Here is a 144,179-nt window from a genome sequence, read left to right on the forward strand (position 1 = left end):
GGGCATATTGTTTATTTATAAAAAATTCACTGTGGGGGTTGGACTTCCCTTGCCCATCATTATCTGCTGTTTGGAGAGATGTAGGTCTTGTAGGAAGTAATAATATGGGGCAAACATGTTGCATAACCTAATGTTCAGCTCTGTACTCTGGCCCTTTGTCTGCACTTAACCTGTTGTTCTGTTAAGTGGTTTTCCATGTCACTCCCATTTCCTTAAACTATTGTACCCACTTTGATACCAATTTAAGTAATTAGTTATATCCCCCCCACTTTCTGGTACTCTTTTTGAATTTCACATGATTTTGAATGTCATTTCTGTTGCATTGTTCTTTGGGACCCACCCCCTTATAATATTGTACTGCATTTTCCATAACAATTATGTAAATTAACCTAGTGTTCTGCACTTAACCTGCTGTTGTGCTTCATATCACCCACCCACGCACACCCTTCTTTAATTTTTGTACCACAAACACCATAGTAATATAAAAAATAATGCAAATTCATGAAATCGATTTTCTTCACATGTATGGAGTAGTTTTGTTTTAAATTCACAGAGTCCTATTCATTGGGCTCATCGACGAAATATAGTTTAAGCAAAAGATCACTAATAGAAAACACATCCCTCCACCCAACGCCCGATGCCGATACTGCCAACTCTGCACACGCCTCCAGGAGTTGGGTGCACCGGTGGCCCCTGCAAAGTGATGATGCGGCCATCAGCTGCTGAGCCACTCTCAGGTGTCTATTCGGGTCCTGCAAGTATGAAGCAGCAGCATCCCTTTCATATTTCACACCTGATAAATTCCTGTCAAGATAGGTGTACACCTAGGCATCGTTGTTGGTGCGCTGATGCGTAACTGCGGTGGGGGTCCAGCACCAAGAGAGATGTTTACTTAGCAGCTAAATGGCTGTCTTATGTGCCTGCTGCTGCTGCCAGTGTGGAAACACCGTCCACATTGTTTTCTGCAGACAAGTCTTTCAGTGGCAAAACTATATTGTACAGATTACCACATTACACTGGCAGTTGAACCCCGCAAATGTGGTTCAGATGGTTCAAATGGCTCTGAGCACTATGGGACTTAACTGCCAAGGTCATCAGTCCCCCAGAACTTAGAACTAATTAAACATAACTAACCTAAGGACTTCGCTCACATCCATGCCCGAGGCAGGATTCGAACCTGCGACCATAGCGGTCGCGTGATTCCAGACTGTAGCGCCTAGAACTGCTCGCCCACTCTGCCCAGCTGCAAAAGTGGCATGCAGATCGTCAAATACAGAAAGACCCTTATTCAACTACACTCCTCTGTCACTGAAGACAGAAGCTTGAATATTAGAGTGTGAACCCGATCTCCAACCTGGTGATATATCACTGCCTACTCTATCGATGTAGTAAACATACAATTCGTATCCTGCACCATACAAAATCGCACCTTTTGCATCATTCAAATAGCTACCGAGTGCCATATCCTTGTACATATACCACGAAGACAGACAACACCATTCATACTCCTCACAACACCATACATTTTCCAGCAGCCAACAGTCACACGTCACCTGCTTCTGACACGTGACCAGAGTGCCCTCAGAGGACCACAGTCACTCTCCCAACTGTTGTACATAGACGGACTTGTTTCTACACCAATCTCCAGACTCTGGGATTGCAAGAACACATGTGATTTTACATGATTTGGCAGAATATTATACCATTCACACGATACTTCTCGAAATCAAGCACATGGCAATATCGTTTGCATAGCAGTATCGCTTGCGTAACATAATTCCGAAGATATAGACGGGAAATTATTTCTCTAGAAACTCGGAACTTTAGCGAGGTTCACCATGCTACAAACCACTGAGTAACTATAAACTTACTCTGTCAGTAAAGACCTTTACGTGAAAACTCAAAAAAATAGAGAAAACCGATATTTCCACTAACGTATACTGATGTCGGTGATGTAACAGATTCCAAATCATACCCATAATTTACAAAGTCAACTAAGGTGTTTCTCATGTCTAAAAAACCAGCAAACGTGTCTTCCACCTGTTTTCCACCTGCTAGATGCGCACACCACAATCGATATTCTCTCAACTAAAAAAGAGACGGTAAATTTGAACAAGCAGTTCGGACAGTTTACATGGGAGGGAATAATGGTCCAGTGCAAACACACGTCCGTATTGAATCTTCTCAAATTTCCACGCGATCACGAAAGCTGTCCAAAACATAGTAAGTATTTCACTATTCGGCCGTCTAGAGGACGAAACGGTTAAGTCAGCTACATTCCCGCATCCCAACAGCTCTCTCCATTCAGACAGCTGCAACCATTAGCCAGAAACGTGAATCATGCCCGCCACAGGCCACTGCCGCTGTGAGGCATGCACCCCCAGTCAGAGAATCATTCTAGGAAACTGGTCACATATATATTTTATCACTGTATTTGGAGTCAAATAGTACGATCACGGTCTCAATTGCACGACATTCGACAGTGAGTGAAGTATCGGAAATATACCCTGCTGATGGCTGTGGCTCTGGAAAAAGAAATATGTGGACCATTCTTATGACTTCTCGTACTCCCCCCTTTGCTGTCACAGTATTCCTCGTCAAATCCATACCTTTCTTACGACAGCACATAGTCACTTCCTTTGCACATGTCGGAAGACACACACATACTTTATAAGCCTGAAACTCAAGGGGAACCTATCACGCTTTCACTGCTACTAAGTATAAATACTTGCCAATAACTGATTACTGGTGATACGAAATAACAATGACCAAACATCATCATAGGGTGGACATGTCTGATAAGTTTTTCTTGCGAGTGGTAGCACTGTGTCTTAGAAATAGAGGCGTAATCGTCTAACAAACCATCATATGTTTAAAAAAACACGATCACAACGACCGTAGTACTATCACAACCGGTCTTGGTTCTACAAGTGCACATAAGTATCCCTGTTAATAGTTATACTGGCTTTATAAATCGAGGTATGGCATTACCTCCGAATGAAATGGTTTTTCCAGGTCAATACTGCGACACTGAATATAGACGGTCGTCGCTGGAGTGTATATAATAAGACCAACAATGTGGTTACACGTAGCCGACGATCCAACCTCGTGATAAAATCACTGAATTTAGAAAGTGATTCGGCTAAGGAACGTAGTATGAAATGGGTATTTGCGATCTCATCATGCCGTCACTAAATATTTCTCCAGTATTTGTAATGTATTCTGTCTCAACACATGTCAGAGGTTCTGCGATATATCCACTGGGTTATAGGCGAAGGTTTATTGAGAAGGATCACAAACAGTAGATAGTGTGCTGATTGACGCCATACGCAATGTACACAGGCTTTTCAGATCTCTAGTGTTACACTCTCCAGTGTAAATGATGTCTATGATTTGGAATCAAGTCTTTTCATTCAAGCATATACCTACGTTGTATCCGATGGAGACGTCCTTTAATGATTACATCCACTAATGAATAAAATTTCTGGCACTCTCATACCACGAAACGAGTCACCTGTTTTGAACCGGTCTGCTATAGTAAAATTTTAGATAGTCCGTATGCCTCATACAACTGTTGCCATTTGTGCAGCTTTGCACATGTGATGTTTCCAATTTAAGTAGGAATTGACCAGAAGTCTGAGCGAGCTGTATCCACTATCCTTTGCACCTGTGTAGTATCATAGTGACCTGAGGTAGTGCGACAAGACCGTTTTTGACCGTTCTATAGAATTGGGAACATTTTGTCATAGCTTTGCCAACATTTTACAATGTGTAAGGTCAGCACGAAACGAAGCGTTCTCCTCCAACACGAGATAGTATAAAAGACAGTATGGGAACTGGGGGAAGGACGAGAATTTTGATACTGCATTGCGGTGCGTCCATAACCACATACAAGTACTGCTGTCTGAGGCAGATGGGCACCACTCAGGGCCCATTAACTTTATCACCCCAACATGCTATCTTCCTTATTCAATACCATTCAACAGAGAAAAATTACGAACTATAAAAGCTCCACTAACTTCATCCGATAGAGAACTCGATAAGATTTTTACCGCATCTCTCTCCTCCCATGTATATAAAACAAATACTGTCTGTGTGCAGGCGTATACCATATGTGACGATCCTATTAAATACACAGCTATTGATCCACTTCACGGACCAGTGTAAGTTTACATCCCCTGTACTGTATGAGGACGATCATATCCCACAAACTATACTATACGTCGAATAGGCCCTCCCTGTGACCCTGTGTCATTGTTTGAAACATTGTTTTTTCTGCTGTAACACGCTTTGTACACTGCCATACATTTTGTTTATTCCTGCATAACTTCGAGGTCTGCGTCAGGTTCTAAACTGATATTAGCGCGTTCTGATCCATTGCTTCTCACAGAAAACTAGACGTCGCATGGTATAAGTCTTGTTGTTACTGCTGCTACCATCACACACCACATGTAACCTCCCCCTCACTTATCGACCTTAATGACAGTGAAAAATTAAACAGCGTATACCTAATGGAAAGATAAAGAGGGAGGAAAGGGTTACATCTAAATGAAAGGAAAAATGCAAATGAAATTGGTGGAAATTAATTTTGAGAAAAGGGTAAAATTAATAAAGAAAGTAAATGTGCGGTCGTCACGTTAAAAATTAATTGGCGTTAATTAGATATTTGAGACTTGGGGAAAATTAGGGTCGCCAGTCCTAAGGACAACTACTGTAATAACTGAAAAAGAAAGGTTATTGCACATATAATCAGCACTAAAAGAGTGGCAACTTAAGGTTGACACGTGTTGTGTGAAAACTGCGAGTTTGTCAGAAGTAATAAATTTCGCTACGCTCTGACTTAATTTAGCAAAAGAATTAATAAAACCGGAAAATTGAAAGTTAATTTAGTGACTGAAATTAATAGTGAGATTTGTTTCAGAAGTACTACGAAATTCAGTAAAATAAGGTTAGTCTTGGGCTACCTCAACAATCGTTTCAAAAGCTACTTGAATCTACGCAATTTAGAAATACGAGATTTAACTTTGAACTTGAATTAAATGATTCTGGACAATTAACAATAGTAACATTTAGTACGTACCAAGCTGAGCTGCAGTCGCAGGTAAGCTAAAATATGCTAACAAAACTCGCACTCTTAATTTGTGCTTGTGTAATCTAAATATTGTAGCCAGTTATGAATATCTTAACTGAACTTTGAAATTAAAGCAGTGAAATGGAATGATGTTACTTTAATGCTGGCGTTTGAATTCCAACGACACTCGGGTTCATTCCGGAAAAGGAAGGGACCCTGCTTGGTAATGCAATTGGGACAATGAGCAACAAAGGTTCATGCTACGTTGCTGTAATTTGGTGACACAAATTGACCAGTTTGAAAAGCTGAGGTCTGCCATACAGTTCTAAAACTTTACGTGCTTTTAGTCTTCCTTTTTGGTTGCTTGAAGGTTTGCAGTCGTCGATCGGGGAGGTGGCGACAGTCACTCATCGTCGGCCGTCGCTGTTGCAGAAGCTGGATGTTGGCGCGCCTTCTTCTCGACACGGTCACCAGGCGAAACGCGCTCTTGATGTGTGCCAGCTAATGCTTCCCGTCCGCGACACCGTGTCAGAAACTATCATAGCAAGTCGAGCGCAATTACATGCTGTCAAACCCCGAAAGCGGGGCAACTCGCGGGAGCGTCACACAACACACCTGCTCAACTGCACTACTCCAGCCCGACTCTTCCTGCTCTGCCCGCGCTCCACGCGGCAGAGTTAACACTACCAAAGATCCTAAACACTTTGGTTCTCCATACGACCTATCGATGTATTCGTTCGATAGCATAGCTTTCCCTAGGCCAGACCCAGCGTATAAATACAAATAATATTCACAAAACAAACCAATTATACATCGACATAAATGCATATATATACAAATAGTAAAACAATTACAATATACAAAGACACAGAAATGTTATATCTTCAGGTAACAAAATAAGGAAAAAAATTTGCAGTTCAATTGATGGAAATAGGATGATATGCATTTCCGGCATTACACGCACTAAATGGATGATTTTAAATAAAAGACAGTTACAATATAAGGAAACTGGAAGAATTTGGTGTTATTGTGGAGAGTTTCCAAACTGCTGTACATAGGTGATTGACGACCTCTACATCTAAACTCATCTGTCACAGTGACGGAATAGCTGATGGCTCTGCATTCCATTTCGAGTGATTCCTCATATTGCAGTCATGTACACGATCACTGTTTCGGTGCTAGTCATCCTCAGAAGGTGTTGCTTCTCCACACAAAACCCTTTCTCCAACTCAAACAAGCGATGTCAAGCAATCATTATGTGGTAACCAACAGCGTACCAGTGAATCAATTGGACGGAAAAGACACCATCGATATATTGTAATAATAAGCATCACAGTTGATCGTGTGAACAATTTTACAGTAATTTCAACACTGACCAATGATGCGACAGCGTGTTTCCCAATTTCGGTATCATAACTAAACAGCCCATTCTCTATCTTGCGAGTATCATTGCAAATGTAGATAGTTGACTGTGCAGTACAGCCATTTATTGTTCATTCTCGAACATATACATCATCAAATTATACCAGACAGCACTCTACATATTTCTAGCACCTCGAGCATAGTGATTAATTTACAATCTACCTCTATGCAGATGTGAGTCACAGAGCATTCTCGCAGTCTTAGGATAAAATTAGACACTGAAAGACCCCCTCGCACTGCCATTGACCAAACCGCCCTGTAGCACCATTACCGATTTAATCTGCAGCTGACGGAAGTAGACAGCTACATTCCGTGTCTCGTGAACGAATTGAGCATGCCAAGTCCTCATCCATCCAAGTGCACAAGATCTCTCCAGATGCACTCATGTCGGGGAGGTTAGCACTCCTTATCGATTTATAGTAACAGACTTGAAAGTGTTGTGATGTAATAGCAAATGGTTACCAAGAACAAGAAACGGGTGATTTTTATGTATGACGGAGCCCCAGACGGATGGAGTTCGAAGCATTTTATGTAAATGAACTATGCTATCAACTTTAAAGTATTGTTCTAGTGTCTGGGATCAGTACCAAGAGGGTATTGGTAAGAGAGAACATAAACACACGCACTCCTACGGTTACACAGTTCTGCACTTAAAGCAGGCTATAATGTTAGATCGCTTGAGTTTCCGACATATCAGTCATGTGGAGTGCAGCTCTGTTAATATTCCAATGTAAGAAATATATTTCCAGCTCATGAAATACATCATTCTTGGAGGTTTCTCTACGATAAACAATGGTAACAAATTGTAAAACAAAAAACTACTTCCTTGAAACAGTGGCTCTGTGTGACACATGCACAATATAGCTTTCCAGGGGTTTATAGCGTCCACTGTCCACATCCGATCACGGTTCAGAAATTATACTATGCCCACATCAGGACTATATGAAATGATCATTAGTAACGGAGAATACCTCTTACAAGGAAACAGATAAATGCATGGAAGCAGCGTCCGACATGTGAAATTACAAATCATGCCTCCAATACCTCTGTAAAAATTTATCTGTCTAGCAGATGTATACATAGGGAAAGCAGTGTCTCACAAGACCTATCGCTAACTTAGTTACGAAACTGAAGAATCTACGTTACACTCAAGATGCGACAGGGGAATGGAGTACATTGCATAAACCTTCGTATGTTTAGAGGAATGTGTCACGTTTCATCACACATGAGATAGAATTCCTCTGATGACCGAGAGGTTTACTGTTAACGATCGTAAGTAGACACTGCTCTAAGACCCACACAGAACATGCGCTTGTATACGGGTTGAACGCAGGCAATGTCCCGCGACTGTTGCATCCTGGCAGAACAGCGAAAAAATTGACATGCAGTAATTTCTTCCTCTCTCTCTCTCTCTAGAATGCATCATCAGTCTACCATTAAATCGTACCTCATTACAACTCCATCTCAACCGACGACTCCATCCACTCTGTCAGCCTTTAACGCAGGTACAAATAAGTTTAGAGGCAGATGTCTCTCCGTCTTTTTTAAAAGCGTCAAATACGGTAGTCTACTCTCGTGTATCACTGTTACCTCACCAGACTTGCAGTAGAATGCTGCCACGACGGAAAAAGTGACTGTTTCCCTGGTTCCCTTCGCTTCTATGTCGACTTTTTCTCGGATTCCTCTTGCTGTCGCATACTTGTTCCCATGTACAAACTGTTCTGCGCCAACCACAAGACGCAAGTACTTCCACAATTCCCCCCCCCCCCCCCCATTTCGGTGTATTTTCTATCAACTTATACGTATTTTCCGCAATTATATCGATTGTTTATGTCAGTTCTTCCCGCGCGATCATGACATAACCTCTCGTCCTGCGCTCTAAAATTCCATGTAAATGTAGTACAGCTGCCAACATCTAGCGCAAATGCACTGATCGGGAGGCGTAGTATAGCACTGTACTCGATTGCATTCAGCGCTGTACCCGGACACAGTTTCAAGTTTCAGGAGTGGCGGTAAAGTGCAATAGATACACATAATAGCATAGCGCTATACCCAACCATGATAGCCAGATTATCCGGTTTAGGACAGGGTGATATTTACAAGGGGTAGTGTCACTCGCTGCCACGGACACCTCCCATACAAAATAGCGCAACTGGGCTAGGAATTAAGCAGATTGTATGACCGGGAATCAAGTGACCGGAAGTGCAATCATCTTGGATATTTAGAGTATAAAAAAAAACTTGACGGCCGCAACTGATCAGTCTTCCGCGGTAGTTGAAAGTGTACACATGGATTCCTCCAAAACATCGCCCAGCTATTACGGAGTAAGGCAAGACCAATGGACGAACGCTTCGGTCTGTGGTTATTACAGTAGAAACTGGATAATCTGGCTACTGACATTGGCAACATAAACTACAAAGAAAATATAAACTACTGAGCGAAAAGAATGTATAAGTGCTCACTCCTATTACAGAACCGTTTTGCGATAGTATTATGGTGATTAAATTCTATCAGCAAGTGGATTGTCGAGAACACTTAGAGAGAGGTCGACCTATAATGTTAAAGAAGGAGATTAACTATGTTAAAAAAGGAGATTAACTATTACCTACGTAGTAAATTCTCCAATTTCGTCACTGCAAGACACGGTGTCAGGGTGAAGCTGCCTTTTCTCCTACACGGGAACGACGATGTCACAGCAAGAGGGACACTGGCGGAAATCGGCAAGGAAGCAACGGAAACTATTTCGAAGAAATATAAAAATCCTGTAGTTATACCATATAAAGTGGAATTATATGACGATAAGTGGATGATTAAATGGAGGAGCTCCCTGGAATATTACAACAGCTACGTGTTGACGACTATTACCTTTTGGATTTGGACATAACATAAGACTTCGTCGAAATTTTTGACAAATTGGAGATGCGCGACTATGTAATATCAACCGAGGACTTCTGCATGGATGGAGATTGTCAGGGAAATAGCAGTGTGATTGTGGACAACGATAAGACAGTTGGAATGGTCTGTACAACATGGTTAAGCTCGAACTGTTGAGTAAAGATATATAATAAATTTATATATCAGATCGCAAGTCCAGGAGTGAACAAAGATATTAGCAACCACATTATAAATTTTATAAAGTGTCCAGACATGCGACTACAAGAATCTTTTAGGTCTTCCTTGGCTAAACAGCATGGCATTACCAGGATGGAGGCTACAATATACAACTACAGAATGGATCATGTATTCGACACTGTGCACGAGTGTTTACGTGTATTAGACACCAATATACAGTATTTGCAATGTGCTCCACTTTACTCTGGGCCAAGTGCTTTCATGTGGCTTCAGTTAACGGATAACGTACAGAATAACTGTTGTGTTGTGTTTAATAACGTTCCGAAGTTTTTGTACTAGGGTAACAAGAATACCTGAAAATTGACAGGTGTACAAATTAGTCTTTCAAATATTGCAGACAGAGAAAAGCTTATCAGCTATGTTCGGTCTGCATACCGTTTTAATTGTCTACCTATAAACTATGTGGAAGTTCTTAACTCTGACTCGAATAAAGACAGTATAATTATTTTACAGAACTGTTATGTTAGAGCAGGAGAAACTTTTTTTCTCAATTTAGACACTGTTCTCCACAATACCGTCCGATATAGATATTGCGGAATTGGGACTGGTTGACACGAGCAACGTTATTCCACAAGTCCAAAGAAAATGAGTATATGTATCACACAGACTTAAACCATTTCCCATTAAAGAAATTACACCTTTAAGTACAGTTAAAGTGTTATGTGCACGGAAAAGGAAACTGGAAATGAAAGATATCGAAGTAAAGAAAACAAAAGTAGAGTATACAGAGAAGACAACTGCTACAAACGAAGAATATAAGCTGCAGATTGAAAATGAAGAGGCTATTGTGGATGTGCAGGCCAGGTTTACGTATGGCTTTACACAATGTATGGAGAGATCTAGCTACGACAGTGGAATACAAGATACTAACGTTTACTGTAAAGAGCAGTGGTAGGTGGCCATATGTTGCAATACTGTCCGAAAGCGACGGACTGGAGCATGCTTTCTATGTTAAAGCACACACGAAAAATCCATTTATCAAACTCCATTCCTCCTTAGAGCTGCTTGGAAAGGATGGGTACATTATATCGAAATGTGGTGGTCTTACGTCACACACTTAGCAACAGAACGGCAGTTTGCGGAGCTTAAAACCAACTGAATAACAACCTTTAATGGCAATTCGTTAGCAAAAGTTGTAAACATAAACTTCTGTACCGAAATACCGGAAGAATGTGCAGCAGAAGAACTTGCAGCTTACACCCAGGAGGGTGTGGCGTGTTATAACAACGTCATGTAGGAAATAAGAGGAAAAATTAAAGTCCCCGAATGACCTCGTCTAGAAGAACTGCCAGAAGGAACAGAACTAATTGTTAAAGCCATAAAAGAGGTAGTTCACAGGAAAAAATTAGATATATATACCGAAATTAAAAAAAACATGCCTTCTCTGTATTTGTCAATTTTTAACTGGAGAAAGAAACAAAGGATGCAGATGTGGATTTAAGTTATAAGTTAAAAATTAAACTGGATATTATTAAAGGTACACCTACCACAAATAAGGAAAGAGTTGTTTTCTGTATGTAAATCTATATGGAAAAGTTAATGCAGATTTGGTACTAGAATATTTGCTTGTCTTAGTCGATAATGTACTAAAATTACGAAACATTTCCTATACACAATGATCGATTGGTATGTACTTCAGTTGTGGAAAGTGGGTAGTCAGATGACCTTATAAAGTAATTGAAACTAGGTAGTTGAGAGTACAGTGGCCCCCTTTCACACCTATATGAGGAGGTTGCATCCTTTCCATGTAGGTATGAAAAGGGGGTTGCTATACTTTTAAATACCTAGTGTCAACTACTTTTCAAGGTCACCCATCTACCCACTTGCCCCATCCGAAATACATTCACATGGGTGACCTTGAAAAGAAGGGGAAATTAGGTAGTTGAAAGTATAGCAACCTCTTTTTGTACCTATATGAAAGTGATACAGCTGCCTCATCCTTGTGGGACCCAGACGGAAGCATGTGTGTGGCTCGGCAGCTGACATCCGTGTCATAACTTTGTGGGGACCGCTGGTGCACTCCAACTCCTGGGGTGTGGGGGGCGGGGGGGGGGGGGGGGTGCATAGTCGGCAGCATCGGCGTCGGGCATCAGGTGGTGGGATGTGTTTTTTATTAGTGATCTTTTGTTTAAACTATATTTCATCGATGTCACCGTCCAATAGGATGGTACAAATTAAGAAAAACTACCCCATACATGTGAAGAATATCGATTTAATTAACCTGCATATATTTTTTATATCAATGTGGTGTTAGCGGTACAAAAATTAAAAGGAGGGTGTGTGAGGTGGATGACATGGAGCAGAATAGCAGGTTAAAGGAATAACACTAGTTTAATTTGCACGATTTTTGAATAAAATGCAGTACAGTTGCTTAAGGGGGTGGGTGACAAAGAAGAATGCGCCAGAAATGGCGTTCAAAATCATGTGGAATTCAAAAAGTGCACCATAAAATGGAGGAAGGACATAACTAATTACCTAATTTGGTATTAAACGTGGTAAAACAATATAAGAAAATGGGAGTGACATGGAAAACCACTTATCATAACAACAGTTTAAGTGTCGACAAAGAGCCAAACATTAGGTCAATACTCCCAGAGTAGAGCGCCAAACACTAGGTTATGCAACATGTTTGCACCATATAATTAGTTCTTACAAGGCCTATATCTTTCCCAACAGCTGAGAAATCCAAATCTAAACCCCACAAATTGATTTTTTTTTTATAAATAAACAATATACCCTTCAGTTTCCTGTTATGAGATCCTTCCTCTCCTCTAAGGAGCCACCAATTTCCATATATTCTATAAACTGCCTTAAAGCCCCTAAATTTTTTAAATAAACAATATTCCACACATTCGTAAATAATAGACTTCAGCTATCAGTTGTCCTTTTTAAATTTTAATTGCAGATCTAGATTTCAGCTAGAAACTAGCCATTCTCAATGCACTATAATTTTTTATCAATTCATGTAATGCCTGTTTGTTGGGTTTCATCCACAGTTCATTGTCTAAGTTGTTTAAACAATATTCTGTACACAGCAATCGATTTTTGGACAAATTTTCACTAAATAAATAAACTATATTCCATACACTGCCATAAATAATTAAATAATATTCTATACAGTTTCTAAAGCGTTTAGACAATATTCCACACACTGCAGCGGAAATCCCTCCAAATGACCAGTTAACTGAGTCTTTTTCCTATCAATTTCTGTGAGGAAGGGAGGGAGGTGGGGGTTTACCAGATGGGGAGAGGTTAATTAGTTGATCAATTTAATTAAGTAGTCAATCACACTGATAAGAGTGAGAGGGGCTATTTCAATAACACAGACTTGGAAGTGTACCTGTAGCAGCAAGTGGGGGGTGGTTTCCTAAAGGGATGGGGGGAGAGGGAGGGTGTGGTGGAACAATAGGTTAAGTGCCTGCCAATCGAAAGAAGGATCCTTTTTTCAGAACAATAAGTTAAGTACATGTCAATCAAAGGAGAACCATAGGTTAAGCACCCATGTATCATAGGAGAACAACAGTTTTGCCCCTGAGTGCATACCTGCCCCTGACATAGGCAACCTGCACTAACAAATTGCGCTAGTACCACTACTATTCGGTGTGTGAACAAAGAAGAGAAAGTGTAACATCATGTCCCTAGAAAATTTCATATATACAGCGTTGGTGGAGGCGGCACGGAGGGCAGGCGATGGCTTATGGTACAGGATAGTAGCTGGTAACGTGCCGTAGAAACAGGAAGATGATCTCAGGAACAGATGGTCAGGGACGTGAACATGAAACAGGTTTAAAGTGGAATAAGAAAAGGTTCTGACTGAATAAATCCCTGGAAGCGAGTGGATTAAGGCAACGAAGTCCATATTTCATCGTTGAACTCAATATCGGAGTGGATTCTTATATTCTTCCATCTCTACTAGACTGGAACATTCATCAGTCCTGACAATCGCGAATTTTTTTGTAGTCCTCAATACCAAAGTTGTTTTGCATTACAACTGCTGATTGACCAAAACATTGCCAAATAGACTGCGGGCATTTGTACTCAGGTGAGTCGTGTGAAAAGTTTTCGACATGATTATGGCGGCACGACGGGTATTAAGAGACTTTGAAAAAATGGTTCAAATGTCCCTGAGCACTATGGGCTTAACATCTGAGGTCATCAGTCCCCTAGAACTTAGAACTACTTAAACCTAACGAACCTAAGGACATCATACACATCCATGCCCGAGGCAGGATCCGAACCTGCGACCGTAGTGGTCGCGTGGTTCCATACTGAAGCGCCTAGAACAGACTCTGAACGCAGAATCTTATGTGGAGCTAGACGCATGGGACATCCATTTCCGAAATCGTTGTAGCGAATACCAAATTTCAGGCATTACCTCTCACAACGAACAACGCTGTGGGCAACGGCCTTCACGTAACGACCAAGAGCAGCAGCGTTTTCGTAGAGTTATTAGTGCTAACAGGCAAGCAACAATGCGTGAAATGACCACAGAAATCTATGTGAGACGTGGGATGAACCTATCCTTTAGGATACTGAGGGGAAATTCGGAGTTAATAGGCTATGCAGCAGAAGACGAACTGTAATGGCTTTGTTATCAGCACGACATCATATCCAGCTCTTCTCCTGGGCTCGTGTTCATATCGATTGGACCATAAAGGACTGGGAAATTGTTGCCCACTCAGATGAGTCAATTGGAAAAGCTGATGGTAGGATTGGAGTGTGACGCAGACAGGCACTATTTAAGATGGCGGCTGCTCCATAGCGATGTCAGCTGTTTTTACATGGAATGGATTGGGTCCTCTGGTCCAGTTGAACCGATAATTGACTGGAAATGGTTATGTACGGCTAGTTGGAGACTGTTTGCAACCATTCATGGAACTCATGTTCCCCAACAACGATCGAATTTTGACGGATGACAATGTGCCATGACACCGGGCCACAGTTATTAGCTATTGGTTTGAAGAAGATTCTGGACAATTCGAGCGAATGATTTGGCCACCCACATCGCTCGACATGAATCACATCAACGATTTATGGGACGTAACCGAGAGGTCAGTACGTGGACAAAATTCAGCACCAGCAACACTTTAGCAATCATGAACGGCTACAGAGGCAGAATGGCTCAATATCTCTGTTGGGCACTTCCAACGAGTGGTTCAGTCCATGCCACGTCTAATTGCTGCACTACGCCGGGAAAAGAACATCCGACACTGTATTAGGCGGTATCCCATGAATTTTGTCACCTCATTGTGCCAGCAATAAGTAGAGTCAGTTTACTATACAAAACCACAACAGTTGTTCTGTCACAATACAAACTGGACCTGCATTCGGGACAAAGAGAGATCAAACGGCTCCTTTCAGGCATACCAATTGAAGTTTACTGTGGTTTCCCTAAATATCTCAGATCAAATTTTGGAATGATTCCCTGACAAGAACACGGACAATTTTCTTTCAGATCCTTCCCCATACTCAGCTTGTGTTATGTTTTTAATGACCTCGTCATCGAAGGGACGCTAAACTCTAAGCTTCCTTCCTTCTTTTCCTTTGATTTCCTTTGGTAGACTGTTTTCAGCTACGTTCTGTTTTACTAAAGAATTTAAAACTGTGGGTGTTGTCGTGAAAATTGACGAGCCATTCGAAAAATGAATTACAACTGTTGTTATTAACAGGGTTATGCTTTCTATAATGAAAAGCTAGCCAAGGTGTAATTTTAGTACTATTGCTCCGCAGATTACAAGTTACGTCTGGGACTGTGATGTTCACAGTGAACGTATGCCGAGAATGTTGATTCCACCGTAAAATTGAGGAACTTGCGCTAGTAATTCGAAGCGTAATATTGCAGTGGGAGTCAAGGTTCACCGTCCAAATTGTAAGACCACAATCTCCTGTTTAGTCACATTATTAAAACAGAAATTTTTTACTAATATTTTATGCAAGCAGACGTAGAATAGAAATAGTGTATTTCTGTTCAAGTGGCTAACACTGATTCCAGCTTAACAATCGTAAGTTTGTTTGTTTTATGTGAAAAAAACTGAACAATAATGTGTTTACCTTTCAAAAGCTTCATGTTCTCTTTCACTGAAATGTTTTCGTCAGATGTCTACAAATCACTCTACCACAAGTTGACATCGATACACACGTATTATGTAAGTGGCTGTATGTATGTATCTGTTTCACATCTCAAAAACTACTGGACAGATTTCAACGAATAGTAGCACACATACCACTCGCCACCTGGAAATCATTGCTGTGGGGGTAAGAACCTACCTATCGCAGGGATGGGGGTGTGGGTGAAAAATCAGTATGGTCCACGGCACGTGAATACCCATAATTTAGACATTCAGTATTTGAGAATGAGAGCACTTACACCCAAATCCCCAGATGTCAAACACTCAGAACGGTACCAAACGTTGCTTGTCGATACAGTATCAACCATAACACCGAATTAGTTACCGCTGTGTGTTGTCGTCCAGTGCAAAACGCGTAAACGGTAATTAAAAGTAACACCAGAATTACGGAGCACAGGAAAAGCTATCTGAGAGTATTTGTTTGTTGATTTCGTGGGGGTCAGTTGCCAGAGCGTGAGCTCGTCGTTCCAAAGGTTCCGCGCTCAAACACACCGATGATAACATTTTAAAAATTTATTTTATTTCTTTTTTTTTATTTACTCGTCAAACTGTTATATCTCATTTCCTTCGCACACTTCTTCGTATGCAACCATTACTGTGAAGCCTTTGTTCCTGAATGAATTACACAGCGTGTGTTTGTATGTGTGTGTGTGTGTGTGTGTGCGTGTGTGTGTGTGTGTGTGTGTGTGTGTGTGTGTGTGGGTAGCTGGGTGGGTGGCTGGGTGGTCGGGTGGGTGGTTGAGTGTGTATATGCGTGTGTGTGTGTGTGTGTGTGTGTGTGTGTGTGTGGTCGTGTTTCCATTGATTTCTTAAAGTTACATACTTATTATTGATCTTATTATTTTGTTTATTAATACTAATGTTAGTTTTATTAAGAGAATTATTATTATTATTATTATTATTATTATTATTATTATTGTCACTATTACTTCCGCACGTGTGATAGTATTGTTGATTTATTTTTCTGTTCTGTGTATTCTTGAAACAGCAAATGTATTTTATGGGTTTACTACTTTCAAACAAAAGAAGCGAAAGCAGACTGCCAAGAGAACATTGCTGTTAACTCCAAACAGTCCTTTTACATGTCATAAACATGTCCATATAACACTTTCGCACATAATACTGTTAAAGAAACTGTCGTTATTGAGGTTTGAACATATGACTCGTTCTAACGCTCACCAACTTCCGCACTGAAGCTGCACGTGTTGATTACTAAAGTTATCTTTTTCTGTGCCCCGTTATTCTGGTGTCTCTTTTAATTAACTTTTACGCCAGTTCTGTTGGACGACAGCAATTAGTACGAACTAAATCGGTGTTTGGTTGATATTCTATCGACGTACAAGATTTGGTACCGATCTGCGTGTCTGACGTCTGGAGCTTTGGGTGTTAGAGACTTGCAGAAAACTTGACACGTAATTTCAAACCAACATGAAAGTTTTCCTCACTGACGTCTCCTGAAAAAATGATGAAAGGAAAGAAACTGCTGCATGAAACATAACGTTTTAATTATCACTCGTTTACTAATAATTGTATTCAGGTATACCATGTATCTGACAAATTATATTATTGTAGAGCAAACAGTTCAGGACATATGACGCCAAAACACTGAGCTGCCTGAAAACGAAACTGCAGGGCGAAAGTCGCTAGAGATACAGCTGAAACATGAGCACGAATACTTGTAAAACATGTTAAATGTATGTGAAATATTTTTGACGTATGGGTACGCGGGAAAACAACGAGTGAAAACCTCATCCTGAATCCGTTCAAAAAATTCAACTAAATTTGGTATACATATTAATTATAATTTGAAAAGAAATACAGTGGAGGAAAGAACTAGAGGGCTCCTATTGCAGTGAGCGTGATATTGTGGAGAGAGAATGGGGAGGAGATAGAAATACAACGAGAGGGAAGAAGGAGATGGGCACAGAGAGGGGGTAGGAGGAGATGGACAGAGAGTGGGGCAAATGAGCAGCGAGAATGGATAGGAGGACAGAGAAAGAAAAGACGAGGAGATGGACAAAGACAGGGAGAAGAGATAAGCAGAGAGAGAGAGAGTGGAAGAGGAGATGAACGAGGAAATAGACAGAGAAATGGAAGAGAAGGAGATGGACAGAAAGAAAGGGGAGAATAGATGGACAAAGAAGGGTAGAAAGAGCAAAGTGTTGGAGATAACACAGCCGCGCGGTTAGGAGGAGAAGATGGACAGAGTGAGTGAGGAAGAGGAGGAGATGGCCAGAGAGATGTGAAGGAGGAAGTGGAATTAGAGGGGGGAGGAGAAGATGGACAGAGGAGGAACCAGCATATGGACAGAGGGGTAAGGAACACATGGACGGAGACTGGGGAGGAGGAGATGGACAGGCAGAGGGGCAGAAGGAGTTGTAAGTCGTGGATTTGGTGGACAGAGAGAGAGAAAGAGAGAGAGAGAGAGAGAGAGAGAGAGAGAGAGAGAGAGAGAGGTTGGAGGAGATGGACAGAGAGAGTTTGAATGAAGAATTGGACAGCGAGAGGGGTAAGGAGTAGATGGACTAATAGAAGATTGTAATAAATACATATGCATTCAATCCTTGGTACTCAGCTTACTTTGAATAATTGTTTGCACTTTATATAACCGTTTGTTATAATTCACAAGATTATTAGCATTGTCAACAAAGTACAATACTTTTATTAGAGCTACTGGTCTACTGTATGGCGTTAATCCGCAAATTCCTGCAGTCTAAAATATTTTATTTTTGGAATAATAATCATTAAGCTCAGGTTTCCATTAAATACCGTGGACCAATAACACAGCAGTGAAGGATATGTATACACTTTTTGGAGCTGCACGGAGGTCATCAAGATACACCCACTTTATGTTTCGGACGTCCTGCGGATAAGACAATGTAGATTATTCACCTTGAATTTCGAGCTCGCAGTCCTCTGTGCCATTTACGATGCTCTGCTGTTTGTCTCACCATTATCATTGGCTGTTTCACTGTATTCCTCATAACTTCACTCTAATAGCCCCGAAAGAATCTGACAGTCGTGCGGAGTAGCCGCGCGATTAGAGGCGCCATGTCACGGATTACGCGTCCCTCCGGCAGGAGGTTCGAGTCCTCCCTCGGGCATGGCTGTGTGTTGTTCCTAGCATCAGTTACTTTAAATTAAAGTATACAAGCACATCACTTATATGGCTCAGCAATGTTTGCAAACGCACATCTAGCAGCTGCCAATTCACTGTATTGTAAATAGTCGTTATGTCTGTATGGAAGTGTTTGGTTTGGCAAATGGCTGCGGAACGCTGCGTGCCATCTTGTGTAGTGTAACAGAAGGTTGTGTCACGGTATGTGACTGATTTTCATGTTTGAAGTATGGTCCTCTTTTTGGGCTTCAGAAGACGTGAAATGCGGAAGGATATGCACACATTTTGTAACATTGGGTACTGCGTAAGTTAGAGGAACAGTTCAGAGCATGAAAATGCACCCTGTCATAATAAAGACATGTGAGGCAATGGTATCAAGGCAATAACTTTCTTGACCCGTGACCTAGAAGTAGCGTCTTCCATTAGTAACGTAAATGTCCTCTATCCAGGGTTCGAGCCCCGCCACTGCTTAAATTTTCAATAAAAATTATCAACAATAGCGGTCCAAGACTTCCAACATAAGAAATCCTCATTCAGCCATCAACCTTGTCAAAGAAGGTGGAGGAGCGGACAGGAGCTCAGGGCACTCTCTTCTGCGTTGAGAAGTTGCCCCTAAAGGCAGATAAATGAGGAATGATCAACAGCATGAGGATGCAGAAGGCAATGGAAACCGCTGCATTGAAGACACATCATGTGTCTCCATAGGACAAGTGACCTGTTATTGAAGAAGTGCCATGATGATCTCTAGATGGGCATAAGATTCCGGACTAGTACCCCATTCGGATCTCCGGGAGGGGACTAACAAGGGAGAGGTGACCATGAGAAAAAGGTTAAATAACCAACAGACGGATAACGTTCAACGCGTATTGTCCTGAAATGTCAGAAGTTTGAACGTGGTAGGAAAGCCAGAAAATCAGGAAGGGGAAGTGCTAAGGCTCAATCGAGATATAGTGCGAGTCAGCGAAGTGAAAGGGAAAGAAGACAAGGGTTTCTGGTATGATGAGTATAGTATTATGTTAACAGCAGCAGAAAATGATGTAATGTGGATAGGATTCGTCACGAATAGGGAGGTAGGGCAGAGAGTAGTGAACAGTTCAGTAGCAGGATTATTCTTATCAAAATAGACAGATAACCAACACCCACAACGATAGTTCACGTATACATGGCGATATCGCAAGCAGAAGATGAAGAGATTAAGAAAATGTATGAGGATATTGAACGGGAAATTCAGTACGTGAAGGCAGAAGAAAATCTAATAGTCTTGGGAGATTGGAATGCGGTTGTAGGGGAAAGAGTAAGAGTAAGAGGAAGGGGCATGGGAGAATGTGGATTTGGTAGCCGGAATGAGAGAGAAGAAAGACTAATTCAGTTCTGCAATAAATTTCATCTAGCCCTAGCGAATACTCTGTTTATGAATCACAATAAGGAATGGGAATATCTACGAGATACGAAAAGAGTTGTATTAGATTACGTCTCGGTCAGACAGGGATTCCGAAACAAGGTACTGGATTTCAAGACGACCCAGGAGTGGATATAGACTCACATCACAATTTAGTATTGATAAGACTGGGCTGAATTTTAAGAGACGAATAAGAAAAAAAACACTGGGCAAAGAAGTGGGGTACGGAGATACGAAGGAATAAGGAGATACACTTGAAGTTCCTTGAGGCTATAGATACTGATATAATGGATAGGTAAGTACTCACTTCAGTTGAAGAGGAATGAACAACTCTAAAAAGGGCGATCATGTTGGAAAGAAAAAAATAGATACAAAGAAGGTAACTAACATAGAAACCATGTGTAAAAAATGGTTCAAATGGCTCTGAGCACTACGGGACGTAACTTCTGAGGTCATCAGTTCACTAGAACTTAGAACTACTTAAACCTAACTAACCTAAGGACATCACACACATCCATGCCCGGAGCAGAATTCGAACCTGCGACCGTAGCGGTCGCACGGTCCAGACTGTAGCGCCTAGAACCGCCCGGCAACTCCGGCCGCCCATGGGTAAAAGAAGAAATTCTTCATTTGACAGATGAAAGAAGGAAATACGAAACTGTTCAGAGAAACTCAGGAATACAATAATACGAGTAATTTAAGAATGAAAAAAGTAGGAAGTGCCGAGAAACTAAGGTGAAATGGCTTCATGAAAAATGTGGAGAAATAACAGGAGGAAGGAGTGACTCACCTTACAGAAAAGTCAAGACGTTCATTGGTGAAGCTGAAAGCAAGGATGCCAACATTAAGAGTGCAATGATCAGTCCACGGTTAAATGGATAGGAAAGAGCCGGTAGGTGGAAAGAGTACATTTAAGGTCTCTGTGAAGGGGAAGACTTGTCTGATGACGTATTAGAAGCAGAAACAGGTGTCTATATATAGAGTGTTACAAAAAGGTACGGCCAAACTTTCAGGAAACATTCTTCACACACAAAGAAAGAAAATATGTTATGTGGACATGTGTCCGGAAACGCTTACTTTCCATGTTAGAGCTCATTTTATTACTTCTATTCAAATCACATTAATCATGGAATGGAAACACACAGCAACAGAACATACCAGCGTGACTTCAAACACTTTGTTACAGGAAATGTTCAAAATGTCCTCCGTTAGCGAGGATACACGCAGCCACCCTCCGTCGCATGGAATCCCTGATGCGCTGTTGCAGCCCTGGAGAATGGCATACTGTATCACAGCCGTCTACAATACGAGCACGAAGAGTCTCTACATTTGGTACCGGGGTTGCGTAGACAAGAGCTTTCAAATGCCCCCATAAATGAAAGTCAAGAGGGTTGAGGTCAGGAGAGCGTGGAGGCCATGGAATTGGTCCGCCTCTACCAATCCATTGGTCACCGAATCTGTTGTTGAGAAGCGTACGAACACTTCGACTGAAATGTGCAGGAGCTCCATCGTGCGTGAACCACATGTTGTGTCGTACTTGTAAAGGCACATGTTCTAGCAGCACAGGTAGAGTATCCCGTATGAAATCATGATAACGTGCTCCATTGAGCGTAGGTGGAAGAACATGGGGCCCAATCAAGACATCACCAACAATGCCTGCACAAACGTTCACAGAAAATCTGTGTTGATGACGTGATTGTACAATTGCGTGCGGATTCTCGTCTGCCCACACATGTTGATTGTGAAAATTTACAATTTGATCACGTTGGAATGAAGGCTCATCCGTAAAGAGAACATTTGCACTGAAATGAGGATTGACACATTGTTGGATCAACCATTCGCAGAAGTGTACCCGTGGAGGCGAATCAGCTGCTGATAGTGCCTGCACACGCTGTACATGGTACTGAAACAACTGATTCTCCCGTAGCACTCTCCATACAGTGACGTGGTCGACGTTACCTTGTACAGCAGCAACTTCTTTGACGCTGACATTATGGTTATCGTCAACTGCACGAGGAAGTGCCTCGTCCATTGCAGGTGTCCTCGTCCTTCTAGGTCTTCCCCAGTCGCAAGTCATAGGCTGGAATGTTCCGTGCTCCCTAAGACGCCGATCAATTGCTTCGAACGTCTTCCTGTCGGGACACCTTCGTTCTGGAAATCTGTCTCGATACAAACGTACCGCGCCACGGCTATTGCCCCGTGCTAATCCATACAACAAATGGGTATCTACCAACTCCGCATTTGTAAACATTGCACTGACTGCAAAACCACGTTCGTGATGAACACTAACCTGTTGATGCTACGTACTGATGTGCTGATGCTAGTACTTTAGAGCAATGAGTCGCATGTCAACACAAGCACCGAAGTCAACATTACCTTCCTTCAATTGGGCCAACTGGCGGTGAATCGAGGAAGTACAGTACATACTGACGAAACTAAAATGAGCTCTAACATGGAAATTAAGCGTTTCCGGACACATGTCCACATAACATATTTTCTTTATTTGTGTGTGAGGAATGTTTCCTGAAAGTTTGGCCGTACCTTTTTGTAACACCCTGTATAGAAGGGATAGGGGATTCAGTTTAAGAATCAGAATTTAGAAGAGCTGTGGACGACTTAAAATCTGATAAGGCAGAAGGGAGTGAAAACATTCCATCGGAATTCCTAAAATCATTGGGGTAAATGGCAGTAAAACAACTATTTACGTTGGTGTGTAGAATGTATGCAACTGGTGATATATCATCAGACATTCGGGAATAAACGTCATCCACACCATTCCGAAAACTGGAAGAACCGACATGTGCGAGGATTGTTGCACAGTCATTTTAACAGCTCATTCGTCCACGTTGCTGCAAGGATATTGTATAGAAGAATGGAAAATTAAACTGTGGCTTTGTTAGATGACGATCTCTTTGCCGCATCAAACCAGTCTTAAGACTGATGACTAAAAAAAAATGGAAGCAAGACTCAAGAAGAATCAAGACCCAGCCATAGAATTTGTATTTGTCGACCTGGAAAAAGCGACCGACAGTGTCAAATGGTGCAAGATGTTCGAAATTCTGAGAAAAATTGTAGTAAGCAATAGGGGAATCCAATGTAGGCAAGAGCTAAAAGAGAATAATAAGCGTGGAAGACTAAAAATTAAACGCTTAGATTAAAATTGGTGTAAGAAAGGGCTGCAGCCTTTCGCCCTGCTGTTTAATCTATGCATCAAAGAAGCAGTGACGGAAATAAAAGAAAGGTTCAAGACCAGAACTAAAATTTAGGGTGAAAAGATGTTCAATGACAAGATTCGCTGATGACAGAAAAATTTCCTCCATAGGTGAAAGAGAAGAAGAATTGCAGTATCTGCTGAATAGAATAAACATTCTAATGAGTACAGAATACGGACTGAGGGTAAATCGAAGAAAGACAAAAGTAATGAGAAGCCGGAGAAATGAGGATTGCAAGAAACCTAACATCGGGATTGGTGATCCTGAAGTCGATGAAGTTAAGCAATTCTGCTACCTAGGCAGAAAAATAACACATGACTGCGGAGCAAGGAGGACATAAAAAGCAGACTGCCACTGGCAAAAAGAGCAGTCCGGGCCAAGAGAAGTCTACTAATATCAAACTCAGGTCTTAATTTGAGGAATAAATTTACGAGAATGTACGTTTTGAGCATAGCATTTTATGGCAGTGAAACATGGACTGTGGGAAAGCCGAAAAAGAAGAGAATCGGAGCATTTGAAATTTGGTGCTACAAAAGGATATTGAGCACTAAGTGGGCTGATATGGTAACGACTGAGGAAGATCTCAGGAGAATGGGGAAGGAAGGAAATGTATGGAAAACGCTGACAAGAAAAATGGTGAGGGTGATAGGACAGCTATTAAGCGATCACGGTATAATTTCTATGGTACCAGGAGCTGTAGAGAGTAAAACCTGTAGGGGAAAACAGAGACTGACATACATCCAGCAATTAATAGGGAATGTAGGATGCAAGTGATACTCTCAGCTGAAGAGGTTGGCTCAGGAGACGAATTCATGGCGGGCCGCGTCAAACCAGTCAGACCTGAACTCAATGGGATGAGCCAGGACGCCGACTTCGCTCCTGTGTTTCACCACAACCTTCTCTGATTTCGGCTGACGAGGAAGAATGGGCTGCCATTCTTACGTAGATATTTGTACACCTCATTGAAAGTGACCCAGCAGAGATTAAGCTGTCATAACGGCGTAATACTATCTGCTAACACCTATCCGTATACTTGCGATCATATGGTATATGCCAATTATACATGTGATGACTGATGGTCGTAATGCTACTTACTCGTTAGACCAGTTTGTCCAACCAATTCCCGAATATGTCAATTATACCGAGTTCTTATAATCAAACGGACGGGTTCCAAGTGCCGCAATGTAGGCTATGTGTATCGCAGGACGCTGAAACATCGTAGAATGTTCATTAATCAGCACGCTCGTGAAGTCTCCTGAGAAAATAATAGTTCCAGTTTCTGTCACCAGTTGATAATATGGCGTTTTAAGGAGTCAGAACGTGAAACGTTTTCCGTTTCGACGTCATTGTGCTGTTCGTCGCTTGGCGACTCGAGTTGATTTCTTTTGTGAAGTGACTGTTGGTGTAGAGTTTTAAGAAGGTTGAAGATTTGCGTACGAGACGTAGTAGCTACTGAGAAGAAAGGCCATGCACTGCTCATAAAGTTGTTTTATCGGAAAGGCAAAAGTAGTAGTGTTACAGGGCGGAACTATTTCCGACAAAGACGCCCCATGTCCGTAAACAGGCTAAAGAAAGTGATTAAGAAATTTGAAGAATCAGCCGAATTAGGTGTAGTAGCAGGGAGAAGGAGGCGGCTCATTCCCATGTTAGTTGTTGAAGTTGCTGCAGCTATACCCGACCTTGCAGCACATGCCTCAAATTCTACAGCCAGTACTCGAGCTGTGTCACGGTAACTGTCTCTCCCCGGGTAAAATGATTAAAGGATTTTGCAGCACATTTTACACTAGTATCTCTATAAGATTCAGACTGTGTACCAAATAAATCTCCAAGGTAGGCTAAAATGCAGTGACTTGGCTATTCGGGTTTTGGAGCCCATGGAAATCAATGACATGTGGCTGGGGAATGCTCTTTGGAACGACGCGATACATTTTATTCTGAACGGTCCTGTGGCTGGGTTTCTATTCCCCTACATGTCGTAGAAGAACATGCACTGTACTCAACTTATTTCACTGTGTTGTGTGATTTCAGAAGCTCCTTCATTCTCTTTCCGTTTTTCGTTGAGAAACTGACATCTGTTAGGTGTACAATGACATCTGCTCGTTATGACTTCCGTGTGCAATATTTGTTTCCAGTTTGCAAGAACGCAAGTGTGTCCACACTACTGTTTCCACGCAAGACGGGAAGACATCACACGTCGCTTGCCAGGTGAAAGATTTGCTTCGAGAAAAAGTCGTTAACGACCGCCTCATCTCTAGGCAATTTCGAGCTCTTCGGCTTTATAAATTCTCTGTCCGAAATTCTATGAATCCGCCCTTTTCCTGATCTCAAGGACACTATACGGAGATACCGGATATTCTGCGAGCAACTGATTTGTTACGAATCCAGCATGTAGCCGAATTGAGAGGCACACATGTTGTAATTTGTGACCGTATACCAATAAACGTGCAGAACTATTGTTATCATGTTTTTGGTTGTTTCTTCCATTTTCATGCACCCACAGCACATTCTGACTGCTTACAGCGCCACATGTTAGCCTGGTGACAGAGAGTGGAACAACCTTTTTTTCAGCATACTCCGCAAGCGCAATAATTAATGAACACACGTATGTTCTAGCGTCTCGCAGTGTATACGGCCCACACTGCAGCACACGGACCATCGTCGGTTTAATTACAATCGCCCAGTATATACGGCAGGTTGTGTTAACGTAACTTAGAGCAACTCATTCAACCAGTTTTTATAGATACCAACACACAGGGTGAATGCCTAGAACTTGCACCACAAATACTGCGGAAATAGGAAATGCTACTGATGAGCGGTTTTCACAGAACGGATTGGTAGACAGGGGTTCGTATTGTAAGGGAATCAACAGATGGTAATAACAATTAGAGTGCGTGTGTTTTGTTGAATATTACACATTTTTTTAATGGAACGATGACTTTTAACATGAACAAACTAAAAGTAGGGTAAAATAGAATGTCAGTGGTGTTCGCTGCAGGATTTTAGTCTGAATCGTATATCTTTAACAGTTGCCACACTGACACTTGTGTGTGCCATTCAACCTGCATAGTTGCTAGGTACGATTTTTTTGTGTTTGCTTCTAGTGTACTAGCTTGCTCCTTCAGTGCACTACGGCTTGTAGTCACTTAGTGTTTGATATTCCAAACAGTAGGATGTGTGTGGACGATGGGAATTTGCAATGCAGAGAAAGCCTAAATGCTCATGGTGTATGGAGTGTGTAGGAAGAATGCAGTTCGTTCTTGTATGGCATGTACGGGAAAATATCTCAGTAGATGTCAACCAGCTGGGTAATTATGTATCAACCACTTCAACCAGTTACGTGAAAGTGCTAGAGTAACACGTAGACAACGTAACAGAAGGAAACAAGTGACGACAGACGAGGGGAACATTCACGTTCTTGCAGCTGTTGCAGTTGAATCACACGTTAGCTCCCGCGTAATCACACGAGAAAGTGGCATGAGTCAAGTAAGTGTCCTATGCATTATCCGTTGGCGAAGGTTCCATTAATATCACATCTCTCTCCATCAAAAGCAGCATGGAAACGATTATGAGAACCGTATTAACGTCTGTACATGGACATTAAGGCAGGATAACTCTAAATGTATCATGTATCTTGCTTAGCCATGAAGTCACATTTACCACTCATGGCCAGGTAAACCACCGACGCATGTACTATTGGTCTGTTGATAATCCCGTTTGGTTTCGTCAGGTGGAACTTCAACGTCCATGTAGTATAATCGTGTGGTGTGGAATGGTGAACCATGAGCTCATAGACCAATTGTTCGTCGACAGAACACCGAACGCGCACGTGCATCGTAGCCTCCTAACAGACCATTTTCCACGAACGCAATAAAACGTTCCACTGCAATGGGGAATCTGTGGTACCAATAGGATTGCTCCCAAGCCCATGGTGTACGAAGAACTACGGCACGTCTTCACGAATTGTTTCCAAACCGTTCGATTGGACCCAGAAGACCTGTAACCTGACCGGTCAGTTCCACGGATTTTATCTGTGGGGAAAGCTGAACAGCGCTGTCTATAGTGACATACCAACTACGTCCAACGATATGTAATGACGTATTACCTCAACTTGCTCGGACGTGTCAGCACGTGTACAGCAATCCATACCAGACTGGAAGCGTGTACTGCTGCTGCCAGTGGTCATTTTGAACACAACCTGTGATGTTCAGTTGTCTCTTTACTGATCAGAATCCACATAACTACTGTATTCTCTTGTGTTGTTCTTTAGCGTGTACTACTAAAGGTATTGTACAAACGTAGATGAGAGAAGTTTTCGAAACACTGTATCTCATACACGGCTTGCAATAAAATCCTGCAAGAAACACCGCTAACATTCTAATTTATTCTTCTTCTAGTTTATTAATATCAATAGGCACTGTTCTGTTTGAAAAATGTGTGTTCGCATGAAAAATACACTTTAACAGTATTATTATAATCTATTGACTGGCTAACACTACGAACCCCTGCCTACCAATCCATTCTGTGAAAACCGCACATCAATAGCACCATTTTTACGGTGCAAGTTTTAGGTGATTCACATTGTACAATAGGATTTCATAGCGCTCATAATCCTGTAACTTCAATTAACAATTGACAGACCTAGACCTATTGTTCGCTAATTTGTCTGAGCCAGGAATAAAATGCAGTTTACGTAATTGTCTAATTCTTTAACCATACGTCGAATATTTTGGTTTCATCCTAAGAAAATAAGGCATATTCCCCACCCGAATTCACGTCCACGACATAGGAAAATATTACTCCAGCGACTTTAAATCAGACGTGAGATATTAGTGGGAAAATAGATTAGTATTCCCGTTGCATACCGTATTTCGTGTGTTACACCTCTGAGTGCGCGTGACCTTGATTCGGACTTAGAATTTTTCGCTGCTGTTGAGCGTGCCTTATATTTACTTGACCCGCGTTGCAGAAGAATTCACTTCCGGTCTGTGTTATTCTTATGGATATTTAGCGCTCTTATCATTTAATTCTATCAAAAAGCACTTCCGGTTTTTAATGAGCGCTGACCATTACACACTTCCGGTTCCACTACATGCGTTTCGATGTATGGGTGTCAAATATGAGTGGTCTATAGCTGGAGAACAAGTTTGAGAAACGTGGAATCAGAAACTGAAATCCATACTACGCATATTTCTGAGAAATCCCAGGAGCCTGCAGCCAGCCGCTGTGGCCGAGCGGTTCTAGGCGCTTCAGTCTGTAACCGCGCTGCTGATGCGGTCGCATGTTCGAATCCTGCCTCGGGCTTGGAGGTGTGTGATGCCCGTAGGTTAGTGAGGCTTATGTAGACCTGAGTCTAGGGGACTGATGACCTCAGATGTTAAGTCCCATAGTGCTAAGAGCCATCTGAGACCAACAAACGGCCTATAGCAAATGCAACACAAACACGCACAGACTGAGAAAGAGGCACTAACCACCAATTATGGAGAGTGTAGATTCCTCTCATAACTGTCCCTAAACATCTGGTGACGTTATTTGGTTCTCACAATGCTCTTCCCGGCATAACGGTGCAATGTCTGCCACATTCCTTCTTATACCAGTTTTAAACCTTTTTCTAATTCACTGCTCACCACACTTATGTCGATGTTCTCTCTCTCTCGACTTACTGCTGGTCCTAAGCTCGCCTTTGGCCAGAAAAAGGGAGTCTGTGTCCTCCTAGACCACGATATCTAATGTACTATTACTCTGAAACCGCCGACCATCCGTTCACTCCTAAACAGTAGCGTAGAAGGCAGTTTGGCATCGGGTGCGAAGTTTAAAGTTGTCACCCCTTCCTACCCCCAATTCCCACATATCTGACAAAAGTTTGAGGCAATTTCTTGTGGTGGTGAGGTAGCGGTAGGAAGGGAGAGCTTATTTTGGATAAGAGTGGTTAAGTAAGCGAGGTACAATGTTAACTGCTTTTGAAATGGTTTTTATGAGTGTAACATAACCAGAACACATATTTAATAGTAGCACAGAACAAAGATCTTAATAATGATAGGTAGCTTTAATATGTAGCTTTTAATCACTTCCTCCTAACATTTAATGTTGCAGATTTTGAAACTGTATCATTAAAATCGATACATTTAGCCACAGTAGTTTTGATTCCTACCCCCATGAACCATGGACCTTGCCGTTGGTGGGGAGGCTTGCGTGCCTCAGCGATACATATGGCCTTACCGTAGGTGCAACCACAACGGAGGGGTATCTGTTGAGAGGCCACACAAACGTGTGGTTCCTGAAGAGGGGCAGCAGCCTTTTCAGTAGTTGCAGGGGCAACAGTCTGGATGATTGACTGATCTGGCCTTGCAACACTAACCAAAATGGCCTTGCTGTGCTGGTACTGCGAACGGCTGTAAACAAGGGGAAACTACAGCAGTAATTTTTCCCCAGGGCATGCAGCTTTACTGTATGGTTAAATGATGATGGCGTCCTCTTGGGTAAAATATTCCGGAGGTAAAATAGTCCCCCATTTGGATCACTGGGGCGAGGACCACTCAAGAGGACGTCGTTATCAGCACAAAGAAAACTGGCGTTCTACGGATCGGAGCGTGGAACGTCAGATCCCTTAATTTGGCAGGTAGGTTAGAAAATTTAAAAAGGGTAATAGATAGGTTGAAGTTAGATATAGTGGGAATTAGTGAAGTTCGGTGGCAGGAGGAAAAAGACTTTTGATTAGGTAAATACAGGGTTTTAAATACAAAATCAAATAGGGGTAATGCAGGAGTAGGTTTAATAATGAATAAAAAGATAGGAGTGCGGGTAAGCTACTACAAACAGCATAGTGAACGCATTACTGTGGCCAAGATACACACGAAGCCCACGCTTACTACAGTACTACAGGTTTATATGCCAACTAGCTCTGCAGATGACGAAGAAAATGAAGAAATGTATGATGAAATAAAAAAAAAATTATTCAGATAGTGAAGGGAGACGAAAATTTAATAATCATGAGTGACTGGAATTCGGTAGTAGGAAAAGGGAGAGAAGGAAACGTAGTAGGTGAATATGGATTGGGTGTAAGAAATGAAAGAGGAAGCCGCGTCGTAGAATTTTGCACAGAGCATAACTTAATCATAGCTAACACTTGGATCAAGAATCATAAAAGAAGGTTGTATACATGGAAGGAGCCTGGAGATACTCACAGGTTTCTGATAGATTATGTAATGGTAAGACAGAGATTTAGGAACCAGGTTTTAGATTGTAAGACATTTCCAGGGGCAGATGTGGACTCTGACCATAATCTATTGCTTATGAACTGTAGATTAAAACTGAAGAAACCGCAAAAAGGTGGGAATTTAAGGAGATGGGACCTGGATAAACTGAAAGAACCAGAGGTTGTACAGAGTTTCAGGGAGAGCATAAGGGAACAATTGACAGGAATGGGGGAAAGAAATACAGTAGAAGAAGAATGGGTACCTTTGAGGGATGAAATAGTGGAGGCAGCAGAGGATGAAATAGGTAAAAAGACGAGGGCTAGTAGAAACCCTTGGGTAACAGAACAAATATTGAATTTAATTGATGAAAGGAGAAAATATAAAAATGCAGTAAATGAAGCAGGCAAAAAGGAATACAAACGTCTCAAAAATAATATCGACAGGAAGTGCAAACTGGCTAAGCAGGGACGGCTAGAGGACAAATGTAAGGATGTAGAGGCTTATCTCAATAGGGGTAAGATAGATACTGCCTACAGGAAAATTAAAGAGACTTTTGGAGAAAAGCGAGCCACTTGTATTAATATGAAGAGCTCAGATGGAAACCCAGTACTAAGCAAAGAAGGGAAAGCAGAAAGGTGGAAGGAGTACATAGAGGGTCTGTACGAGGTCGATGTACTTGAGGACAATATTATGGAAGTGGAAGAGGATGTAGATGAAGATGAAACCTACATATCTAGCATTTGTAGACTTAGAGAAAGCGTTTGACAATGTTGACTGGAATACTATCTTTCAAATTCTGAATGTGGCAGGGGTAAAATACAGGGACCGAAAGGCGAGGTATGAAAGGGAAGCAGTTGTTGGGAAGGGAGTGAGACAGGGTTGTAGCCTCTCTCGGATGTTATTCAATCTGTATATTTAGCAAGTAGTAAAGGAAACAAAAGAAAAATTTGGAGTAGGTATTAAAGTCCATGGAAAAGGAATAAAAACGTTGAGGTTTGGCGATGACATTGTAATTCTATCAGAGACAGCAAAGGACTTGGAAGAGCAGTTGAACGGAATGGACAGTGTCTTGAAAGGAGGGTATAAGACGAACATCAACAAAAGCAAAACGAGGATAATGGAATGTAGTCGAATTAAGTCGGGTGATGCTGAGGGAATTAGATTAGGAAATGATACACTTAAAGTAGTAAAGGAGTTTTGCTATTTGGGGAGCAAAATAACTGATGATGGTCGAAGTAGAGGGATATAAAATGTAGACTGGCAATGGCAAGGAAAGCGTTTCTGAAGAAGAAAAATTTGTTAACATCGAGTATAGATTTAAATGTCAGGAAGTCGTTTCTTAAAGTATTTGTATGGAGTGTAGCCATGTATGGAAGTGAAACGTGGACGAAAAATAGTTTAGACAAGAAGAGTATAGAAGCTTTCGAAATGTGGTGCTACAGAAGAATGCTGAAGATTAGATGGGTAGATCACATAAATAGTGAGGGGGTATTGAATTGAATTGGGGAGATGAGGAGCCTGTGGCGAATCCGCAAAACTCAGGCCACAAAGTTTGTGAGTCTGCTCTGGTTTCAATAGTTTCTGAAGAATAAGGCAGTTTCTCAGTCTCCCATGTCAAGGTTCAGAGAAACGTCTAGCAGATTTATCATTAACATTGCAAGGTGGTTCAGCAAAGATTTTCAAGCATTTTGCATCAAGGAAGAAGAAACTATTCATGCGACTAAGAGAAGAGAAACTGTTATAAAAGAAAAATATTCGTAAGCAATTTCATTTACTTACGTACAACTAATAAAAAGAACTTTATTCGACCATCTGTAGACCTGCGGTAGAAAACACTCACTCGCGTCGGGTCACGCATGATAAAGGCAGAAAGTCATCCAACAATCGCGTGGATCAGACGGACAGTAATGGCAGTTTAACGTGAAACAATAATACTAATAATTATGTGATTATACTATTCCATACACATAGACAGAGAAAATGCATTTCAATTTCAGAATAGGAAGAAGAAAATTTCCTCCATTTTGGTCCGACGCGAGCACTTACCTAATTGCATTTCAAAATTAAAAAATGTAAAACAGCTCTGAAAGACCGTCGTATCAAAGAACGTTCTACTGCACTAACATGATTTACCAAACGTAATAGCCATGTCTTTGTTATAAACACATACAACATAAAGCATTGATACATATATTCAGCTACAGATTTTGCTGAAAAACAATTCTTTTAATGAAGACAACCCTCAATCGTTCATGATTTTCTTTATTTTACAATTCCAAATCTCTCCTTACCACAGAATAATAATAGCACGAAAGCCTTCACAGTACAACCAAATCCTAAAAATGCTTTAGTAACTGATAGGCTACGTTAACTATGCCTTTGGCCGGCCGGAGTGGCCGAGCGGTACTAGGCGCTTCAGTCTGGAACGGCGCGACCACTACTGCCGTAGGTTCGAATCCTGTTTCGGGCATGGATGTGTGTGATGTCATTAGGTTGGTTAGGTTTAAGTAGTTCTAAGTTGTAGGGGACTGATGACCTCATATGTTAAGTGCCATAGTGCTCAGAGCCATTTGAACCATTTTTTAACTATGCCCTCTGTAAACATGAAATATACGGCAAACTAAGATTATTGAATTCACTGCCTCAAGTACTTTGTGGGTATAATATTTTTGTGCTCTGTTTAGCGATAACAGGGACAGGCTAAGCCCACGAACTCTCTGGTTGCCCGCCCACTTCTGTTAGTGTCAGGAATGAAATGGCGAAAGAACTCGTGAAACAGAAGCTGGCATGTTTTCTCACACTCCTGGAAAAGATAACTCCTGTTATAGCAACCACCCCGCCCCTTCCTACACCCCCAAAGATAGGCTTCTGTGATCAGGTGTTACGTTTTCCTTTCCACTTGCCGACAGCTCGTGGTCTCGCGGTCGCGTTCTCGCTTCCCGAGTACGGGGTCCCGGGTTCGAATCGCGGCGGGGTAACGGATTTTCATCTGCCTTGAGATGACTGGGTGTTTGTGTTGTTCTCATCATTTCATCATCATTCATGAAAGTGGTGCGATTGGACCGAGCAAAGGTTGGGAATTTGTACGGGCGCTGATAACGGCGCAGTGGAGCGCCCCACAAACCAAAACATCATCCGCTCCTCTTTTGATGATTTCAGACTGTCAATAACCAACAAGCTTTGCTACGCTGCGGTACCATATCGTATTTCTCTTGGACCACGGTCACTGGAGAGCTAGTTTCGTGAATAGGTTGGCATGCATCGTGTATGCTGACCAGTCAGTGACTCAGATCACGAACAATCGGTTTGTCACCGCGCAGTCCGAACCTCCAGCCTGGCCGCCCTGTCAGAGTTTTTTATCTGGGACCACATCCAGAGAACCTTGGCACCGCATTCATCTGGTCTTTGCGGGTACAGTCTTGAGTCACAAGACGCTTACAATCACTACCTCTTACTCTCGTTGTCCATTTGCATGCATGACGTGCGCTGCAACCACTGATGCTACTTTCACGGCTATTTCCCAGGTTTTCTCCCGAACGTACGTGGCTGATAAAAGTTTGAAATATTCTTGAGAGTCTCTTCCTGCAAATTGCTAGCATCAAGGGATGATCCTTCTTCTCACGGAACATCTTCTCCTTGCGTTTAGCGGTGTAGCAGATGTAATAGAACATTATGGCAAGGAATGCACAGCCTCCCAAGATATGATATGATGTAGAAACTATAACCTGTGCGTAATATTATCGTCATGTTATTGTTTCAAAAAAACTGATAGGTGAAGCTCAATTCTTCTCGTATTTGCTTCTTGGTGCCTTTACCGTCTACATACGATTTAAATCTGTATTACTTTTGTTTGACATTGCTAATATTTCCCGTCCTACCGGTGTTTTACACGTTTTCACTGCGTCATATAGGGGAGCTGCTAATGAAGTTGGTTGTTACTAATACAATGATGCTATTGATCGTCACCCATTGCTGCTGCCTTAAACGCTTATTGCACGATCAGAACAGAACCTGCGTTTATTCAAATTTCATTTCACGAGGTCTGAAACTTTCAAAAGAAGAACTTCGTCACAACGCAAATAATGGCGTTGAAATATTGATATTTCTCTCACGGTTACTCATCACTTCGTTAGTAACGGACGAAGAGTTACTGATTGTGCCGATTTTACCGCCGCTCCCTACAGTAAGATAATTTTTCTTTCTTGCTTTGCTAATCGCCTAAGACAAATATCATTTGATTATTCACCAAAGTGGAAGAGAAGTTGTACAGAGAGCATCTTTAAACGTAGTTCGGGGAACGTTTTAAGGTCTGGCACTACTTTTCTTGGCCAAATTCGTACCGCAGTTTTCGGTTCTTACAGACATCGTAGCGACCAAAATTCAACAGAAATCACACATGAACGCCAGACTCGGAAGCAACTACACCTGCTGAAGACTACCTCATCACGTTCTTTCCAGTGTCAGACCGGTATTTGTCTCCATAACGATGTCTAAGCACATCGTACATCCACGGCTGGAGGTTTAGACGGTGTCTCCGTCCCTCCAGCACAGTCATTCGAGCTGCATTATGGAATAGTCAACTCTATCTACAGAGAGTCCCCTTTAGGGTCCTCTGGCTGCTTCTGGCCAGTGAGAGTCTTCTGCTAGACAGTGAAGGAAACGTTCTAGAACCTTCAGCACCATTGAACGAGGAGGGTGCCCTTGGTGCTCAGCGACTGACATACCATTTTACCATTTCTCGCCGTAGGCCATCGATTCTTCTTAAATGTCTAGGCTCCAGGGAGAAGGGATATTGATACCCGCTCCGATACCAACAGCGCCAATAACGATATGGTTACCCAATTTCACCAGCTATAAATATGCGAAAGCAACCAGTAAGTCGCGTTTCTACCGTAACTAGGAACGTAGGGTGAGGCAGCAACCTCGCCCTGAGTACAATGCCCCCATACTATGATAACCTCGGACTCTACATCTGCTCTACGTACTTCATCCTGATACTACTCGAACGGGATTTTTACTACAACTATTTCTATGAACTGTTAATGAATTAAAAATTGGTGCTGTCTGGACACCTTCATGTATCCTGTGGATGACTAGCCTCTTCAACGGTCATCAGAATCAAATCATTTTTATCACTGTTTGAAGTGCACTTTGTCGTGTATTCACTAATTTGTGCTATGTAGATACGCTACAACAGTCAGTAAGGCCGTTGAAATCCCGCCATTGGTCAAAAGAATCTTAAGAAATGGGCGCCTGGACAGATGGCCGCAGTATATGATGGCACTCACGATTTGGAGGGGGCAATTACAGCAAAAACCACATAATGCGTTACGTCACAATTTTCACAAGGGTGTCATTCAGGCTGTTGTTAAAGACATTCTCTTGTGGGAGAAACAGAATAAAATGGGATCCTGTATACCATCGCGTCTTCCATATAGCAACGCACAACTACCCCTACCTTCAGCCAGACAAGTTTCCCATCGTTTTAAAACAGTTTTTGAAACTAAAATAAACGAACTCTCATAGACGGTTTGAAAAGAGTGTAGATGCATGCGCTTCTACAAAGATGACGGCTACTTAAGAATTGGCACAAAGATAACTTGGAACCACTGTTCCAATGACCATGTACTGTGTTCTTGACACCAAGCTTTACGGCTCTCCTGTGACCAGGGGTCAGTGGAATGCACCTTGCAGGTCTCTGGGCGAATAAACCATGTCTATTATGTCGTCTGAGGAATGCGTCTGGAGACAACTGTCCCAGAGGCTGCAGTAAGGTACCGAGCAAGGCTGCCTGCAGTACTCCGTTGCGGTGTGCGGGCACTGATGGTGAGATATCGGTCTTCTTGTGGTGTTGTACACTGTGGACGTCCCGTACTGTAGCGCCTGGGCACGTTTCCTGTCTGATCGAATCGTCGCCACAATCTTGAGATCGATCACACTTTGTGACACATGGACGGCCTGTGGTACGACCTGCTGTGTTTGACCAGCCTCCAGTCACCCTAGTATTCAAACCCTTATACCGTCATCAATATGTGTTCTTCGAGCCGTTTTCACACAGTCACCAATAGCACGTCTGAAAACATCTTCACACTTACTCGCTGCACTGTACTCTGATATGCACCAACACACCTTTGCGTATGCGGAGTGCTGCCAGCGCCACCGTGCGACGACCGCAAGTCAAATGCACCCATGGTCATACCCTGACGTGTATTAAACCCGCAAACGACCCACCAGAGCGTTGTTTCACCATGTATCAGCATTATTCTTAATTAATTAGCATGAGTGTAGTACTTATTGAATAATGTGTCAAGCATGTCACTAGCATTGTGTTGCTGTCTCTGCTCCAAAACTGTAGTCAGTACCTTTTAATGGAATATAATATATTTTTCAGTGCCTGCTGTGAGACTTATGATCATCAATTATTTGTAGGGAACACAAAGTAAAATACAATAGTCAATCATTGTGCAAAAAGTGAAACATTATGTATATATAATACGTTACCTGAAATTAGGCAATTGTAATATAGCGTACAATCCCCATTTCATACACATGTAAACAAAATCAGAAAACTAAAAAAACCAAAGTCATTTCTTCAGACCCATTTGCCCTATGTCACTTCATGTTGAGAAGATGTCTTTAGTGAGATCTCAGGCGTCTTACATACAGAATGAAGCAGCTAATGAAAGCGAGAATTACTTTCAGAAACAGTTTCAATATCCACTTACGCTAGAGGAGTTATCATTTAAGCAGTACATGTGTGGGAAGTTTTCATCTACATCTACGTCTACATTTATACTCCGCAATACACTCAACGGTGTGTGGCGGAGGGCATTTCACGTGCCACTGTCATTACCTCCCTTTCCTGTTCCAGTCGCGTATGGTTCGCGGGAAGAACGACTGCCGGAAATCCTCCGTGCGCGCTCGAATCTCTCTAATTTTACATTCGTGATCTCCTCAGGAGGTATAAGTAGGGGGAAGCAATGTATTCGATACCTCATTTAGAAACGCACCCTCTCGAAACCTGCACAACAAGGCAAATGCCGGGATGGTTCCTTTGAAAGGGCACGGCTGACTTCCTTCCCCATCCTTCCTTAATTCGCTGAGACCGATGACCTCGCTGATTGGCCTCTTTCCCCAAACAACCCAACAACCCAACAACCCAACCCTGGACAGCAAGCTACACCGCGATGCAGAGCACCTCTCTTGCAGAGTCTGCCACTTTAATTTGCTAAACATCTCCGTAAAGCTATCACGCTTACCAAATAACCCTGTGACAAAACGCGCCGCTCTTCTTTGGATCTTCTCTATCTCCTCTGTCAACCCGACCTGGTACGGATCCCACACTGACGAGCAGTCCTGTAGCAACTGATTGGATTGTAAGGGATATTTATGCATGCGGCCGGACATGGCTGCTTGTCCTGTTCAAGATTGCAAGATTGTAGAGGATGGGCTTACTGATAGTTGGGTGCTCCAACGTCAGGCGCGTAATGAGGCGCCTTACGGACATGGCTGCAACGGAGGGGAAGAAAACCAGTGTGCACTCCGTGTGCGTACCGGGGGGAGTCATTCGAGATGTGGAAAGGGTCCTTCCGGGTGCCATGAAGGGTAAAGGGAGCACCCATCTGCAGGTGGTTGCTCATGTCGGCACCAATGATGTGTGTCGCTACGGATCCGGAGGAAATCCTCTCTGGCTTCCAGTGGCTATCTGATTTGTTGAAGACTGCCAGTCTCGCTGGCGGGATAAAAGCAGAGCCGGCCGGTGTGGCCGTGCGGTTCTAGGCGCTTCAGTCTGGAACCGCGTGACCACTACGGTCGCAGCTTCGAATCCTGCCTCGGGCACGGATGTGTGTGATGTCCTTAGGTTAGTTAGGTTTAATTAGTTCTAAATTCTAGGGAACTGATGATCACAGATGTTAAGTCCCATAGTGTTCAGAGCCATTTGAACCATTTGAACCATGAAAGCAGAGCTCACCATCTGCAGCATCGTCGACAGGACTGACAGCGTATCTTCGGTACAGAGCCGAGTGGAGGGTCTGAATCAGAGGCTGAGACGGTTCTGCGACCGGGTGTGCTGCATATTCCTCGACTTGCGCCATAGGCTCGTGGGGTTTCGGGTTCCACTGGATAGGTCAGGAGTCCACTACACACAGCAGGCGGCTACACGGGTAGCAGGGGTTGTGTGGCGTGGACTGGGCGGTTTTTTAAGTTAGATGGCCTCGGACAAGTACAAAAAGAGCAACAGCCTCAAAGGGTGGGGGGCAAAGTCAGGACATGCGGGGATCAAGCAGCAGTCGGTATTGTAATTGTAAACTGTCGAAGCTGCGTTGGAAAAGTACCAGAACTTCCAGCGCTGATAGAAAGCACCGAAGCTGATATCGTTATAGGTACGGAAAGCTGGCTGAAGTCAGAGATAAATTCTGCCGAAATTTTTACAAAGGCACAGACGGTGTTTAGAAAGGATAGATTGTATGCAACCGGTGGTGGTATGTTTGTCTCTGTTAGTAGTAGTTTATCCTGTAGTGAAATAGAAGTGGATAGTTCCTGTGAATTATTGTGGGTGGTGGTTATACTCAACAACCGAGCTAGGTTAATAATTGGCTACTTTTACCGACCCCTCGACTCAGCAGCATTAGTGGCAGAACAACTGAGAGAAAATCTGGAATACATTTCACATAAATTTCCTTCGCATATTATAGTCTTAGGCGGAGATTTCAATTTACCAGATATAGACTGGGACACTTAGAAATTTAGGACGGGTGGTATGGACAGAGCATTGTGTGACGTTATACTTTGTGCACTATCCGAAAATTACCTCGAGCAATTAAAAAGAGAAACGACTCGTGGAGATAACATCTTGGACCTACTGATAACAAACAGACCCGTACTTTTCGACTCTGTAAGCGCAGAACAGGGAATCAGTGATCACAAGGTCGTTGCAGCATCCCTGAATATGGAAGTAAATAGGAATATTAAAAGAGGGAGGAAGGTTTATCTGTTTAGCAAGAGTAATAGGTGGCAGATTTCAGACTACCTAACAGATCAAAACGAAAATTCCTGTTCCGACACTGACAATGTTGACTGTTTATGGAAGAAGTTCAAGGCAATCGGAAAGATCGCTGGTAGCCGTTACCTCTGTAAAATACCAGGGAGTATGCGTGCGGAACGATTTCAAGTGGAATGATCATATAAAATTAACTGTTGGTAAGGCGGATGCCAGGTTGAGGTTCATTTTGAGAGTCCTTAGAAAATGTAGTCCATCAACAAAGGAGGTGGCTTACAAAACACTCGTTCAACCTATACCTGAGCATTGCTCATCAATGTGGGATCCGTACCATGTCGGGTTGACAGAGGAGATAGAGAAGATCCAAAGAAGAGCGGCGCGTTGCGTCACAGGGTTATTTGGTAACCGTGATAGCGTTACGGAGATGTTTAGCAAACTCAAGTGGCAGACTCTGCAAGAGAGGCGCTCTGCATCACGGTGTAGCTTGCTGTCTATGTTTCGAGAGGGTGCGTTTCGGGATGAGGTATCGAATTTATTGCTTCCCCCTACTTATACTACCCGAGGAGTACTGCTGGAGCGTTTGGGATCCCTATCAGGTCGAACTGAGGGCGAACATAGAAGAAATTCAGAGGCGGGCTGCTAGATTTGTTACTGGTAGGTTTGATCATCACGCGAGTGTTACGGAAATGCTTCAGGAACTCGGGTGGGAGTCTCTAGAGGAAAGGAGACGCTCTTTTCGTGAATCGCTACTGACGAAATTTAGAGATCCAGCATTTGAGGCTGACTGCAGTACAATTTTACTGGCGCCATCTTATATTTCGCGGAAAGACCACAAAGATAAGATAAGAGAGATTAGGGCTCGTACAGAGGCTTATAGGCAGTCATTTTTCCCTCGTTGTGTTTTGGAGTGGAACAGAGAGAACAGATGCTAGTTGTTGTACGAGGTACCCTCCGCCACGCACCGTATGGTGGATTGCGGAGTATGTATGTAGATGTAGATGTAGAGATCACGAATGTAAAATTAGAGAGATTCGAGCGCGCACGGAGGCTTTCCGGTAGTCGTTCTTCCCGCAAACCATACGCGACTGGAACAGGAAAGGGAGGTAATGACAGTGGCACGTAAAGTGCCCTCCGCCACACATCATTGGGTGGCTTTCGGAATATAAATGTAGATGTAGATGAAAAATGCGTTTTAGACAGGTGCGTGCCGAGTAAAACTGCGAGGGATGGGAAAAACCCACCGTGGTTCAACAACAAAGTTAGGAAACTACTGCGAAAGCAAAGAGAGCTTCACTGAAAATTTGAACGCAGCCAAAACCTCTCAGAGAAACAGAAGCTAAACGATGTCAAAGTTAGTGTAAGGAGGGCTATACGTGAAGCGTTCAGTGAATTCGAAAGTAAAATTCTATGTACCGACTTGACAGAAAATCCTAGAAGTTCTAGTCTTACGTTAAATCAGTAAGTGGATCGAAACAGAATATCCAGACACTCTGGGATGATAATGGCATTGAAACAGAGGATTACACGCTTAAAGCTGAAACACTTAACACCTTTTTCCAAAGCTGTTTCACAGAGGAAGACTGCACTGCAGTTCCTTCTCTAAATCGTCGCACGAACGAAAAAATTGGTGACATCGAAATAAGTGTCCAAGGAATAGAAAAGCAACTGAAATCAGTCAACGGAGGAAAGTCCACTGGACCTGACGGGATACCAATTCGATTCTACACAGAGCACGCGAAAGAATTTGCCCCCCTTCTAACAGGCGTGTACCGCAAGTCTCTAGAGGAACCGAAGGTTCCAAATGATTGGAAAAGAGCACAGGTAGTTCCAGTTTTCAAGAAAGGTCGTCGAGCAGATGTGCAAAACTATAGGCCTACATCTCTGACATCGCTCTGTTGTAGAATTTTAGAACATGTTTTTTGCTCGCGTATCATGTCATTTCTGGAAGCCCAGAATCTACTCTGTAGCAATCAACATGAATTCCGGAAACAGCGATCGTGTGAGACCCAACTCGCTTTATTTGTTCATGAGACCCAGAAAATATTAGATACAGGCTCCCAGGTAGATGCTATTTTCCTTGACTTCAGGAAGGCGTTCGATACGGTTCCGCACTGTCGCCTGATAAACAAAGTAAGTGCTTAAGGAATGTCAGATTAGCTGTGTGGCTGGATTGAAGAGTTTTTAGCAAACAGAACACAGCATGTTGTTCTCAATGGAGAGACGTCTACAGACGTTAAAGTAACCGCTGGCGTGCCACAGAGGAGTGTTATGGGGCCATTGCTTTGCACAATATATGTGAATGACCTAGTAGATAATGTCGGAAGTACCATGCCGCTTTTCGCGGATGATGCTGTAGTATACAGAGAAGTTGCAGCATTAGAAAACTGCAGCGAAATGCAGGAAGACATAACTGGGGAGCGTATACGAAGCTACTTGAATACATCTAAATTAAAAATCCGTTATTGCAGTATCATAAACGTTCTTTGTTCACAAGCTCTTTTGTTACACGCCATCTTCGCAGTCACTATGTGATACGTGGAGTACATAATTGTATAGAAAGGTTTTTTCACTTACCCCGCACCCGTGCCTGTATCTGAATACTAGCTTGAGCGCAAAATACTCTGACTGTAAACAATCGCTGTTATACTAATACCCCAGACTATCTGTTAGTATGTTGCCTTTTATTATGAATATTAGATTCATTTTCTAATCCAGTCTATAACACTCCACATAATCTCCAAGTGCATCAGTAGAACCTGTATACAGAGATTAATTTATGGACAGAGCGATTCTGCAATCTGTAATGCAGACCCAAATAGTGGGGCTGGACAGCTCTCATAGTTGAAGTGTGAAATAGCGTGGACCATGCTGCAGGCTTGTCCGCAAATCGGACCTCCTATGGAATCTGTGCCTCCCGACAACTGACTTTGTGATTAATAAAAGGAGTGCAGAATGTAACTGTGTTAGTCTCACCAGCAATCTCGTCATAAAGACATTGAATTTTTAGGCTCTTTCTCTCCACAATTCAGAATCGACCACATTTCATATATGTATACAATCTGATTCAACATTCATGGAGTAACACACGTGTTCAGAGCGTCTAAAATATTTTCAGTAGATATACAATTGTCAGTCGATTACTGCCAGCCAATACACATAATTACTACAGTTAAAAATGTTCACACACACACACTGAATGGTTATTTCCGATAAGGAAAGGAGTACTATAACATGAGTGATAGCTTCTGTACACTGAGAAAAGATCATTGCGTACTTCTGTTTCCTGTAATTGCAACTAGTCTTATGCAATTGCTTATATCGTACAAGCGTATGACATCTCATACCAAATTGACCCAATATACCTTTTTTCTGTAGTATAATGCATTGTCATCTAAATCATAGCACTGTATGAATATCATGTACACAACATGCACACACTCCATTTGTTCATGCAGCGCAATCTATTGTCCATAGTACCTGGTCAATTTTGAATGTTTGGTACGTTTTGGCTTTCCTTGAAGTAGTGACTACATGATAATGTAAAGAGTGCAACGACAAATTCAAAAATTTACATTCCAAATCTTCATGCAGGTTCAATGCATTACATGCCAAGCCTAGTGTTACACTAACTACCTACTGAGCTAAACTGTACATGGTATCCTTGATGGTATTCATTTCTACTACTAACAAAGAATGCACATTCAGTATTTATAGCAGTATTACTCAAAAGTGTTTGTTGTATGCATCAAGCCACTACTGCAGAAATCTAATGCCTATGTCTGTCTCCCAACTAACCACAATTTCCAATACTTATGCGTATTTCTAAACGTTAATGAATGTGTGTTACATCTGGAGATAACCAGATGTATGCCACCACCATGTACTGTCGTATCCTCTTTGACAGCGGTGCAAAGATGGCTAACGGTGATTTCCAATACTTGAGCATGTTGTGGCATGTCCTTAACCATGGTACAGTGAGGTTTCTGCATGCTGTTAGAAAGCTCCAGCATGCCTCTAATAAAGAAATATAATGCTCACATCCATCTCCTAGCTAACTGCAATTTCCAGTATTTACCCATCATGTTGTGCATTACATTATTCACCGTACCACTGACACCACGATACAGGTCACCGCTGCATCATGCCATGTCATGCACATACTTAATTGTTACATGTGCTAAGGAGTAAAGATATTAGTATGAACTGTGCTGATGTGAGTGATGTAAAACAGCTGTGTTTCATTAAAAATCGCTAATTTATTTATTTGTCCTCCAGTTTAAAAGTATGAGTACATTTTTTCATATGCATTCATAAGTGTATCACATGGAGTGTTCAAAGTACATAATGCAGGGTCTTTATTATTTTCTAGATTTTCTACTGCAGCATGTTCATATATGGCTCCAACACAAGTCACTTTTTCACATCCTTCCAAATAATTATGTGTGTTTGTATGGTCGAATATGTGTAGTGCATATTAGATTCTTTCCAGAGCAAACCATGGAGTTTACAGGTCAACCATATTTCACTTCTTTGTGTCTTGAAGCATTTGACACCTAAAAATGCTCTTTGTGATGACAGATTCATGCAGAAAATTGTAACAATACCTCCTTCTTCCCCCCCACCCCACCCCAAATGTTATGAAACCAATGTTTATCGCCATCAATTCCCCATTCTCATCATGAAATCCTTCAAATGCTTTCAATTCCTTTTTATACAACTATTTGTGTTAGCCCAGTGAGTGATGGATAATTAGTTACCTTATTTTGAAGTATTAACGAATATGCAACTGTGCCTGCTGGGAAATTTTCTTGAGCCTGATATTCCATATATTCAACAGGTTCTGTTTTAACAATTTCATTTTGTTTTGCATAGTCAATTATGACAACGGGCGCTGTTTCTTGGATCATCTCACACTTGACAAACCACACCAATCTTTATTACCTTCCTAGGATGAACTTTAGAATTTCGAATACATGTCATCTACTAAATTGTAAACGCTCTGGTCAGAATTCTGTTGTAAACTGTTATACAGTTATGTTTCACATTCGTCTGTTTATACTAATTTCCCTTTCAGGTATGGAAAGCTATTACTTGGAAGTGTTATAGCGTCTTGGTGTAAAATAACTATTCCCTGAAGATTGTTATTAAACATTATTAAAGTATAAGATATATGTGAGAAATACTTACACTGAATAATTCAGTCATCATATTCTACACGCAAAATCATGTAAAGTAACTTCATGATTATTATTGTTGTTGTTGTTGTTGTTGTTGTGTAGCTTAAAATGTATAGATTTAAGGAAGTTGTAGGTAGTCTCCGTTAGCATGCTAAGGTTTGTCTTGTCATACACCAACTCTTAAAGAAGTTGTAATTAATCTGAGAAATATAGAATTCATTGGTCGAGCTAAGTGTACCAAAACAGATTAATTTCTTATACAATCTTGTTTTTCACAGTGTATGTCATCAAAAATGAAGACTGAATTCAGTTTCAAGGGAGACGGACTTTTAGATTTTAGCATATTTGAAATACCTGTTCTCTTCTGCTTGAAACAGTTTTTGTTTTACATAAATACGACAATTGTTTCGTGAGGTATGGTTTTTCTGACGCACAGTCTTTGCCCAAATGGTCCCAACACTTGGTGCAAGTACAGGAGAAGTGCCAGATATGACCACAAACATTCTTTACCTGCATCAGTAATGAATGAAACCTTTGTAAAGATACCTTGCTGAAGAAATGTCTTCATGGGAAAACCCAAAATTTAAATGAATGTGTAAAGTCTGTCATTTGGAACTGGTTACTGAAAACTGTATATGTTCAGCTTACAACCCCAAAATTTGGTATTTATGATGCTATTTTATGCTTCAGTGATGGTGCAATTAGAAAATTGGATGTTTTGGAAATATTGGGCAAAAGTTTTGGTGCAAATAGATAAAGAGAGAATCGGCAAAGCAGATATTGCTAATTTAAAATGTACAAAAGAAGCCAGACAGAAAAGAAGAGGGACCAAGAGAAGAAAAGAAGATCAATATGATTCAGATGATGCTCACTATGGCGCAGGAAAATATTAGTGTAAGTAATTCTCATCAATAACTATACTAGAATTGCAATATTCCACTTTAAATGGATTTTTCTCAGAACTACATTTCTTTTTACTTTTAAGTACCATTATTTGATAAACTAATGGTGTTAGAAACATGAAATTTGGTCAGTTTGTACTTCAGTTGGTAATACGATATGACAAGTAAATTATGAGAAACTGTTCTATAACAATTAATGTACAAAAAAGTGAAATTTTACTAGTGAAAGAATAAAATTTCTTTCTTCAAAATCATAAGAGTTATTATGTTCATTTTAATTGTACGTTGAGGCATATATGTTATATATATGCAGTAAAAATCTCATTGTTTTATCACTTGTAGTTCTTTTGAAAAGTGTACCTATTCAAAGGGTAAAATAGCATTGGCAGAATAGGGATAAAAATTGCCCTCCATCTCCCCTTCACTTTGTCTGTATGACGTATAATTTTATATATATAAATTTTCGGTGCCTGCAGTGTCGCGTCTTTCAGTGTCACACAAATTTTTATTTTTAAAGGGGATCACTTGAGTCTATTTCCATGGGTTCGCCGCTCAAATTTCTCCCTCATATCACAAAATTTTCGTCTGATGTAGTAAAAACTGAAAAAATGAATTCCTTTTAAAGCACAGTTTCGCATGTAATTTATATTCAAAAACTTACGCCTGTGTCACAGAACAAATCTTACATCGAAAATACTTTACACAAGGTTAAGGGAAGAAATGCTTCCAATAATTAGTACAGTATTTAAAGAACATCAAAATAAGAACAGGCTGAAATGAACAAACAGTACATGAGACTATGTTAATCAATTCAACTGTAAAAAGCTAAGGAGCATATTATCAGCAAAATGAGAAATATGCAAAAGTGAAACGCCAGAATGAGCACTTCTCAATTGGGAGTAAATCAAAACAATCAGAATGCCTGAAAGAGAGCACAATAACATGAGCCATAAACGAATAAGAGCTAAACAACTAAGCAAATAAGAAAATAGGCAAAAATGAGATGCCAACAAAATGAGAGCTGGCCGAACTGCGTCGGCACTTATATATGGTTGCGCTCGTGGGGCCCCTCGCGGCCCGTACGCAACACGCGCGCCTGCGATCGCAATGCACTCTTAGCGCTCGCGGCGGCGTGTAGCGGCCTGTACGCAAGTTGTGCGATTGCTGTCGCAGGTCGACCCTTAATGTATGATGTTAACGTCTGTTAGTGCTACAGATGTGTTGTTAGTACATTCATTATAGTTACATCATCAACACCTGTGTTTGGTGCTTTTTATAGTTTATAGGCCTACTTGGGTTCGAATTGTGTTTTTGAAAGTACGTAAACATGTTTGAAGTGGAGTCCATCTGAACAGATTAATACTGTCATGATAACTGTAGTGGCGTGGCAAGACAACCAAGCCACTCGGAGGTAGCCGAAAGGCACGCGTTAAGCTCACGCAGACTGGCGTGAGGTCTGGAACAAGGTAAAGTAATTATCCTATAAAGAAAAGAACGTAGTTCTTGGAATACTTTAATCCACAATTGGAGAACATCGCTCTTGTTAGACATTATTACACTGAATATAAACTGGTAATGGCGCCTTGCTAGGTCGTAGCAAATGACGTAGCTGAAGGCTAAGCTAACTATCGTCTCGGCAAATGAGAGCTTATTGGTCAGTGTAGCTCCGCTAGCAAAGTCGGCTGTACAACTGGGGCGAGTGCTATGAAGTCTCTTTAGACCTGCCGTGTGGTGGCGCTCGGTCTGCAATCACAGACAGTGGCGACACGCGGGTCCGACGTATACTACAGGACCGTGGCCGATTTAAAGGCTACCACCTAGCAAGTGTGGTGTCTGGCGGTGACACCACAATAACATTACTTTTCCATAAACTGAAGGACCTACATCTTTCCACACATATTGTTGAGTAGAAAAGACAATAGTGTCACATGACCAATCGATTACTTTAACTGCTTTTCAAAGATGTAGTTTCTTCCATAATGGCATGTTGCTGCATACAGGATTAAATTACTATGTAGGGGATTTTGTAGGGAAAAGGACTAGAAAGTGTTTATGTTAATCTAAGCCCATGTACATGTATTCAGATAGATGAACTGTTTTCAACAAAATCTTAATACCATTACAGTGCCCAGTATGTTAGGTTCATGTAGAATATGATGTGTTAATACACAATAGCTATCATAACATCTAGTTGTATGTTCTCCTATTGGTTGAAATTCACTTGAGCGACCTCACTCACAACTTCCATTAAATTTTCGTACATATTTTACTTTCCACACATTTATGCCAGCTGGTTCTTTGGTCAACACATCTTTGTACATCATAATTTGAATATATCAAGTATTTAAGTTTTTGTTGTTACAAATGTATTCTTTCATTACTTTCACATATTGAATAAAGTACACTGATAATTTCACTACAAGAGTTTGCATATTTTGAATAAACATGGCTGAAAATTAAAATATTAGTTGACTGTATATACAAATGCTATACCTACCAGATGCTGGCTGTATATAGGATGAACGTGACACAGATCATTGCATGCTGTCTCCTGCAGAACAAGATTTCTCGTAGGGGTTAATAATTATTTAACACATAGAATCCCTTCCACAGTCATACAGGTGGTGAGGGAGGGGGTGGTGGGACTTGTGCGGCAGTTGTACACATGGTGTGTCCTGTTGAAGGTAGTGGGGGTTGCATTTAGGTGTTCCTACAATTTCTCCATTTGTGTTAGACATTGTTGAGAAATTTCACTTAAATCTGATGACATTTAAGAAATACCTGGTAGCAGTGGAAGATTGAACCTGTTGACTAAAATCTGTGGACAATCCAGTGACATTAGAAGCTAGGGACTTGGTTTTTCTTAGGAGAGCTGGATGGATGTGGAAGTGGCGATGGGATTGACGGTGGTGAGGGTAGTGTGAGTAGCAGGATGATTGGCTGGATGTGAAAGCAGGTCTAGGTAATTAGGGATGACCTACTTCATCCTTAGGCTCACATTTCCCTACTACTATTGTCAGCAGCTACCTGCAGTCAGAGGCATCTCGTTTGCAGTAGCAGAAGTGTAGACAGAGGAATTGTGTTCTTTGAGCCATTGTTTCTGTAAACACTTTCACTGATATTTGTAATAAATTTGAAGGTTTCGTCTTAATTAACTTTCAGTTTACAGTGGGTAATGACCTCTTTCTGTTGGGTGTTAATATCAAATCTGGGAGAACAAACTTCCAAGTAAATTTTGAAGAAAACTTTTTTACGATGCCAATTTCGGTTTCAACGAAAATGTTTAGAAAGAACAGCTTAATTTTGCTGGCATTTGCTGGCATTTGCTGGCATTTAGAATTATACAAATACAATTATGTAATTACTTTCATGAACACAGATTAAGTTACCGCTGTATAGTCATGTAAAATCAGTGGCAATTTATGGACCTTAATTTCATTTACCTGGCTATTAAAATTCATACGAACTAAACGCCATTACTTAAATGGTGGAGGAACTACATTTCTTACAGAATAATTGAAATTATGACTATTATGTACAGTATGTATTATATTAGCTATAATATTGTTATGGGTAGTTTTTTAATGCAAAAAACCTGCACTGCTCTTCATCTGAAGCATTGTAAAGAGAATCGAAATTCTCATCCCTGTGTATGCAGTATTACTGGTATTTACTGTGCATGGAGCATTACCTAAGATTTATAGAAGATGCCAGTTCAGTGTTTAGATTGCTTCAGCCCTGCTATGAGATCAAAATTGAAAGTTATTTTGCATTACATGATCTGTAGTATCTGCTAGCGGATCGTCTCGTCTATTTGCTGTGTTAGTTCCATCAGCTCATGCACCAAGTATCCCGTCTGAATGTTTCTGAGTCATTGAGCTGCGTTTTAGTTACCTCAGAGCTGATATCTAAATTTTTACTGATTTGGAGTGGTTTGGACGTGTTCCGCGATTACTGTGCATAGGTTAAATAGTACTACTCTGTTTTTATTTTGGTACAATCCATTTATTACACAATTAAGCTGGCGACCATGTTGACCTTTAAAACGATTGTTTCTGTAAGTGCAGTGATTTTTACTAGATGTATACTGAAATTTGTTTGTTTTGTAGTTTGGTCGCATCCCATTAGCTGTTTACGATTCCATTACCGTTTCGAGTGTGACGCTCAAATTCGTGAATCGGGTTGTCCATATACTGTGCTCTCGGTTAATGAACCCATTCATGTACAACACGACTAAGCCGAAATATCCTGTTAAATCGGTTAACCACAACCACAACTATCCTTACGTCTACCTATCGATAAAATTAGTCAGGGATATGCACAGTGCAGCGAAACTGAGTGACGTACCAAATAGCACATGGATGTGAAAAGGCGCTCACGATGCGTTACATTAAGAGATAATTGTGAAACACGCGCAGATGCTCGAAGATAAAAGCCGCGCGATGGGCTCCTATCGTCCTATTCGCACTGATCTCTGACCCCTGCTGTCACACGAGTTCTGTGATCGCCATGCTGCCGTCACGGGTACCACTCCAGCTGCCAGCAGCGATGGCAGGTAAGCATTAACAACCAAACACTTGTTTTTATTCGGTACCGTGCCCTTGTATATTGGCATAACAAGTCCCCGTATTCGCAGCGATGGGTTCCATCTCATTAGGAGAACACTTGAAATAACGGTGCCGGTGATTCGGAACTACCAGCGATCTACAAAGCAGTTCCAGGAGATCTTTATTAAGAGCCAGAAGTGATTACATAGATATAATGTAGGAAGGCGCAGCAAAATAGGACACAACTAATATAGTCATATTTTTGGGAGTGACGTGACAATGTTGAGAAATCTGTGTTAGTGGGAAAGGCATAACTGACAGCTTGGAACCTGTGATTGTTTCTCCATTGCACCACTTCATCGTTAACATATATGTGTAGTTCGGAAGGAAGAGTTTCTCCTTTACCAATAACTTTCTTAGGAGGGTAGCGGTTCGTATAACAGCTTACGTTTTTACTATTGGGTTGTCACTGCCGGGAGCAATTTTCAATCCGTTCGGCTGCCAGACATTGGCCCAACAGTTTCAACAGAAATGTGTGATATAATAATAACTACAGATTGATAATGAATCCAATCCTTGATGTCATTTTTTTCTGTAACAGGTTTTAGGAAGAGTCTGAAGTTTAATGATGACCCCAATTTACTTCATAAGCGATGTATATTAAACGAATCTCCTGTCAGTTGAGCGGCTACAATAACAAACACATTTATAGACGATTTCCGACATTCACCGTCAACCAACCAGCGAACATCAGCATCTTGGTCCCGATGTGAGCTTGTAGATTATGCACAGAGTGTGTAGTGTGTGCAGTAACTGATGTTGAGAAACTAGCGTTTTACTTACGAAATAATTGCATGGAAGAACGTGTACCGGAAACTTGGGCTACTTTCGGAGAGGTTTTAGTATTTTCCTGGATTTATGAAGAGTTTTAGCGTATTAAAGGCTAATTTTAGGTTAGTTTGGTAGGATTGACCTTGTTATATAAACATTCCTTGCCAAGTGATCCCCCCTCAGATTCTGTCCAAATTATACCCCACTGGTTGGGGTAAAATTGAGACAACTCGTTTTTCTGGCTAATACCAATAAAGGTAAAGAACTGTCCAAATGTTAGAATACCACTTTTTATTTGGACCAGCATTGGTTCCACCACAATGACATAAAAGTAATACTAACATAAATATTCTGAAGAAATAATAGATTAAACACATTAAAGAACTTGAGAAATCAATGAGTAACTGTGAAAAGATACAAAATTATGAAAAATGCAAATCACAAAAAATGAAAAAGGCATCTGGCAGAATTTCGTCTAGCGTATACAGTCCTCTTTTACGCCTCACCGTTTGATACTTCTGAGCTGCCTCATTTCTCTTCTGCACGAGTAGATCCATGAATGTGTCACCAATGACTGCATTGAGGTACGTTTTGCAGGACACCGTGAATGACGGAAATCTTTCCAGCACAATTGCGTGATTCAAGGGATAAATGCCAATTTTCTGCTACTGGCAAGTTCTCTCCTCTTGAGATCTCGGATTCCCACAGCTTCTTGAGAAAGGTGAGGAATTTGGTTTTGGGCACAGAGCTGCACATGCTACCCACTGCCATCTGTTTGAAGTACTCAAGGATCTTCCGCTGCTGTACTTTCAAAGGTAGAAAGTACACATCAAGCGTTGCAGAAGGTTGGCTGCATTCGGTGGCACTGTAATGAATTTTATGTTGTACTCTTTACACAACCGGAACACTTCCACATTGCTATGTGAGCTCTGGTAACTGGATAAACCAATTCTCAAACCACTCACTGTCAAACCATCTGCTCTTGGTTCTGTTGCACCTAGCCCCAGGTGGTCCGTTTTCTGTTCATGTGACCTAAAGTTTTTCAAAAATGGTTCAAATGGCTCTGAGCACTATGGGACTTAACTTCTAAGGTCGTAATTCGCCTAGAACTTAGAACTACTTAAACCTAACTAACCTAAGGACATCACACACATCCATGCCCGAGGCAGGATTCGAACCTGATACCGTAGCTGTCGCGCGGTTCCAGACTGTAGCGCCTAGAACCGCTCGGCCACTCCGGCCGGCTACGAAATATATTTGTGATCTATGGAACAAGTATTAAACTTATCTTCCCATTAAAAATCTTCGCTCTTAGTTAGCCCCAATAGACATGAAAAAGGTTATAAAGGAGACACTGGCTTCATAAAACTCAAATGAAAGGTTTATTGTCTCTCGTACAAACCACGTTACACACTCCTGACGTTTCCATGCACATATACTGACAGTCACCCTTATTTCAGCTTGTTTTTACTATTGTGAGGTAACAATTACTTCTAGCAATCTTTGCTAACAACTCGCTTCTTATATTGATGAATTCTCAATCCCGTGCAAGAAAACAGCTACATTTTACCGATTTATCGAACTTTTCATGGTGAGTGGGTATGTATCGTCCAACCAAGTCTGACATCCAGGCACATCTCTCCATTACTCACTGCTTTCCGCGCCGCCCACAACGATTGGCGCTGAAGCACTTTTATTGATTATTGGGATTTCCCTGCTGGCAGTGCTGCTGCGCCAGGCCGCTAGGTGTAAGCTACAGATACCAATACTCAAAAAGTAACGATACCTGTAACCTTACATCCTCCATCTTAAATATTTTGAAAATTAATTTTGAAAAAAGAAAGAAGAATAATCTACCTGTGGGGATGAAGTGGAAGAAAACTTCTCCTCCTACAAATTTGAAGACGTCACTGCACTGGTAACCTCAGGATAAATAGCGTTGAAAACACTAACAAGAAAACACCACTCATACTATGAGCCACACCTCCTAACTTTTGAAGAACATTTTACAATTATACATGATAAGAATCTGTAGAACAACACAAAAGTTTCAAAAAATTTGAAAATGTAGTCCTTTTGACATAAATCGAATCAGTGTCAGACGTCCAATGTATATATGGTAATTCAACTAGCAAATAAAGTAAAATTTCTCATATATGTGATTATTATTTACAAATATGAGCGAAAGGCTTACATGCACATCAGAAGTAAATGAATTAAAAATACATTTTCAGAACTGTAAAATAATTCTGTCCCTTTATTGTTATTACTGCATATTATTTAAAAGTTAACGAAGCTGTCAAACTGTACGTTAATGAAAATGAGAAACACATAGCCATACAAAAATTTAAATTTGCCGAAAATCTGATTTAGCTTGGTATGGCATTTATTTTAATTTTATTTAATTTTATTTATTTTCAATAAATTCAAGATTATTAGTTTTTACTGTAGTCAGCTGCATTAAACAATTAACCTAATTAATACACACATTTGTTGTTTCTCATGTTATCACCCTATCTTTTTTCTTTTATCTTATTGCCAGGCATTGGGGTTGTTTTGACTAGTGCGGGTCTTGTGCACACCTCCACACGATATCACCTACGCAGACGTTTCGCCGACCTCATGTTTCGCACAAGTCTAATGGTAGTGGCTAGGCAGCTACCATCTGCAAGTCGCTCTGCTGTCCGTGGCATTGACCCCAGTGTCATCTTCCCTCTCTGCCTAACACCATCTCTGATCTCTGCTGACGCTCGCCGAACCACGGCCGCTGGGTAGCCAGGGGCTGTCTCTGCTCGCCACCGTGAAGGTTCTTACGCTGGTGCTGCCCCCTGGCGATAACTCTGCCACCAGCAGTGCTTGTGCCCTTCCGAGCAACCCCAAAGACTTCCGAACTCGCCGCTGCTGCGCCGACGCCGTCTTGCTGTCTGCGACTATGGATATCTAGATGTGACTCGCAGTACTGCAGCCTCTGACCTCTCCAAGCACCTCTGAGTCAGACCGAATAGTCCGCTCCGCTGCCTCTCATAGTTCAGATGTAACGCATCGCTGCCGTTATGGTACCTGCGATGCTTCTTCTCCATGTAGCAACTAATTGGACAGGACTGTTGACTGTTGGTGACGATGAATGTCTGCTAACAAATGAGAAGGGTCATGCCATGCGTCAACATAGACTTATTTCCTAGCTGTCAGAAGCTAAACAGAGCGTCATTCTGTAACATGTGTCCACAAAATGCTAGGCCACAATTTTAACTAATCTATCACAGTGTTATTACAGACATTTTATTATCTTAATGGCACTGGCTATTTGTGTCAAACTTAATCTACTTAGATTTTACACACTCAGTAATACATGTACATATTACATCAATCATTCCTCAAAATATCACAATTTTCTTGTGTTTTTTGTTTTCTTTTTCTTTTTTTTTCTTACTACCTCACATCTTAAGTTGTCAGATATAGTTTCGTTGTCACAATATCGTTTCTTCACTTGTTCACCTCTATGGAAGGCCTCACTGTGATATTCTTCCAATTCCAATGTGCTAGAATGTGTTAAGCTGACCTCTTTATAAGGACCCTTGTATACATGAGGCAATTTCGGTATTTCATGGCCATCTTTCTCAGACTGTTAGTTCGTATTAACACTAGATCCCGAACTCGATACATGATCGGATGCACCATTTTATTACAATGTTTCATCTCTCCTTCAGCTTTGTTGAAGAGGGTCTATTCTACTTTTTCCAATATTTCTTGTCATGTTACGTTTTCACCTGACATGTTCTTCAGTACTTCTCTTACCAAACTATCTAGCGTCATCTCCATTAAAATTTCCACCGGAGTATGTTCAGTAGAAGTGGGGTGCATTAATCTTCCATGATACTCGTCCACTGCGTCTACTTGCTATTTTGGTTATGACAGTCAGATTTTGATACAGTCTTTGAATTCCCATATCCAATATGTTGCCAGTATCCATGTTGAAAACGAGAAGAAACTATTGAGAGTCTCCATTTCTATGACGAATAAACTATATACAGTGTGTCCCTTCTGAGAGATGTCAACCACATTTCTCTGGTGTTTGGGCAAATATTTGAAATTTAGTTTTTTCACCGTGTATCTGAAGTCAGTGCCAAAAATACTGCTCATCACATCTTTCGTGTGCGTCCAGTGTTGCCAGAAAGCGTCTATTCGTTTCCTGTTACAAACAAAATTACTTTTAAAACCGAATTTTAACTGTATATTCGATAGAGCGGTCCCAAATTAGTCTAGTGCGATGTTCATGTTATTGATATGTATTAATAGGGACAGTGAAATACGAAAAATAGCCAGTACACCTGCAGCGGCAGAGCAGCGCTGCTACACGGAGATAGCACTCAGCACAGGCCAGGGCGGTGCTGTCGCTGCTGCAGTACTCGCTGTTCTTCGAGTCTTACTGTCCCTGTTAGCCTACTAATTTATTTTCATAACTCTTTCTGTTGAGTTCAAGGATGCTCTGTGCTTGGATATAAATACAGGTTTTATATTGTGTTCTTTTAGAGCGTTTATCTATATTTTACTGGTAAATTGACTCTCACTGTCATTCACTATCTTCTTTAGCACACACATATTTTTAAACTAATCTTTCACCACCTTTTCAGGCTTGTTGCGTCCCGTGGCTTTCCTAAGCGGATATAACTTTACACAGTGGGAAATTAATTTAATACTTACTAGCAAATAAGTTATCCCCCATACCGACTTCGGCAAAGGGCGTAGCAAAGCCAAGGCCATGGTTTCTCAGATTTCTTTAGATAACTATTGCGCTGCACCATTGTTGTTTTTGTTTTCAGTTAAATATCACACGTCCGTAAAGTTCTGCTCACTCGTCTGGCCACATTGAAGAACCAACAATCTGTTTTTAACTTATCGACAATGAAAGCGAAAAGTCCGCAACTTAGGTGAGTGTATTTAACAAGTTCGTCAGTTCTTTCCTCCGGGATGCATACTCTTCAATCTTCCCTTGATGTGTGGTATAATACTGAATCTTATATCAAGAAGATTTTCTTCATATGGTCTTTCCCAGCGCTATTGCATTTCCCGTTAATTAACTTCGCTTTTGGGTCTCCATTTTGCTCTCTTATAACATCCCGTGGCCGTGATTTTATAACTTTTTCGCGTGACACTCCCTTTATTAAGCACACACTCTATTCTGTGCCCTCCTCAGTTACCTATTCGTCCAATCCTAGTGGCAATCTTGAAAGTGTATCTGGAACTACCTTTTCGCTTTCTCTGATATATTGCACCTCAAAATTTAATTCATGCTACGCTAACGTACATCTGGCTAACCCTCCATGTCTCAATTTACTTGTCAGGAAAGTGATTGGGCTTTTGGGTCCATCACTACGGTTGCTTTTCGGCTGACCATATGGTATATAAATTTTTCATATCCGAATACTATGGCTACCGCCTCTTTTTCCGTGACAGACTACGTGGTTGTTTAACATCCCACTGCCGAAACCAATGATCTTTATTACCTCCTCTTCATTTCCTTCTTCCATCTGATAGGACTTGATTCCCACGCCATAAGCCAATGTTTCATGTGATCGACAGAATACATTGCAAAGGTCGGGATGAGCCAATATCTGAGCATTACATACTCCATGATTCATTTTATGGAATTCTTCGGAACACACGTCGGAACACCACGAGACTTTATTATTTTTCAGCAAATCGTGCAGTACTGCACTGTCCAATATCTAGTTACCTAGTAACGGTCTATAAAATCCACACTGTCAGACGAAACTCTTCAATTGGTTTCTATTCCTTGGCAAGGGAAATTCCTTATTTTCTTTCGTTTTGCCCAGTTTAGACTTTATCCCATTATGTTCAATCACATGTCGTAAACATTGGATTTCTTTTCCTCTGAATTCTGCTTTCTGAAAATGTAGTCCAGTTCCTGCTGCTGCATACCTCTCAAATACTCCCCTTAACGTTTGTAAATGTTTATTCCAATCTCTGCTGGCAATTAGCAAATTGTTAACGTACACAATTACATTCTTCAGTACTGCTTAACACAATACCCTGTCCAATGTCCGTATAAAACCCCGAAACAAATACTTTGAACCTTGAAGGTAACTCTCGGTATTGCTAACAACGTCCTTCATATGAAAAGGTTGTGAACTGCCTTGATTCAGGATGCAGCAACACTTGACGATAGCCTGACGTCAGATCTAAGCTTGTTAGGATTTTTCCTTTCAAAACTCCGAAGTACCTCTTCCATATTTATTGATAGCTCTCTTTCAGTTTCAAATACCTATTCGCTTGTTCCACATCTAAAACCAAGTGAACTTTCCTGTTATTTTTAGCGGCCATCATCAGAGGGCTGTTAAATTGATTCCTGTCTCATTCGATTAGGTACTCCGGACGGCAACATCCCTTGGATGTCCTTATCGACAGCTTTTTCCCTTGTTTGATGCGTTTTAAATGGAGGCACAAAATATGGTTTGTGCGGTTTCCTTTTGATCCGATAGGGCGGTCTTTTTAAGACCCCTGGTTTTTAACTAAATACCTGTTTATGCTTTCCTATCAACTTCAACAATTTTTTTCTGCTTTTCTAGATACCAACGTCGCAATACCATTAAATTTCGAACACACTTCATCTGGATTTAGTTCATATTCTTCTGATTCCCACAGATCCTTGAATCTTAAAACTAACTTGGTGTTTCTGCATTCTCTGTTAACAATGCGTTGTATACGTTGTTGGCAACTGCGCGCAGCTGACTCCCACAGTCAATCAGCGTTCTCATTTTTCTTCCATAAACTTCTGTTTACATTACAGCTTTATCATCGCCAATTATCTCATCTTCCATCAAATCTTCTTGGTCATTTATTAACCGGTCTTTTGTTTATACAACAACTTTGTCAATCTCAATCACATTGCAACTTTGCGGTCCCGCTTCGTCGGTTTAAGGCCCGGCCACACATGAAACTACAGCCTGTTTTCCGTTTGATTACCTGGCAAAAGATCTAATCCGCTCGCTCTCTCGCAAGTATCACATTCGTCCCATGTGCGTTACCCTTATTTTCTTCCTGTCTTCGGTACTCCCGTCCCCATAGCCTCCGTATGCGTAGCAGCCTCGTACTCTGACGCGCTGCATCCAAACTTCATTTCTTCGTTCCGTTTCGCGCCTTACTTCTGTCTGTCACCCGGTGTTGTCCAAATTCTCTCTAAACGCTTACCCTCGTCATTCTTTTCTCTCCAGCTGGGCATATACCGACGTTGCTTTATCGAAGGAATCAATGCGGGTACCTACTAAGTGACTACGAGTGTTTCTCGGCGATCTTTGCACAATCCGTCTTACAACTGCTCTTTCGCCGTACGGACTGTTTAAGTACTGGTTCGTTACATATTCTTATCCTAAAAATTCGGCACATTTCCAGTCGATCTCATGCTGCGGTTGCAAATGGGTATTAGTATAACATCGTGTTGGCTTGGCGACCAATATTCATCCACAAATATTTTCTCAAATCCTCGATATGACATTCTTTTCTTTTCTAACCTCATACCCCATTTATAGGCTTCGTCTTCCATCTGACTGATCGCATACGCGATTTCCGTATCGTACAACTTGTAGGTAACAGGACGGGAGAATTTCTAATGAAAACTGTGGGGTGTTGTTCTCCCTGTGGATAAAATTTACTGAATTTACAACTGATAATGTACTCAACCTGTGCGTCACTTTTACTAATCATACTTGTTTGTTGGGTAAATGTTTTGTGTTAGCAGAAGAACCAACACCATGTTACGAGTGGAGGCCGAAATGCACGCGTTTTAGCTCACGCAGGCTGGCGTGAGGAGGGAAGAACTATACTGACCTGAGGTTTGGAACATAACAACCAATGAGAATTCAGAAAGTGGACGTAATTAGTTTGGTACTTAACTTTAATCCATTAATGATGAACGTCGCTCTTGACGGTACATGATTCACAATATTATCTGTTCAGAATATATTCTTGAAGATAGTAATTATAGTAACTGAATATGGCGCCTTGCTAGGTCGTAGCAAATGACGTAGCTGAAGGCTATGCTAAACTGTCGTCTCTGCAAATGAGAGCGTCTGTAGTCAGGGCGAGTGCTAGGGAGTCTCTCTAGACTAGACCTGCCGTGTGGCGGCGCTCGGTCTGCAATCACTGATAGTGGCGACACGCGCGTCCGGCGTATACTAACGGACCGCGGCCGATTTAAAGGCTACCACCTAGCAAGTGTGGTGTCTGGCGGTGACACCACAAATAGCTCCTAATTCCTGCTTCAATTTACTTTTCGCTCTCAGATCGACCCGCTGCTCTGCCTTTTGTTGCAACCCTTGCACAGCTTGGCTTACTGGTTCCATCTTTTTCTCAACTTAGTGAAACATTTTGAGTGTGTTGTCGTTCTGCGGTATCATTTGCGAGAACTGAAACCACTACCATACTATCCTCTAACGAGTTTTCTTTATGCGAATTTTGACGATTTCGGACTTTTGAAAATTCACCTGTCGTGTTCCTCATTCATCGCCGTCTGTTCCTGTTTCACCTTTCGTGTTTGTATGTTTGTGTCCTTTCCCCGTTTCACTATTATGGTGTTGTTTGTTCATGCGTTTCCAGTCTTTCCTCTAGTTTAAAAAAAAAAAAATCTCCCTTCGATGCCACTGTTGCCTCTGACGACTCCAGCTCTTTAAAATTTTCTTTCGTGAAATCCATCATTTGTTTGCTACAAACTTACTGATATGCTTTTCTTAATTGGTGTTTCTGTCACTGCATTAAAGAATCCTCCTTTTTAAACTACCATTTCCTTCTCTGCCGTGTTTCCCTTCAATGGTGTGTTCTGACTTTTTGCGCTTTTTATCCGCCGTGCTCCCATGTTTCCCGCGGTGTCCACTTCCACTCTCTTTCCTTCCATTATCTTCGTAGAATTTCCTAAGGGACATTCCACTAGCACCACGGACGCGTTGTCCGTTTGAACTTCACTTTCAGTTAATGATTGATTTGAAATACTTCACCCTTCATAAATTCCACTATCTGCGTCTACTTTCCACTTTGTAGCTTTGTTTATGGGAGTGCACGGTTCCAAATTTCCTCAATTTTCACCTCAAAAACGTTAAAAAAAGAAAGAAACACTTTCTTGTAACACTGAAAATAGCATCTTCTCACAAGCAGTTTTCTTCACACAGTTTCGTACTTCAGAGCTATTGCCGACTGTTTTGTGCTGCGGTTAGTTTCTCTCCTAACCTTCCAGAGACTGTTAGTTTCCTAGACATTTGCATTACTTACTTTCTATTCTCCGGCCACCGGCTGCTGATTACTGTTGCTCTTCTTGTTCCCACTGTCGGCTGCGTGTAGCGCCGTGGCATTTGGTTTCTGTATCCCAGTTCTTCGGCATTTCTTCCGCCAATCGCTATATTTGTTGAACGTACTTTCCTCCGAAGATAACTACTGGTTCGAAAAGTCCTTTCATGAGTCAAACTGTAAGGTGGCTACTCGCTTATTCGTATCGATCACGGTCAAGTTTCTCTCTAAAATCACCTGTGTCGATATAACAACGATAGGACCAGTGTTTGTGTTGCAAAGCTTAGGGTAGGCCTCTTAATACTAAGTAATATCCACCGGAATACCAAAAATGGGACCGTGTGCCTATCGGTACATGACCTATGAAAATCAACACACCTGCCATAAATGATTTTCACACTGATTTAGTTCTAATAGATATGAAAAGGATTCGAAAGGAGACACTGACTACATAGAACTGAAAGGTTTACTGTTTCTCGTAAAAGTCATGATTCACGTTGCTAACGTTTCTATGCACATGTACTGGCGTTCAGCCTTATTTTGGCTTGTTCTTACTATTGTGAGGTAACCATAGCTTCTACCGATCTTTGCTAACGACTCGCTTCTAGTACTGATGAGTTCTCAATCCCAAATAGAAACACTGTAACATTTAACGTATTTATCGATCTTCTCACAATACGCTGGTATGCATCGTCCAACCAAGTCTGACATCCAACCACATCCCCTCACTACTCACTGCTTTCTGCGACGCCCGTAACGACCGGCGCCAAACAGAGCTTTACGGTCACTGTGTCTTCCCTTGGCGACGGTGCTGCTGCGCTAGGCCACTGGATGTAAGGTACAGATAACGATACCCAAAAAGCAACTGTATCTCTTACTGTTAGGTGAATAAATGAAGATTGTAGCAGAACATGAAGTACATGATCCTGTTTTGTCCTCATTACTGTATACTGTCAACTACATGAAAAGAATTCCATTGGCATTTTATTAGAATATTCAGGCCAAATGAAAAAACTGTTAACGAATGTCCAAAGCTTTTGAACATATAAACACCACAAAACCACAAGGTACAGCATGGTATTAGACATACCACTGTAATATCAAAAGTGTTACCAGAACTTAAGTGAGCCACTCAGCAAATCATCAATAATTGTAAGCCTAATTCAAACCGAAATTTCTGGAAAGATAATATTAGAGACACACGTGCTGTCATGGAACATTTTAAGAAATATGTTGGCCACTGTTAAGGTTCCTGACATGTACTTACTAGTTACAGTTGTGTGAACTATGAACAAAGTTAATACAACAAGCTGGTCATCAAAAACCGCTTTGGAGTAAACAAATGGGAAAAGATTCCAATTATGGGATATGAATTTTGCCGTTTTGCTAACACACAGCTTTCTCTTTTTAACTACACATGTTTCAGCACCCATCATTAGCGGATTTTTGTTTATTGAAAACTGTAAAAAGTGATAATGCTTTAGGTTATAACAGATTTAAAAAAGTGAGGCTAAAGAAAGTTTTTGTTCGTTTTGTTTCTTACCGTGACTTTACATTCTATGCTTTTGTAGGAGCCACTGTATGTTGTTCTGCACTGATAGCTTGTCATCTGCAAATCAAATGATGTAAATGTAAATGTCATGAGCGAGTAAACTCATCCCTTGCTTTTTTTTTAAAAAATGTGATTTTGTGTGTTAAAATGTTTTGTGTACATATTTGCTACTACTCGCGCTTTGTTATGACTAATCCTTCTTCTTTTATGTTTTAAGGACACTGCACACACATATTAATGTGCTTCGTGTAATTTCTTTCTTTATAAACGCCTTTTTTACTTCTGAAAACGCGGTGAGCACCATGTCGTGTTTCCTAACACCGTCGGCTTTCATTCTTTCCCGAGAGAGTTTGGCACCGATTTTGAAATTTTTGGACTTTTTCTCTCTATTTTAGCACGCGTGTGATTTTGTATGTGTGTGTGTGTGTGTGTGTGTGTGTGTGTTTGTGTGTAAGCTCATTTAGCCGTTTGTGTTACCTTTTCTGTAAAGTTCCTTTAACGTGTCAAATAATGTGCCTTTACAAAGCGTAGCGTTTTCATTTAAAAATTCTTTGTGTTCTGTTATTGCCTTCTGTATGTGGAAGTTCTCTTTTATTGTAAGTTTGTGGTATAGACTGTGGCTGGAATTCAGTATTTTTAAATCTGTTGCTACTGTATTTGGATGGTGGTTGTGGGCTGTCAGATGGCCAGTAAATGTGCTGTGGGTGCTGTTATTTTTTAAGGCTCTGTTTTAAAGTTCCTGCATGTTTGTTCTATGTGTACTGATTGACAACTGTTGCATGTGAGTCAATATGTTCCCGATCTGTTGAATTTATCTGTGGGTGTCTCCCATGTTCTGAGTTATTTCTGTTGTGCTTTCTGCCCTGTGTCCTATTTGAAGTCCTGTTTCTTCAATATCTTGCTTATTCAGCCGACAAATTTTGTTACTGTAGGTGAGTATGCGCCATTTATTTGTGTGTGTGTGTGTGTATTGTTGTACTGTTGTGTCTTGCATGTGGTCATTGTTTGTATGTTGTGCTGATCTGTGTTGTGTAAGGTTTAGTGTGTGTGTTGTGCTTTCGTTCCATTTCTGTTTACAAATTTATGGGTTTAATTTCTGTATCGTGTGGGACTTCTAACCATTTTCCTCTGCTAACTGTTTTATTGTGTTTAGCTCCTGTGTGTGATTCTGTTTGCTTACGCAAAACATTTTAACACTTTAAAATCGTTTTCTTTTTTTTTTTTATATCAAGGGATGTGTTAACCGTCTATGAAATTTACATTTACATCGTTTGATTTGCAGATAAAACAGTATCAGCGCAGGTCACCATACAGTTGGTCCTGTAAAACCATATAATGTAAAATCATGGTAAGAAACAAAACGAACAAAAACTTTCTTTAGCCTCACTTTTTTAAATCGGTTATAACCTAAAACATTCTCACATTTTACAGTTTTCGATAAACAAAAACCCACTTATGATGGCACAGAGATGCTGAAACAAGTCTGGCTAAAAAGAAAAAGCAGTGAATTTGCAAATATGCGGAACCTACATTCTATAATTTAACTGCAGATGCGGAAAGGAAGCACAAGAGCTGCAGATGCAAAGACGAAAATATTCCAGGTTATAATATCAGTGCTGGTAAACCAATCGTTGACCTATTGGGTTACAAATCCAACAAGTTTCAGGAGATTTCAACATTACTAGGGAACTGCAGCAGTACAGACTGGTTAGTAAACTAACATACGGTGCCTTCCCAGATGAGGATCAGTCTCACTTCCGGCACTGACAACAAGAATTGAAGAAATGCATATGGGGCAGTGATTTGAAAACTGTGGCAATAAACAGTGTATGACAGCAGCATGACAAAATGGACCACAACATTTTGAAGGCTCATGAAATTTGTATTGCAAGCCAAATGAAACTGTTGATATTTGGAAATGAAACTGCGCTTTTGAAACATGGTTAACCAGGATGGGCCATGTTGAACATCAACCACTGAAAAGTAAGGAAGATCATAGTCATATTGGAAGTGACTTCTACCCATACGACGCTGCACATATCAACTCCATATCGATAAGTGAGGCAGTGGTACAGGCATAAACACTGCATATCACCCACAGAACATGAAGAACAGAAGCTGACACTGCAAAATAGAGTACATTATAGCAGCAGCTGACACTTAAGAAATATGAGATAAGATGTTTATATTAAAATGTGTTAGCCGAAGACTTCTCAGAACGAGTGATAAAAATGTTGAAGGCAATATGGATTAGAATAGAGATCAGGGACTAAGGCATAAAGACGAGCAGGAACGAATAGATTTCACAGTTAAAAGTGGGATTTCTGATAGCAGTGAAGTAACATCAGAAGTATCTACCTTTTACGATGCAGTACAGTTAGCAAGGTTATTCATGAAATTCCAGTGTAAAAACCTACTGAATAGTGTTACAGTCGGGTAAGGGGAAGGTGTGGAGGTAATAGACGAAATTCAAAATGAAGAGGAATCAAACAGTGGCTGTTACGTAAAGGAGGAATTAGGTGATACTGATGCAAATGGATTGCGCATAAAAATTGACCCACTCTTCATGCAAATGACTTTAAATATTAAAGAAACTAATCGGATATTAGACAAAAAACGTAGTTACATGAAGAAGGAGTTTAAAAGTGACATTGGTAGTCTGAGGTTTGAAATGAAAGAAACTTATCAGAGACTGTAAAAAATAGTGGTGACGTTAGAACTGATCTCAGCAGACCATATTCAAAATTGGATTTGAAATTGTAGCCTACTAAACTAACAATGACATTAAAAAGAAATTAAGAATGATGTTAGTAATTTAAATTCAAATTTGGATGGAAAGTTGGTTTGCTGGTTGACTTTGGGGAGGTGACCAAACAATGAGATCATGAGACCCATTGGATTAGGGAAAGCTGGGGAAGGAAAGCCATGCCCTATGAAAGGAACTATCCTCGCATTTGCCTAAAGCGATTTAGGGAAATCACAGTAAACTTAAATCAAGATGGCCAGACACAGACTTGGACCATCATCCTCCCTAATGCAAGTCTAGTGTGTTAAACATTGCGCCACCTCGCTTGATAATGTTGGGAAAATATTGTAGTAAGTGGGTGGAAGCAGATGCTGATCCTAGTCACGCAAAAATTGAAGATTAAATGAAAATATGTATGGAAAATAACAATAAACATCCAATCAAATATTGAAAAGAACGAGTTTAGAGTCAACCAGCGGAACTGAAACAGGAGAAAAGAAGTGGGAGGAAGACATTTGTTAATTATCGAAGATAGGGTCAGTAAGCTAAATGAATTTGTGTAAAAATATGAAGTCTAAAATGAATGCTTAATTTACTGAATTTTAAGACATGATTAGCAGAGCTGAAAGTGTAAACCCTAAAGTATATACTGTGTGTAATGAAGTTGCATTTTTAATGACAAAAAGTGCAACAATTCCGACATAATAGTAACATTCATCCTCTTGATTTTATTAGCGAATTTAATAAACAGTCTGTGTAATGGGACTGAGAAAGATAAATGTTTGTCATGAGTTTTTGGAAAGCGTTTGATTACGGATGGCAACAGAAGCTACAGATTCCTGTAATTGTTGGAAAGAATTTAGTAAATTATTTTTGGAGAAAAACTGGCCCAGAGATGAACAGTAAAAGATTCTAAGGGAAATTTGTGGTCTTAAGAGACGATTCCAGAGGAGGGGCTATCAAGGGGTCCTGTCTTTGCTGGATTAATTGGGCAGAGTCAGGTTGTGAAGCAGTAACAATGGAATTAGAGCATATGTTTCCTCACGGAATAAGGGAATGGTCTTTTGCAGCCTCCAGTAATAATATTAATGATTTTGTAGATTATTTCTGGAAGGCAGAAAGAGTCAAATGAACAGGAGGTGTGAGGACTAATCAGGCGAGGAATTCACCAAGGAGAGACTAGTACAAAATGATCTGGGAGAAATAGTGGGGACTCAGAACAAGTTGGGTAGTAAATGGCACTAGTAGACGAATCTCTAATAATACAAATACAAATAAGAGCAGTATGGGGAGTAGTAATTATAGTAATTACGAGGGAGACTAATGGTTGCTCCAATTGGGGTTTGCAATTAGGCAAAATCTACAAAAGAACCATCAGTAAACCAGATTAATCCAGCATTATATGTAATAGAGGCAGTAAGAGAATGTAAAAACCAATGTGATAGCAAAGAAAAATATTTCTGTGATGAAAGTCAACCTGATTTATGCAAAATTACGAACAAACTGACGAAACAGAGGTGTTAGCTAGCGTTTAGGATGCTATGACCTCATGAAAAAGTGTAAATATATAGACAAAATTTAACAATGGAAGTGCCTTGCTTCTGGTTAGATAAAGAAAATAAATAACAGCTAATTAAACAGGAATTGGGAGACAGTAGTAGCGTCACAATTATTAGTATTATTAATGGGAAGGAGGGGATATTTAGTGGCAGAAGCAAAAGAGATATTTGACTCCATGAAATTTATTGAGTAAAAAAGGATAAGTGATGTAAATTAATAGTGTAAACGAGACAAAGAAACAGAAGAAAGGGAGGAAGTAAACGAAATGGAAAAGTACATAATGTGCCACTAACTGTAACAGGGGGAAATAAGTTTGATAATCAAAAAGGTAGTTCTTCTAGAGACGAAATTAATGAAAATTTGTTACATTGGAAAGGTACAGTACTGAATAATATAAAAATACGGTATCCTACAATTCTAGTCAATACATTATGAATTCCATTTAGTACGTGGTGCAAGAATTTGGTGCCAATGGAATGATAAAACTGATTTCAGTACCGAAAGATTTATTTATTTACTCTCTTTTTGTAATGAAAAAATCAATGACGTCAACTTTCTAAAAAAATTGAATGTAGATCTACATAGTGCATTGAATATACAAAAGCTGACATAAGTAATTCTGATGAGGGTACAATGCAAGCTGGAGTAAAAGATGCAAAGTAGATCTGTGTTTGATTAAACAAGTTTTAGTCAAAGAGTTTGAATATATGTTGGAATTACAGAGTCATGAGCCTTTTTCCATTAGATCATATGTTGTCCCTTTCATTAAGAAAGATTCTGTGAGGAAGGAAATAAAAAAATGCTAGAATGGGAAATAACTGAAGAATATAATAGCTGTTATGACAACTGGTCTGTAGTAGTAGGTAAAAGGAATATATGTGTATGGGGTGGGGATCTGAGGTCTGTTAGATGCCAGAAAATTAAATGAAGTGGTAAAAAAGAAAGTGACAGACGTACCGGTGTTGATAAAGTCTTACAAAAATATCATGGTTCTAAATGTCTCAAATGTACCAAATAAGACTCTAGGGATAATGAACTTATACAGATAAGGGCTGCACAGATGGTCGCAGGGTTATTCGACCCTTGGGAGAGTGTCACAGAGATAATGAAGGAAGTGGTGTCCAATTAATATGCTGTGATGATGAAAAAACTGAGCCACAAAGAAATAAAAAACTCTTCAGGAATAAAGAAATTGGTAATCCCTGTTAAACAACTAATAAATGATTTTGCAGAAAGGTTTAATTCAAAAAGAAACTAACAATTTCTAAAATTATATGTAACTGTATGCTAGGTGTTTGTCCTAAGAGACCTAGTGCATATTTTCACTAGTGCTTCGGCAGATATTTGCAGTTTACTTCTTGTATTGTGTAGCTGGGTCAGCCCAAACAAATAGTACCCACTGACGTCCTGTGCCAGTGCAGTAAAGTAGGCTAAATAACTTCCAGGCTGCACCAGCTACATTTACCAACCTTCATATCAACTTGGTCCGCCCCCTTCCTCCTTCAGATGGACATGGATACTCCTTCGCGGCCATTGACAGCTCATTCTCAGTGTCAAGTAGAGGGGATCACGCCATGGAAATTCAACAACTGGCACATCCTTGAAAGTATCCACCGAAAACGTCAAACCGGCGGGGATTTTAGCATCAATGGTGCCGGATCCCTCGCCTGCACGTCACACCACAAGCTGCCTAGAGTCACCGGATTGTACTTACAGACACCAACGGACCCTGCCTCACAACTTGTGGACACGCAAGCGACAATCTACCAAAACAAGAGCCGGTCTCAGAATCAAGTTTAACTACCAAGACGTACCGGGTATTCCACACTGTAGGAAAAGTGAAGGGGGGGGGGGGTTGGTGGGGGGGGGGGGCGGAGGGTTCGCGAGAGGGGAGGGGTGAGGAGCGGACACTATGTGGCAGTGATAAAATTTTTTACTTGTGTGTTGTGAGAATATAGACGTACATGTGAACTCCCTAACATGCTTAGATTTGTTAATCTTTGCTGCAATAATTTTAAGTCTAGTGCGACTCCTTCCAGTTTCTTTGTCGAAAATTCTTATATTCGTTCGCGAAAAAAAAAGGTAATGCTGTACATTCAAATGTTGTGTGCAGTTACTTACTTGAGTAAACTAAGAGGCTACAAACTGGTAATACAACTCGTACATCAGAGTACAATGCAATACCTCATCTCGTGAATAGAAAAATGATAGATTCTTTTAGCGTTTCCAACAAACAGAATTTTTGCATACGTTGGGTCACTTGTTGCTGAAAAACAAGCGTGAGAAATTAGATTGTGGTACACCACAAAGGTCATTATCAAACTCGCTATCGTAAATATTATCTGTCAGATGAAATCTAATCTACGCTGAAGAGATCATGTACCACTCAGGCTGAAAGTTGTTATCTGATGGACTTCAGGCATTGAAAACAAATCACATCACTGGGAGCCTTCGTGCGAGGTGTGTCAGCCATCATCCACATCTGCATAAGGGGTCGACAATTATTGAACTATATCGAATAAACGTAAGTTAGTTACAAACTATGGCGTGCACACTGTTTATTCAACACGTAAAAGTCACTACAGGTATTCGGATTTCGGTTACGGCATGTCCGATATGCCTGCCATCATTGGCGATGGTGTGTCCAAACGAATTGCGAAATTCTGCATGACCCGCTGAAGTGTCAAAAAATCGATGCTGTCAATGACTTCCTGAATGGCTGTTTTCAGCTAAGCAATGATTTTGGTGTTATTGCTATACACCTTGTCTTTAACATAGATCCACAAAAAGGAGTCGCTTGTGTTCAGATCCGGAGAATACAGCGGCCAATCGAGTCCATGCCTGTGGCCTCTGGGTACCCCAGAGCCAGAATGCAGTCCCCAAAGTGCTCCTCCCGGACACCAAACACTCTCCTGTATCGATGGAGGCGAGCTCTCTCTTGCATGAACCACATACTGTCGAAATCAGGGTCACTTTGGAAAAGTGGGGATGAAATCATCTTCCAAAACCTTCACGTACCGTCCGGTAGTCACCGTGACACCAAGGAATATCGCACCAATTCTCCCCTCCCCCCTTAGGCATATTGCTCACGCTACATGTTCCGATTTCTGATAACTATATTCACTTTCACATTATTCATTATCTGATATACAATGACATTAATCTTCCATAGTCTATGCAGGAAATACTCAATCTTCGCCACCGCACTGAATTGTTCACGAAAGAATCTGGAGGTACTTTGCTTCTTATAAGATGGTATGAGACAATTTCTGAGTTCCTCGTATGTCAGTGCATTCCTTAAATCCTCGTGGTACCTAACATATGTCTTTCCCTTAGCTCTAAAGTACAATTTTCTCACCTGTAACAACAGCTCATATTTCCAGAAACCAGCTTTACAGCTGCCAACAGATCATCTACAAACGCTAGCACAAGTCCCATCTTTTCTTACAGATTTAAACTGCTTAAAGAATTCTGTATTATCTGCTTTCAATCTATCTACAAACGCTAGCACATGCACCGTTGCTTTACCCAAAAAGGGACTAACCGGACTAGCGGCAGCTGAATCTAATGTGGGAACAGTCCAACTGGGCGAAGCCCCATCTTCTCTTACAAATTTAAAGAATTTTGTATTATCTGCTTTCAATCTAGCTACTTACTCTAACAAGGACGGCACGGCTTCTTGCGAGATAACCCCCAATGTTTTCGGCTCAAACGCTGTGTGACACGTATCAAGTAAACAAAAATACAAGGAAGAAAACAAAATGAAAAAAATATGTAGCTCACTGTGACCCCAAAAAATTGCTTTGCGTCGTTACCTTTAATCATGAGCTATTTGGATTCACTGTACTGCCTAGCGTAGTGGACATATCCGTGACACATGCCTCACATTATTGGGGCTGATTCTATAGAAAGCACTCTGTGGCCCAACGAGTTACCCGACATGCACCTCATTTGGCACAGGCCTCTGGTATTCCCATAAAATCGACAGATGTCTTAACACTTATCTGACCCCACAAACGTCACCCACAAATCGCCATGATCACAATTGTTAGTAAAACAAAGCTGCAGAGAGAGAGAAACAGACAACAGTCACTCCACTTAGCATTCAGAGATGACGATCCCGCCCATTGTGGGTGTTGTCATCCTCCCTAATACAGTTGGTCCCTTCTCACTGTGGTTGGCAGAAACCATTTCTGTCACCAGTTGGACAGGTCAATGAAGCCAGGGGGATGATGGAAAGTCATAGGTACAGCTATTTCATATATTCACATATTCCACACATAAATACACTCCTGGAAATGGAAAAAAGAACACAATGACACCGGTGTGTCAGACCCACCATACTTGCTCCGGACACTGCGAGAGGGCTGTACAAGCAATGATCACACGCACGGCACAGCGGACACACCAGGAACCGCGGTGTTGGCCGTCGAATGGCGCTAGCTGCGCAGCATTTGTGCACCGCCGCCGTCAGTGTCAGCCAGTTTGCCGTGGCATACGGAGCTCCATCGCAGTCTTTAACACTGGTAGCATGCCGCGACAGCGTGGACGTGAACCGCATGTGCAGTTGACGGACTTTGAGCGAGGGCGTATAGTGGGCATGCGGGAGGCCGGGTGGACGTACCGCCGAATTGCTCAACACGTGGGGCGTGAGGTCTCCACAGTACATCGATGTTGTCGCCAGTGGTCGGCGAAGGTGCACGTGCCCGTCGACCTGGGACCGGACCGCAGCGACGCACGGATGCACGCCAAGACCGTAGGATCCTACGCAGTGCCGTAGGGGACCACACCGCCACTTCCCAGCAAATTAGGGACACTGTTGCTCCTGGGATCTCCTACACTGGCCGTACACCACTGGTGATCGTCGAGGGGACACTGAATAGTGCACGGTACATCCAAACCGTCATCGAACCCATCGTTCTACCATTCCTAGACCGGCAAGGGAACTTGCTGTTCCAACAGGACAATGCACGTCCGCATGTATCCCGTGCCACCCAACGTGCTCTAGAAGGTGTAAGTCAACTACCCTGGCCAGCAAGATCTCCGGATCTGTCCCCCATTGAGCATGTTTGGGACTGGATGAAGCGTCGTCTCACGCGGTCTGCACGTCCAGCACGAACGCTGGTCCAACTGAGGCGCCAGGTGGAAATGGCATGGCAAGCCGTTCCACAGGACTACATCCAGCATCTCTACGATCGTCTCCATGGGAGAATAGCAGCCTGCATTGCTGCGAAAGGTGGATATACACTGTACTAGTGCCGACATTGTGCATGCTCTGTTGCCTGTGTCTATGTGCCTGTGGTTCTGTCAGTGTGATCATGTGATGTATCTGACCCCAGGAATGTGTCAATAAAGTTTCCCCTTCCTGGGACAATGAATTCACGGTGTTCTTATTTCAATTTCCAGGAGTGTATGTCGTGGTTCTCAGCAGCCCCACACATGCGCCTGTCTTAGCCCACAAGCAGCCTTTTGTCACACTCAGCATATGCCATTGCCTCATCCAGCAGGCAGAAGCTGAGCCAATGTTACCTTTTCAGCACCCTTCTAGTGTAGTACCACATCTGCTCCCAGACACTCAGATGGCATGCCACTATGCTGGACTCCATAAAGCCTCTTTTGTTAGCTGTGAAATTGCGTATTCAGATTGGAGACACTTGAACACACATAGTTGAACCGTGGACCTCTTAGCAGAGCAACAGCAAAAGGAGCTTCCAGTGACAGTCTGCCCACGCAAGGCACGCGAGCAGCAGTAGTGTATGCCAGCACAAGAAAAGCGAGCGACAATAGAGTATGCCTGCACAAAGCAAGCGACGGCTCTACACATAGTGAGGCCGATGTAGGTACACTAATATTCGCTGAAGTCAGCCAGCAGATGATTGCCCAGTCGGAGAGCATCAGCTGAAATTCCAGTCTGGCAACTGGTTTAGGCACAGACAATAGTTCCGTGGCAAGGGACGGCAGTATTTGGTAGGGGCAGTTAGATGACCCACGTGAAAACAGGGTGACAGGAATAAAGCATATTTCGAAGATGGTAGCAGGTAGTGACTCTATCTGCATGTCTAAAACGGGAGGTATTACTGTCGGCTTGGCCTGTCAGTGTTTTGAGAGGACATCATTTTCCATCTTGTAGGCTACAACACAGCCGCGTTTAGAGTATCACTCGTGTGGTAATTGTGTCACCATCGGCAGTGGCTGGCTTCCATCTTTCCACTGCATCGGCAGTAGTATTGTCCATGCTGCAGCATCGAGGCACGAATGAGTGGTAACTTCACCTACCATATGGCCTGGGCGTCGATTCCTGTGGTGTCAACGCAGTCCACATGTAGTTTCTTGTGACTGAACGCCTAGCTGGCTCCCATCTATATGACTCTCTCATGCTTTTTACGCCACCCTACTTTGTCGTTAACTGCTAAGTCAGTTATGGATCTGCACTGCCATGTCGACAGACGCCATCGCTCAGCAATATGATCAAAGAAGTATACACTAATTGACTGCTCTTGGATCACAACCCTCATAATTTTGACAAGTGTGTTATGCCTTGACTGTAGTGTCTGCCACTGGACGTTGATGACCTTTTCCATGGCCAAGAAACGAACCAGTCACGAAATGCACAGGCCGCCTTGCAGTTTCTTCACCTCTTCTCTTAATGCCCCAAGAGTCCAATAAACTATGCTACTCCCTATTAGGGAACAAGTGCGCTTTCTATTTGCGATAAACTTAAGGGCGGGTGCCTCAGCATGCCCTTCTACTCTCCCGATTTCTGCTATGACACAACATGCATGATCTGCTGCACATGCAACCTACTTGGACGTTTCCCTGAAACTCCATCTCTTTGTTTTTAATCAACTGATAATTTTGCCTCTTGCAATAAGTTCTACGAGTTTCTCTCGTCTCATTTGGATGCCCTTTGATATTTGGTTCACCTCATCAATTTTCAGCAACACTTCATTGATAACCACATCTCTTCTGCTGATCTTCGATAGCCTACATTACTGCCAGATGTCTAGGCTAACTTCCCTCCCCCCTTTTGTTGTACTGTTTTCCGAACCATGCACCCAAACATGTCCACGATCCAGACAAATTGCTTTCAAGAGTTGTTTCCTATTTTACAGACAGGTTCATGCTGGCGAGTAAATTTTTTCTTCAATTAAATACAATTTTAGCTCGTGTATTCTGCTTACAAACTGTGTTCAGCTCCCCACTGCATTAAGGAAGAAATAATTTCTGTCTCTGGTAGAAGGTAACTCATAAGCATCGCAGAGGGTTCAGGAGAATACTACCTGAAAACAACAAGACCTATAGAAAACGGCATATATCAGAGGACAGAGCACCTCTCCAAGTTTAGATTCTCAATATGTGCGGGGATGTATTCGCTCTAGGGGGCAGGTGTATCAGAGCATGAAGACTAATCATTTCAAGCCATCAGATAGGCAAACTAGTGAACAGATTTCCAAACTGGGCTGCTGCGGCCCATTACCAGGCTTTAATATACGAGGCCTGTTCAGAAAGTAAGCTCCGGTTGATTGCCAAATTGAAACCACAGTGAATATCAGAAATGTTTTACTTGTAACAATTAGCTACACCTTTCAGCTACTTCTCTACGTAGTCGTCGTTCTGACTTAGATTTTTGTCATAGCGTTGTACCAACTTTTCAATAGCCTCATCATAGAAGGCAGCCGCCCGTGCTTTCCTCCAATTCTCCACGCTGGCCTACACCTCGTTGTCTGTGTCAAAATGTTGTCTTCAAAGACAGCGGTTCATGTGACCAGAGATGAAACTCAGGGGGAGACAATTGCAGACTGTATTGTGGGTAATCTCACATCTCCATTTGAAAACGATGCAGGAGCATCTTCATTGCCCCTGCAGAATGCGGCTGAAAATTGTCTTGAAGAAGAAACAGCACGACAGTTATGTAATGTTAGCTGCATAACTTCAGGCGAAATTTCTCACCAGGCCCTCCTACTTGGCGGCAGACACTATTTTCTAGACATCTTTACGCACTCACTGCGAGCTCAGAAATGAGAAGAGCGACGTGATGCTAACTGGGGTTATACTAGAGACACTATCCAACACATCTGTGCAAAGCTTTATCGGATTTTCATAGTCGTTTCCATTTCGCGACCGATCGGAGCTTACTTTCTGAACGCCCCTCGTATTTTGTGTGGGATCTACAATTTAAAAACCTCTCTCACACCGGCCTGATTTAGCTTCACTGATCAGGATAGTAAAAACATGCGTATGTTAAGGGAATTTTCATTCACAAAGCAGGCTTATCACATTCACACAGTTCAATACTGTTTTATCCTGATTAAATTGAGCTTAACTTAAATTCCATAAGGCAGTGAAGCCATTTTGAAGACTCGGTGCGACGAAAATTGTCAGTCGATCTCCTGAAAACATTTATAATAATTATTAACTTTCGGTGATCACATGGGGAAGACCGGAGATCTGCTGGTAAGACCGTGTTAGCCTATTTATTTGAAGTAACTGGATATCTTGAGCATACAAAACAGCAGGTTCGTCCAGTGTAAATCAGACGTTCCCCACTGATCCCGTGCAACACAGCGTAGTAAGCAGACACTGTCAATAATAATCAGTTAAATAATACGCGAACACACTTACTTTAGTTTAGTTAATGTATTAAATTCCTTCTCATACAGAATCTCATCAAGATGGCGACTAGCTCAACAATACATACATATACATCCTTCTTTTACGACTAATCGGCAAGAAGTCCCCTATTCTTTTTATAAGAGAAAACATAGATAGCAGAGAAGCTATTCCATGGAGTAAATGGACGCTCCAAGGAATAATTGGGCTTGAAACTACTTTGCATTGATAATCGGTAAGATAAGAAGAGATATTTCGAGATATGTACTGAGTTATATAATTTATAAAATTTCTGAAAATATCGTAGAGAGACCGCTGCAAGAGACATTACATCGCCCCCCGCAGCGAGCAAAGTTGATATGTATCCACTTTGCGAGCTAACTATTGGCTTAACTAACTCGTTAGAATTTTGTGGAACATACGTTCCTATAAATTTTAAGAAGTTAGTAAGAATTTTTTTGATTACAAGAATTGAAAGAGATTTGGTATCTTCGTTACCTAGATACCTAGTTGTTGCTTTCACGTGTACTGGGGCATACCCGCATCCCACGTACACAACCAGGAAAGAAGGACTTATATACTTGTTAATCAGGTCTACCTATTCAGGAACTGGCCTTCACAGGGAAACCCCGGAAAACCTGGAGGCTTAGACCCCAACTAGGTATCACAGATGATAGGAAAGACAGAATAATTTAGAAATTTGAGAGTTATCTAGAATTCATAGGAAAGATAAAATCTGCCTCATAGCCAAAAAAAAATCTTTATACATGCAAATTTTTACAATCTTCTGAAAAATTTTCTTCATCGATGTCTTGCTGAACTGCGGTGAAAGTGATCGAACAGGAACATGGGACACGGCACGGAGGACAGGCGTCGCATTGGCGTACCGCACAGGAGACGTAACGGATTTGAGAGACCAGAAGGAACCTCAGGAACAGGTACTCAGGATTGTGGCATGAAACAATCGAAATTCGTCTAAGGAATGGTCAACTATTAAAGATTCCTGGAAGAGAATGGTTAGTTGAATTTCTCCAGATTCATTTTGAACTCAAATATGGACCTGATCCATCCAATCTTCCACCTGAGGAATGGGCAAATCCATTCGTCTTATACTTTCCACACCTAGGTGTCTTAATCGATACTGTAGTTGCACAATATCACAACTCCAGATCGGAAAACAATTTTGAAAACATGGATAATTTCATCCATCTTCTTGAGTAAGCCGAAAGGTTCTAATCCTGGTTTTAATTATTTATTTAATTTTCGTTGGCTTTTCCAGGTGAAAGTAGATCTGAATCTTTCCTAATTTGGTATCAAGTACGAATGTGGATAGCATGTCAGAATGTTAAAAACTTTATTATTTGAGACAATTTCCAAAAAAAAATTATATCTTACTCATACATGATTGAAATGAAATTTTGCTGAAAGAGAACGTTTAATTAAGTCTTGCTGCATGATCTCTCCAGCTGAAATTAATCTTTGTTATTGACGATAAAATTTTTCTCTTTTATACTCCAAATGCCGCATTTTCTCATGAACATATATGAATGCAATATAACAATAAACAAATCCAACTGGAAAATGACACATTATTATAAATTCAATGAAGAACTTTCTTATTAACTCTAATTTTATAAACACACACTAAGCTGGTTAATTAAATTCTCTTGAATAGAATTTAGCTCGCGCCAAAAAAAAAAAATTAAAAAAAAAACCAGCGAGTCTTTATATCTGTGGACAGTAGCAATCGATTCTAATTTCCTAACGCGGTTCATTTGTTCCCCTGTGAACTGTCAGTTTACAAACACTAACTTCACACGCAAGCGCCGTATTCGACCATATAGTTTCAGTAAACTTATTCTCACTGGAGATTAACACTCCCTGAATGTATATTATTTCACATGCACAAGCTTCTTTGGTGATCATCCTGTAGACAGATAATCCGTAAGTCTTCACAGCAGCAATAGCTACAGTTCCACTTACTTTTCTAAATATTCCTATACTATCACAGAAGCAATCGCTTACTGTTCATTAAACTATCACAGATGCTTGGTATGCTGTCATTTAACCTATCGCAGTAGCTGAGGCATACTGTCCTTCGCACTTCATTTTTATTTATTTATTTTTTTTAACACCTAAATACTTCATACAGACTTTTCATTTAATTTGAAACACTTTCCTTAAAAGTACCTCTTTAGGTCTACATGGGGAAATAATCCTTTTATTCTTCCAGAATCCGGATATGCTAATAAATACGCACCAGGATTCGGTATATCAACTATTATATATGGACCTTATAAATTAGATTCCATTTTCTGATGGTCTTCTTCAACCTTGATGACTTGATGTGTCTTCTTAAAAGAATTTTCTGTCCGATATTAAAAGTCTGAATCCGTTTGATGTTTCTGTCATGGATTTCCTTCCGCTGTCTTGCTTTCTCCGGAATATTAATGAGAGCGTTGCGAATTTTTTCTTCCCATGACATTTTGGTGTCCTCGAGTTTAGGCAAGTTATCTACCCAGAAGTTTCTTTCGTTATCTCTGAACATCAGTTCATTCGGGGTAAAGTTTGTAGAACTATGAGGTAAATTACTATAAATCTGCTCAAACTCGGTCAAATAGTTTATCCAGGTAGTTTGTTTATCACGACAGTACGTTCTCATGAATCTGTTTAGTTCTCGAAAAACCTGTTCAATTAAATTCCCTTGTGGATGATAGCAAGATGTAAATATCTGTTTTATTCCTAGTTGTGATACTAATTTTCTCCATAAATATCCAGTAAATATCTTCGCATTGTCGGAGATTATAGATTTTGGAATCCCTGCATGAGGAATGTAGTCATTTACAAACTTTACTGCGGCAGCTCTTGCAGTTGCTGATTTTATAGGATATAGTCTAACATATTTTGTAAACACATCACAGAATCCAATAATGTACTTAACACCACCTCTGGCTCTAGGAAGTGGTCCACAAATATCACATGATATAAGTGATCTTGGTGCTTCAGGTATTATTGAGTGAAGCGCAATTTTATTTCCCTTGTTGTCCGGCTTAGCCTTTTGACAGAGAATACATTTCTGTATGACTTTGTGCACTTTTCGCCTTATATTTGGGAAGTAACAATAATATCTAATCTTATTAGCACACTTTACAACACCAACATGACCCCAGGTCAAATGTGTAAACCAAATTAATCGTTCGTCATATTCTTCGGGTATGCAGACACACCACTTTGGATTCTCAGCCTTCCCAGATTTAAAAAATAAAATATTATTCACAAGCCGGTAGTATTCCAAATTGACCATAGGATTTTGTTGATTGAATTGTCGTATTATAGCATTCCATCGTCGATCCTTCTTCTGAAGCTGAGCCATTGTCTTACATAAATGAATATAACTTGTAATTATTTTCTTGAAGAAGAAGCACTGGAAATTCTGCCTTATTATTTACATCCAGTTCAGGTGTTATTCCTTCTGGAGATCTTGACAACGCGTCAGCTATAATATTTTCTTTTCCGGCTACATGAATAATTTGAAACTGATATTCTTGCAGCGACAGCGTCCACCTTGACAAGCGAGGATGCAGCAACTTACAAGTTTGTAAAAAGGCTAGTGATTGGTGGTCACAATAAACGGCTATGCTTGAGCCATATACATAATAATTAAACCTTTTCAAAGACCAAATAACTGCTAAAGCTTCCAATTCCATAGTGGTATATGCTCTTTCACAGGTGGATAAAAATCTGCTAGCAAATGCAATTGGACAAAAGGTTTTTACACCATCGATGTACCTAATTTGAAATAAACAAGATCCTAATCCGACATCTGATGAATCAGTGGCTAAACAGAATCTGACATTCATATCAGGGTGGTATAATAACGGAGCATTTATCAGTTGATCCTTAATTTCACAAAAAGCCTTTTCACAATCATTAGACCATTGCCATGGTACATCTTTCCTCAGGAGCCGGTTTAATGCTTCGGAGTTCATTGCTTGAGTTTTAATAAATCGACGAAAAAATGAAGCTAAGCCTATAATGCCTTTCAGTTGTCTTCTGTTTCTTGGAGTTGGAAAATTTTTTATCGCACTAATCTTCGCTTCTGTTGGAAGAATGCCTTTTGCATTAACCATATGTCCTAAGAATTTAATTCTCTGTAGAGAAAATTGGGATTTTTTTAGATTTGCAGTTATACCAGTTTGTTTGAACACAGCAAAAATCCTCCTAATAAGTTGTACATGTTCCTCCCAAGTTTTAGAGGCAATTAATAGATCGTCCACAAAAATTGTTATTCGACTACGTAGTTCTGGTCCTAGGGTATAGTCCAACGCAGAAATAAAAACTCCAGAGCTGATATTGAGACCAAACGGAACGACCTTGAACTGATAGCTTCTCCCTCCATATATAAAAGCAGTATATTTTCTTGAGTCCTTGTCTAACTGGACTTGCCAGAACGAACTTCTCAAATCAATACTTGTTAAATAGGATACATCTTGAAATTTCTGTATTAACTCATGGATGTTCTCCGGATGTGTGCGCACCGGTACTATAATTTTGTTAATTTCCCTTGCATCTAATACCAATCGAACTTTTCCTCCTGGCTTTGGTACAACAAGCAACGGAGAACAATATGGGCTGTTCGACGATTCAATAAGATTCCAGTTTAACATTTTTTGTATCTCTTCCTGAACTGGTTGTTTTAATCGCCAGGGAATGGGATAGTGTGTGCGGCAAAATGTCTTATGGGGCTTAATCTGTAATGTACAAACATATCCTCTAATAATTCCGGGCTTTTCATCGAAAACTGACTCATATTCTGTTAATATATTGAATAATTGTTCCCTCTGACTATCCGTTAGGCAATCTGACTCAGCAATCTTCTGTTCGACTGTTTGTCTGAAATCCTCTTCTTGAATTGACTTGATCGTTAGTCGGCACATATTATTATTTTCAGCACAAATCAACTGCACTGCAGCACCACGGAAATATCGCTCATACACTGCCTCCTTTCTCAGTAAGATCAGTGTAACCAATTGATCTTCGATTTTAAATTGCACCTTTCCTTCTACCAAGTCCAACTTGCAATTGCAGGCTTGCAAAGTTTCAATGCCAAGAATACAATCTACTAACAACTTTTCCATTACAAGGTATGTGCATTGTGTAGCTACATTTCCCAATTTTATCTCTATAAGCGTTTGCATCTTGACGTTCCGGGATTTTGCTCCCACTGCACCTATAACTCGGCAATTTTGTACTGGTAGGACAGGGATTTTCTTAATTTTACTAATTCTGCGAAACAGATTTCCGGAGACTACGTCTGTAGATGAAGCTGTGTCCAATACAACATTGGTTAAAATTCCTCCCACTTCTGTGATGATCTCAGACACAGGAACCCCTTTATCTTCGACTACACAGGCCTCTAAGTCTCTCGTCAATTCATCTGTCATTAATTCGCCTTCATTATATCTCAACATTGCCACGGAATTAATTTCGTTTAAAACAGGTTTGCCCCTTTTGTATTCCCCGGCCGACTTTACGGAGCATAAAGCGGCCCTCTTCAGTTTAAATGTCGATTATTATTTCCTCTTGAATCATCTACTACTTCTGTTATGACTGGTTGTTGTTGATGACTGGTTGTGTTATTTGCTTCAAATCAAGGGTCAGAATTTCTGTAATTTCTGTACGCATTATTATTATTTGAAGACTGCTGGTTCTGATAATATCTTGCATTTCCAAACATTGGGTTGTATCTGCGGCCTGTCCGATTGTCTTTGAATCTGCCCCTCGCAGCACAGTTATTGAAATTTCCATTTCCGTTGAATCTCTGACTATCGTAGTATAATAATTATTAAATCCGTTTCCGTTCCGGTTTGCGTTTGGCGCCTCAATCGCTCTCCTCTGCATAACCGGTTGTCTTGGCCGATGTTCATCTTCCTCGATCATATCTGTAGTGTCAAGCGTAGTCATGAAAGAGTCAAGGTCATGCTCATTAATATACAGCATTCTATTTCTGATGCTGGCCGTAAGTCGAGATTTTAATATGCCAATCACGTCTTGTAGAGGCATAGCCTTATCCCAATACCGCGATTTGTTTATATATTTCTCAAAGTATTTCTTTAAAGACCCACGTGAAAAGGAAAAAGGTTCCGGGTATAATACCTCCTGCCTTAAACGTTCTTGTACTCCTTCAGACCAGTATTTGGATAAAAATGCTCGTTCAAAATCTTCATATGTGTCCCAAGTTGATATCATATCAGATGCCCATATAGCTCCTGACCCCTGAATATAACCGGTCACGAAACAAACCTTTTGCCACTCACTCCAATTTTTTGGCAATACTCCCCTAAAACTTCTTATAAACACTACGCGATGAACATTTTTCTTGTCTGTGTTGTAGATCTGGAATTGACGTTGTTTCAACATTTTCTCCTCAGTATTGCTTTTACAATTACAGGCATTATGACTACCCTCAGAGTGTTGTGATTGATGTTGATTGCAAAAGCGAACGTGTGCATTAATGTCACTGTCTGTACTTGATCGGGTAAGTAATGTAGCTTCATTGATAGATCTTGTTGTGGGTTCATTTCTTTGCGTGGAACACAAATCTTCTCGAGATACATTTAAAAATCTCTCAGTGTTTTCTTTCCATTGTTCAAGTTCTTCGCCTAGTTGTTCTTTGGCTTCTCGAAAACCTTTATTAAATAAATTTCCTGCAGAACTCTCAGCCACAGATGGTATAGATGCCCTGACCGTATGTTCAATATTGTCTGAAGAAATGCTTTGTCTTTCTAAACTTAACTGCGAGAAATTTCCCCCGAGAATGTTTACCTTATGATCAACCTTGTCTTGTCTCTCCTTTATGTTATTTATGGATTTATCCAAATTTTGGATGTCCTTCGGGATCTTGTCTTGTGATCGTCTCAAATCCTGCATATCTGCTGACATCTCAGTTACTTGTTGCTTTAATTTATCTTGAACTTCAACTAATACCGGAATTACCGCGATAGAACATTGCATCTGTTCTTGTGCTTGAACTATCTGTGGGATTGACTCGACCTGCTCTTTAATAGTATCAAGCTTAGTGGCAACATACTCAGTTAGCTCTAGGCGTAACTTCTTCGCATTTTCATTACACTGCTGAGTGACTTTCTCAATTTGAGCAGCTAATTTTAATTCTGTCTTTTCATTCTGAATTTTCAATTCTTCTGCCGTTTTATTTAATTTATCATCAAGTTTCTAAAAACTCTCTACTAATTTATTATTTAATTCCGCTTGATTAGCTTCTAATTGCTCCTGGACTTTCACTTAATTAGCTGCTAATTGTTCATTCATTTCCCTTTTAATCTCTATTTGCGCTTTAGTTATTTCCCTTTTAGTCTGTATTTGCGCTTTAGTTAATTCCCTTTTAGTCTCTATTTGCGCTTTAGTTAAGTCTGTTACATTTTTGGCTAACAGTGTTAACTGCTGCATGATTAAAGTCAATGTGTTTACTTCGTCCTGCTCAGATGACATCGAAACACTTAAGCTTTGTTGTGGGGTCTGACTAATGCTGCCGCTAGGCACTACCTCGGTTAAGCTAGCGTCTAATGTTTCACTAAGCTCAGAAACAGCTGAGGGCTGTTGTGATTCGCTCTGTTGTTGCATTGCCATTTTATAAGCCGCCCTAGTAAGAACCATTAATACACAGAACAACAAATATATAAAGTCACTCGCATCTGAGATAATAATGTCACTGACCTAAACTTTGCATAATACTCACTTAAAATAAACACTTCCTATATAAAGTTCAACCCAATCAATCTGATTCAAACCGATAGACATTTAAATAGTTATTATAAATTTCTATCTACAAAAATTTATTGTATATTGTCTGGCCTGAACGACGTTCTCGTAGGTTGTGGCGAAATTGTGACTTCTGGAACAGGCCTCGTCTTCTTTTCTCTCGTGCACATGCAACATAAAATTCACACAATGTTTAAGTAATGCTCAAAAATGAGTCCTGTCACAGTGAAGCCAAATTTAATATATTTTTTTATGTGACCTACAATTTAAAAACCTCTCTCACACCGGCCTGATTTAGCTTCACCGATCAGGATAGTAAAAACATGCGTATGTTAAGGGAATTTTCATTCACAAAGCAGGCTTATCACATTCACACAGTTCAATACTGTTCTATCCTGATTAAATTGAGCTTAACTTAAATTCCGTAAGGCAGTGAAGCCATTTTGAAGTCTCGGTGCGACGAAAATTGTCAGTCGATCTCTTGAAAACATTTGTAATAATTATTAACTTTCGGTGATCACATGGGGAAGACCGGAGATCTGCTGGTAAGACCGTGTTAGCCTATTTATTTGAAGTAACTGGATATCTTGAGCATACAAAACGGCAGGTTCGTCAGTGTAAACCAGACGTTCCCCACTGATCCCGTGCAACACAGCGTAGTAAGCAGACACTGTCAATAATAATCAGTTAAATAATACGCGAACACACTTACGTTAGTTTAGTTAATGTATTAAATTCCTTCTCATACAGAATCTCATCAAGATGGCGACTAGCTCAACAATACATACATATACATCCTTCTTTCACGACTAATCGGCAAGAAGTCCCCTATTCTTTTTATAAGAGAAAACATAGACAGCAGAGAAGCTATTCCATGGAGTAAATGGACGCTCCAAGGAATAATTGGGCTTGAAACTACTTTGCATTGATAATCGGCAAGATAAGAAGAGATATTTCGAGATATGTACTGAGTTATATAATTTATAAAATTTCTGAAAATATCGTGGAGAGACCGCTGCAAGAGACATTACAAGGCATTTCTTGTCATCGATTTCAATTAATTGCATACAAGTGTTGATGTCTGCCGTGTCACTAACGGTACCCATACTGAGGACTTTTTTCATTAAAAATGTGGAGAGATGTCCTATCCAATGAATGAGTCCATTTTCTGTACGTCTTGCAGTTTTCACGCCATAGTCTTGTGCAACTCTGAAAATACTTACCGATAACTATGAGTAAAGTGGCACCTCCCAACTTGTCGGTCGTGACAAAGTTAATTAGTTACTTAGTAATTTAGTTGGTTACATGTTCTGTGTACCATTTTGGACGATAGATAGTAGTGATGTAGAACTAGTCATTTTACATTCACTTCACAATTTAATTTTACGTAGGATTCTGTTATGAACATTTCTAAGTTTTTTATATATATTAAAATAGAAAAAAAGGTATGTAGATGTGAATTAGTAATTCCTATCCACGGTCTTTTACACATTAGAATTCTATGGAATAGAAGGAGATGTCCAGGAGAAACTTCCTCAGCTTGTTTTCAGACTTTACTTTGTTTTCTGTTACACAGTTAAATCACTGAGTTAGTGATCCAATATTTTTGGTGTTGGATTGTGCACCCCTTTTTGTGCAAAACAAAACCTTAAGTGGAGTAATGAATGTCATTTTTTCTTCTGGTATTTCATTTACTTATATCATTATTCCTTTTGAACTGCAGTGGATTATTTAGAACAAACTTCGTGGAGGAATAAATATACTGTGAAGCAATAGTTAGAATGCTCATCTCTTTAAATAGGCGTCTGAAAGATGATCGTGGGTGAGCACCACATATTAATCTTACAGTATGATTTTGCACAATGAGTACTTTCTTTAGTGAAGATGAGTTACCCCACAGCATTATTACATATGGCATTACTGACTGAAAATATGGGAAATAGGTCATCATACTGATTTATCTCTGCCAAGAATTTTCAGTCATTATAAGTGCAAATGTGACTGAATTGAGTTGTTTTAGGAGTTCCAAAATGTGATTTTTTCAGTTTAAGTTCTCAATCAATGTGGACACTTAAGAATTTGAAGTTCCCAGCGTATTTATTATTTCCACACCATGCTTTACACTTATCACTGGTGTAGTACACTTACACTATGTGATTAAAAGTATTCGGACACCTAATTGAAAATGACTTACAAGTTCCAGGCGCTCTCCACTGGTGATGCTGCAATTCAATATGGTGTTGGCCCACTCTTAGCCTTGATGATAGCTTCCACTCTCGCAGGTGCTGGAAGGTTTCTTGGGGAATGGCATCCCATTGTTCACGGGGTGCTGTACTGAGGAGAGGTATCGATGTCAGTCGGTGAAGCCTCGCACGAAGTCGGTGTTCCAAAATATCCCAAAGGTGTTCTATAATATTCAACTCAGGACTCTGTGCAGGCCAGTCCATTACAGGGATGTTACTGTCATGTAACCACTCCGCCACAGACTGCGCGCTTTAAACAGGTGCTCGATCGTGTTCAAAGATGTAATCACCAACCCGGAATTGCTCTTAAACAGTGGGAAGCAAGAAGGTGCTTAAAATATCAGTGCAGGCCTGTGCTGTGATAGTGTCACGCAAAACAACAAGGGGTCCAAGCTCCCTCCATGGAAAACACGACCACACCATAACACCACTGCCTCGGAATTTTACTGTTGGCACTACACACGCTGCCGGCCGAGGTGGCCATGCGGTTCTACGCGCTACAGTCTGGAACCGCGTGACCGCTACGGTCGCAGGTTCGAATCCTGCCTTGGACATGATTGTGTGTGATGTCCTTAGGTTAGTTAGGTTTAAGTAGTTGTAAGTGCTAGGGGACTGATGACCTCAGAATTTAAGTCCCATAGTGCTCAGAGCCATTTGAACCATTTTGAACTACACACGTTGGCGGATGTCGTTCACCGAGCATTCGCCATACCTATACCCTGCCATCTGATCGTCACATTATGTATCGTGATTTGTCACTTCACACAACGTGTTCCCACTGTTCAGTGGTCCAAGGTGTCCGAATACTTTTCATTACATAGTGCAGATGTGTGGAACGGAATATGTTGCGTCTTTTATAACTGAGGTTGAGACCATTCACAGACAACAAGTCAATAATACTTCTAAGGACTGTGTTTGCCGGCCGTGGAGGTCGAGCGGTTGTAGGCGCTTCAGTTTGGAACCGCGCGACCGGTACGGTTGCAGGTTCGAATCCTGCCTCGGGCATGGATGTATGTGATGACCTTAGGTTAGTTAGGTGTAAGTAGTAGTTCCAAGTTCTAGGGGACTGATGACCTCAGATGTTAAGTCCCATAGTGCCCAGAGTCATTTGAACCTTTGAACTATGTTTACTATTCCTTTTGTTGCTGTATGATTTGATTGACTACAATAGTCACGTCATCTGCTGAAGGAACTAATTGTTTTTGTTGTATATTATACGGAAGATCTTTTACATACATGAGGAACAATAGAGGACCTAAGAGTGAACCTTATGGAACCGCATACGTAATTCCTCCCTAGTCGGAATTATGTCCCAGGAGCACACTGATTGAATTGTTAGTGCTCAGGTTAGTTGATGACAATGGTATCATCTGTGAAAATTATGGCACCTACGGAATGGACAAAAAAATCTACACACAACTTCCTGAACTCATTTGATTAGATATGGTATTATCCAGTGGTTGGCTGTCTACTATTAAAATACCATTTTATGACAGTGAGAGCATGGAGATGTCATTTGTGAATGCTTTTGGTAGTGTCGCTGGCGTACCTCAACGCCGGCATGTTTTTCGGCTGGAGTTCGCCGATAATCCCGGAGCTGCAGAAGAACACGTCGCACATCCCCATCACGGAGGACCAGGGCTCGTGGCTGGCGTCCGTGGGCCTGCTCGCCTCGTTGCCGCCCACTCTGCTGCTCGGCGTGTTCGTGGAGACTGTTGGCCGCCGATGGGCGTTGCTGTTCGCTGCCGTACCCCTGCTGACCGTCGCTGTGTGGCAGCGGTTCGCCACCACCTTCGGGGAACTGCTCGCCACCATCGTTGTGGGCAGCGTCAGCGCGAGCATCATCTTACCTGTGAGTGCTCAGCAGTCTGCTAGTGTCTTTCGTGATGCCACATTCTCAAGGGGTGGCGACATAAACGTTTTATTCCGTATTTACGATTTCTTTCCTCTTGTTCGGCCATTTGTGGACCACGTTCTTTCAGGCCAGTTTCTTTTCTTCCGCTCTTTGCCCCTGTTCAACATTCTTTTACCCACATACTTTGCAGCCCTCTTCGCTTTTCTGGCGATGGTGGTTTTGCTCTGGGTCCATTTCTCTCCTGGGCATCTAAACAAGCCTTAATACCAGATTTGGAAGTCATCCTGCATTTTCGTTCTTTCCATTTATTTTGTACCTCTTGGATCTAATGTCCTCAGGTTCTCTTCTACTCAATGAATTGCATTATCTCATATGTCAACCTCTCCTGCTCTATTCTAATAGTATAATGAGGTGACAAAAGTAATGGGATACCAATATTCACGTATACAGACGGCGGTAGCATCGTGTACACAAGGTATAAAATGGCAGTGCACTGGCAAATCAATCATTTGTATTCATGTGGTTCACGTAAAAAGGTTTCCAACGATATTAAGGCTGCACGATGGAAATTAACTGACTTTGTATGTGGAACAGGTGGAGCTAGACGCATGAGACTTTCTGCAGAAATCCATTACTCCGAGATCCACAGTGTCAGGAGGGTGCCATGTACCAAGAATACCACATTTCAGACATTACCTCTCACCAAGGACAATGTAATGGCCGACGGCCTTCACTTAATGATCGAAAGCATCGGCTTTTCTGTAGAGTTGTCAGTGCTAACACATAAGCAACATAAAGTGAAAAAACCGCAGCAATCCATGTCCGACGTACGACGAACGTGCCCGTTAGGACAGTGCGGGGAAATTTGGCGTTAATGAGCTACACAGTCGTGGGGGCCTTTGCTAACAGCACAACATCGCCAGCAGTGCCTCTTCTGGGTCCGTGACCATACCGGTTTTAACCTTTTCTTTTTGGAGTCATCAATCTTCTAACAGGTTTGATTCGGTCCGCCACGAATTCCTCTCCTTTACTAACCTCTTCATCTCAGAGTAACATTCGCAATCCACGGCTTCAATTATTTCCTGGATGAATTCCAATCTCTGTCTTCCTCTACAGTTTTTGCCCTCTTCAGCTCCCTATAGTACCATGGTAATCATTCCCTCATGTCTTAACTGATGTCCTTTCATCGTGTCCCTTCTTCTCAGAGTTTTCCACATATTCCTTTCCTCTCAGATTCTGCGCAGAACCTCCTCATTCCTTACCTTATCGATGCACTTAATTTTCAGTATTCGTCTGTAGCATCACATTTCAAATGCTTCAGTTCTCTTCTGTTTCGGTTTTACCACAGTTCATGTTTCACTTCCATACAATGCTGTGCTCCTACCGAACATTCACAGAAACTAAATCCTCAAATTAAGGTCTATGTTTGATAGTAGTAGACTTCTCTTGGCTCGGAATACCCTTTTGGCCAACGCTAGTCTGCTTCTGGTGTTCTCCTTGCTCCGTCCGTCATGGTTATTTTGCTACTTAGGTATAAGAATTCCTCAAGTTCATCTGCTTCGTAACGCTCTGGTGTTTTTTCCTTCCCTAAAGACAAATTGATTGTCATCTAGCAGATTCTCTATCTTTTCATCCATTCTTCTGTATATTACTCTTGTTGCATGAGCTGTTAAGCTGTGTGAAAATTCTCACACTCGTCATCTCTTGCAGTCTTTGGAATTGTGTGGACGATATTTTGTCACAAGTGAGATGGTGTGTGCCCAGGCTAATACATTCCATACACCGATATCAATAGTTGTTTTGTTGCAACTTCCCCCAATAATTTCAGAAGTTATGATGGAATGTTATCTATCCCTTCTGCTATATTTGATCTTAAGTCCTCGAAAACCCTCTAAAATTCTGATTTTAGTACTGGATCTTCTATCTCTTCTAAATCGATTCCTGGTTCTTCTATCACCTCAGACAAATCTTCCCCTCGCAGACAGCCCTTCAATGTACTCTTTCCATCTGCCCGCTTTCTCCTATGCGTTTAACACGGAACTGCCGTTGCACTTTAATGTAACCATCCAACCTTTTAATTTCACCGAAGCTTATTTTGACTTTCCTGTAAGCTCAGTCAGTCCTTCCGACAATCGTTTCTTTTTAAATTTCTTCACATTTTGCTTGCAGGCATTTCGTTCTAGCTTCCCTGCACCTCCTATTTATTCCATTCGTCAGCGACTTGTATTTCTGTAGTCCTGAATTTCCCTGAACATTTTTGTACTTCCTTCTTTCGTCAATCAACTGTAGTATTTCTTCTATTACCCATGGTATCTTCGCAGTTACCATATTGTATAAATGTTTTCTTTTCCAACTTCTGTGATTGCTCTATTTAGAGGCGTCCATTCTTTTTCAACTGTACTGCCTAGTGAGCTATTCCTTATTTTCCGTAATCCACTTCTTTGCGTGCTGATTCTTCCTGACTACTCTCTTAGACTTCAGCCTACTCTTCATCACTATTTCATTGTACTCTGAGTCTATATCTGCTCCTGGGTACGCCTTACAGTTCAGTATCTGATTTTGGAATCTCTGTCGCAACGCGGGGTAGCGGCGAGGTCTTAGGCGCCTTGCCACGGTTCGCGTCGCTCCCTCCGTCTGCGGTTAAAGTCCTCCATCGGGCATGGGTGTGTGTGTTGTCCTTAGCGTAAGTTAGTTTCAGTTAGATTAAGTAGTGTGTAGGCCTAGGGACCGATGACCTCAGCAGTTTGTTTCCATTGGAAATTACCACCAATTGCCAGTTTCCAATCTTTGTCTGACCATGATGTAATCTAACGGAAATCTTCCCGTATCACGTGGCCTTTTCCAGGTATAGTTCCTCCTATTGTGATAGCTGTGCAGCGTATTCACTATTACTAGCTGAAATTTATTACAGAACTCAGTCTTTCTCCTCTCTCACACCTTGTCCCAAGACCATATTGTCCTGTACCCATTTCTTCTACTCGTTCCTCTACAAATTCATTCCTCTCTCCTGTGACTATTAGATTTTCTACTCCATTTACATACTATATTATCCTTTCAATATTCTCATACACTTTCTCTATCTCTTCATCTTCAGTTTGCGACATCGGCATGTATACCTCAACTTCCGATATCGGTGTTGGTTTGCTGTCGATTCTGATAACACCGAGCGAGGTGGCGCAGTTGTTAGCACACTATACTCGCATTCTGGAGGACGACGGTGCAGCCGTCCTCCTTTAGATTTTCCGTGATTTGCTCAAATCGAGTCAGGCAAATGCTGGGATGGTTTCTCTGAAAGGGCACTGCCAACTTCCTTCTCCATCCTTCCCTAATCCAATGGGATCGATGACCTCCCTCTTTAGTTCCCTTTTCCCAAATCGACCAACCTACCGATCTGATGAGATCAACACTATCACTTAACACTTGACAGTAAAACACTCTCTGTCCTACCTTCCTATTCATAACGAATCCTGCTCCCTTTATACTGTTTTCTGCTGCTGTTCATATTACCCTCTACTTGTCTGGTGAGTAATCCTTGTCTGTTTTCCGTTTCACTTCACTGACCCCTACTATATCTACATTGAGCCTCTTTTTGTTGGTTATTCTATCTTTTTGTCATTCACTTTTGTCAGTCCCGTCCTGGAGATCCGAGTGGGAATTACTCCGGAATCTTTCGTCAATGTAGAGATCATCATGACACTTCTTCAGTTACCGGCCTCATGTCCTATGGATACACGTTATGTGTCTTTAATGCATTGGTTTTCATTCCCTTCTGCATCCTCGTGTCGTTGGTCATTACCGATTGTTCCGCGTTTGGGGACAGTTTCCCAGTCCAAGGACAAGTGAGTGCCCTGAATCTCTGTCTGCTCCTCCGCCCTCTTTGACAAGTCGGTTGGCAAAATGAAGGTGATTTCTTATGCCGGAAGTCTTCGGCCGCCAATGCTGATTATTAATCAAAATTTGTGCTGCAGCTGGTTTCCAACCCGGGACAGAGGATATTTTGATTATTAATCAGACACACTATGCCTAAAAGACGGGTAGACCAGGAAACTTCTAAGCCACCTAACTTTGTCGTTCCTCTAAGTATTCTTCCCCAGAGCAAGTTTTTCAACCTTAGTGAAAGTATATTGCTTCAGTTCAAGACATTCTACGCCACCTGCCGTGATGCCCTCAAGAGGGAGACGTAAACGGCGGATAAATAATTAAAAAGTAGCACTTTACCTTGCGTTCGGCATCTACATCAACCTGTAAACTTGGGACATTTCCTTGGCGGATTATCTTACAACAACTATCATACTGCCTGACTCTGTGACTGAACTCTCTATGGAGTATCTGTGTACATTCAGTTCACCTACCTTAACTGTGGACTGTGTTTCGTACGCTACATTAACGGTCCGAACGTGTGTAATGCTGCTGTCGATACGATAGTTCACGGTGTTCTGCTTATACAACATTTTGTGCAATTTCAAGCTTGTTAGTAAGTAGGGAGATGTTGCAGACACAACAGAAACAGCAACTGACTGTAAAAATATAAGTAACAGAAAAGTACTTCTATTAAATGCATGTCAGCCGGCCGCGGTGGCCGAGCGGTTCTAGGCGCTTCAGTCCGGAACCGAGTGACTGCTACGGTCGCAGGTTCGAATCCAGCCTCGGGCATGGATGTGTGTGATGTCCTTAGGTTAGTTAGGTTTAAGTAGTTCTAGGGGACTGATGACCTCAGAAGTTAAGTCCCATAGTGCCCAGAGTCATTTGAACCATTAAATACATGTCATACGAAGAAATCCTGGACATAAGTGTGTTTGTGGCACGCATGACTGTTAGCTATAGGTGGCAGTAGGATAGAGGTTAACTGCCTACGCATAACTTGATAAATCGTCTCCGGCAGTTCTGCTACCCCTTCATATTGTCGGCCAGTATTTGCAGAAGTTGGCCGCAGACAATCTGGTGTCCAGCAAGATTAGCCGGGTCTGTATTACATGTAACTCCCTGTTCACTGTATTGGTGACTAATCTTGCATAATCCAATATTTCCACCGTAGTCCTCGTACCATCCTGGTGTTGTTCAATCCTCCTTTCTCTAGATTTTTTAGCCTGGGTGATCTGCCATTCCGTTCGAGCTTATTACCCTCCACTAAGCTCTTCAAATGCATAAGTCACTTAGTTCCTGTAAGTCATCTGTGTTCACGGTCAAAAATACTTATCCATGTTTCTACTCCCTTTGTTTGTAACCAGAATATCCACAACGATAGCACTTAATATCAATACAGATAATATTTCCTCTATTACGGACATTCGTTACCGAATTTATTTTTTCCACTGCTATAGGCTCACCAATACAGGTTTTGAAAATTCTGCACACATCTTTCTAGAGATGTGAGGAGGCATTTCCCTTACAAATGCGTCTAATATCCTGTGTTCGACTTCCTACAGAACGATTCTACTTGTTTAGTCATCATCCATCAGTTGATCATTGATCTTTCATCTCCACCTAGAAAACTGTAGTCAAACTCTTTCTGCTTCGTGACACCGTATTTAATTCTGTGCAGCAGAATCTACAGCTATTTTTCATCCTACAACGTCGTACCCGATCGTTAATGGATTTTATCAAATGATTCAGCGTTTCCTGTCAAGCGCGACTTGGTCATCAATAACAACTATTCATCTATCCATAATCAAAAGTTTTATGCAGACAGTAAGTTATCTGTAAATACTAGTACATTCTCTTCTGACTTATCTGAAACTTTGTTGCTACGAAAGGTGCCATTGTTTTATTTATTGCCATCCATTGCTCGTATCATATCTTTGACGGCCTCTCCGCAATTTTGCGATAATATAAAACCCATTGCTCTTCTTTGAACTTTTTCGATGTCCTCTGTCAATCCTATTTGGTAAGGATCTCATACCGCACAGACAAGCGTAGTGTTGCCAATCTGGGTAGTTGGCATGTTGCATCCTCTAAGCGTTCTGCCAAAAAGGCGGCCTTTGGTCTGCCTTCCCCACAACATTATCTATGTGATCGTTCCAAAATAAGTTATTTGTAATTGTAATTCCTACGTATTTAGTAGAATTTACACTCTTTAGATGTGGGTGATTTATCTTGTAATCGAAATTTAGTGTATCCCTGTAAGTCTGATGTGGATGCTTCACACTTTTCATTATTTTGAGCCCATTGTCACATTTTTCACAATACCGATATCTTTTACAGACCATTTTGCAGTACGTTTTGATCGTCTGATGACTTTGGAAGATGGTAAATGACAGCATCATCTGCAAACAGTCTAAGAGTGCTGCTCAGATTGTCTCCTAAACCGTTTATGTAGATCACGAGGAGCAGATGGCATATAAAACTTCGTTGGGGAACACCAGACATTACTTCTGTTATACTCGATGACTTTCCATCAGTCATTACGAACTGTCACATTTCCGACAGGAAATCACGGATCCAGTCACACAATTTGATTAGAAGTAGCTTGTGAGGAAGGCTGTCAAATTCATTCCGGAAATCTAAAATTATGGAACTAATTTGACGCCCCTTGTCGACAGCACCCATTACTTCGTGAGAATAAAGAGCTAGTTGAGGTTCACAAGAACGACATTTTCTGAATCCGTTTTAGCCATCTGTCAATGAATTGTTTTCTTCGAGGTAATTCGAAATGTGTGAGTTCAGTATATGTTGCAAAACCCTACTGCAAATCGACGTCTGTAATACTGCGGTGTCCTTGGAATATTCGTAAGTCCTGTGTTGAATATTGATGCGATCGGCGTATCTTTCCAGACTTTATGTAGGGATCTTTCATCGAGAAAGCGGTTGTATCTGATTTGTTACTAAAGAGCTAGTGAATCAGCATGCGTGGTATGCGATCTGGACTGGAGGAGAGGTTTAAGAGAGTTACTAAGAGATTTAAGCTGCTTCATTACACCGAGGATATCTACTTCTAAGCTATCCATGTTGGCAGTTCTTGACTCAAACTCTGCAATCTTTAGTTCACCATTTTTGGTGAAGGAATTTCAGAAAACCATAATTAGTAACTCGACTTTAGTGACGCTGACATTGGTAACATTAGCATCGCTATCACGGAATGAAGTTGTTGTGTCTTTCCGCTGATGTACTTTCCATACAGCCATAATCTTTTTGGATTTTTTGCCAGATGTCCTTACAGAGTTCCTTTGTGGGAACTGTTAAAAATACCTTGCATTGAAGTTAGTGCTAAAATTCGAGTTTCTGTAAGACTTCCGCAATCTTGGGGATTTTTCCTTTTCTTTTTTGCATACTTCATCATTGCTTCTGCAACAGTGTTCAGGCCTATTTTATGTACCACTTCATTCCTTTACTATTTTATTTGGTATAAATCTACCCACACATGAAAAGAGTTTCTATTAATAATTCTGCCTGGAAACACTAAGCCAGTCTTCTTTCGATCCTTAGTAACGATAAGTTTTAGTAAGTTCCAATATAGACTGTCGAAAACAGTTATGACTCCAAGAAACATTAAATGTACAGTAATGAAATTTCGGAAATACATTTATCTAGGTAACATACTTAAGTGATTAAAATTCCAAGATCATACATTACTGAAAAAGCAGAAGAAGTCATTGCAGATGTGAACTGATGATACAGTAATAACCGGTGTAGCATTGCGTTGTACAGGTGCCGCATGCCAGATGTGGGGTGATGTTCCATGCCTATCGCACTTGGTGAATAAAGGAACAATCAATGCTGTTTGTGGACGACGCTGGAATTGTCGACTGATGATATCCAACATGTGCTCGATTAGAGACTGATTTCGTGATCGAGAAGGTCAAGGGAACACGCCAATATCCTGTAGAGCACTTAGGGATACATCAGCGGTATCTGGGCGAGTGTTATCCTCTTGGAAAATACCCCCTGGAATGGCAGCCCAACAGGTTGAATCACCGGACTGACGTACAATTTTGCAGTCAGGGTGCGTGGTATAATCACGAGAATTCTCCTGCTGCCGTACAAAATCGCACATCATACCATAACTCCAGTGTGTCTAGCACGCAGCAGCTGAGGCACAACCATCTTCCATCAGAAAACACCCTGCCCTCCAGTGTGCTATCACTTGACGCCACTGAAGTCTCAAATGGCGATGGAATATACGCTACAGGGCGTCTGTCTCGGAGCTGTCATTGAAGTAACCGATTTGAAACAGTTTGTTGTGTCAGTGTGGTGCCAACTGCTGCCCATATTACTGCTGCAGATGCAGTACGAAGCTAAATAACCATACGCCGAACACTATGGTCTTCCCTCTCGTTACGTGCCACGTAGCGCGACAGAGCCCGGACTTCTTTCGACCGTACATTCTCTTGTCAACCACTGCCATCAATCATGTACAGTGGCTGCTTTCCTGCCATCTCTTTCCGCAGTATTGCGGAAGGAACATCCGCCTCCTCGTAGCCCTATTGCATGACATAGTTCAAAGTTAGGGAGCTGTTGATAATGGCCTTAGAGGTATTCTTGATTAATGTCATCTCACTACGTCCAGTCTCAAAGATAACTACCGCTGACGAACGTTTAAAGCAAACCTGATTTGTGTCCTCATAGTGGCGCTATTGTCACCTCTCTTAAATTAGAGTAGAAATCATGTTTCACATGTAGCAACATCTACCGACTTTCGTTTATGTGTCAAAATTCCTTCTTGGTGTTACGATGATTCTTTTTTCGTCAGCATTTCTCCAAAACCCCATTACCTTCTTTTCTGGAACTGTGCGCCTTGAGAAAATGAAGTGACTTGTGGACTATTTTCTGTTTGTCTGCAGTTGGCTCCCGTTTACTTGGTTGAAATAGCCGAGGACCGCATCAGAGGGTTCTTGGTGTCACTGGGTACATTGATGCTGGGAGTGGGTTCCCTGCTGATCACCGCTATTGGGCCAAAAGTGTCTTTCTTCACGGTGACCGAAATCATGATGGTCGGGCCGGTCTTGTTTGTGGCCATCTTCTGGTGGATGCCAGAGAGTCCGTACTTCTTGTTGGCGAAGCATCGCAAGGACGAAGCGACCAAGGCGCTGATGAGGCTGCGCGGGAAGAGTTCGGAGGAGGAGGTGCAGGGCGAGCTGGAGGTCATCCAGAGGGGACTGGAGGAGCGCTCGCAAAAGGAGATCAGCGCCGCAGACGCCTTCCGGGAGCTGCGGAGGAACGCCAGGTCGCGGAGGATCTTCATGGTGAGTTACTGATGAGACGGCTGCTGGCTGGAAAATACTTCAGTGTGTTTGGGGTTCACGTCCGAGGAGTCTCGTCTCTACTATACGCAGCGAATTTCTAGACTACATCAATATTTACATTCACACTCAGGTCTTTCGCAGAGTGTACACAGAATAACTACCAGAACATTTCTCTACCGTTCCACTACCTAATGGCACTTGGGGCCAATGAACACCAATTCGTATCACACTGCTGACTGTTAACAAAAACATAAAGAAGAGCTTCTCACGTACGTAAATAACTCTAAGAGTTCTTGAGTAATGGCTGTCGTCGCTACCATTAGGCAAGACTAGACGACCACCTAGGGCAGCAAAATTTTGCGGGCGGCGAAAGGAAGGGAAAGTGTCAATACCTTTCGACAAAAAACAACATCCACGCCTCATCGGTATCCGAAAATGGTTCAAATGGCTCTGAGCACTATGCGACTTAACTTCTGAGGTCATCAGTCGCCTAGAACTCAGAACTAATTAAACCTAACTAACCTAAGGACATCACACACATCCATGTCCGAGGCAGGATTCGAACCTGCGACCGGAGCGGTCGCTCGGCTCCAGACTGTAGCGCCTAGAACCCCGCGACCACTCTGGCCGGCTCGGTATCCGACCGTGGATCCGTCTCGTAAGAATGATCGGAGTCCAGTCGCTTCGATCAGTGTGCCACCGGAGCGGCTAATAAACGTTGTAAAAGTCCCAACAGAAAATGCAGACAAGACATATTTTATTTATTTAATCGCATAAAAGTGGATGCTCAAGAAGATGAGGTTTGTTCCTCATTCTAAAAATACTTCAATTAAAACAGAAACGACATAACACCACGATTATCCAGACGACTTATTTGGATGATTCGCAGTGTCTCCCATCAGTATACTATAATTTCTAAGTTATGGGAAAAATGCCACATTTGGTTGCGCTGGTACATTCAGTTGAGCGATAGTTTAAAATGTTCTGCACATTCTTCCTATTTAAATTACTTTAGGAAACTTTAGAAACTGAGGATGAAATATAAGAAACGGATGGCATTTGTTGTCATCAATAGGTCTTAAAGAAATAGAGGAGAAAGCCTGAAACCTGAGAACCGTTCCCAGAAAATGAGGACGCCTGGTCACCTTAATTTAATAATGTTTAGAAGTAGTATCATACGAGAGGTGCATTTCTTTACCGTTGGATGTTTTTGGTGGTGGAGTGTGGGAGGGAGTAGGCGATATTATTGGGGAGACCGATGGGAATTTAAAAAAAGAGGGGCGTCATTTTTCATTTCTGCCTAGGGCTGCAGAACACCTTCCAACGACCCTGTGAGTAACAGCACGCATTAGGTTGTGATGGACGGCAAGTGTTCTGCGGAGACAAAGTTTACAAAATTGTTAAGACTTTCTTATTCCTTGTTGAAGATATTACCGTGTTTTTGTATTTCTACAGCTTCTCTCAACACGCGGGTGTGATAGTGCTTCTCTACAGCCAGAACTTCCGTGTTGGCGAATTTTATTACGTGGTCGGTCTCACTCATTGATTGCTCTGCCACGGCCGATTTCTCCACCTGCACCAACCTGCAATGTCGCCTATGTTCTTTGATCCTGGTGTTGATTGAGCGTCCAGTCACTCCCACATAAACTTTTCCACTGGTGCATGGTATGCGGAATATTCCCGACACTGCAGGTGGGTCCCTTTCCTCCTTTGCCTATCTAAGACATTCATTGATCTTCCTTGTTGTTTTAAATTTACCATGGAAGCATAAAAGGACAAAAACCTACCATTTCTAGATTTGCTGACCACAAGGGATGGTGAAAACCTAGGACGTAGTGTGTACCGAAAACTGACACACACGGACCTATACTTGCACAAACTGTCAAACCACCACCCGCGCCAGAAAAGATACATGTTTAATACGCTCGTAACGCCAGCAGGACGAATATGTGAGCCGCAGCACCTCAGATGTGAAATGCAACACCTGGAAACTGTTTTGAGGAGCAATGGGTACTCCACAAATTATATTAGAAGTGTAAAAGAGCCAAACACTCGACGAAGTAGGAAGTCAGAAAAAGAAATGTCGCGTACGGCCTTTCTGCCATACATTCCAAGAGTGACAGACAGAATCGGCCGTATCTTGCGCAAACACGGCGTAAAGACGATTTTCAAACCAACAAGGAAGATCAAACAATGTCTTAGATCGGCAAAGGAGAAAAAGGACCAACTTGCAATGTCGGGAATGTATCCCATACCATGCATATGCGGAAACGTTTATGTCGGAATGACTGGACGATTAATCAACACCAGGATGAAAGAACGTAAGCGACATTGCAGATTGGGGCTGGTGGAGAAATCGGCTGTGGCAGAGCACGCTCTGAATGAGACCGGCCACGTAATAAAATTCGCCGACACGGAAATTCTGGCTGTAGAGAAGCACTATCACAGTCGCTTGTTCAGAGAAGCTGTAGAAATACAAAAACACGGGAATAGCTTCAACCAGAAAGATGAAAGCCCTAAGGTAAATGGATGCTGGCTTCACGTACTGCAGCGAACGACCGTCGCAGGGAAATGGAAGAACCGCACCGAAAGTGACTGCGGAGAAGCCCTCGGACGTTGGCGAGCTGGGTACATTGTGGCCGCGATCTCGGCTCCAGTTCACCACCGGCAATGGAGGCAGAACCTTTCACAATGCTAGCCACTCGTGCTGGCGAAACGTCAGTAAAATCATCAGACGAACTTCGGCCGAAGAACCAGAGACAGAAACGAATAGGCAGTTTGTCGTGACAAACTTTATCTGGAGGGCCCCAGGAAGAGCACAGCCCCGAATCCTCCCGAAATCAGGTAGGTAGGCAGGTAACAGGAGCGAATCCTCCCAAACTGAAACAAAGCTACAGATCACTGTCTGCGCTAATGACCACAGCTGCCTGCGTCCACTTCGCAGTTCGCGGCAGATCGTTATAGAGTGAACATGTCCTAAGACGAGCTCACACTTTCAGTAAGTAGGAAGGGAAGGAAGATGTTAGTTTTGAAAGGTAAAACCTTCGGTTTTCCAAAACTGCTGAAAGGTGGCCTAGCGCGATGGACGTGCAACATTAATGGCAAGTGTCAAGAAGAGCACAATCATGAAGAAATGCCTCATAACAAAATTCAGAGGCAAGAAATCATTTCTGACCGAAAGAGACAAGCCATAGAAGATATTTGTGAGCGACCATGAAAAATAATTTACCGGAAGTTAAAAGGAGAAGATACGCAAGATATAACTACGAGAGATGTCAACAATTTTCGTAAATCTATTTCCAAAGATAGGCGCATAATTCTGCCAAAACTGCCCACGAATGCTGCAGATGTTCATGTTGTTATCAACATGCTGGTTGTGGAAATCACAGACGGGACAAAGTGTTTATTAGTAAATAACACCGAGAGAAAAGTGATCGTATTTTGTGACTTTGTAAACATTAAAACATTAACGCAGTGTGAATCTATATAAGTTGATGGTACGTTCAATTGCTGTCCAAAGTTTTTTGTCAGCTGTTTACGATACTTGGGTTAGTTAATGGCCATTACATTCCATTGGTCTTCTCTTTATTGAACGACAAGGAAACTTCGTCATATCAGTATGTATTTCAAAGCGTTGTTGATAATTATAGTGATATATGTTTGAATTTTTCGCCATCAACTGACTTTTTCAACAGACTTCTGACTTTGAAGAGAGCATAATTAAATCTGGAAATGTAACCATAATTGATAAAATAAACACTGAGATAGAATATGTGTTGCTTAATTATGATTTGCTATTTTAATAAATTAATTTTGAAGAAATCAAGGCTATAAATGATTCGAGTTTCTAAAAGTAAATATCTAAATAAGATAAAAGATAAAACTTTTAAACATAAAATACACGCGAAAAATTTTTACATCCTCTACTGTAACTTCATATGCTTTCTTTTGCCTGCTTGGAGTATTCGTAACGTTTGGAACTGCTACCTGCTTCAAACGGGAGGATTCGGTCCCATCGTTTTACAGACCCTTGTGGACTTCGGATGATTCGGTACCATTTTTCTGACCGCGGGAGAATTCGGGACTGCGCCCCCCGGGGAAGTTTGATAAGACTGCTCTTGTTTTCTGTACACATAAAAGATGTGCAGCAGTCTGCGACTGTTTTCTGATGACACTGTAGTGTACGGCTCAACGTCCTCCACAAGTGACTGTTGTGCAGAATAGGATGACTTGGCCAGAACTTCTATGTAGAGTGATGAATGGCAGCTTTCTTGAAGGGTGAAAAATGGAAACCAATGGAGGTGAGCAGAAGAAAATATCCTATAACGTTCGAATACAGTATTAGTGGGTGCTGCTTGGATACTGCGACATCGATAATACGAGTAAATATAGGCTGAACGCTGCAAAGAGAAATGGAATGATACGAGCACGCGAGGTCGGTTGCAGACGAGGCGAATGGTCAACTTCAGTCGATTTGGAGAATTCTAGGAAAATGTCGCTTGTCTTTATAGCATATCTATTACAGAACACTGGTGTGACCCTTTCTTGAGTACTGCTCGATTGTTTCGGATCTCCAGCAGGATGGATTAAAGAAACACATCGAAACAATGAAGAGGCATGTTGCCAGATTATTGAGGAAATTCAGAATACTGGTTTTTGCGACGTAATTTGGAACAACCCTACTGCCATCAAAATATATCCTGCGTAAGAGACAGGAAGATTAGGATTAGAGAAATCAAGATTCATACTGAAACGATGTGAAAAGTCGTTTCTCTCGCTCTCTTTCGGAGAGGGAGGGCAAAATAAATAACTGGCGGTGATACGACGCACCGTCGGCCATGCCCCATGTCGTGGCTTATAGGGTGTGTGTGTATGCGAAAGAAAAATATTTCTTGTGCTCTCTTATTTCTCTTATTTTATGACGATAGTCATTTCTCCATATGTAGGTGGGAGACAACGAAATATTTGGCATTTGGCATAGGAAGATGGTGAGTGAAATGTCGTGTAAGATCTCCCCATAACGAACAATGCCGTTGTTTTTATAATCACCACCCCACTCGTCTATTGTGTCCATAACACTCTCTCAAATATTCCGTAATATTATAAAACGAAGTGCCCTTCTTTCAACTTTTAAGACGTACTCTGTCAATTCTGTCTGGTAATAATCCCATTAGTCCAGGATAGACGGACAAACATAGTATGGGCAGTCCCTTCAGTACTTCTATTGCAACTTGGCGGCGTCTCCTAGTATAACTCAGTATTTGGTCCACTTTTCGTGTGTGTGTGTGTGTGTGTGTGTGTGTGTGTGTGTGTGTGTGTGTGTGTGTGTGCCGGCCGGGGTGGCCGAGCGGTTCTAGGCGCTACAGTTTGGAACCGCGCGACCGTTACCGTCGCAGGTTCGAATCCTGCCTCGGGCATGGATGTGTGTGATGTCCTTAGGTTAGTTAGGTTTAAGTAGTTCTAAGTTCTTGGGGACTGATGACCTCAGAAGTTAAGTCCCATAGTGCTCAGAGCCATTTGAACTATTTGTGTGAGTGTGTGTGTGTGTGTGTGTGTGTGTGTGTGTGCGTGTGTGTGTGTGATGATTCCAGTTTAAGTTCTTCGTAATTGAATACCAACGTATTTAGCTGAATCGAAAAACATTCAAATTTATCTGATTTATCTTCTAACCAAGACACGATAATATAACTGTGCACATATAAAGATCACTCAGTGACAGGTGAAATTATAAACGCAAGTAAACTGAATGACTGACATCAAACTCCGTCTAAGCGGACCACAGCCTGACGAGATTTTCAGCTAGGAAAAATTTAAGACAATAATATTGTTGTCTAAAGCTGTTACATTCTGTTTCCTTTTTTCCTGCACAGAGACCCAACACACGGTACTGTAATCTAAGTGTCAGCAACTGCCGGCCGCGGTAGCCGAGCGATTCTACACACTTCAGTCCGGAACCTGCTACGGTCGCAGGTTCGAATCCTGCCTCGGGCATGGATGTGTGCGATGTCCTTAGGTTAGTTAGGTTTAAGTAGTTCTAAGTTCTTGGGGACTGATGACCTCAGAAGTTAAGTCCCATAGTGCTCAGAGCCATTTGAACCATTTGTCAGCTACTAGTAGAAATACTCTACGTCCTTCACTGACAAACTGTGTCAGTGTTAGCCTCAGTGTACAAAATTATAACCCCAGATCACTTTACGCAATAAAATCGCAAGTTCTGCCGAACTGCTAGCAGAAAGTAATCAGAGTACTGGCTATTTGTAAATTATTCAGAAGTCCACAGTGAACTCATGGGAAATAATGCTACGTGTCGCGAGTGACGAGCAAAAACAGTTCTGTCTCCCAAAACGTATGCGGCTGGAATACCGCTCAGGCTAACACAGATGTTGCCTCAGTTAATCCAGTTTCCTACCATTAGTTTTAAAATTTAATGCCCAACGTCACGTTTTTCTCGCGGGATTGAGGTAGTGTGAGAGCACACACACACTTTCGTGATCATGTTCCCTGGAAATGAGGAAGAGAAGGAAGAGGGCTACCCTGTCTGAACACACCAGTTTTCAGACAAGATAAGAATGTGCATGCGCAGGCATTCACGCATGAGGTAAAAAAAATTCGGGGAAACCATTCTGCAAAACTTACATGACGTTAGGGTATAAAAGTCGGAAGACTTGCTTAAAGGCTTTTAGTCGATGTTGCACAATCAGACGTCACCAATGCGGGAAATACTATGCTTGCGAAATTAAATTCTGCTGCCGTAATTTACATAAATAGGAGGTTATAAGCTAATTTTAACGTTTCTAGTTGTTATGAATGATATGTTTAATTTAATTTTTGTAACGAATAATACTGTAATATTAAATAAGGTGAATACAGTGTAAAAGCGTATTTTTCTGTTGCTCCTACAGTCGCACATCTAGGTCTAATTTTACAAGAATAGGAATAGTTGCCGATGTCGTGGTGTTAGCATTGGCACATGCATGGGTCGTCGGCCGAGGAGGCTCATCGTTAGGAGTGTTCGGTGCACTGTGTATTCAGACACACACACACTTTGCCCAGCATTAAAGTCTGATGTTAATTTTGCCACAGTTCGCCGCCTGTTCTGTTTTACCAGTCTTCCGAAATTACAACGTCCGACTTGGGTAATAAGGGTGGTCGCCCATCCCCACGACCTCTGGACGTGGTTTCACCTTGGTTTGGTCGAGTGTTGAAGACTCACCACAGCGCTTCTCGACCACCCGACAAATCGTGCAGTTTCCGACATGCTCGTGCCGATTTCATTCTTCTATGGGTTTCAAAAAAATGGTTCAAATGGCTCTGAGCACTATGGGACTCAACTGCTGAGGTCATTAGTCCCCTAGAACTTAGAACTAGTTAAACCTAACTAATCTAAGGACATCACAAACATCCATGCCCGAGGCTATGGGTTTCAATTAGAGGATATTTGCTATAGTTATAAACTCTACTAGAGCACGCCGTTTTTCACTCACCGACATACTTACAGTATGTTACACACTGCTATATTAGAGCTACAGTTCAGAGGCCTTTAGGGCCAGAGCGTTGCAACTTGCTCCAGTGAAGCAGGGAATACGACCGAGTAATATGCATGACATATTACACCTCGACCGATATCGAGAACAGAATGAAGAGGTCGTCTCCTTAACTGAATTGTCAACACATCTGACTGCCAAGCAGTAGGCACAGGTTTGATTCCCAGCCGTGTCGGAGGTTTTTTCCACTTTGGGTCTGGGTATTGTGTAGTCCTCATCATTTGATCATCATCGACACGCAGATTGCCCAGTGTAGCGTCAACTCAAAAGACTTGCAGCTCTTTGGCCGAACTTCCCCAGGTAGGGACTCGCAGCCATGAATGTCATACGACCATTTCATTCATTTACTAAATAGGAAAATTCGGAGGCATTACATTTCAGCAAGCCCTCGGACACGAGGCAGCATGGGAACTGTTGCAGCTGTGTCGTCTAGATGACTTATTTAGCCTTCCAGTTACCATGGATGAGAACTAGATGTATTACAGTAAGAAATAAACAAAGGAGCAAAGGAATCCGTGTAAAAGTGTGGATTCACCAGCGCCGTAGAGGGTAAAGACATAAACATCACCGGCCAGGAGGATGCTGAATGTATTTTGGGACCGACAGGCCGCCGTGCTCACATGGGCAGTCAGTCAGTGGAGCATACTACCGAAATAACCTAATGCGATTGCAGGAGGCTGTCAAGACGAAGCATCACGGAAATCTGTTCGAGTGTTCACGCCTTACAACGCCCCAGCTCAAGATCAAGGCACACATGTTGTTTCAGTTACCAAATTTTGTCTCGCTCCCTGTATTCTCACCCGACACGCAGTTACTTCTTCCTCTTTCTTCCGATGAAGAAGCAACTGCGTGGCAAGCATTTCCAGAGTGGCAGTGTTCCGATTTTCTAGATGTTTCCATCAAAGCAGACTACGAGAGTTAAGGTTACCCTCACGTTGAGAAAAATGTGTGATATTGAAGGATGAATATCTAAAGAAGGAATAACCCTAATAGGCACAGCTCTGTCTCTTAGAGGTGACAGTTAAATACCTGCAAGTATACTTATCACACACATCGAAAACTAATCCGGTATGTGACTTCTGAATTTAACTTCATTTTTAAGATATTTCTGTGGCTAATGAAGTTCATTTTACTTATAGGTGTCAAGATATGTCCCTTAAAATCTCTTTTTATAACATTCATCTTTATGGTAACAGTTATCAATGGTCTTCACGATGTGTGTGGTGCTGAGCGGCGTCGACGCCATCGGTGCCAACACACTGCATATCCTGGTGGAGAGTAACAGCTCGCTGGACCCGGAGCTTTCGGCCATCGGCGTCTCCAGCAGCACGGTGCTGTCCTGTATTGTCTTCTCCCTCGTGGTGGACCGACTGGGTAGGAAGCCACTGCTGCTGTTCTCCTTATGTGGCTGCTGCGTCGCTACTACATCCCTCGGCGTCTACTTCTTCCTCAGCATCTATGCCAGCGAGGGCACCACAGACGCTGTCTTCTGGCTGCCTCTTATCGGTCTCATTGTCTATTTTGTAAGTAACTAACGTTAGCCTTTCCTCATATCTGAGTGCTTTTGTTTTTATTTGGTCATTAGTAGTGACGGAGCCCTGGACTAACAACTAAATGTGAAAGGGGGAACGGAAAATTTAACTAGCGTACCTACCTTGCATGAGAAGACCCAATAGGAGGTAAAATTCCTGCCTTGCACGAGAAAGACGTACACAGGTGTAGTCCTCCTTGAAATATCCACGCCACAGTATCCTTCCATGATGCTAGAGGCACCAATACCATTGTGTACAATTTCGTACACAATGGTTAGGACAGACGGACTTCAGAGTGGGGTGGCAACTGTCGGTGTAGGGAAGCTGGACAGGTGTAGAAATGATTAGTAAACAGTAAACGGATAATTTACTTAACTTGTATTACTCCAAACGAACGAAGACTCATTACAAATAATGCAGCTGGAAAGAGAGTCCAGCTTTTACAATAGCAACTAGGACGAGGATCGCTCTACGAATCATAAACGATGGTGTCGTAGCCATGAAGCTCCAAGAGCATGTGGGCCATGTGGCTGCCACCGGTCGTCCTACATCGTGGCGGCAGGGGTTACTCGTAGTCCACAGCAACTGGAGGCGTGGCTCAGTGGGCGCGCACCATTGGGTCCTCCAGATCTCTCGCGACCGATATTGGCGTCAGACGGAAACTTGAAATTCCGTTGCCAATTCCGCGACGCCCGTGGGGTGCTATTGATGCGTGACATCACGAAACAGAATGATTTAGTACATCTACATTTTATCAGTGAGCTACATAGTTTTCTCTTTGCTCCTCTAGCAGTGCAGTACGATACTGTGGCACGGAGGTTTCGCTAAGTACCAGGGCTGCAAGAATGTACCAGCAAACGAACGAGAAATTAATTTCGTTAAGTTTATTTTTTAGAAGTGGTGATTGATACGAGAGCTATTGGAAAGCAGGGAACAATCGACCGTTAGATGGAAACCACAGTGGTAATACGTTGAAGCTTTGCACAGAAGTTTTGGTCAGTGCCTCGTGATAGCGTCACGTCGTTCTTCTCAGTTCTGAGCGCACAGTGAGCATGTATAGATGCACAGAGACACAGAAAACTGTCTCCCGCCAAGTGTAGGTTTATGTCCACCGATTTCGCCTGATTTCGTGCGACGCCACGTAATGTAACTGTCAAGCAGTTCCTTGTTCGTGACGGTTCTTGGCCGCATACTGTAGCAGCAATGAGGACGCTGCTGCAGCGTTTTCGATGGGGAGTGTTCACCAACCTTACAGGCCGAACTTTGCTCCCTGTGACTTTCATCTCTGCTCAGAACACCCGCTGACTGTGAATACAACATTTTGGCACAGGCAACTATCTGCAGTCCACCTTAGAAAATTGTCAGGAAGCAAAGGGGACTGGCTTCTATTACGAGGGTATTATAATGTTGTCACAACGCTACGATAGATGTCTATGTTAAGTCGGAGCAGCGACTATTTACGGAAGTAGCTCGAAGATGTAGCTAATTGTTGCAACTATGTATGTGATTTCGATGTCGCGACTGATCGCTCCTTACTTTACAAATAGCCCTCGTACCTTAGAACAAACACTCGCAAATATGGGTTTCTTCACTTGGTACCTGTACTACACACGTGTGGATCATTCGAACAGCCATCATTGAAGCGGAAATGACGGTGAGGTTAGAGAGCCTGTTTTCACGTATGAGGTTTCGTGTACTCGGAGACTGTACTTCTACGTTGCGGTGCTAATGCGGGGCCCACGCAATAAAGTAGCGCAGCGAAAGAGGATCTCAGTCTCGTTGCTCCAGAGTCCGACAACTACGTCACTACGAATGGTACTTCACTGTTTATCCGAAGATCGTAATTACTGGCATAATTCAGCAGTTAACGAGACGTAAATTTCAAACTTCCCATTCCGCGATTCCACGTAATATGGGCACAGTTGACATTGTAACCATCGTCTGCTTCACTACTGTTAGCACCACCCTCTGTATTTACATAAGCAGATTCCAGATTTTTTTGTATTAACATTTACAGAGCTTGTTTTCACATCAAGCATTGGCACTATCAAGAGGTTGTATAACCTTGGAAATTAAGGCAATTATTGCCTTCTTCCAGTCTGAAAAATATCCATTAATAGTCGGTGTTGACTTTTATCGTGATATCTGTTATTCAGAGATACTGATAACTTCGCACTTTCAACGGCACTTTACTTTCTGCGATTAATTAGTGTGGTTACAATACTTAGGATTGCCCAAAAGTAACAAATATTCAGACTGCTATCGATACCCATAAAACACCTCAACACCGTAAATATTGTAGTTCACAAACGAAGTCGCTGATTACAAGATGTGCTACGTATTTTAAAACTTGAAGTAAATATTTTCGTGGCTCAAAGCTGAATACAGATACATTGTTTCCCATTATATGCAACATTTTCTTTTACTTGTACATTTTATAACCATAAACTTAACAATTATATTCAGTGTGTTCTCCCGATGCACAGCCGACGACCCTACAAATATCTTATTCGGCGAAGTATACTCTTTTTGTACTGTGGAAAGCTGCTATCGCTCCCACTCCGATGTCGCGTCACTCATGTACCGAAAGAAACATGTGCAAAATGTTATAGGCACTTTCTCCCAATTAAAGTTATTACTGCTATATAACATTAACTAATACCAAAATAAATGATAAATTTGCCCTTACGTGCATCGTCGAAGCAGCCCGAATACTGCATGGCACATTGAATTACAAGGTGTCATTACAACGTCTGTATATAGCAAGCCTCATATGGTGAGTGGCGAAGGATACTTCATGTACCCCATTGCCTGATCCAGTCGCGAAGAGTACGGGGAAAGATCGACCGTTGGTTACTTTCCGCGTGAACTAAAATATCCATGGTATATTACTGAGATATGCGCCAAAGTAATGCGACCATTGTCCACGGACGCAGAATACTACCTGGTGGCGTTGCAGGCAAGTAACGGGGTGAGGAAAGTACATAAGCAGAGCAGAGACGGGTGGGGAAACATTCTAGGGCCGATACAGGAGGAAAGTTGGGAAATCCACCGAAATCAGTAACTTTGGTTAAGGGCAGATTATTATGGCCTGGTGCGAGGGAACGAGTATCTCGCATACTACGAACCTGGTCGGCTGCTCGCGCACTACTGTTGTGAACATCCATGGAAAGTGACTGAAATCGTCATGTACAAGGTGTTGCACGTGCACATCATGATCATGATCACATATCTTAGAAGTCTGACGCTCATCCGCTACATAGAGCTTGATAGGTGGCGATCTGTGCCAGATACGACGGTGGAGCACAATACTCGTGCAGGCACAAGTTTTCATAGAATATCGGTAAATGTACGTCGAACATTGGGCATCGCAGGAGACGACTGTTACATGCTCCCATGCTGATTCAACGACAACGACAGTTACAATAGCAGTGGGTACGGGAACAATCTAAACGTTTCGCCTGGTCGGACGAATTTTTGTTACGCTAGGTGGATGATCGTGTCCGCATACGCTGTCCTCCATACGGGTAGTTGCTCGAAACATTCACCGTGCCACAGATGCAGGCTAGTGGAGTTCTGTTACACTACAGAAACATTCACTTGTCTTCCATGGGACCTATGGCAGTCATCGAAGGCATCATAATAAACGTGAACAACATGAACATCATTGCGGCCCACGGTCAGATAGACGATCGCGCTGACCTTGGGACAGGAGGTCCTACTCCAATTCAACAATGAAGGTACTTCCTGTTGAGCTGCTCACAGATATTAACATCGAATTAGGGTGGTGCACTGCCGCGTTGACCCTACATCCTTCTGAAGACAAGAAAAGGGTACAGTCCCCAAGAAGAGAGACAGCACATCTCGCAGGAACACCAGGTAAAGTGGACTAGTGAAACGAGGGACAGCAAATACCGGAATTTCCCTATAGATGGTGCTAGCCGTCAGCGTAGGACCCGTGAGACCGCGTCTGCAGCGCCATCTGCTTCCTGTAACGGCTGACGACGAATGCCAACACACAGTAACCCAAGTTCCATACATCGGTGTCTCTTTCAAACCCGTAAATATGTCGAGTTTTGTGCCTACTAACTACGAATTGCGGACAGCGTTGGATTTCTGTTGTCATTTGAAGAATACAGCTGCAGAATCCCACCGAATGCTTGACGAAGGTTTCGGCGAACATGCTCTTGGGAAAACACAGTGTTTCGAGTGTGTCGAAAAATTCAAAAGTGGTGATTTTGGAGTGAGAAACGACGAGTGCTGGAAACCATCGAAAAAGCTCCAAGACAACGAATTACAGGCCTTATTCGATGACGATGATACTCAGACTCAAGAGTAACTCGCGGAACAGTTGAATGTGACGCAGAAAGTCGTTTCTCTTCGGTTGAACGCTGTAGGAAAGGTGCAGAAGGTGGGAAAATGGGTTCCACAAGAACTGAATAAAAGACAGCAAACAAATCGAAATCGAAAGACCACTTGTGAAATGCTGCTCGCCAGATACAAAAAAAGTGGTTTCTCCATCGAGTAGTGACAGGCGATAAAAGATGGATATGTTTTGAGAATCATAACCGTCGTAAATCATGGGTGAATCCAGGCAAGGCATTGACGTCCACTGCAAGACCAAATCACTTTGTAAAGAAGACAATGCTCTGCGTTTGGTAGAATGAGAAGGGTTTCACATATTATGAGCTCCTAAGACCTGTTGAAGCTGTTAACACTGATCGCTACCACCACCAAATGATCGATTTAAATTGAGGATTACGTGAAAAAGATCGTAATATGGAAAAAGGCAACACAAAAATCGTATTGCTCCATGATAACGCCGCATCACGCACAGCAAAACGCGTCAGAGGAAAGATTGAGTTCAGTTGGGAAATACTAGAGCATGCAGGTCATTCTCCAGACTTGGCTCCGCCCGATTATCATCTATTTGAATCACTGGAGAACGCTCTCACTGAACAACGCTTCAATTTGTATGTAAATGTACGAAACGCTGATTGGTTCGCTTCAGAAGAACTGTTTCTGGCGCGGGATTCATAGCCGTCCGCAGAGGTGGGAGAAATGTATAAATAGCAATGGAGATTATTTTGAATAAAATATTGTTTATCGCTTTCAAACAACGGACGTGTAATTATTGCAGCCAAATTCCGAATTCATTCTTCTACACCTGCTAAGGTACTATCAGGTGATCTTGGACATGCTCATCCATATGCTGAGACAGACTCGTTACTGGTAATCACCGATATGGGTGGCGTGGTGATTGTCCTCACTCCAGAAATAGCAGTTGCGGTTGTTGGAAATTCATCACGGTTGAATGAGGCCTCATCCGAGAACGGTACAAACTGTTCAAAGTTCAGCACTACAACATGCGATTGATAATCCATCAGCAGAGGAGAACGCGGGGCTCAAACTCTGTCCATCCCAGTACTTCGACATTTTTTGTGATAGGAATGCAATACGTATTCCACTAGTACGAGCTGAGTTGTGTGCAGTAAGTCTGTTTGTTGGTCGGGGTTGTTCGCAGTTTAACAGCTGCTGCCGTACCAGTAGTAAAAGGAAACAGTAAATCACAGTATGGATTTTGAAAGGGCCTTTCTACTAAATCAACTGTTTATAAATTTACTTGGTGCATATTAAAACCTTTAAATGATAAAATATCACCCAGACGGGATCGCCTGTCACCTGTCGAGGGTATTTTATTGTGTCAGTTATAATCTTTTCTGATAACAAGACAGCCAGGTGCGCTAACTTTAACAGTGCTTAAATGTATACTATTTCAATTGTGCTGTGGAACCCACATTCAATTAAGTGTTTGCATAGGGTTGTACGTAACACATGGGTAATCGTCTTTCGTTATGAGGCCACATAGTACTGGTTTCCGATGTTATTCACACTGTCTGTTACACAGATCATCAGAAATAGGGAATTTGTACCATACTCCTGTGGTACACTCGCACCTCGCAGACTGACTCAAGAAAACGGAAGCTATTCTGACAACGGACCGGAAAACTGGCAGGCGTGTTGTGTGTGGAAGTGAACAAAGTAATCGTTTAAACCAAAACCGAAATTTTAAAAATGAAATAATACGAACGATTGGGCCGTCATTTCCATGTTAGTATTGAATCATAGCATTTGTTTTATTTAAGACGGATACATTGTTGCACAGCAGTCGAGATGCCTTAGCACGCAATCTAAAATTAGAAAATAAAAAATTATACCTAGAAATTGACTCGAACACATGTACTCGAGTATTCTAGCGCTATACTCTACCTACTGCACTGACTGGGCAGAATAAGTACAAGGTATTGAATGAAAATACGTACCGGACATGTAGTTATAGTGCTGCGAGAGTGCCTCTTCTTGATCACAATTTTTCATCGAAAATGCAAGGAATTGCGGTGTGGGTTCAGATTGCCTGAATTTGTTTTCGATCTGTATACACAGTGTGTCCCAGGAGGATTCACGGGTATGAGAGCAACGATCATTAGAAACTACAAGTGTAGTGAACATGGTCTCTAAACTGCATATCTTAACAGCTATGGCCCCTTGTTCAGTAGAAGAGCTGTTTTTCACAGTAGCGAAGGTGTCCATGTCCTAACAGATGTACGGTGTAGAACCCACGTTTATTGGATATTTTTTCCTGCTTTAATTCATACTGCCACCTCTCAAAATTTAGAAATCGAAGTAATTGCAATAGAAGAGCTTTGCTTCACAGTACTGAAGACGAAACAATGCTGACACCTGTTAAGGTACGCATTTTATAACCCTGGTTTACTAAACGTTTTTGCTTCGAATGGTCTTTGCTGCCATATCCATTAATACTGACCATTCTTCCTGAGACAGTATGTATACAGGAATTGTGAAACACCTGTATAAAGGGTGTTTCACAGTTCCTATCAGAGGCTTCTAGGAGATACAGACGTTGCTTTGTATAATAGTTTCAATAAGAGATCCATGTCTGAAAATGTACCGTTTGGAAGTAAAATAAGTTTAACGATCAAGTTGCTTTCAAATCACGTGCTTCATAGTGTGCATACAATAGAGAAAAAGAGTTTTCACGTCTTTGCCTCACTGAAACCCACGGCGTGGACAATGGTTCGAGTACTCGTCGGCAGATTCTCTTCTAGGTGACGAAGGACATCCTCTTCAAGGTCGATAGTGCTGCTTGTCCAAGGAGCATCACAGTCTACCCTCCTAGCTACGAACGTACCAGTTTCTGTAAGCCGTAGTTGAGAAAAAAAGGATGGAAGACTAGAGTTTGAAATCCCGACGACGTCGGGGCGTTAGAGACGGAACATACGTTCTAAACCTTTCAGTCACTCGTGTTGGAAATCGATTGAGCCGTTTCAAAGAAACCACTCCGGCATTTACCTAGCATGAGTTAGGGACATCGAGGAAAACCTAAGTGTGGATGGCTGGACGTTCTCTCCGAGTGCGAGTCCAACGTGGCGTCGTTCTAATCGGAAGAAAATTGTACGTGAGGTCATCATTACAAAAGGAACTGACGTCTGCGCCCTTTTCCCAGTATAACTGACAATTGGGAGATTTCATAGTGTTCCTATAATCAACCTTATTTTATGTTCAAACGGCACATTTGCGGACGTGGAATCCTTATTAAAACATTATGTACCGAACCCCTCTATGCCTCCTGGAAGCCTAGGAGATGATTCACCACTCGCAGAGCTTTTGTTCCCATCAGTATGTACGAGAGGCGTTCAAAAAGAAATGTTTTTTTCTGAAAGCAAGTTGGTTTTATCCAAGATTCCAATATGTCATATTATTCTCCGCTCATTTGGCTACAAAACCCTGTTTTCAACATAATCTCCTTTCATTGCCTTACTCCACCTTACTTGGAGGGCCTCTATTCCCGCATACTACCACACTACCGGTCGACGACGGAGTCAACGTCTAACTGCGTCAGTAACCTCCCCACGTCCATGTACCGGTTTCCACAGAATACATCCTTCGTTCTGTTTATGGCCTTCTGTTAGGCGGCGGAGAACCCGGCGGGCACAGTCTTTTGAGTGTGTCAACACTATCAAAGACCCATCCAGTTAAGCAGCAAGGTGTTTGGTTGCGATCCGTCGATCACCTCTAATCAGAGTGTCCGCATGTTGCAGCATTGCAGGAGTGACAGCCGTGTGTGGTCGACCGGCACCTGGGAGATGGAACAGGTTTGTCCGACCTTGTTGTGATGATGACAGACGCCCCACCCAACCACTCATCATGATTTTGTTCACTCTGGAGAGTCCGTGGACATTCTGCAAGGCCTATGGTTATCTGCGAAGCTGTGGTTTTCCGCCAAAAGAAACTCTGTAACAGCTCTTTGCCTGGAGCGCACCGTCGTTGCAAACGCCATTTTCAAGGCTATGTGTAGCGCAGCCCCTATCGGAACTTCATGAAACTGCATGGTTTGAAGCAGGAATATTTTATTATGTCCCACAACAAATTCCCGATTTTTGTAACCGAAAATGGCCGAGAAAAATTGCGTTGTGTTACTTACTGAACACCCTTGTATAATACGCGGCATTAATCTCATGCAGTCATTCGGTTTCATCTGCAAGTTTTAGGCCGTTGATACCTGTGATGTGCGTATTCCAGTTAAATTTGTTAACACACATTCTAAGTTTCGCAGTTTCTTACTGTTTGGATACCAGTAATTTCAAGCACTAGTTAGACTCTGTACCTGCTGACACAAGGTCCTATATTTATTCGTTAAGTTGTGTTCAGCAGCAAGAGATTTTTTCCTAGATTTCTATACTTGAAGTGTGATAATGGGCTGAGAAACTGTTCGCACAGACAGTCCCACATACATACCGAAAAGTTCCCGTCGAATACTGTAAACACCTTGAACTCTGAGGTCATGACTGTAATTCAAAGGACGCACCATGTCTTTGATTTTATTTGGCGGCCAAATGACGGTTTTAAGGAGCGTTTATACTTTTCCGCCTCGCTCCTAGTCGCCGTCTGCCTGTGTTTGTCTCTTGAGTCCATACACACCTAGAGAGAACCGTGCACGCTATTCCAGCGGTCAATATGTCCAGTTTCTTAATAGTAACTGTAGCCGCAGCCGCTACATTTTGGGACTAACGAAAAATTATAGAAAGCAGCAAAATTACTGGGATAGTTATTACCTTCTACGTAATGCATGTGCGGGTGTAGCGGAAGAGATATAATGGCAAGTAGTATTCTCTTTAACTGTACTCACGGTTTTAGAGTAATACTTCATCACATTGGACCACATATAGCAACGGAAAATAGAAACTACTCAATCGCGCTACCAGAGGCAATTGACATTTCGAATTCTTGCTGCTGGGAACATTACTGTCGTTTGATATTCCATTTCAGCACTGCATCGAAATCTAACGACGACTCAGAAGTTTTCGAGGCACTGCTGGAAGCCCTCGAAAATTCCGTTAACTCTCCTATACCAGCGGAGCGGCGGGGACATGGGGTTCATTGTGTCCATTATTTGAAAATATTGCAATATAGGCAGCTTTTATTGTTTTAATAAAGTCTTCTACCAGATTACACAAAAGTTTTAAATTTTCCAGTTAAATTTAACACTGAACATAGGACTTTCCCAATAAATGTCATATTCAATACTTCCAGGTTTAGGACCCTAATTACACATCAGTGACATCACTGTCGTTTTGAAAAGTATGATGTTAGTAAAAGTCAACAACATCCAACAAAATTTGAAATACTTATTTGATACTGAACGTTGACGCTTAGTAGTCAAAAATATGCTACTATGTGTTTATCTCTGAATACCTCAACACCGTTGAGGTATATGGAATACAAGGACTAAAAGGATAACACATTTCCCTTTACGTATATGGAGGGGAGTGTGGTGGCCAACGAGGGTTCTTATTAAAATATAATCGTTTGGCTTCACCCTCACATCTCTACAGAAGAGACGTTCGGTACAGGGTGAGATTCTTAATTGAAGTAGAATTTTCCGCACTCTTTGGAGGCTTTGGACGCCAAACATATTACCTTGCAGTAATCACACAACAGAAGAAACAGCTGTTTCAGTGACAAATATGATATTAATGTTGTTTTATTCTCCTTCATCGACGCAGCATACTTATGTATCAAATTGGCTCGTAAAGGAACCGGGAAGTCTTCATCAGGTCAAGCGCCCACAATCACTCCCCTTCTTCGACAGGTATTCCTCTGAGGTGCGAACAAAGGGTTGTAATTTTGTACGCGCTTCCATTGTTGTTTCCAGGACGCACTTATTTATAAGAAACTAAAGACAATTTCCTTTCTTTTGTCTTTGTAATCCACCAACCACACACAAGAAAATGCACGACGATCCTCTACAGAATCCATGTACGAGTACTTCTGTTTGACCACTCGACCATAGTCGTAACACAACGGCCAATTTAAACATTTGCTGAAGCATCAATTTAAAAAAATGCCTTCAGTTACAAATCGTAGTTTTTATTTCAAGCCGGCCGCGGTGGTCTAGCGGTTCTCGGCGCTCAGTCCGGAACCGCGCGACTGCTACGGACGCAGGTTCGAATCCTGCCTCGGGCATGGGTGTGTGATGTCCTTAGGTTAGTTAGGTTTAAGTAGTTCTAAGTTCTAGGGGACTTATGACCACAGATGTTAAGTCCCATAGTGCTCAGAGCCATTTGAACTATTTTTTTTTGTTTTTTATTTCAATAAACGACGGATTTGGAGCCTTGGAAGCCCATCTTCAGGTGCTCCTTCAGTTTATATAATTCATCTGTCTACATCAATTTCTGAGAACAGTTTATTGCTGGTCAATTTTACACTGACGACCCTAAGAAACTGATACACCTGCCTAATATCGTGTGCCCTCCCCCTCCTCCCCCCCCCCCCTCCCCAGTGAGTACGCAGAAGTGCCGCAACACGACGTAGCATGAACTCAACCAATGTCTGAAATAGTTCTGGAGAGAACCGACACCATGAATCCTGCAGGGCTGTCCATGAACCCGGAAGAGTGCGGGGGAGTGGAGATCTCTTCTCAACAGCACGTTGCAAGGCATCATAGATATGCCCAATAATGTTCATTTGTGGTGAGTTTTGTGGCCAGTGGAAGTTTTAAACTCAGAAGAGTGTTCCTGGAGCCACTCTGTAGCAATTCTGGACGTGTGGGGTGTCTCATTGTTCTACTTCAATTGCTCATGTCCGTCGGAATGCACAATGGATATGGATGGATGCATGGATGCAGGTGATCAGACAGGATGCTTACGACTGTGCCACCTGTCTAGAAGTATCAGGGATCCAACATCACTCCAACTGCACACGTCCCACACCATTACAGAGCCTCCACCAGCATAACAGTCCCATGATGACATGCAGGGTCCATAGATTCATTAGGTGGTCTCCATATCCGTAAACGTGGATCCGCGCGATACAATTTTAAACGAGACTCGTCCAATCAGGCAACATGTTTCCAGTCATCAGTAGTCCAGTGTCCGAGTTTACGGGCCCAGGCGAGGCGTAAAGCTCTGTGTCGTGCAGTCATCAAGTGTACACGAGTCGGCTTTCGGCTCCGAAAGACCATATCGATGATGTGTCATTCAATGGTTCGCACGCTGACACTTGTTGATGGCTCAGCATTTAAATCCGTAGCAATTTCCGGAAGGCTTGCACTTCTGTCAGGTTGAACGATTCTCTTCAGTCAACATCGGTCCCATTCTTGCACGATCTTCTTCCGGTCGCAGCGATGTCGGAGATTTGTTGTTTTACCGGATTCCTGATATTCACGGTACACTCGTGAAATGGTCGTACAGGAAAATCCCCACTTTATTGCCACCTCGGAGAAGCTCGTGTGCCGACTATAACACCACGTCCAGAATCACTTAAAACTTGATAACTTACCATTGTAGCAGCAGCAACCGATCTAACAACTGCGCCGGACACTTGTCTTCCATAAGCGTTGCCGACCACAGCGCCGTATTATGACTGTTTACATACCTCTGTATTTGAATACGGTTGCATACGCCAGTTTCTTTAGCGCTTTAGTGTACAAAAAGGCTTTTCTGGAGATGAAACGTTATCGAACGTTGACCTAGGCTGTTTGCAGCATGACGATGAATTCACCTTTTTCCAAAACCGTAAAAAGGCTACTCAGCCAGGATGTATGAGCTCGTATATTTTTAAAAACATGACGCTAACAAATTTTAAAATAGTACTAACTTCACCATTTAAAGGCATTTATTCAGAAAACCATTCGTAAGAAATTTCGTGCGCTCCAGACATGAAATCAACAACATAGCTTGCTTTGGGAGTGCAGAATGGTATAGTCGGCTAGTTCTGCATGCGAAAATCAGATCACTGAACTGTTCAGTAGTACTAAGTTGACGAAAGATGGACGGTGATTCCTGTTTCAGGTGTCCTTCGGCATGGGCTTGAACTCTCTGGTATGGGTGCTGCCCAACGAGCTGGTGCCGCCCTCGCTTCGAGTGCTGGCCTCCTCCTCCGTCTACGTCTTGATGGCGGTGTTGGGCTTCAGCGACACCAAGCTGTTCCAGGTGGTCACCGACGCCTACGGCGCTTTTATACCTTTCTGGTTTTTCGCGACGTGCTCTTTCCTAGGGATTATCTTCGTGTGGTTCTTCATTCCTGAAACCAAAGGACGCTCGTTGGCCAACATATCATCTGAGAAGAGCGTTGAATCTTCTCCACACCATAACCAGTCCAGCCAACCAACTTGATAACTCAGGCGAATATAGACGGTATTTTAGCACTCTCAGAGATACAGCAAGCTGTATAATGCCGACAGGGGCTATACCGTTTCATCTACATTTTTAAATGGGGACTTGCATCTCTCAGTCGTTAATGTTGGACTAATGATGTATACTTCCTGTGGAGGAACCGGTGGAAGGAAGACAGACATCCCTTCAAATGGAGAACCTCTGTGTTTGTAACCTCTGGAATGTGGTAAAAACCTACGACACAATAACTCAGAAAGTGGTCCCTCCGACAACAACAACAGCAGAATCCTGTATTCAGTAGCCCCAGCATAATGAAATCAGACTCTTTACGTGGGAAAAACTTATTCTATAACATCGTTGTAAAATAGATGTTTATGTTTCTTTACTGGTACTTATAGTCAGTTTTCTTGTATACTTTAGAGGCCTACGACATAATACCTTAAAAGTGGTTCCTCTGAGATCAGCAACAGCAGAATCCCGTATTCGGTATCCCAGTGTAATAAAATAAGGCTCTTTACATAGGAACAACTTACTTGTATTGTTTACATCGATGTAAAATAAATGTTTATGTTTTTTACTGGTACCTATAGTCAGTTTTCTTGTGTACTTTAGAGGCCTACGACATAATATCTCTAAAGGTGGTTCCTCCGAAAAGAACAACAGCAGAATCCTCTATTCAGTAGCCCAGTGTAATAAAATAAGATTCTACACAGGATCAACTTACTTTTATTTTTTACATCGCTGTATAATAAGCGTTTATGTTTTTTACTGGTGCTTATAGTGAGTTTCCTTGTGTAGTTTGGAGGCCTACACATTATACCTCGAAAAGTGGTTCCTCCAAAAAGAGCAACAGCAGAATCCTGTATTCAGTAGCCTAGTGTAATATAATAAGACTCTTTACATAGGAACAACTTACTTGTATTTTTTACATCGCTGTTTATGTTTTTTTACTGGTACTTAACAGTCAGTTTCCTTGTGTACATAGAGGCTTACGACATAATACCTTAAAATTGGTTCATCTGACAACAGCAACAGCAGAATCCTGTATTCAGTAGCCCCAGTGTAATGAAATCAGACTTTTTACGAAGGAACAACTTACTCGTATTTTTTACATCCTTTTTCTTTTTAACAAAGGATGGGGCCCCTCCACGCCCACACCAACGTGGTGACCAACACAAAAGTTCTACTGTCACCTCCGTAAACATGTTAGTTTTTGAATCAAGCGTCACAGGATGCAGGCTGTGATGTAGTCCATGCGTCTGGGTAAGATTACTCATTAACATGGTCCATCAGGAGATAGAAGTGGTCGAAAACGATTGAAGGGTAGCGGTTGTAAGGGCAGAGGAAAAAAAGTGCCAAGGCCAGCGCCAAGGGAAAAAACCTCTGCGACAGTAGGACGGGTAGTAAGGGCAGTAGCGGCTTGCTAGCTGCGACAGAGCATACAAGGTGAGGGAAGGTTAGCGTGAGCTATCGTGTATCGTTACCTATGTGCTGCGTGGTCGTTAGCTGGGTCAGTCCGGGTGCTGCGGCTGGGCTCGCTTGTAGTCTCCTGGGCCGGCCGCAGTGCCTTCCTCCCTGTAACATAAGAGTTCGGCGCGGCAACGCATGCGTTGCTGTTAGGCCCTCTGCTGCGCCTTGTCGTTCGCAGGTACGACTGCACTGAGGCCTTGGGCGAAGACTGCTCGCAGTTGCCTCAAGGCCTCTTCCTTCTCTGCAGCCACGGCGGCTGCGAAGGCAGCCCTCTCCGCCGCCATGACGGCTTTGAGGGCTGCTGTGGCCTCCTTCACGGCGATGCCGAGTTCGAGGTCACATCTCTTCACGGGAGGGCGAGCTGCGTCCTGGCTGCCCGTTTCCGAGCGGCCGTCCCCGCCCCTGGCAGGTGGATCTGCTGCTGCGCCGTCCCTCAGCTGCGCCGGGCTGTTCTGCGCCCTGCGCCGTTTCCGACGTCGTCTTCTCTTCTGCTGCTGCGTCGGTACGGCCGCGGCCGCTTCGCCGCCCCCGGCACGGTTGCGGCTTGAGAAAGCCGCACAACCGCGCCAACTGGCGACGTGCGGGCCGCCACACCGGACACAAGTCGGCAGAGCGTTGCTGCCGCGGTCGCAGGCGCGGCTGTCGTGCTCACCTGAGCACTTGACGCACCGCACCGTTGCGGCAATACTTCGCAACATGGCCCTCGCCCTGGCACCTGAAGCACTGGGGCTGAGGATCCATGGCGGTCGGGAGAGCCTCCGTCGTAACCGGGAAGCCCAGCAACTTCCGCAAGTCGAAGATGTCGCTCCCGCCGTCGACCGTTTGCACGGTCACGGCATAGAGCGGCGCCCTCTTCCTGTTGGTCCGGTTGTGTAACCTTGCGGCTGCATTACCAAACCCGGCTCGCAGCAGCCCTTCCCGGACCGCTGCCTCATCACAGCACCAAGGTAACCCCCTGAGGAGTGCCTTAGTCGTCTTCATCCTTCCTACGGAAGGTGCCTTCTCACGCGCCTGCGACGCGTCGGCGATGAGGTCGGCCACTGCGACCTTGATCGCCCTGTGGTCGGCCACGTTTGCGGCTCGAACGCAGATCAGCGAGTCTGTATCGACAGACTCGTAGACCACCTCGTTCCGAGCGCAATTCGTCATGGTGTCGAACAGAGCTGTCCACCCGCCTTTGCACTTGACGTACAAAGGGGGGACAGGCCGCGACTCGTCTTCTCTGGAGTTCCTTGCACGGTCGGCAGACTCAGTGAGTTGCACAACCGAAGGACCCTTCGTAGCGGCAGGTTTCCTCTGCGCACCCTTCTTTCCCATGCTGCGAGGCGCGGAACACAACAATTTGCACGCGTTGTAAGAACAACGCACGACAATCTGCTCTCCGCGGCGCCCACAGCACAGAAAACCTCTTCACGAGCTCTCAACGGCCGAGTAAGCGAAGCGCGCAACGGCAGCGATGCACTCGCCTCGCCAGCTCAGGCCGCTCTATTTTACATCCTTGTAAAATAATTGTTTATATTTTTTACTGGTACTTATAGTCAGTTTCCTTGTGCAGTTTGGAGGCCTTCTCTGGTATTTTTAATACGTTACCTGACCCTCACCGCTTCTCTTTCTTTTTTATACTGTAGGGACTTAATTATTAATGTGTGAAAAATTTGACCTATCTAAACGGAAGTCACTATTAAAAAGAGGGTTTTTCTCTATTATCTTGACGACATGGTTAAGATCTTTCTCATTCATTTAAACCTACTTCTGTTCTCTGAAAGCCACTGAAATGGGACTAGTTTCCTGTATTACCAAAGATTGCAGATGCTCTGCATAAATGCTGTGTGCTTTCCTCGCTCTCCTTATTCGTGATATAGTACACACAGGTGGAACGGGAAGTATGCACATTCAGTATTAAAATTTGGCCGGCCGGTGTGGCCGTGCGGCTCTAGGCGCGTCAGTCTGGAGCCGTGTGACCGCTACGGTCGCAGGTTCGAATCCTACCTCGGGCATGGATGTGTGTGATGTCCTTAGGTTGGTTAGGTTTAAGTAGTTCTAAGTTCTAGGAGACTGATGACCTTAGAAGTTAAGTCCCATAGTGCTCAGAGCCATTTGAACCATTAAAATTTGATGTATGTTATGTTCATATGAATTCATTCATACCAATTGACAAACCAAGCATTCCCTGGGTGTACATTTTGTCAATTTTCAATGATTTAGGAATGCTTGTAGTGAAATATCGACATTTCATCTCCATCTATTCCACGCAGCATCTTTGAAATTATGATCCAGTCGTACAAAGAAGCATGCGCAATGTGCAAGTGTGTAAATACAATATCTAAATTAAAAACACTTAGCCTTGGCGATTTTTGTATCTTCGGCGTACCAGCTTCGTGTGTCTACAATCTGATTTTGTATACATTCTAACGTGTGTGAGATTTCCCGATACGCTGCTGCGTTCGATATAGAATTCAGTTTGTTCGGACAGCCAAGTGGTATCAGACTCGCACGACGCGAATTACCTAGAATAATAAGCTCTGCATAAATTTGAAACGTTTGTGAAACAGCATTAAATCCTACCACTGAACAAACTCCTGTTGTCTTTGAACAAATTTACAAGTTCTCATACAGCACTGGTATGTATGGATATGTAAACATTTAAGTAAAGGTACAGAAAAAGCCGGAAATGTGCACCCATTTACCAAGTTGGTTGTAAATGAGCAATTCCATCCCTGCTCCCATATTAGAATAACAGGTAAAATTTTCACCATATTTTAATCGGTTTGGAAGCAAGACAGCAGCATTCAGATGAAACAATCAAAGCATTATTCAGGTGATACAATTAAGACAGTTAATCATGAATTAAATGAGGAACAAACGCAATACACTGTAATAAAGCGACTGTAATTTTTATCACGAGATTAAATTACAGGGAATGCCCGTTCTTGGAGTTTGTACCAACAGACCCCACTAGGTCGCATATCGAGCGAAAGCTCGAGAATTGCATATATCAAGATTTCAATTTTTTGTTTATTTATTAGTTGCGGCTGTTACAAGTGATCAGCGTGATAAAAATATCTCAGTCTGTGTTTCAATGATTTTTACTGTTACATCCATAGTAAATTAAAAACACCAAGAAAGGTTGTTGTGATAGTACCCACAGAAACAACTAGATCGCAGGCCAATCAAAAGATCGGAAAGAACTCGGGATTCCCAAATCCATAATCAGTCCCATCCTCCGTTATGGCAGTCCCACCTGGTATCCGCCCTCCCCTCTCCCCCCCCCCCCCCCGAAAAAAATTCTGTCCCTCCAGATCCTCGAGGGCCATTCACTCCACCTCACCTTCCGTATACGAGTCCTGTCCCCCACGCAGATCCTCTATGACCTGATCCCTTTCCCCCATCTGCTCCTATTCCTAGAACATATCTGCATACTCTACACCTCCCGCTGCCTTGACACCCCTCATCCCCTGGTTGCTCTTCTCCTCTCCAACCGCCGCCCTCTGCCACTCCTTCACTGTTGTGTCCCCCCTACCCAACATCTCTGCATCCTTCATCTCCTTTCCCATGGTGGCTTCTGTAGACTCCCTCTTCCGGATGATGCCCTCTCTCCCTCCTTTTATCCCTCCTATAAACTCTGATGCTCACCTCCCCCTCCCATCCTCTGTCCATTCCACGGGCTGCCTCTCCCCGCTCCTTCCATCCTCTTTTTTTCCCCGCCTATCCTCTCACTGCCTCCCTTCTCTCCTCTGAGCCCTTTTGCATTTCCCTCCCTGCCTTTCCCAATTCCCTCTCGCGTCTTCCCAGCTCTCTCCCCCCCCCCCCCCCTTATGATTCCTCTCCATCCGTCACTTCCCCCGCCCCTTCGCTTTTCCTCTCCTCCCCTCCTTTTTTTTCCCTCATCTGTCCAGGTACTCCCCCATCTGCCCTTGGCTGTGGTGTGTCATCTTCGTGTTGACTTTTTAGTCTTTTTCGAAGTATTGCGAACGGAAATCATACTGTTGCTGCGTGTGATTGTTATATCTCTTGCGAACAGAAACCAGCCTGTCGCTGTGTGTTCTAATTGTCTGTCCACTATTTTATTTGTATGCTTCCTGTGTATTTTATTAGCATCGCCAATCCTTTGTTTTATGTTTAACTGTCCACAGTTTTCTGCCGTTTTACAGTTTAAGTCAACGTTTTATCGCCTGCTTTTATTGTTTGTTATCTTCTTCATCTGTTTTAAAAATTCTGTGGGCTGAAGAGCAGTGTACTAAGCTGCTACCAGCCCACCTCCTTCGCGCGGAAGCGAAATTCAATAAAGGGAAAAAACAGGGGGGTTGGGATTCCCCGAACTGTGATTAAACTATTCGAACAGATTGGTTCATGTTCTAACTCAAATCTACAAACGTCTCTGCTGCACTCTTCGTACCTATATAGATGGCTATCATTTTTGCCTATAGTGGCCCACATATAGTCCGCCAACACAATGCAGTCTGATAGCGAACTAAGTGAGACAAACTGATTCCGTTTTATATATCAAATTACATTTTTCCAGAATGTTATAGAGGCTATTTGTTGAAATTTGAGATTACAATAACTTCCCGTTCCTGTACAACTGAAAATTTTGGTTAAAAATGCATTATATTGTATGGCTTTTTTAAAGTGAGTGGTCCAGACGAGCAGCAATAAATTTAATCTTCATTCTCAAGTAATGTGCGGATAGAACATAAGTGACTCTATTTACATTGTGGTGATTGTCCAAGGAAATAAATACACATTGTAATTTTAGATTGGTGTTTAAGTCTAGTTTGATTTAAAGCTAATATCCAATCTATAGTAAACTGACATTGTCTAGTTTGTAGGGATTGCGTGACGTATAGTTACTACAAACGGACGGAATACTTTTCGACGCATATTTGATAGTTCGTTTACTATGAAGCGCGATTTTTCATTTATTTTACAATTTTTTACCAAGATGTTCTATGTTTGCAAAAAGGTGGGAATTTAAGGAGATGGGACCTGGATAAACTGACTAAACCAGAGGTTGTACAGAGTTTCAGTGAGAGCATAAGGGAACAATTGACAGGAATGGGTGAAAGAAATACAGTAAAAGAAGAATGGGTAGTGAAGCAGGCAAAAAGGAATACAAACGTCTCAAAAATAAGATCGACAGGTAGCGCAAATTGGCTAAGCAGGGATGGCTAGAGGACAAATGTAACGATGTAGAGGCTTATCTCACGAGGGGTAGGATAGATACTGCCAACAGGAAAATTAAACAGACTTTTTGAGAAAAGAGAAAGACCTGCATGAATATCAATAGCTCAGATGGAAACCCAGTTCTAAGCAAAGAAGGGAAAGCAGAAAAGTGGAAGGGTCTCTACAAGGGCGATGTTCTTGAGGACAATATTATGGAAATGGAAGAGGAGGTAGATGAAGATTAAATGGGAGATATGATACTGCGTGAAGAGTTTGACAGAGCACTGAAAGACCTAAGTCGAAGCAAGGCCCTGGGAGTAGACAACATTCCATTAGAACTACCGACAGTCTTGGGAGAGCCAGTCATGACAAAACTCTACCATCGGGGGAGCAAGATGTATGATACAGTCGAAATTCCCTCAGACTTCTAGAAGAATATAATAATTCCAATCCCAAAGAAAGAAGGTGTTGACAGATGTGAAAATTACCGAACTATCAGTTTAATAAGCCACAGCTGCAAAATACTAACGCGAATTCCTTACAGACGAATCGAAAAACTGGTAGAAGCCGGCCTCGGGGAACATCAGATTGGATTCCGTAGAAATATTGTAACACGTGAGGCAATACTGACCCTACGACTTATCTTAGAAGAAAGATTAAGGGAACGCAAACCTACGTTTCTAGCATTTGTAGACTTAGAGAAAGCTTTTGACACTATTGACTGGAATACTCTCTTTCAAATTCTGAAGGTGACAGGGGTAAAATACAGAGAGCGAAAGGCTATTTACAATATGTACAGAAACCAGATGACAGTTATAAGAGTCGAAGGACATGAAAGGGAAGCAGTGGTTGGGAAGGAAGTGAGAGAGGGTTGTAGCCTCTCCCTGAGGCTATTCAATCTGTACATTGAGCAAGCAGTAAAGGAAACAAAAGAAAAGTTCGGAGTAGGTATTAAAATCCATGGAGAAGAAATAATAACTTTGAGGTTCGCCGACGACATTGAAATTCCGTCAGAGACAGCAAAGGACTTGGAAGAGCAGTTGAACGGAATGGACAGTGTCTTGAAAGGAGGGTATAAGATGAACATCAACAAAAGCAAAACGAGGATAATAGAGTGTAGTCGAATTATGTCGGGTGATGCTGAGGGAATTAGATTAGGAAATGAGACACTGAAAGTAGTAAAGAAGTTCTGCTATTTGGGGAGCAAAATAACTGATGATGGTCGAAGTAGGGAGGATATAAAATGTAGACTGGCAATGGCAAGGAAAGCGTTTCTGAAGAAGAGAAATTTGTTAACATCGAGTATAGGTTTAAGTGTCAGGAAATCGTTTCTGAAAGTATTTGTATGAAGTGTAGCCATGTATTCAAGTGAAAAATGGGCGATACATAGTTTAGACAAGAAGAGAATAGAAGCTTTCGAAATGTGGTGCTACAGAAGAATGCTGAAGATTAGATGGGTAGATCACATAACTAATGGGGAGGTATTGAATAGAATTGGGGAGAAGAGGAGTTTGTGGCACAACTTGACTAGAAGAAGGGATCGGTTGGTAGGACATGTTCTGAGGCATCAAGGGATCACCAATTTAGTACTGGAGGGCAGCATGGAGGGTAAAAATCATAGAGGGAGGCCAAGAGATGAATACACTAAGGATGTAGGCTGCAGTAGGTACTGGGAGATGAAGTGGCTTGCACAGGATAGAGTAGCATGGAGAGCTGCATCAAACCAGTCTCAGGACTGAAGATCACAACGACAGCAACATGATGGTGTTATATTTAACTGACTTGATTATGCTGCGAATTATATATTTGGTCTGAGTACATGTTGTGCTAACCTTTTTCGTGTTCCATTAAGTCAAAAGAAGTTTCCCTGCTAATATTTATTTGTAAAGTCTGTGTGTTCCTTTTTAATTTCATATGGATAGTCTTTTGTATGTATATACAGGGTGATTATAATTAAAGTTAAACTTTCAAACCGCTGTAGAAATAACACCACAGGTGACAATGACGCCAAACTGCAAGGGAATATTACCGGAGACGGGGGAAAACGTATAGCAGAAGAAAAATAAACAGTTACAAAATGTAGCAATAGATGGCGCTGTAAGCGTCATAATTTAATAGTGGTCTACTGCAAATGACAAATGAATCTTATAACAACGCCTAAGGTGTACATTTGAAGTTAAACAAATTGTACTACTTAGTGTGCATGGGCATACAGGTGTGATACTGTTAGTTACGTAAGCCCATCCACTACGGCAAGGTCATATCACATCGTATGGGAAAAATAGATTTTTAATTGTCCTGAGACCAAAAACCGCACAAAAGTGTCAATCACATCGGTTTTTAATTGTCCTCAGACCAAAAACCGCACAAAAAGCATCAATCAAAATCAAACCGTATTATCAATTTCCGTGTGACTGGATCAAAACATGTTCAGTATACTGTCCACCGTTTCCTGCAACAAGTTGAAATCGGGAAACAGCATGCGTCACAACCAATCGAAGAGTTACCGGGTCAGTTTCAGGATGTGTTGCGCAATGCTTGTCTTCAATGCAGCTAAGTTTGCAATCGGAACACTGAACACATCTTTCAGATAGCCCCACAGCCATAAGTCACACGGATTAAGATCAGGCGATCAGGACGGCCAGACTGTAGGGAAATGACGGCTGATAATCCTAACAATTCCGAAATGGTGCTGCAGCAGCTACTTAACTGTATTTGCAATATGTGGAGGTGCGCTATCTTTCATAAAAATTATCCCATCCTCACATCCACGCTGTTGGAGAGCTGGAATGACGTGGTGGCGAAAAGGACGCTCACAGCACTTACCAGTGACGGTACAGGTAACAGGACCACAAGCACCTGTCTCTTACAAAAATTATGGCCCTGATGATGCCTTAAACCCGAACTATACATTTTCAGGATGAAGTGGTACTGGTTGATTTGCGTGTGGATTTTGCGTTGCCCATGTTCGACAATTCTGTGTATTGACATGTCCTGCCAAGTGGAAGTGATCTTCGTCTCTAAACAAAATCTTCCACAGCCAATCATTGTCCACTTCCATGCAAGCAAAAAATTCTAAAGCAAAGGTCTCTCTTACTTGCAGGTCAACAGGAAGCAATTCGTGCACGTGGGTAATTTTGATTGTAAAGGAAAGAATGATGTTTCATAGGATTTTAAGCACCATGCTCACGGGTATGTCCAGTGTTCGAGCATTCTCCGTGCGCTACACGTTTGTACACCACCACTCGCCTCCTCGTGCGTTGCTGTGACCACTGCATCCACTGACGTCGAATCGTTTTATTTCCTCCCTCTAGCAGGTTGCACTCGTCTTTTCGAATTTCCGTTCCATTTTCTCCAGACCTCTGGCAGTCGTCGGTCCACCGCCTTTTTTCAAACCCTTCAGTGTCCGGAACTTCTGCAGAGTGACCTGATCACAGTCATCACTCTTGTAATACAGCTTTTCAAGCAGAGTGCGATCCTGCATTGAGAATGTCATGGCGAGCGTCGCAGTCGCGAGAGGAGGAAAAGCCGTGTACCCGTCGTGTTTGTACCAACTTTAAGGGTCGTGCGCCTACAGGTATTTTCATTTACGTATTCAGACACATACAGCACCTCCTACTGATAAATTTTCACGCTATTTTCTGTTTCTGTCATGCGTTTTTCCCGTTGTTCGATAATATTCCGTTGAAATTTGACATTCTGACAAGTGGTGTTATCGTTTTGAAAGTTTAACTTTAATTATAATCACCCAGTATAGCACCATTTCTTCAAGTATGTTCATAGTAAGTCTTTTCAGTATTCTGTGTGGCATTTGCAAAGGAATTTCAATTTCCTCGTTCGTGAGGTGCTGATTTTTAGATGTAAGCTGTCTTGTTTACTGTCGCTATTTCTGGTGTATTCTCTAGATTTGATTCTTAAATTTGGTCCTGTTTGGCCGATGTAAACAATACTTCAATTATCACAAGTGATTTTAGTGCAAGATTGGAATTTTCTAAGATTTTGGTCTTGCAGTTTTGTTAACAGATGGTTATTGGCATCGAAATCCGGTTGGTTGTGCATTTATGTTGGTTGATATCAGTCCTAGGTAAATTGCAGGTGGGAACATTGTTCTCTGCTTAATTGAGGTTTCTCTAGTTAAATATCTTCATAAGTCGCAATATGTAATTCTGTTACTATATGGCAATGTAACGGAGTATTTCCAGTTCTTTTTGTATTGCTGCTTTTCTAGTGACAAACCTATTTATCTATTAATCACTCACTGGAAGTGCGCATATTTGTGATTTATGATGAATAGAAATAGCATTTATAATGTTGTCTGTAGGGATAGGTTTTCTGCAGATGTCAAATGCATGGTGATCGCTGATTTGCTAATTGTTTGGTTAGGGTAGTTTATTGAACTACCTGTTTCTATTTCCATAGTAAATTTGATTTTGAGATTGGCATACTGGAATACGAAAAGGAATTGTAAATTTGACGACAAAACATACTCAAATCAAAGATATGATTCGCAGCAAAATCCAGTCAATGAAATATAACACTATCGGTTGCTTCACTAATTATACTTTGTACACTTACAGCATCTTAGTAGACGAACTGTCAAATAAATGTCAAAGAGTACTTTACGCTAAGCGAACTGTCAAATATTACTTCTGAATGGCAATAATGCCGAAACAGCTGCCGTAAAGCGTGTTATTCTTATTGAAGCTATTATGGACCTTTCATTTTCAAAGTGTCATACTATGACGTGTACGTACTATGCTGTACGCCCACACAAACACTATTCATGTTGTGTTTGCTGGTTACTTGAAAATGGCATGAAAGCCGAAACAGCAATCGTAAAGAGTATTAATCTCATAGCAGCTAGTCTGCTCATTTCATTTACAAAAAATCATACTACGGCGTGTAATATGTTAAGGACCCAACAAAAGTTACAATATTATTACGTGGTCATAAAATCTGAGAAATAAAATAATATCGGAAATTGTTTTATATAATTGGAAAAATAAATTCAACTGTTTCATAAAGTGCCGCTCCACAAAATTTGTCTGTATTTAGCTTTTGCATCAAGACATTTCTGAAGAAGTTCACTGTTCCTTTTTAATATAATGGTTATTCCTACTACATGAAGAATAAAGTTTTGTTTATCATTAAGTAGGTTACATATGGAAAACAATCATGTCCAAGTGACCTTAGTTACGAATGATACGCAAATGAAAGTCGGATCCTGTTTACATAGGCACATACCTTATTTTGAATCCAGGTTATTTTAAAGTAAAATCTGTAAGATAACTAGTTGTCATAGCACAACACGATCACTTAGAAACAGGAAAAAATGTGATTACGTGATTGACAATTTTGGAGAGGTACGGAATTTCGTAAATGCACTACTGTACTGATGCACTAATTATATGAGCAACACGAATCTCAATCTTAATAGCCGAATATCGAAATAAACATTACCGAAAAGGATGTGAAATAGCAACCATAGGTTGACGCAGGAAGCAGCTGTAAATATTGATTTGTTATGCCACCTTCTGGTGAGTGGAGGATGGTGCTTCTGATACTGCTAGCTCTTTCCCCTTCCCTGTTCCATTCGGGGAAGGCGAGTGGGCAGTATTACTATCATAAAGCCCCTTCTTAATTCTAATACCTCTGATTTAACCGTTGTGGTCATATCGCGAAACTTATGTTGCAGGAAGTAATATGTTGCCCAGCTCTTCCAAGAACGAATCCTGCTGAAATTTCAATAAAAAAATATTTAAATCTGCTTGTTGAACGGCACTTTCATTTCTTGAGCGGTTTTCTTAACAATAACTCGCTAATATTTCGCAAAGACGTTTTGTAACCACTATCGATGTGCAGTGTAGGGTCGTTGACTTGTGTCCCTTTGACACTGTGTAGTGAAAGCTGGTTGCCCCTGCCGCGTACTTAAGACAACCACATAACTTGCGTTTAGATGGACCGTACTTGCGAATACATTCGAAAAACTTTTCTTTCCTTGAGGCGCTTGTGAGGTGTACATAGCTTCGTGATGGCAGCAACAGTGAACAGTGTTTTATTCGAGATGGTTGCTAATAGGCAAGGTGTAGCAATCAATTTACGTGTGGGGTATCTGTATCGTTCGGTTATCTTTCATTAGTTCCGCGTTGTAAGCCTGTAATGATCTGCGAGGACGAGCCGTTCGTTAGGCGCAAGATGTTAGAAAATTTTATTATTTCATAACTATCATTCTATATCACAATTTAGGTAATTCCATATTTCCGAGGTTGTCGTGGATTTAGCTATAGCTGTGTACCATTACTGAATTTCACAACTTATGTTCTACATTTGTCTTGAATGCCAAGTGACTCACGTCTTGAAGTCAATACAAACCACTGAACTACGTTAGCTGTCAGTCAGTTCAGCTCTCCTGAATAATTCAATAGAAATTTACGTGAATAATTGATTCGTTTCATCTAACTTTGAGCGTCCAGCTCAGCAGCAGCAGGAGTGCTCCACCAGTGACGTATCACAGGACGATATTCAGAACTGTTCTTCTAGGATTGTCAGTTATTCCTGTCACCTACATCTGCACCACCATCCATGCAGTTACACTGGCATAATGCATGGTGTTTCTATTCTCGGTTAAGTGTAATCTAAATGTGATTGGAAGCAAATGTATAGCCCTGCGGCAGGCGCACTGAAGTTAATTGCACCAGCGGGAGCGTGCGCACTAACTGCCGCCTAACATCAGATACCATTTGAGGAACATTATTTTCAGTTTTCTGGTAAATTTTTCGCAATGGGTTTTGAACTACAAGTAACATCACTATAACTACATATTTCAGTGCTATTATAGGTCTTTATTAACGGAAGCCTTGCAAAAATGTATAGTGAAGAGAAACGGGAATACTGCATAATCGTAATAAAGAACTAGACACACAATTAAGAAAAAAATGTCTTGAACACGTATCAAGAATGACACACTTAGTTCTTCTGCAGTCATTACAAGACACAATGTTGTGGCTGTGAAGTCTGCTAACGAATCTTTAGCAGCTGTTGCAAGTCACAGTAGTCATACAATGAAGGCTTTCACGAGCGGATGGCGCTGTTGTTGATAATTCTTCCGGGTTATATGGCCGAGGTTCATGGAATTCTTCTATTCCTAACGTTTCGTTTTTGTTGTGGGTGATGATTTTGTTGAAACATAAAGTGAAACCGGTATTCAAACCTACCAGAAAAATAGGACAAGTACTTTGTTCTGTTAAAGATAGAAGGCCACCATTATCATCTAGCACTTCAGTCAGGTTACCATGAAGTTAAGTTTTATGAAACTATAGTTTTAAGTGCTACCACGAACTACTATCCACGACTGTATAGGGAGTCTATTGAAATTTATAAACATGCAGATAATTTTAATAGAAAAGAAGAGGCCTTGAAATTAAGCGAGATATGGACAATGGCGTTACAGAATCGATAAGTAATTTTTATCTATGACGGACTATTATCGATAGTTACATTTTATCTTTGACTAGTTTTCTCTCTGCTACTATGTGCAAGCTAGACCACGCCCACTTTCCTCGGTATTTAGGCCGCTCTCCGACGCCCGACTCGTCAGTCGGCAGGACTCAACAGGACCAGCCATACCTCTGAGGATGTCCAACGTAGTATTGGACGAAACGTTAGGAATAGAAGAATTCTATGGACCACGGCCATATAACCCGGAAGAATTATCAACAACTCGTTATTTTTTTACCTCCACAAAGGTGGGATCTTCCACACCTTGTAACGACCTCTTCATTATTTACGGAGATTGATCGATAGGGTGACAGAAATCTTTGGATGTCTCTTGGTTATGTACAGAGTTGAGCCCTTTCTTCCACTAGAGCCAAAGCCAGAAGTATGTTCTTCTTATGAACTTTCTGGATTATTTACGAAGAACAGCAGTTGGTAATTTATTCCATAAATATCCAGATAGCGGAAACACAAGGCCAAGGGCCATCTTTGTGTTGCCCTCTGAGTGGAGTAGGATGTACGAATGTAATCGTCAGTATTTCAGTATCTACGCTAACTTTGGTTGCATTGCAGTCCAGATTTACAACAGACCTTCCTGTAGAAGTGTCTATTTCCCCAGTTTCATGCACTTGTGGCAGAAAAAGCACATCCTCATTACTTCTAGTTAGGTACCAAACAAGGTGAAGTCATCTTGAAATCCGAAAAGACACAAATTCTCGTGACCTGTTTGGCAAAAATTCGGGATAAATTTCCTTCTTGTTCTTTTTCAGTGTCCCTGTGAAGGTTAGCCCATTTTCTAGAAGATACTGTCGTAACGGATAACTGCTACAGTAGTTGTCCGTAATTACATTCGTATAACTGCCCTTGGTTGGTTCAACTAATCTCTTCACAATATCCACAGGCTGGTTAGACGTAAGACATGGTCCAAGATTCTGTCTGCCTCAGTTTACTTCAAAGTTACAAGCGTAAAATGTGTTGCTATCACACACAGCCTACAACTTCAAACCATACATGGCAGGTTTATTGGGTATGTACTGCACGAAACCACAACGTCCACGAAAAAGAACAAGCATATCGTCTATGGTTGTAAACTCCACTGGCCGTAGTTATTTATGCAGTTGTTCGAAAATGCAGGGTGTAGTTCGCGGATGGCAACAACTTTGCCAATTGCAAGTCGCTCTTTTCTCATTGAAGTATCATCAAACCTCAGTGACCGAAGCAACAATAAAAGCGCTTCATGCTAAATGCTCCCTTGAGAATAACCATTTCTGTGCCATTTCATGCCTACAGTCCTAGTATGTTTGTGCTTCGACCTGTTGCGGCCACATGTAGTAAGCGTTGCTTCACGCAGTGGAGAATGGCAAAACAGAGGCACGCCACCGACCGAGGCGTTGCGAAGTAGACAGGCACAGATAGCCTTGCAGACAGCAGCAGTCTACCAACAAACTGACGCAAGGACGCACACAGACCGAGCGCCGAGCTAAGCCTGGAGAGTGCTGAGTAAGGGGAAGTGACGCCAGCACGCTAAGTTACGCTGCAATATACTGTGGGGGTAATAACAAAAAGCTATCACCGAGGGTAAAAAACGTCCTCCTGCCGGATATAAATAGTGGAGCGCAGGTAGCAACAGACAGAAGCCATTAGGAAGCAGTTCGGATCTGAGGACAGACGTGGTTCGTGTCCGAATGTTCAGTCTTCGTAGGTGATGATTCCAGAAGACTGTTCCAGTTCGCAGGGGTCATCTGTTCGCCGCCAAATGTCAACTTCAGCTCTGTAGGTCGGCCCGAGTTCGGTCGGCACCATGGCTGACTAACTACAGTGAGAACTTCCAGCAGGACCGGCCGCAGTGCGGTCTTGGTCACAGGCGCCGCCGGGGTAAGACGCCCGGACTTCATGGCAACCCGGCCCCACGGCGCATGGTCCGTCCATGACGGGACCTCGCGGACATGGCGACTGACGGCTTTTTAGCCGCCGGTTCAGCAGGCATCGGCAGCTGAACTCACAGTGACGCGGCTCTGTGGACGTGCCGTACTGGGGCGCCGAGTGGCGACGAGTTCATCTCAACCACAGGGTATCCTGGCTTCAGCGGAGCACTGGTGGCCTGAGGCTCCCGGGTGCCATCAGTGGTGCGCGTTGCTCGCATTGTCGGAGAATCTACACAGCAGCAGCCAGGCGGAGGGATCCGCAGGGCTGGGCAGCGACGACGAGGAAGAAATTGTAAAGAAAGTTCAATAAATAATTCTAAAACTCTATGCCGTCTCAGTTTTTGGCCCAGCCACTGTGTCTGCTGCTAACAAGTGGTGCACAAGACGTAACACTCCTTTTTGTACAGCAATGAGAAACAGTGCTCCTAAGAGAGCCGTTATTGCAAAAGCAGAAGTATTTCTGCAGTCTCTGTCCCTTACATAACTCAAAAATGATCTCTTGTTATTTATATATCTAATGGTGTTCCCAACAACACAATCAATTAACTCAAGATAAAAAAAATTGAGAAAAATTTCAATTTCAGTTTTAGTTCCTGTAGCATTAGGTTTCGGACCAAGTTACACCTTGATTATATTCTTACGTTTTTTTTCACCAGGCACCACTAACGAATTATTTATCGATAAAGTTTCCTGTTCCTTACCAATATAAAAATGGTACTCATCACCTGGTAATTTATTCACTTCAATCCCAATATCGAACGATTGTTCAGATTCACTGGAATAATCTAGAGCTTCGATTATTTCTGCTTCATCATCGCTGTCAAAGAAATCACCATAATCCTCTTCGTCAGGTGATTACAGGAGAAGGCACTCAATGCCGACTGAAGTCCCCTTTCTTTTTGTGCGAAACTTCAAGACAATAGGAAAAGCATAAGACTAATCTTCTGTAGTTAAATAATCGTTCACTCGCAGTGTTTTTGTAAAACATAGCTTCTGATCTTCTAAACATTGAACAGAGATTATGCCACATTTACTTACATCACATGGCGCGTGCGGTACGCAGTGCCGCTTCGTTGTAGTTGTCCACGTCACAGATCAGTCACGGCTATTATGAAGGCTCTTATATTACGTAAATAGTGAAAATTGTGGTACTGACAACGTCATCGAAGTATATCTAGGACCTTTGTTGTGTGCTTCAGTATTTCTTAAGGGTAGCTTCTCTGTCAGCACCTCTGTGTCAATGGGTTATCACTCAGTGTGTGGCGGTGACTTCCCAAAACTGTTACAATTATCAGTGATGAGGATACATTAGAGTACAGCCATTTGCAGATGGCGACATTCAGAAACTTTGTCTGTGACAGTTCAGCAATTAATGGACCGTGAATTATCGTGTTGCCTGGTAGATCTATGTTTATGGTATGTTTGCCAGTGTTTAGTATGATATTTCAAAGCTTATTAATGAGAGCACTTTTGGGCATGTATTCGCGAAAGTTTTCACATGCATGGTGCGTCATTGCTACCTGATGTGGGAAACGAAATGCTTTCATACTTATACGTGTTTATCTTTCCCACATTATTGTCCGAAATTGACAGAGAAAATAACTAACCTGTAAAATTTATTTGTATTTTATTTCAAGTAAAGATGCACTGCCACTGTAGCTCTATCAATAGTGTACTTGCACTAAAAATATGAATGTGCCTCCCTAACCAACATAACAGCTATGCCTTTTTATATGACAATGAACTATCCACAAATATGACAGGCATTTTTTAATACAGAGATCAGGAGACAGGTATCTATAACTGACAATTCTGATGATTTTGACAGTTTTATCTAATTTATTCACTAGATATACAATAATTCTCTTTCACAGAAATACTTTTATATGCCATTGACTACAAGTTATGCAGTTACGCCTTTTTCTGGTGCTGGACTGTGATTCGAATTCGTATCTCCTCCTTCGAGGATCTGAATCTCTCGGAACAGTATAGTTCAATCAATTCGTTCCTTTTCCCAAGACTGCAATCTTCTCTAGGTCTCCTCCAAAGGTAAGTATGTGGGTCCGAATCCTGATCCAGCACAAAAATATTCATAATTTCATTTCAAGGCCTATCACGTGCATACCGGCCTGCTTGTGAAAATTAACGATCGTTTTTAATGTCTGTTCATGTGTTGCCAACACTCGCAATGGGTGTCGTTATTTCTGATCAAACACGCACACATCTTACTGTTGGTGAGTAAGCAATTGATACGTAAGCTATATTGGTGAATGATAAAGAAGATCGGTAGGTGTGCGGTTCGATTGTCGCTCAGGCAAAAAAAATTGTATCTTTACTTTAGATTCAAACACCTAGCAGCTGGTAAGAAAAAACGATATGTAACATTTAATTTTACGTAGTTAACAATCCAATTACGCGTTGGGTTCGTATCTCCATCGCAGAACTTCACATCACGCGCTCCATCTTTAAATACTTGCACACTTTGTTACTTCTGAATGGAGGTATATCAGACATCTTTGATGGTTAGTTAACGGGACGAAAGGATCTTGATAGGAGATGCAGTTTACTACAAAAACTGTGTTCTTCTATTTTCTAGTTTAGATTTGGTTACTGATATTGGCGAAAATTTCGGTAATTTATGAATCTATATGGCTAGTCAGCAATATGATATGGATTAGATTAGATTAGATTTGGTCGTGCGGTAGCGTTCTCGCTTCCCACGCCCGGGTTCCCGGCTTCGATTCCTTGCGGGGTCAGGGATTTGCTCTGCCTCGAGATGACTGGGTGTTGTGTGATGTCCTGAGGTTAGTTAGGTTTAAGTAGTTCTACGTTCTGATGACCATAGATGTTAAGTCCCATAGTGCTCAGAGCCATTTGAACAATTTAAAAAAAAAATTAGATTTGATTAGATTAATACTTGTTCCATAGATCATGAATACGACATTTCGTAACGATGTGCAACGTGTCATTTTAATGAAATATTTCTTTACATACCATGATTCTACAATTTTTTACACACTCTCTCTTTCTTTTTTATTTTTATCACTCTCTCTCTCACTCTGACTCTCTCTCTCTCTCTCTCTCTCTCTCTCTCTCTCTCTCTCTCTTCTCTTCTCTCTCTCTCTCTCACACGCACACACACATTCTGTTTTTATTTTTATTTGTTTGTTGTTCTCGACTATCGGCGAGGCTCCAAAACGTCTGTGAATGAGTTTCTTTGTTTGGAATACACTTACGAAAGAAATATAAAGACAACTATGAGAGTTACTGATTTATGATGCTTAGTTTGCAGTCAGTTCTGTGTATTATTAGTAACTACACTCCAGTCCCTAAACCTACAGAAATTGGAATCAGACTCATTACGTATTCCAAGCTGTAGCAACCGCGTCTTTGGGATGCCACCTACGGCCACTTCCCAGCCTGCTGTAGGAACACATGAGTTCGTCTTCTTCCAGTTGGTACCGTAACTGAGATTTGGCAAACAAGGCAAGGTACGTTTGGCAACTCTGTGATCGACGAGTTTCTTCCTGCCTCAAAGTTCACTTGATTTTTCCTGTCATATCCATTGAATAATCTGAGCTATTATCGGCTGAGGTGTAGCAGGTTTTCAGCCCAGTAAAGTCGTTGCACGTGTAAATCGGTACTAATATCAACCTTTAAATAGCGATTTACGAGTTTTAGCCACTACTGGCCTCTTAACAGGAAGCTAATACGCATACCTCTTCGTTAGCTCTGTGGTAAAGAGGTGCCCTGTGAAAAGGCGTCTGTTATGGTTCCCAGTTCCAGTCTCGCTGGCTGTAATGTTTTTATCTCATCTGTGAAAGAGAAACAAGCGCTCAAATGAAATATCGAAAAGGAAATAGCAATAAAATATTTTCGGCTCATTGTGCAATGGTGAAAAACTTACAATGCTGCACAACAGGTAACGCCTCTTTCCGCTGCTGACAAACAAATTTTGGGTTTTCAGGAATACCTAACTTTATTTATGAAATGCCACATTTGCATACCTCGTGAGAATGCTGATAGAGGCACGCTTGTGTACAGATACTCAGTTTTATTAAAACAGACTTTCTTCGTAAGGTTATCGTGGGTACTTTTATTTCATTTCTTATAATACAGTGCAAAATTTTCGTAAGGTTTCTTTTAGTGTTGTTAAAATAACAGCAGACATGAGAGAGAAATTAATCGTCAACGATACATGTGAATTCTGTGTTGTTATCATAACAGTCTGACAATGAACTTGCAGTTTATTGATTACATGCATGCAGAAAACTTGTTCTGAAATAAAACTGTCAAACAAGGTTTGAAGAAGAATAAAATGCCGCTACTACACGACATCTAAGGTAGAAAATACTTTTCTGACGTATTTTGGCACGATGCGCTCTACCCATACATAATACAAAAGTTTCGAGATGCATCTGCTGCCTGGACGTCTATTAAACTTGAAAAGAACAAAATGTTGCAGAAGTTAGCCCTTTTCCCCATACGACTATTTTTGGTTGATAAGAGAATTGAATTATGTTCGAAGTTCAATTGGATTGATAACTTCAGCAGACAGCAGAATTGCGTTTTTAAAACGTTTCTATGACTATACTCGAACTCGCAACATCTCATCTACGGTGAGCGACACTTATCGTTACACTACAAGCTGACAAGCAGCTACAGTAGCTCAGGAAGTAAACAACAATTCCTGCAGATCTTCCGCATTTCACAGTGCTGTGAGATAATGCATATGGCCGCATCTAGTCTTCTGAGAGGCAGATAGTTACAGCTTTTCTTTTGCTCTGCACGATGTTTCAAACAAACATATAGGGCAATAGAGCAGCTCAAGTGGAAAGGAACACTTCCTATTTAAATTTCTGCATCCTACACTGCTGCCAGTTCTGTATAGATGATTACAAAATAGAGTCGAATGTATGCACTGTGTAGCTGTGGCAGCTAGTTCATGATTCAGTCAACCAAGTAAATGAATGGTCCGAACATGCTGCAAACAACTTCAGGGATCCTGTGTGTCAGAATTCTCATCCAGTGTGGCGCAACGGCGTTACGATAGGAAAATGAGTCTCAGAGAAGAGGATTTGGTGGTCTGTAGGACTGATGATAGGTTCATGTACTTATGGTCTGTGTTCTATTCCAACTTCTGCCGATGGTTTTTGATTGGGAGAGACAGATTCTATTCTCCTCTGGGTACGCCAAGTGAAGAAGGTATAACAGCACTGTGGTCTGAAATTCACATTAAACATGATATTCCATCTCCACCAAGTAGACGTTAGGTTGAGCCACAATAAAGTTAGGAGTGGCGACATGTAGAAACTCTGTCACCAGTAACCTTTCTTATAATAGTTATTTATTTAAAGTGGCGAAACTGATGCAATGTAGGGTCATTGGACACTTATTCCATCTTTTATTTGAGCTTCTGTATGTCGAAAAAATTTGTTCTGAAGTGGGAATACTACTGAGACCGCCCTTAACGCCCTCGGGCATGGATGTGTATGATGTCATGACAATAAAGCTCGACTACTATTTGTTGTTTGTTCAAAACTGCTAATTCCTCAACATCTCCATATATTGCGCGTGAATGGGTTAGAATCCTGGTCCGGCACTAAAGTTTTCATTACGTATTATCAAGCTCTAGCAGTAGAACACCTGTCTGCTGGTGGATAATAATTTTGATTTTTTATGTATTTTCATGCGTTGTCAGCACTAAAGATATCTGACGTTTTTGGTTCTCAGTGCCGGAGTGGACGAGCGATTCTAGGCGCAACAGTCTGGAACCACGCGACCGCTACGGTCGCAGGTTCGAATCCTGCCTCGGGCATGGATGTGTATGATGTCCTTAGGTTAGTTAAGTTTAAGTAGTTCTAAGTTCTAGGGGACTGATGACCTCAGAAGTTAAGTCCCATAGTGCTCAGAGCCATTTGAACCATTTGGCTCTCAGTGAGACACAGAACTATTTGCAAGATCACTGTAAGTTCAAGGATGTTATTACGAGCTGCTGGTGGAGAAAAATTCGGTAGCTGACGTCTCTTTGTGTGTAGTCAACAACGATATGTGTGGGGTTCGATTCCCAGTCAGCACTGAACTCTTAGCCATATTATTTCTAGTTCAAACACGCTCACATGTCACTGCTGCTGTAACAAACCCATGATTAACGTTCGTTTTCTGTAGAATATAACAGCGATAGGTGCCGAGAAAATCCGATATGTCACAGTTGATTGTGCTTCGATAACTACCCGATTAGGTTCTGGGTTCGAATCCCTGTTCAACACAAAGCCTTACTTCATGGAACTGCAAGTAAGTTACTTGTGAAGAAGCAATATTTAACATATCTTGTATTTCGTTAACAGGCTGCTCAAGTGCAGAAGTCATTCAGAAAACTGTTCTCATCGAATAGAGTCTTCTGACCGCTGATGTTTAGTTAACGTCTAATGATATGGATGCAATGCTCCATTGTGCAACACTTCAAGAACCAATCTTTGTGATTCCAGGAATTGCCCTGGAATATCACGGGAATTCCATCGAGGTGATTGGTGAACGGTTTCAGGAACTGCGTCCTTTGTTTGTTACTAGTGAAGAAGCAATATTTAACATCTCTCGTAGCTCATTAACAGGGAAAATATATGCGGATAGGAATTTGCGTCCGTGAAAAATGTTTACCTTATGTAATTTAATGTTGACATTTGCTAACTGATACTGCCTAAAATCGAGGTATATCACTCTCTGTATGCCTAGCTAGGAATGATTGTTAGTTTCCGTCAGTCACGAAACCTTCGCTCAGTCTTTATGACCAGGGTTTGAATCAATATTCAGAACTAGACGGTTCGTCGTGTCATTTGAAGTTCATACATATTCTCTACTAGCTGCTCGTGAATAACTTAAATTTTTAATGTCGTTTTGTGTTAAATAATAAGTACGGTATGTTACTTTGAAGAGGATATTATGAATACGATGAAGTTATTCCGTACATTATCTGTCTGACGTAATAATGAGAGTGATAACACTTCAGGTGTGTTATTTATTGTAACAAATGAGAGCTTACAAGCCTTAAGGACAGTCTTATCTGTGATAAGGTGTTCCCTGATATTTGTCGTTCGTGGTATTACTTTACATCTTGAGTTATTGCGATAGAGAGTAGTGTTTTCTAGTGGTGACTTGTTGGAAACATTTTCAATAGTCAAACGACTGTACCGAGGAGCGATTAGATGGCCTGCTAGACAGATGCGTTATGCGGGTTGCATGTGAATCGGGCGATACGCAATTCATATCGTTCGGATACTTTTGAGCATGACTGTACCTTGCAAACTTCAATATTCAATTTCATTTAACACGTAGATATAAAAACATATCCAAATCTCACAACCAGCATATTTGTTAAATCTGTCCAATGAGTAATCCTGATAACAGTATGTTCAGAAATAAGAAATGTAATAACTTAATGACAACACCCGTCCGGCATTGGCCACACTTTTACATAATCGTAAATTCCGTTAAAAAATGACTGCTTAATCTCCACTCAGTTAAGTAAACTAACACCGCAGAAGTCACTAAAGGTTAATACACGTACCATGTTCCACTGCTTTCTCCTCCAATATCATGACATCCTTATTGTGGACAAACATGCTACAGTACAGCGTGTTCAGGTTGGACCCACGCTGTCCTTTTTATCTGCCGTGGCAAAACACCCACAAACGACGTCGGCCACAGCTCGTCGCAAATCGCGTCCATAAAATTGCAGAGCCCACGGCTCATTGTTCCACACCAGCATTGAATTCCCAAACATCTCGGTGTCACCATCAGTTCATTACCACAGAGTGCCACAATTATGAATGCAGAATTCGGAACATCCAGACCCCAACACTCTGCCCTTCTGTCCTTCTCGCTCCGTGCTCTCTAACGCCCACCAGAGGGCCACTCGCCGCCAACTCGGCGCCCCAGTATCTCTGGGGAGGCCAATATCGACCTTAACACTCGGGGCGGGAACACAATCGTGCCGAAAATCGGCACTGTCTGGATAGATGTCTGCCTATTAGACATTATGACTCTCCTCAGCCGTCGGCGGTCTCAGTCAGTCAATAGACGAGGTCGGCCTGTACGATTTTGTGCTGTACGTGTCCCTTCACGTTTCCAGTTCACTATCACATCGGAAACAGTGGACCTGGAGATGTTGAGGAGTGTGGAAATCTCGCGTACAGACGTATGACACAAGTGACACCCAATCACCTGACCACGTTCGAAGTCCGTGAGGCCTGCAAAGGACCTCATTCTGCTCTCTCATGATGTCTAATGACTACTGAGGTCGCTGATATGGAGTAACTGGCAGTAGGTGGCCGCACAATGCACCTAATATGACAAACGTATGTTTTTGGAGGTGTCCGGATACTTTTGATCACATAATGTATATGTTGAGTCCGTCCCTCCGATAATCATTCCATTTCTGATGCAGCAATTACGCCTCACCTTCCTGCAATTCCTATTTATTTCGTTTCTAATTGATTTGTGTTTCTGTGTTCCTGAATTTCCCTGAACATTTCTTCTGTCGACCAGGTAAAGTACTTCATCAGTTATCCTCGGTTTCTTCGCAGTTGCCTTCCATGTACCTACAGTTTTCTTTGCAACTTTGTGATTGCCATCTTTAAGGGGAGTTTTACTATCTTTCTGTTCAAAAAATGGTTCAAATGGCTCTGAGCGCTATGGAACTTAACTGCTGTGGTCATCAGTCCCCTAGAACTTAGAACTACTTAAACCTAACCAACCTAAGGACATCACACACATCCATGCCCGAGGCAGGATTCGAACCTGCGACCGTAGCGGTCACGCGGTTCCGGACTGTAGCGCCTTTAACCGCACGGCCACTCCGGCCGGCCCTTTCTGTTCAAAAAATTAATATTTTTTTTAAATTTTTTTTTATCCATAAAAGTGTTTAGAATCCACCTCTGAAACGGTTTTCCGAATACGGAACGGAAATATTTGTTATTCGCGGTTGAACAAAAAATACACCTGCTTGAAATCGGCCTTTTTCGCGCACCAGTTATTTTCTTACGGAGGACGAGTTATTGTACCGGTGCTTGGGAGGAAACACACAAAATTCAAATGAAAGTTTGAACACGTGTGTTTGGAAGGTAGCCCCCAAGCAGTTGTGTTCTGGTGCGAAGACTGTGGAGATTGCGACTTTCCTGGCAGTGAGCAGCTTCAACGAAGGGTATTCAGCAATTCTGAAGACCATGGCAACGATGGACGTAACCCCGGGATGCTATTCGACGCAGTTCGCCAAGCATTCGGATGACCATTTGATTCAAGATGCCGAAAACCGCTTGTCACCGGCCGTACGAGCGGCTCTGGAGCAGCGCAGGATGGCCCAGGTCGAACAGAACGCCTTCTATAAGGAAGAGTAAGGACTACTTTATGGACTCGGAATAGCAGATTGAACGTAGGTAGCATAATGTTGTATTTGTGTGTAGACAAAACTTCAAACACCTTTTCTGGAAATGACATTTTTTCTTCTTTCGCGCGGTATGGTAACTTCAAATCTACTGAACCGATTGGCTTGATTCTTTGTTTCCAACGAAACTAACTAAATTGTCTAGGAGTTGTACCACTTTTATTCCGATCAATCAACTATAAATTTTTTACTTGGCCGACGAAGTCGAAAAATCGATGAAAAAAAACGTATTTATTCCAAATGGCAGCCATTTTGTTTCCTATGGCCCAAACATCTTAAGCGAGGTACAACTCCTAAAGAATCTTATATACTTCACCAACGAGAACTCAATTTTGATTTCAGACGACCAGCTGACCTGTAACATACCACGCGTGGTGGTCTACATCGAAATTTTCTTTCGTTCCGACGACACATCCGCCTTTGCTGTTTGACATTTCCGGTCGAAAAAATTCCAGTTTGTAGAGGAGATATCAATAAACATTTTGACCAAATTTGACATTGATATCTATAACACATCCCGAGAAAACAATTCTCAAAAACATGCTTTTTTCGGGCTAAAGATAGTAAACCTCCCCTTGAAGTGCCCATTCCTCTTCAACTGTACTGCCTGTTAAGCTTCTCACTATCGCAGTGTCTTAAGCCTCAGAGAACTCCAAGCGTATATCTTCATTCTGTAGTACTTCTGTATGCTAAACTGTGATCTGAGTCTATATCTGTTCCTGCCCATGTCTTACAGTCCAATATCTAATTTCGGAATCTCTGTCTGACCATGACGTCATCTAACTGAAATATTTCCCTTCCGGACTTTTCAAAGTATACCTCCTCATCTCGTGATTCTGGAACAGAGTATCGCTATTATTAACTAATATCTATTGCAAAACACAATTAGTGATTCTTGAACAGAGTATTTATTGTTACTGATATTTATTGCAGAACTTAATTAGTCTTTCTCCTCTCTCGTTTGTA

The 144,179-nt window shown here is 41.9% G+C and overlaps 1 protein-coding gene across 1 annotated transcript; it reads left to right on the plus strand.

The window, feature by feature from the left end:
• Positions 1-50,264: 50,264 nt before the first annotated feature.
• LOC124795832 (facilitated trehalose transporter Tret1-like) lies at positions 50,265-117,722 on the plus strand. Its single transcript, XM_047259915.1, has 5 exons — positions 50,265-50,310; positions 86,453-86,769; positions 95,550-95,951; positions 104,692-105,018; positions 117,399-117,722. The coding sequence occupies exons 1-5, from the start codon at positions 50,265-50,267 to the stop codon at positions 117,720-117,722; spliced, it is 1,416 nt and encodes a 471-aa protein (XP_047115871.1).
• The last annotated feature ends 26,457 nt before the right edge of the window (positions 117,723-144,179 follow it).

The sequence above is a fragment of the Schistocerca piceifrons genome, chromosome 4, assembly GCF_021461385.2.
Source record: "Schistocerca piceifrons isolate TAMUIC-IGC-003096 chromosome 4, iqSchPice1.1, whole genome shotgun sequence".
NCBI classification, from domain to species: Eukaryota; Metazoa; Arthropoda; class Insecta; order Orthoptera; family Acrididae; genus Schistocerca; species Schistocerca piceifrons.

What these genes read in the sequence shown, in the direction of transcription:
- LOC124795832 (XM_047259915.1), top strand. Translation starts at nt 50,265, where the DNA reads ATGCTGCCGTCACGGGTACCACTCCAGCTGCCAGCAGCGATGGCAG. An exon ending in GCTGCCAGCAGCGATGGCAG is followed by an intron (nt 50,311 to 86,452) that starts GTAAGCATTAAC and finishes TGCTTTTGGTAG; the next exon opens with TGTCGCTGGCGTACCTCAAC. An exon ending in GGTCGCGGAGGATCTTCATG is followed by an intron (nt 95,952 to 104,691) that starts GTGAGTTACTGA and finishes TTATGGTAACAG; the next exon opens with TTATCAATGGTCTTCACGAT.